General features: G+C 41.3%; 4 protein-coding genes, 1 long non-coding RNA gene and 1 pseudogene across 7 annotated transcripts; 1 reads left to right on the top strand and 5 right to left on the bottom strand.

Annotated features, from left to right (window-relative positions):
* Positions 1 to 450: 450 nt before the first annotated feature.
* Positions 451 to 7,735, bottom strand: LOC113023434 (toll-like receptor 2 type-2; annotated as a pseudogene).
* Positions 7,736 to 9,756: 2,021 nt separating this feature from the next.
* On the bottom strand, positions 9,757 to 12,842 carry LOC113024416 (toll-like receptor 2). The gene is made up of 2 exons (XM_026171513.1): positions 12,789 to 12,842; positions 9,757 to 12,387 (listed from the first exon to the last, which is right to left on the bottom strand). The coding sequence occupies exon 2, from the start codon at positions 12,366 to 12,368 to the stop codon at positions 10,365 to 10,367; it is 2,004 nt and encodes a 667-aa protein (XP_026027298.1). The 5' UTR covers positions 12,369 to 12,387; positions 12,789 to 12,842; the 3' UTR covers positions 9,757 to 10,364.
* Positions 12,843 to 13,995: 1,153 nt separating this feature from the next.
* On the top strand, positions 13,996 to 14,493 carry LOC113024417 (uncharacterized). The gene is made up of 2 exons (XR_003272658.1): positions 13,996 to 14,061; positions 14,272 to 14,493. It is a non-coding gene; the product is annotated as an uncharacterized LOC113024417 (long non-coding RNA).
* Positions 14,494 to 20,645: 6,152 nt separating this feature from the next.
* tmem131l (transmembrane 131 like) lies at positions 20,646 to 52,623 on the bottom strand. The gene is made up of 34 exons (XM_026171512.1): positions 52,417 to 52,623; positions 51,594 to 51,667; positions 45,194 to 45,237; positions 39,465 to 39,536; positions 36,053 to 36,176; positions 35,823 to 35,939; positions 34,375 to 34,479; positions 33,061 to 33,135; positions 31,717 to 31,870; positions 30,995 to 31,053; positions 30,812 to 30,917; positions 30,625 to 30,727; positions 30,293 to 30,437; positions 29,944 to 30,114; positions 29,791 to 29,857; positions 29,587 to 29,710; positions 29,400 to 29,469; positions 29,153 to 29,262; positions 28,971 to 29,040; positions 28,739 to 28,866; positions 28,288 to 28,430; positions 28,005 to 28,191; positions 27,522 to 27,707; positions 27,260 to 27,409; positions 26,614 to 27,151; positions 26,354 to 26,466; positions 25,994 to 26,160; positions 25,684 to 25,890; positions 25,375 to 25,453; positions 25,000 to 25,109; positions 24,745 to 24,871; positions 24,227 to 24,297; positions 23,942 to 24,075; positions 20,646 to 21,180 (listed from the first exon to the last, which is right to left on the bottom strand). Exons 1-34 carry the CDS (start codon positions 52,538 to 52,540, stop codon positions 20,881 to 20,883), a joined length of 4,554 nt encoding a protein of 1,517 aa, XP_026027297.1. The 5' UTR covers positions 52,541 to 52,623; the 3' UTR covers positions 20,646 to 20,880.
* A 2,247-nt stretch (positions 52,624 to 54,870) lies between these two features.
* Positions 54,871 to 73,004, bottom strand: mnd1 (meiotic nuclear divisions 1 homolog (S. cerevisiae)). The gene is made up of 8 exons (XM_026171511.1): positions 72,824 to 73,004; positions 72,280 to 72,345; positions 71,732 to 71,789; positions 66,125 to 66,273; positions 63,057 to 63,131; positions 62,847 to 62,961; positions 57,007 to 57,051; positions 54,871 to 55,409 (listed from the first exon to the last, which is right to left on the bottom strand). Exons 1-8 carry the CDS (start codon positions 72,824 to 72,826, stop codon positions 55,303 to 55,305), a joined length of 618 nt encoding a protein of 205 aa, XP_026027296.1. The 5' UTR covers positions 72,827 to 73,004; the 3' UTR covers positions 54,871 to 55,302.
* Positions 73,005 to 73,566: 562 nt separating this feature from the next.
* On the bottom strand, positions 73,567 to 105,686 carry trim2a (tripartite motif containing 2a). Of its 3 annotated transcripts, none has more exons than XM_026171510.1 (12): positions 105,582 to 105,686; positions 86,058 to 86,236; positions 84,513 to 84,750; positions 83,834 to 83,985; positions 83,549 to 83,729; positions 80,195 to 80,918; positions 79,148 to 79,251; positions 78,864 to 79,031; positions 78,235 to 78,403; positions 77,217 to 77,287; positions 76,593 to 76,733; positions 73,567 to 75,009 (listed from the first exon to the last, which is right to left on the bottom strand). In XM_026171510.1, the coding sequence occupies exons 2-12, from the start codon at positions 86,189 to 86,191 to the stop codon at positions 74,857 to 74,859; spliced, it is 2,235 nt and encodes a 744-aa protein (XP_026027295.1). In that variant the 5' UTR covers positions 86,192 to 86,236; positions 105,582 to 105,686; the 3' UTR covers positions 73,567 to 74,856. The 3 variants fall into 3 exon arrangements, with proteins under 3 accessions (XP_026027295.1, XP_026027294.1, XP_026027292.1); XM_026171509.1 differs by lacking the exon at positions 105,582 to 105,686 and adding an exon at positions 97,972 to 98,139; XM_026171507.1 differs by lacking the exon at positions 105,582 to 105,686 and adding an exon at positions 91,635 to 91,794.
* Positions 105,687 to 110,561: the final 4,875 nt, after the last annotated feature.

Genomic DNA, 110,561 nt, shown 5'->3' with positions numbered 1-110,561 from the left:
CTAACGGCACTATAAAACAAAGGCTCAGGAAATGCATGGCAGAAACAGGAAGGCCGTGGCCTGAATGTTTGGGTTTAGTGAAGATGTGGATGCGCTTAACACAAGGCTCCCATAAACTAACTCCATTTGAAATCATTCATGGCAGGCCGTTTCCACTGCCTATTACCAGTCAACCAATAGACAAAGCAATCAGAGAAAACACATTAGCAGAATGGATGTCTAAGCTGTTAGAAAACAAAGAGATCATTGTACATAATCAACAACCTGATGATGTTTCTCCAGTGTCTTGCAGACTAAAGCCCGGTGACTGGGTTCTGATCAAGGTGCTCCAAAGGAAAAACTGGAGCACACCCAGGTGGGAGGGGCCATACCAAGTCCTCCTCACTACACCGACCGCTTGCAAAATTGCGGAACGACCATCCTGGATCCATCAGAGTCACTGCAGGCGAGTCAGTGAAGCCATCTAAACACAGCTGACGGCAGGCTTGCCCACTTGTTGTGATCTCGCCCGGTGGAGGGGTCAGCTTTCCTGGCCGGGGGGTCTACTCGCGACAGGAGGGTGTGTTCCGTCGTCATGAGGTGGTGGCTCTTATCAACTGCAGCGGCCCTGACCATGGCCGGGCTCCTCACCTTTGCTTCCGTGAGGGACAACAAGTCACGCTATATGGAGAAAAGGCAGACACTGTATGACAAAGGAAAGTACACCAAGTTTCCCCATGGCTACGCCACTAACTTCTGGTGGCAGTTTATGAACACTACAGCTCATTTGAATAACAAAACTGACTGCTATGCATGTACCCATATGCCCCTATCCTCACAGACGTCTGGCCTGTGGCCGTACAGCATACCTGAAGATCGCAGTTGGTGTCTGTTGGGCCTGGCAACACATCCAGGCTACGGTACTCTTTGGTCCAAAGCCAACTACAGCATCCCAGCAAAAGCAACCTGGAGGTCATCATCACTCACAAATGTGAACTGTTCCGGACAGACCTACCTACTGACCTGGCCCCAAGTCTCAGACCCACTGCCTGATGTAATTCTACTGAACAAACTGAACGCATCACAACTGCCAGTATGTGTGATGAACAATGGCTCGCGGGCAGTGGGGGAGCTGCCTACTCACCTATGTAAGTCCATATACACTTTCTGCCCACCAAGGAACGAGAGGAAGTGTATGACCTGTTCAATCAACGCCACCTGTGCCAGTAACACGACGCTGATGGGCCTAAACTGTCGCTCCGACTACAGCTACCGAATGCCACTACAAACAAAGACTCAGTACCAGACAGGATGTGCACGGACGGCACCCAGCAGCAGAGGAACCAGAGTTTTGGCTGACTGGTACTTCCTATGTGGCAACAAGGCTTATCTGTCACTCCCTGAAGGTTGGGGAGGTCTGTGCGCCCTGGTGGAATTATCAGATCACGTTTTCTTCATGCAAAGTGTTGCACATCACCCAAGCAGCCGGCAGAGACGTGAAGTGGACATCGCCTCACCCAATTCTTTCGGCATTACAGTGGACACTGGAGTGCCGGGAGAGTTTCGCATCTGGGGAGGAGGAGTGAAATTCTAACAGAGCTTGATCCCCGGCATTGGAGTTGCCGAGGTGCGGGATCATGTGGAAATCAACCGATATGCTCTGCTACGACACATCAACTTGACTAAGACCCTGGGAACCGCCTTAGCAGGAGAACAGCAGGCCATCAGAACGATGGTGCTGCAGAACAGACTGACACTAGACCTGCTAACAGCATCACAAGGAGGAGTTTGCAAGCTGATCGGGGAAACATGTTGCACTTTTATCCCTGATGGATACGAAACTGGAGGAGACATTTATGAAGCTTTGCAGAATTTGACCGCTCTGCAAAAATATGTCACTGAACACACACCTGGAGCAGCTACAGCACAAAGCTGGCTGGACTGGCTGTTCAGCGGTTCATGGCTGGCTGCTGTAGCAAAGCCATTTTTCCTTCTAGGTCTCATCATGATAGCACTGCTCATATTAGTGTTGTGTGTGTTGCCATGCCTAAGAGTAATGATTTCAAAGATGATAACAACTACAATGACTGCTTATGTTGCCGTGCCTCAAGAAGAACAACATCCCGTTGCAATTCTGTTAGAGGAGAACTTGTACTAGCTGCTAATAAATGACGTGGTGATTAAAAATGACTTGTCAAGTGATCATGCACTGATTAAAACATTAGTAGGTTATGCAAGTTTTCATGCTTTTATTTTTTTTTTTTTGAAGTCTTGACTTTTAAACATAAAGTTTTTCATTTTAAATATAACGTTTTCATGCTTTTATTTTCTTTGAAGTTTTCATTTTAAACATGAAGTTTTTCATTTTAAATATAACGTTTTCATGCTTTTATTTTTTTGAAGTCTTCAGTTTTAAACATAAAGTTTCCATTTTAAATATGAAGTTTTCATTATTTTACATATAAAGTTTTCAATTTAAGGTTTGCATCGTTTTAAGTATAAGGTTTCATGCTTGTATTTTTTGAAGTTTTCATTTTATAATATAAGGTTTTCATCCTTGTATTTTTTGAAGTTTTCATTTTACATATTAGGTTTTCATCATTTTTAAATATAAAGTTTTCATTTTACTTTTCATCCTTTTATTTTTTGTAAGTTTTCGTTTTAAAATATAAGGTTTTTATCCTTTATTTTTTGTAGTTTTAGTTTTATTATTTTTCTTGTTTATTCCACTTGTTATTTCAATTACTATGATTTTCATTTACTATGTTTTTCTTTGTATTATTTTCTTTTGTTTTATTCTTTAGACCAAATGACTTCCATTTCTGCTATGCTGACATTTTGAGAATTTAAAAATTGCTTAAGATACTTAATAAATAACCTTCACAGACAATTGTTGTATACATTTAAAATAAGTTAAAACAGGAGGGAATGTTACAGGAAAAATGTTTCTATGTTTCTTTACCTTCTTTTAAATGTGCAGGCATGCCCTTTTGTCTATGGTTAGATTAGTTTAGAATTATCTTTTTAGACTTTCTCAGCAAAGACATACTGTTTTGGGACATATTGTTTTAGATTGTTTTATCTCTCACAGCCTTCTCCCAGCTCTCTGCTGACGAGACTAGCGCCACATATGGAGTTGTTTATTTTATTTGTTTTGTATTTTCTTATCCTGTTCTCACTGTCTTTCCTATAAAAATTACCAAGCCACTGTGCATGGTGTGAGTTGTTCTTAGCAGCTCACCCGTGTACATGTTTGATAAAGAAAGTAACTTTGTCTCATTGTGTCTTTATTTCTCCTGGGTCTTTTACAGAGTTTTCCCCCAACAATATGGGATACTGTTACATGTTTGCATAGACTTTTGTGGAATATGGAGACACTCCTGGCATTATATGAGCAAAGTGAGACTCATTTTTTAGGGTTGGTGGAGATGAGTGTGAAGATCCAAACAATCCCTGTCAGTGATGGAGAAGCTTTGATGAAAATATTTGGTAAAAAGTTCACCAGCATGAAGGAAATGAAGTTTCAAACTTTCCGTAGGAGGAGCCCAGCACGCCTGCTTAAAGAATAGTAAGTGTGGCGATGTGGATGCTTGCAGCGACTGCTGTATAGAGGCCATCCTGCTACACATGAAACACATCAGAGTCATAACTGTTATTTTAGTCACGTGTTTGTTTATTATCCTTATTGTTTTATCTGGGACAGTTTGCAGACATCTCAGAGAGAGGAGACACCAGCATCTGAACAGAGACTCAAACCAGCAACCTGCAGCTCCCTGCTTGGCTGCTCCAGTTTTCTCCTCACTCATGTTGCCCACCAGTGATTTCTAGCTGCCCACCCACACAGCAGGCTAGAATATGCGCTGAGCCTCAGCACCCAATACTTGGACATGTTTTCTTTATTAAATAATGAACCAGACCCCAAAAAGTAAACAGCTGTCATTGCTAGGCAACGGGAGCAGCATTTGGAGATGCAGCAACTGACATTCCTGACCATGTGGGCGGAGCATGCATGAAATGGAATGTTTAGTAGAACTGTGCAACACAAGCACTTAGTTCCAGCATGTTTCATTGTATCCAGACACAGCTAGAGACACATCTACAGCAGCATCTCTGTGCAGGACAAACGACAGCTGACGAAGAAACATCGAAAACTTCACTTCACTCCTCTACAAAACGTTGGTTCCTTTGTTTAAAAGGCCAAAATGAATCAAGGGAGATCGAGAAGAGGATCGGCGAGTGCTTCACCTCACAATACAGTACAGCTGATTCATTTTAAATTTCAAATGATACAGGCTGAAAATGTCAAATTAAAAGAAGAGGCAGAAAAATCAAGAGGAGAAGCTAAAAATTCAAAGTTTGAAACTGAAGTAGTATTGCAGGAATTACTGGATGTGGGTCTCAAACTTAAAGGAGAGAAGATGAGAAAACAACAGGCAGAAAACGAGAATGAAAACATGAAGAAAGAACTGTTGCAAGCTCAAAAAGCATTGGAGGAAGAGAAAAGCACAGCACAAGAAGCCAAAAATAAATATCAAACTGCAAAGAAGGAGGCAGGAAATGTGATGCAGGAATTACAGGAGGTGCAGGAAGCTTTTGAAGAGGAAAAAAGCAAAATGCAGTTGGCAACACAAGACGCTGCAAATGTAATGGCTGAAGCTGAAACACTAAGGAAGGAATTACTGCATGTGAAGCAACAACTTGAAGAGGAGAAAAAATGTAAACACGAGACAGAAAATGAGATTGAAAATATGAAGAAAGAATTGTTGGAAGCTCAAAAAGTGTTGGAGGAAGAGAAAATTAAAATACAGGAAGCAAAGAAAGAAATGGAAGATACAAAGAGTTACACTCAAAACATGAAGGAGGAACTGATGAAAGTGCAAGAGGAACTTGCAGAAGGGAAAATTGAGTTGAAGGTATTCAAGAAAGAAACGACGGTGACCAAGAAAGGCTGCAAAGATGAACTTAAAGAAATACAAAAGCACAAAAAGGAAGCTAAAGAGCTCCTCAAACACAAAGGGAAACTGGCCAAACAGCAGCTGAAAGAAACATTTAAAGATGCCGAGGAGCAGCTCAACAAAACCTTAAAAGAGCTGAAGGCAAAAGAAAAGCAAGCCGAGGACAGGAGGGGATTCTGGAGCAGACTGCTGAGAAAGAACTGACCCAGCAGCATCTTCCTCCTTCCCCCTCTCTCAACCTTTCTTTCACAAAAATCCCCCCAAACTTTACTTGGGACGTTTGTTTGTTTTTCAAAAACTCTATTCTGAATACATGTACTGACATACAAAAATAAAATTGCCATAACTTGACCTCATGTTGCCTGCTTCTTTTCTTGTGTGTCTGTGGATGTAAAACAGTAACACACTTTCTGCTCTGTGTGTTTTTAATTGCAAATAAATGCAATATGTTTTCATTTTAAAATGCAGTGCAAAAAACTTCTGCTCTAAATCTTTTTTTTTTTTTAGCAAAAAGCTTTTTTTTTTGCCTGTTGTGGAAGTTTTCCATTTAAATAAAGCCTGCAGACGAGCGGTGAGCGGTAGCTAACATTCTTTAAGAAATTCAGGGCAGGAAATCTGTAGAATGAATGAATATCAATGTTTTTGAAGACGATGACATCCAAGCTGTTTAGGCTTATGTGATGCAGACGGACTTCCTCTTCATTTTTGAAGATGTGAGAATCTTCAATGGCAAAAAAAGTCAGATCAGAGCCCGACAAAATATTCACAAGTTGTACACAAGCTGACACAGACATGTTCACATTTTTGAAACTAAGACCTGTAGCACCACGCTCGATGGTCACGTGAAGTGGGAACATTTGCAAACTTTTTGTTAAACTGTGTGTCAGTGAATGTCACTGTTGTGTTTGGATGAACAACGTCTAACAATATAGCTCGTACTACTGCTAAATCTCTGTGAAATACTCCACTGAGTCTAAGTGTTACATGGCTAATGGGTCCAATTTGTCTCAGACTCCCTCTGTTAAACACTTGCAGATGATTTCCTTCAAAAACAAGTTCCTCAAGACCAAAAAGGCCAGAAAAATCCCTTTTACTGACAGACTGAAGGAAAGGTCCTCCAAAATGGAGGGTCTTCAAGCTCCTCAGTGGCAGGAAAAGGTTTCCCTGACCAAGTGTTGAATATTTGTTTCCCAAAAGATTCAAGTAGTGGAGAGAAGTCAGGTTCTGAAACCAACCAGAAGACAAAGTCTCCAACTGGTTTGAGGACAAGTCCAGTTTCTCCAAATGAGTCAGTGGGTGAAATGCGTCTTCATGGATGGTTTTGATCCTGTTGTTATTCACGAACAAAGCCCTCAAAGCGGCATATGAAAGAAAGTCATCTTTCATTATCGTCTCCAGTGCGTTTAAAGAGAGATCGAGCTCAGTGATGAGTTTTGAAGCGGCTGCAGGGACTTCTCGAAGGTTTTGGCTCGAGCAGTCGCAGGATGTTTGTTCACAGTGGTGACACTGTTGACTGGTGAGCGCCGAGCACTGAGATACTAACAGGACAAACACGAGAAACTTCATGACTTTTTCTCCTGAGTGCCTGCAAAACACAAACACAAAATCAAACTCAGAGCTTTTCTTTCAGGTGCTGGTGTGACACAATGTAATAATGAAACAGCCATGCTAACAGCTTTGGAGCACAGCTGGAGGCTTCGTGCTAATGTCATAAAGTAATGTGGTGGGGAAATGGTGCTAATGTCATATCAGGCTTGTTTTCAACACTTTAAGAAGTGGTGGAATATGAGATTCACATCATACATGTGTTCTGTTGACATCTGTAGCACTCTGTGATGCTGTCATATCAAAATCTCTGAGGAATGTTTACAGTCTCTACAAAATCTTTAATCTGTGCATTTAAAAAAGAAAAGAAAATAATGGAATTGGTAAATATTCTTGAAAATGAATTTAATCTTAAGTTTTTTTTGATATTTTTATTTGTTTGTCATTGCATCGTTTAAACTTATTTAGAGGTGGCAAAAGTACAGACTTTCTTTACTTAAGTAGAAGTACTGATACAGGTGTTAAAACATACTCCAGTAAAAGTTAAAGTACTGAAGCAACGTTTTTACTCAAAAGTGAAAATGCACAGTAAAACTAAAAAGTAGCTCCTTTAAGGACAATTCTACGAGCCATTTTCTTTGTTTTGCTATATTAATATATTTAAAAAAATAATATGAATACATGAGCATACAAATGTTATTCAAATCTAAATTGTAATTGTAGTGGATGTACTCAGCTTGAATCTGTTATCTAGGACAGACGCAGTGAAAATAACTATTTTCTGTTCCCTACATTGTAGAGGCTGACTTTGCTTCCACACCTAAACAGTAAAGTGAGCACAGTCAAGGGTTACAGTGGGATTCAGCAGATGGGGGAACACTAAGATCTGTGTAGTTGATCAGCACAGGGAAAAGAATCACAACTCACAATAATTTCTAATATGAGCTTCGGAGAAGTTTCTTTATATACAGGCTGTGATCAGCAGCCCTTCTGCTCTTTGTGGAGTCACACAAGTGAATTCAACAAGATGTCAACAGATGTTTCACAGATGTCTTTGCTTAGCTCCATTTCCTACACTGACACTATACACTTTATACCTATTTTAATACTAGACGGTTGATATAAAGTCAGAATTCAATGAATGTATCTAAGCATAATCAGCTTAAATGCAAATTGATCTCTGCGACACTAGATTTGCAGTTTATCAAGCGTCACTGAGTCCTTACCTTTAAACCTAACCTCTCCTGTCCTGTCCTCTTACATCTTTCTCCATCTCTGAGTGAAGTTTGCTCTTTTTCTTTTCTCTGCCTGTAAAATACAGCAGCTGGACCTTTAGCTAGCAACACACAGTGAGACAAACTGAACACAGACAGTTTGTGTGTTTGCTGATGTTTGTTGAACTGATAGAAATGTTGCACTTCTGCCACTTAAAAAAAACCCTCGTTCCCCTTTTTCTTCCTCGCTAGCTATTTTTTGACTTCGTTACTTCCCACCTCTTAAATTAACTGATCTAAAAACAGGTTTAATCAGGTTTAGAAGAGAAATGAAGAAAAATAACTCAATAAATCTTGCTGTGTTCCTCACAGGTGAAATGTCCCGTCCTCCTTCTGCACAGCCAGGATATTGACTGCTTTGTAAGGGCCCTCCACTACTTCTGTTTGCCTAAATTATGTCTTCATGCCTCACACTGGTCCATATTCAGAAGTAGAGACAGAGAAATAGAGTGACAGTTTCCCTGCAGGGATTAGAGATAAGAAGAACAGAAGCTAGGTCTTAGTTTCTCTGGTGTCTCATTTCTTTCATATATTTTGTCGAGCATTTGAATAAAATGTGTTTATGTTCAAGTGCACAAGAAAAATGACAATTGTTAAATATTCAAAAAACATAAAGGGAAGAAAAAGACAAAAGGTGCAGTTAGGCTTAGGTCATAAAGACTTGACTCCATCCTGTGTGAGAATGAGCCTGAAAGAGTGTGACTGTAGCACTTGTTCATTGTGTTAGATTGAGGGACTAAAGTTAAATAAACCGCAAGTAATCCAAAATGAATCTGTGTCAGCGCCAGCTTTCAGCCAACCTCAGCCCTCCTGTGATCAAATAAAGAAAATGAATTTTATAATCACACTAACAATCAGCATTCATTGTTGTTTGTTAGTGTTTGTTCACTTGCTGAAGCTTTAAAAATAGTTCTGTAACAGTAATATCAATATGGACTTGGGAAGTTGATTACTTTGACCAAGATTGCAACATTTTAAGAGCAAAGAATCTGACACGTGTCAGCATTTAGACAACGGGAAATTCAAGTTCTACTTTTTTTCTGCATGATGGGAAAGTTTTAATGTGGACTTCCACAAAAATTTGTTGTGGTCAGTAAAAGCAGAGCACTGCTGCGGAAAGATGCTGTTAGGGAAATACAGCTTCATCCACAAAAACTGCTTATTAACCTTTATAACGGTTTGACTGAACTGCACTTAAACTCTGCTGCTATGTTTTAGGTGTGGTACGTCTTTCCAGATGTGCAAGATGTCAATTCCATATGCATTGATGCATCCACATAGCGTCAGAGATGCAGAGTTTTGCACTGGGAATAATAAGAAGCTGGATAGTCTCTCATCTTCAGTGGAGAGGGCAGAGGATCCAAGTTTTTCAAAAAGAATTGCAAATGTTGTTTTGTCTTGCGTCAGAAACAGTTTTCCAATTTGCCTCAGTTCATATTAATTAAAAATAAAAACAAAATAATGGTTTGTGGCATTTGCAGATCACTGCATTCTGCTTATATTTACATTTTACATGCTTTTCAGCTACTGGAGACAAACTGAAGGCAGAGACTCACAACCAGTAAGCAGCTGACGGTAGCTTGCACCAAAGGCGAAGCAGAGCAAATGGTGATGTCAACGTGTTCTACCCTTCCAGCAATCACTGACTGAAAACTTTCATACAAGTATTAAAAACAATCTTTATTATAACAAAAATTATATTTTTTTCCAATTTCTTTTGAAAATGGGCAATTTGGATAAAAATGACTGTAAGTGATACTTTTATTCAAGCCTTGAATTAAAGCTGAAACTCTACGCTTGCCTTATTTGATTTTAAATCCATTGCGGTGGTGCACAGAGGCAAAATTACAACACAAAATGTGTCATTGCCCAAAGATCTTGTGCAACTGATTATATAATCACTTTTGTTTGAGTTTTTCACATATACATAAATTGTGTCAGTTACAGGTTTTGGTACTTATGATAACTTTGAAACATTCCAGTGAACAAAAACAAAAAGATCATTTTGCCTTTTTTAAATCTTTATTGTATATAAAACCATTATGACCTGTAATAGACCACTCACTTACCTCTCGTTAGTTTTTATGTCAACCTCCACTAGAGTACACGCATTCATGGAGGGAAAGAAAACTTCAAAAGAAAGAAAAGAACAATTCCTGAAACATTCAAACTAAATTAGCACAATACTGAAAGATATATGAGTAATATGCAGCTCCAACCCAAATTATGTACAAAGAGCTAAGCATTTTTTAGCACATTTATATGACAAGTTAAGAGAAAGATTTTAAAAGGATTTCAGAAATACAAGGGCAAGTTTTAAAAGATTCTAAAATGATCCATATGCACCCTTCTGTACTTTGTTTTTACTGTCAAATGAAGGGAATTCTTGAGAAAATTGAGTTTTTAAAAAAGATTGACCAAATTACATTCAAAATACACCATGCTGTCTTTGATAATACTCTTAAAATATCATACTACAATATAATAATCTTAAAATATATTTGTAGCATAAAGTCCCTGACATTGTAGCGCTTAGAAAATGTAAATTATGTGTTTGTACAATCAAAATTGTAAGTATAAACCCTTTTATAGATTGTCTTTATTATCAATTTCAGATGTTTTCATCGCTGTTCTCAGACTTTGCCAGAACGCTGGAATGTGATCTTCGTCGTGAGGCGACTCCAGGTACGTCCTGGAGTTCATCGCTTTCCGCAACCTGATTTTGACAAAGTTCTGTCAGAACGGCAGTTCCGGCTGCTCGACTGCTGGCATCACCTTCGTTTAACCCCACAACGCTGAACTTATAACACAGACCTGCAATGAGCACACACAGCACCAGGATGCCTAAGCAGAGCAAAGAAATCGCTAAAGCTGTGTGGCACTCAAACACTGACAGCTTCACGTCTGACACTCTCTCCCCCCTCACTGCATCGGGAGAGTCACAGATGTAAGACTTTAAGTCATGTCTAACTACAGTTTTGTGGTTCATCAAGTCATTTGTCACGAAACCTACAAAGTCACATGAACAGACGTAAGGGTTGCCAGCAGCTTCCAGGACCCTCAGGCTCTGGTAATCATGCAGGTTTTTACTGCTGAATTTGGCCATGTTGTTGTCTTGAATGGAGAGAACTGCGAGGCTGACATATAAATGCCCATCTGGGAGATTTCCAAGCTTGTTGCCAGAGATGTACAGCTCTTTGAGAAGCGGCAACTCAATGCTAAAGACAGTCAGTTTATTTCTGGATAAATCAAGGATCTGTAGGCTCTGTGGTAGGCAGGATGTCACCTCAGGAAGAGAAGTTGACGAAAGGTTTAAGAACTTGAGACTTGCTGGCCAGGAACAAGTCGAAGGCATGCTGTCAAATGAGTTTCTACTCATGTCGAGGTTTTCCAGCTTTTCTAGTCTAGTGAAGAGTTTGCTGTTGATTGAAGACAAAATATTTTTGCTGATGTTGAGTGTGCGGAGATTTAGAAGGACACCAATGCCATAACACATCATTTCCATAAGTGTCAAATCTCCGATTATGTTGTCACTGATGTCCAAAAACTCCAAATCTGAGAAATGAATAGTGGATTGGCAGGGAATGACAAACACCTTGGAGTTTATCATAGATGCCCTTCTTACTACAGTCAGTATATTTTGCATGAAATGGAGTTCAGGAACACGGTAGAACACGTTAATATCAATGTTTTTGAAGACGATGACATCCAAGCTGGTCAGGTTTATGTGATGCAGACGGACTTCCTCTTCATTTTTGAAGAGGTGAGAATCTTCAATGGCAAAAAAAGTCAGATCAGAGCCTGAAAAAATATTCACAAGTTGTACACAAGCTGACACAGACATGTTCACATTTTTAAAACTAAGACCTGTAGCACCACGCTCGATGGCCACGTGAAGTGGGAACATTTGCAAACTTTTGTTAAACTGTGTGTCAGTGAATGTCACTGTTGTGTTTGGATGAACAACGTCTAACAATATAGCTCGTACTACTGCTAAATCTCTGTGAAATACTCCACTGAGTCTAAGTGTTACATGGCTAATGGGTCCAATTTGTCTCAGACTCCCTCTGTTAAACACTTGCAGATGATTTCCTTCAAAAACAAGTTCCTCAAGACCAAAAAGGCCAGAAAAATCCCTTTTACTGACAGACTGAAGGAAAGGTCCTCCAAAATGGAGGGTCTTCAAGCTCCTCAGTGGCAGGAAAAGGTTTCCCTGACCAAGTGTTGAATATTTGTTTCCCAAAAGATTCAAGTAGTGGAGAGAAGTCAGGTTCTGAAACCAACCAGAAGACAAAGTCTCCAACTGGTTTGAGGACAAGTCCAGTTTCTCCAAATGAGTCAGTGGGTGAAATGCGTCTTCATGGATGGTTTTGATCCTGTTGTTATTCACGAACAAAGCCCTCAAAGCGGCATATGAAAGAAAGTCATCTTTCATTATCGTCTCCAGTGCGTTTAAAGAGAGATCGAGCTCAGTGATGAGTTTTGAAGCGGCTGCAGGGACTTCTCGAAGGTTTTGGCTCGAGCAGTCGCAGGATGTTTGTTCACAGTGGTGACACTGTTGACTGGTGAGCGCCGAGCACTGAGATACTAACAGGACAAACACGAGAAACTTCATGACTTTTTCTCCTGAGTGCCTGCAAAACACAAACAAACACAAACAAACACAAAATCAAACTCAGAGCTTTTCTTTCAGGTGCTGGTGTGACACAATGTAATAATGAAACAGCCATGCTAACAGCTTTGGAGCACAGCTGGAGGCTTCGTGCTAATGTCATAAAGTAATGTGGTGGGGAAATTACAGTTTGACTGTTTGACTGATCATCAAATAAACTCTAATGCTAATGCGTGGACTAATTTTAGCAGACATCCTAAACAAGCACAGAACACACACACACACACACACACACACACACACCACAGCATTAAAATGTGTTAAATAAATGATCTAAAAACAGGTTTTACCAGCTTTAGCCCTGCACAGAAGAAAAAATGAAGAAAAAAAAAAACTTCGGTAAAAATTCGCTGTCTTACTCACAGATGAAATGTCACGTCCTCCTCCTGCACAGTCAGGACACTGACTGATGTGAAAGTGTCCTTTACCACTTCTCTTATTTGTGGCTCGATTATTTCCTTATCTCATACATGCATCCTGTCACATTAGAAGGGGAGATCCAGAAATAAAGCAACAGACATCTGAGTACAGTGAACTTACTGCCATGTTTAAGAAACCAGGTTCAGATGATTTGAGCTTTGTGCCATTTTGCATTATCCTGCTGGAAGCAGCCATTGAAAATGGGTACGCTGTGATTAACGATGCTTGATGTACTAATGGGCCCTAAGTGCGGCAAGAATTCTTTTACATTTCATTTCAGACTTTTTGTTTTTAATTCAGTTTAACTTTAGTTGCCAGAGTGGGGTTTGTCGTTTTAGCTTCGTCTTTATTGTTTGAAAATGTTTCGTTTTTAATAATTTTAATGTTATTTGTAGTTAGTTTGTTTGGAGGGTATATGTGAGAGGTAAGATTGAGGAAATCAGTGCAGACATTACAGTTGAAACACAAAAGTTGTCGAAATCTGATGACTCACAGTCTTAGAGATTCGGAGTCTCAATAAACACCTTCATCGCTGCCTCATCAGGTGAGTTAGGCTACGTCCACACTAGCTCCGCGTCCACACTAGCTCCGCGTCCACACTAGCTCCGCGTCCACACTAGCGTTTTCTATGGCAAGCCGTTAGAGCCATAAATCGCCACTTTCCTAACCCGTTTGGTTAAGAAATGGCGTAAAAAACGCCGTTTAATTATTCAAAACGCCGAAAAAAGCGGCGTTCTGTTCCGACAAACGCCGCTTTTTCCGCCACTCGGATGGTGCCCTGAACGCACCATCCGAGTGACGTAAAAAGCGGCGTTCAAAGACAGACGGAAACGCCGTTTTTTACGCTACTCGGCACAAAACGCCGTTTTTATGCATCTTTGAACGGCGTTTTTTACGGCGTTCTCTGCCAGCTGTAACGGCGTTTAAAACGGCGTTTTATTGAAATTATGCAGGGCACTCCCCATGGTTCCCTCATCCAATTACTTTCAACTCATTTCACCCAATCAAAGAAGAGGAAGTGCAGACCACACTAATGCATCACCGATTCACCTTGCTGCTAAGCGATTGCCTATTCAGTACCAGTGCTTGTCACAGTATTCACTTGTATTATAATCCCACTATGCATTTTGATGTGTTTAAGGCATGATCGAGCAAACAAACGACAGAATACTTTTTCTGAAACCTTAACTGTGTTACCTGTTATGGCAGCTAACAGGTAATGAGCAGAGCTAGCTCTGCTCATTTCTGAGCTTCTTTCTTATTTTCCTCTTTACTTCTCTTAACCTTTAACTTATGTTTTAGCAATCAGATCCTGCCATCTTGCATTACCGCTTCGTGCTAGTTATGTTGACTTTTCTCTTCTTTTGTCTCCACTTTTTTCACCCGTGTTTGGACACTCGGCGCATGGCTCCTTTGTTTACATTAGGGATCAGCTGTTAGCGCTGCGCCCTGCAGCTGCGCTACCGGCAGACAGACCCTACATCCCCAGTGAGGGAAGAAACGGGGGTGATGTCTCCCGAGGACACCTCACACACCATCTCTCCTTCCTGTAATCACTTTAAATGTGAGATCGCTCCCTGTCCTCCCGTACTGGTGATGGTGAAGCCAAGGAGAGAAGGCCCAAGTAATAAACACCCGTTTCAAAGAACCGACCTGTGTCTGTGTTGTTGTGAATTCTGTCATGGAAATCAGTGCATTTCCTGAAAGAAATCTCTCCTTCCGGGTCATCCGTGGATCGAGTTTCCTTCGAGACGTGGGCAGCGATAAGCAGAGTTTTGTATAAGATTAATTATTCAAAGTAAGCTCAGGTATGCCGTTCAGCGGGTTAGTTACAGCGCCGGGAGTAGCCTGGGAGAACAAAATGATACAGAGACTGCTTTCCCAAAATCAACTCAAAGTTTATTCTTCTGTGCAGGGTTTTTATAGGCAGAAGGGTTCGTGTGTCAATAAGTTTCAAGTTACAAGTTACAACCATATAAGGAAGTTCCCCCTAGCTCTGAAAGGGGCCTTCTATAATCTCAACATACTTTTGACAGGTCCATTAAACACTAGACAGTTAGAATCCTTTAGTGATATAAGTTTGCACATGGTAGAATACTGCATGTAGTTATTTGCATTAGGAAATGTTTAACCATATATACCTAGAGGCACATAATCAATGGTGTGTGATCTTTAGCAGGCTGCAAACTTGATGTGCACTCGAGTAATGCACTGTCCCACTATACCACAGCAGGATCAACGCAGCTATGCCTGTTCCAGTTTAAGTGCCTTCTTTACATATAGATGAACTGTTGGATTTTCCAGACCAGCAGGCCAAAGGAAGTTGCCCGTGGGGTCGCAGCAAGAGGAGATGAAGTTCAAACAAAGGGCATTGCAGAAACAGGGTCCTTTGTATAATATCATCAAAAAAGGTATTCAGTACATGCTCCCAAAATACTAAAATATCTAACATTTCCTGTATCCTTTGGGGCAACAGACCTGAGTCACACTTTTAGAGAAGTACCTGGTGAGGTGGATTGAGAGGAATATCCATGATGCATGGCAGTTTGTTCACTCACTTCCTCTCCACCACAGCTTCCGAAGTGCAGCCAATCACAGAGCTTGCTCTCCTGATCCAAGAAGAACACATCAAAGTGCGCTGCACAAGCTTGCTCACAAAAAATAGCCTGCCCATACACTGCTTGTGTACAGCTTCTGTTTTGATCTTCCAGTTCAGTAAATGTATATATGTGGGTGTCCAGGTATTTGTGCTCCTCCACCACATCATATCAGTGGGTTCAGTATCTTATACTTTTGTCAAGATAATGCACACTGCAGCCGACAGTTATCAGAAAGAAGCCATTACCAAGTTACATGGATTCTTTTTTTTTTTTTTATAACTTCATGTCATATAAACTAGTTATGTTATGTGCAACACTGTCATGTGCCACTCTGGTTTTATGTTTCAAATTCGTGTAAGACATCCACAGTACTCTGATGACATTGACAAGGACATCTCCAGTTTACATGGGAAACTATTATTTCAGGTTCTTGAGATTACTTATTTACGTCACTTTTGAGAAAACGTACATACAGGTCTGATTCAAAACTGTATATCTATTTTTTTAATGCATGTTGAAAGGGCAAAAATATTCATGAGATACTGTTAACATTATTAAATTTGAAGGCTATTATACAGTGGTATTACTTTAAACTGAGTAAAACGGTATTTTGATAAAAGTTAAGGTCTCCGTTTGTTTCAGAAAGAGCATACTGTCATTTACTTGCTTTTATTATTTATTTATATGCCCTCCGCGGACCATCTCTGCACTGCCTGGGTGATTAGTGGCTCCCTGCACAGTAAGGGCTGCACACACAGGGACAAGACGCACTCGGTTACGATCGGATCTTCCCTGGGCAGGGGGAGGTGATGAACTGTATGCCACTTTTTCATTGGCATACATTAAGTACAATGTTTTATTGCCTACGGTGGGGCAGGTCACATACTGGGTGAAGGTGGGCAGTGTGGAGTCCAGCGAGACATGATTAAAGTCCCCTGATATTAGAAGAAGAGCTCTCGGAGATTGCGTTTGCAGTCTGCGGACCACAGAGAGTCACAGGCTACCTCCACGGATGCTAACCGCTAATAGCGCAATGTCTGTGTTGCAGAGTTGTTCTTTCACAGCGATGTGCCCAGAGATACCACAACCGTCTTTAACAAACACTGCCAGCCCCCCTCCTTTCCTCTCACCGCTGTCTCTCGTCTTGTCCGCCCGCAGCAGCTGGAAGCCGGGCAGCCTACTCACAGAGGGAGTACCGGGATACTGCCACTGTGACCGGGTTAGCGTCATTAGCTCCTCAATCATATCAGGGAGCGATCTCACATTTAAAGTGATTACAGGAAGGAGAGATGGTGTGTGAGGTGTCCTCGGGAGACATCACCCCCGTTTCTTCCCTCACTGGGGATGTAGGGTCTGTCTGCCGGTAGCGCAGCTGCAGGGCGCAGCGCTAACAGCTGATCCCTAATGTAAACAAAGGAGCCATGCGCCGAGTGTCCAAACACGGGTGAAAAAAGTGGAGACAAAAGAAGAGAAAAGTCAACATAACTAGCACGAAGCGGTAATGCAAGATGGCAGGATCTGATTGCTAAAACATAAGTTAAAGGTTAAGAGAAGTAAAGAGGAAAATAAGAAAGAAGCTCAGAAATGAGCAGAGCTAGCTCTGCTCATTACCTGTTAGCTGCCATAACAGGTAACACAGTTAAGGTTTCAGAAAAAGTATTCTGTCGTTTGTTTGCTCGATCATGCCTTAAACACATCAAAATGCATAGTGGGATTATAATACAAGTGAATACTGTGACAAGCACTGGTACTGAATAGGCAATCGCTTAGCAGCAAGGTGAATCGGTGATGCATTAGTGTGGTCTGCACTTCCTCTTCTTTGATTGGGTGAAATGAGTTGAAAGTAATTGGATGAGGGAACCATGGGGAGTGCCCTGCATAATTTCAATAAAACGCCGTTTTAAACGCCGTTACAGCTGGCAGAGAACGCCGTAAAAAACGCCGTTCAAAGATGCATAAAAACGGCGTTTTGTGCCGAGTAGCGTAAAAAACGGCGTTTCCGTCTGTCTTTGAACGCCGCTTTTTACGTCACTCGGATGGTGCGTTCAGGGCACCATCCGAGTGGCGGAAAAAGCGGCGTTTGTCGGAACAGAACGCCGCTTTTTTCGGCGTTTTGAATAATTAAACGGCGTTTTTTACGCCATTTCTTAACCAAACGGGTTAGGAAAGTGGCGATTTATGGCTCTAACGGCTTGCCATAGTTTTCAGTCGTTTTCAGAGTTCTGCGTCCACGTTGAAACGGCACCTACGTTCCAGTCCTGCGCATGCGTCACATGACTAAAATGCGTCATCGTTTTAGGAAGTCTGCGTTTTAGAGTGTCCACACTGCGACGGGGCAGCTCCGTTTTGAAATGCATGCGTTTCAAACGCTGCGTTTTTCCTTGAGGACAACGCCGTCTCAGTGTGGACGGGAGGCCAAAAAGGAGAGAAAATGATGCGTTTTCAAACGAAGTAGCCTAAGCTTTCCAAGTTCACAAAGGTTTTTCACCTAGTCTATTTTTCTTTGGTGTTTTTTTTTTTAAAGTTTTGATTATTTATAACACCCCTGCCTCTAACCCCTGGCATCAGGGGTCAAGACATTTTCATCCAGAGAACTGAACTGACTGAGTAGTTTCTGTTTTTCGGACCATTCTCTGTCAATCCTAGAGATTTTTCCTCCAGTCTGATGCTCACTGTGAACCTGAGTCTTGTCCATGTCTGTATGTGTAAATGCATTTAGTTGTTGCCATATGATTGGCTGCATTGAGCTGTATGTGAACAGAAAAGGAATGTGTATCATTACCGTGATAATATAAACGTTATATTCATTATACTTTAGGCTGCCTTTGTCAGCTTGTGCGTGCCACATTATAACCAGCGTATGAATTTATGTGTGTGATGGTCAGTCCCACAATGCTGAGTTTATAGTATCATACATTTCCACGTAGGTCTAAATGGAAGATTGGATACAGATTGGGCTGTTTTTCATAAAAAACACCTGATAAAGTTAAATAAAGCACAGGTAATCCACCTGAAATGGGGTAAATCTATGTCAGCGCCTTCTTTTAACCAACGCCGGACAGGTTTCAGGCCTCCTGTGATAAAATAAAGAAACTGAATTTTATAATCACACTAACAAACAGCATTGTTGTTTGGCGAAAGGTGATACTGGCTATGATAAAAGAATTAAATAAAATGTAATTTAAGTGTCACCAAATATAAATGGGGACATACAATATTTGTGTATTTGGCAATGACTTACTGAAGTTTTAAAAATAGTTATGAGAGTTAGAGAACGGGAAGTCACGTTCCTTTTATTTATTTTTTTTAATATGTTGACTTCCACAAAAAAGTTGTTGTGCTCAGTAAGATTACAGCAGCAAAGATGCCGTTCTCCAGGCCCGCTGAGGTTACTCTAACTGTATTACGTGTTTGTGCATGTCCATGTTTGGTGTTAGATTGTTTATTTTGTTTAGTTTTGTTAATATTTCGAGTATAGTGGATTAAACATCTCCCTAACATCTGTATAAATTATATTTAGAAATATATTTAGAAATACAATGCACTTTTTCAGATTTTAAGGTATATGCACACACAGGCACACGACTTTAGATCCTCCTAATATCCATGTAGTCTGAGGGATCTCAGATGTCTGCATACACCTAGCAGTTGGATCATATCGAGGTCGAATCATAAATCATAAAATGGGTCAAACACATTTTTGATTTGATTTTTCCTGGGTGTTTGATTTATGTGGTCTTTTTAGTTTCACAAAAACCTGACCTTTGACCTTGAGGATCAAAATCATCAATACACAAACTCATCCTCGATATTTGGTAGAAGAATCTGTGGTAAGGTTTGAAAATCCTACATCACCTCATTTGAGTTCGCAAAGTTGGGTGCCTGTGCTCACCAACATCCACTGGCCAGGTGGGTTGATGACAATTCCACCCCACACCCACAAATCTGCCCAAGCTAACGTGGAGCTGCCTGCTATGGTGACTTGCTGTAAAAAAGGAAGCAGCCAAAAGTTGGTTTTAGTTAAAATATTTTCTGCGTTTAAGAATCAAAACGGCTCAGCTGAGTAAAACTCATTATTTGTAGCCAGGGGCAGAAAAGTGATTCAAATGATTGAGAGTAAAAAGGAAGCTGACACTTTCCAGACTTTATCAAAGGTGTGAGCATCACAGCAGAGGCCGTTGTGTCAAAGTAGCTGAAGATAAAACACAGAAAAACATGAAGGTGATTTTCCTGGCCTGGGGTTTTATAAAAATATTCTGCAGTAGATCAAAAACGAAATAAAGTCATTAATCAACATATGAACATTATCTGATGCTGCTGACGTGAAGCAGAGCAAAGTTACAGAGGTTTGATTAGAAACACGGCAAAGCGTTTTGCAATTTTGCATAATTTTAAGTTTAAATTTGTTCAGTATTGAACAGCAGAAATTAGGCTTTCTTTTCGGAAGTAAGTAAAAGGAAAGAAAACAACAGCTGACAGCGCTGTAAACAATGATAGACTTGTGCGTAACAAGCAAGCGAATAATGCAGAAAACAGATTTTTAGACTGGAAACTGTTCTTGAAGTACAGAGAGAGAGAGAGAAAGAGAGAGAGAGCTGTGCATGAAGTGTGATTTTTATTGTGGTGGAAGCAAAACAGCAAAAGTCAGAGGGAGTCCATGACGATGTTTATGTGGAGCTTAGTTTGGATCTTCTTTTGCTGCTGGTTCGGTCAATATTGTTTGGAGAGAGATAAAACTAACAGCTTTAGAATCAGCGCAAAAAGGGCCTAAACACAAAGCGCGGACCCGCCGAAACATCAGAATCAGCGAGCTGTCGGCTTTCAGCCCCGACCGTGTCCGTGCCGTCGGGTGAGAAAGGCGACATCTCACTGATTCTGATCCGCGGGTCCGCGCTTTGTGTTTACGTCTTTGTGCAGAATCCGTGTTCCTGCTCTCATTTACTGTTTTAGCTGGTTGGTGGTTCTTGAAATTTTGTGAGGTTTAACCTGAGATTCTGGCGTTTTGGGCAAAATAAATTAATATTAAAAAAATCAATTCGGGATTTTAATGAATCGATATCACCTTATCCAAGCTAGAATCGATTTTAATCGATAAATTGATCATCAAAACCCACCCTTAATTGAAAGTCACAGGAAAGTAAAGATAAATAAATAAGGAAAATCAAGTAAACAAGTCAATTAAAAAACAAGACGCATGAAGTTAAAGTACAAAACTTTTTTTTTTTAATTTTCTATGATCAAAACTGCAAAACAGCTAGAAAAATATACAACAAATGCTTAACCTTTCACAACATATAACATCTGAAAATGGGAACATAAAAGAAAAACAATATTCACATTTTCCCCATCAATGATAAAAGAACATTCTTTTTTTATTTCCTTTTCTTGACTTATAAGTTTCCAATTATAGTTAAGCTCTGCTGTATTTACTTGTTTTAAACATCTCCACAGTAGCCGGAGTCGTTGGAGAGCTGCGAGTTGGAGCTGCGGTTGGATGAAGAGTTCCATATGTCCAAGTTCATGTGCGGGCCGAAAGGGTTGAAGCTGGAGTACTGCAGCGGTCCGCAGGCCCCCACTGGCTCCCGAGTAAAGGGGGAGTGAGGCGGGGTGATGGGGGACACCGGGGCCGATCGCTCGGGCTGGAAGTGGCTCGGGTAGGGCTCGATCTGGGGTGTCCAGATGGATCCAAACAGGCTGGACATGGGGGAGAGACTGCGGGTACCCGAGAAGTATGGCTGTGGGGGCGGAAGAGAGGAAAAACGTTGTCAGGAGGGGTCGACAGTTTCTGACCTCACCTTTCACTGCACTCTGATACCATCTGTTCCCCACAGTGACGACCTGGCTGCCGTTTGTCTCTCCTTTTCAGCAAAAACAAAATGACCTTTCCAGTTCAGCAAAGACGGCAACACTTCCCCTCATCTTTATGAGTTATGTGATAATCCTCTTCTCTTCTACACAGTCTTACAAATATACCTCAAAGAATTTGAGTAAGTTTCTCAGATCTAGCTGAAGTGTTACTGAACCAAAGTGAGTCACAGAAATGCTCATATGTATACAATACTGTTAACATCTGTATAAACTCATTTGTCATTGATGCAGCAGATGTTTACGCACTGACACTTCAGTATATATCAATAAAGATGTGGTTTAACAACCATTAGAATCGTATCTGGATTTTTCCAAGGGTAGCTGCATAGGCAGAGGCCACCCAGTTATTTCGATCTATAAGCAGCCTGAAATATGAGTCACCACTCAGTTCAGGAAAGTGCTTTGAGGGTTACTTCTAATAGGTTTTCAAGGGGTAAAGAATTAATGTTTCCTTTTCTTTTTGTAGCCAACTCTTCCCAACCCGCTTCACAGGCCGGGCCTGACAAATAAATAGCTGTGCAGGATGCTGGATTAAAAGAAACAACAACAAAAGGCCAAAAGACTTCGTGTTAATCGTGTTGCTCATTTCTGCCACACATACTGGACTGGTGGAAATAAACCAGCTGCTGTAGCAGCATGCCTCTTTTTCTTCTTTTAACTCTCTGGTGTCCTATCCAGGGTATTTGACTCCACACATCTATATAACAGAGCAATACCCCCGCCCCATTTTTACCCTCGGTAAAGATGTACGTGACGCAGTCTCCTGTACTCTTCTGTCTTCAAGATGAACTTCCCTTTCTCTTATCCAGCCTGTTAGCTTGCATGTGAGCCTGTCTGTTTAGACTGGTTTATGGGAAACATGTATGTTCCTCTGTAGATCACAACTATGACTAAAACTTAACAAGAACCAAAAGAAAGATGTGAACTGGGTTTTAATTTGAAAGGAGCTAAATTTGTCGTCTGTCACTGTGTGTTCTTTTATGTCAGGATTAAATCAAAGCGTCACCCCCTCCGTGTTAGTGTAGCTACACGAAACAGAGGCTACAAACAGAAGAGAAGCTGATTCTATCCTAAACACAGTAACATACTCTTTAACCCAGATTCCCTGCTTCCTTATTTCTGCACAGAGCTGATTACTTTCTGAAAATGATCAGAAGTCAGAACACAGACGTCAGAGGTGTAATTACACTGATCCAATCGACACACATCCAGCTTACATCTCGAACAGGGACATCGAACTCGTCTTACACTGTAGGCCACATGTAGTGTGAATGTCAATGGGGGGGGAAGATGGATCTTTATCAATAGGAAAAGCTGTAAAACATCAGAAAATACAGCTAAAAGCTCAAAATCTGTGCACTTTTCTAAAGCTGTCCAGTCGGCCGGCTTGAAGTCTTTGCTGGGTCGATTCTGATCCCCACGGCTTATGTTTGACACCACTGATCTAAGGTTCGAAGTTTAAACTGGAACCGCAACTGGGTTTTATCACCCATCACACATTTATTTAAAGAGTAATCTTGACAGATGTATCAGCATCTTAACCATCTCCAGCCTATCAGAGATAAAACAGTGTGTTTGTTTATACCTACAGTGCGACGATGCCTCTGCAGTACTGTAAGGCAAACTACACCACCCAGTTGTGCTAGAAAACTTCTCTGTGTTGCTTTATGTATCCAATTTACAGAAGTGCAACTGTGTATTTGCTTTAGGGGACTGAAACCCCTCATGTGTCATCTTTACATGGTTTATTTATAGGCCTCACGGCAGGTTTAGTTGCTGCAGTTCAGTTACTGCTGTAGTTGCAGTGGCTGCTCTGGTTGCAGAAGCTGCCATACCATCTTTGCTGTGCGTTCTGTTAGTATAACACTGCGAGTCACTCCCACCCCTTATAAACATGTAATCAGAATAATGTAAATATGAAAATATTATAGTGAGTAAACAAAAAGTAACTTTACATGGTGCAGAAAAAATGATAAATACTCTCTTTCTTTTTTTTTAAGAAAAAACTTCCAATCTGTTCCCCTCGACTGACTGCAGCTGAAGTCATTGATTTCAGGTAATTTTACTGTCATTTGTTTGCACCACCACGATGAATCATGAAGTAGTGTTTTGACTCTGGTTATTGAAACTAAAGAAATGTATTTAGAGAACCTGTGTGCTATAAAAACAATTTTTTCCCCAGTGTATAGAAAATATATCACAAAAGGAATCATTAAGACAAACTGCTGTCATATATAACATAATGGACATAAAATAATATCTCCAAGTACAATTAGTGTGAGTAATTGAAACAGCCACTGGAAGTGGTACAAAAATACAATTACAGATAAAAACCACCGTTCTTTGAAGCAAAAGATGTAAAACCACGAATTCATAGTAACATTTGCACTTTGAAACAGAATATCTGCAAATGAACTGATTACTGCCTCTCAGCCTACCACAGGCATGATGGAAAAGAAAAGCCCTACAGTGTTGCTATTAAATTAAAAACAAAACTTTGTGGTGTAATTGGTGCATCTTTCCTTTGCCGCCCTCAGCCAGATGCTTTCTCCCTAAATTGGCACCGAGTCATGAAAACTTTAAGAACCCCCGCGTTAACCATCTGACTCGAGTATTATGAGGCGTCACCTTGCTGCCCACACAGGCTGCTGTGTCCCAGGTTGAGGGCGATTCCTGAGGCTGCTCGTCACTCCAGATGGTCTGATTGCTGTGCATGTTCTGGCCCTCCTGACTGTGAAAACCACTTGTAAAAGTTCCATTACCTGCAAAGTGATAACGAACAACAACTCAGACTTGAACCAGCAGGGACGTTTAGCCTTTGCATTATTTGTTGGTTACAGTATTATATAGCTGATCTTCTACAAAGCAATGGGAACACGTAACCGGTTCAAAGTGCTTATCATGAGCTCGTACCTATGTAGCCATTTTCCGGATAGTAGTTATAGGAACTGTTACAGTGGCTGCTGGCACTATTCCAACGTAACCTGCAGGAGAGGAGGAAATTTTTAACAGAGTCAAAGAAGCTGAAACACTAATCTACAGAAAAGCAAATACGCAGTGCAGCAGCAGAGGAAAGATATTCAAGCATGTGCTTACTCAGTTAGGGATTCTGTTTACAGAGAAGGGTGAGTAACACCAAACTTTTGAGATGAATATGCAGATTATCCACAGGTGAAAAGCCGCTTTATGCTCACATTTGTAAAGTTATTTCCATTTCTACTAAAGATTTTCAATAACTGTTAATCTGGATTATCGTTTTTAATGACTTTATGAATCTAAGAGTCTGTTACGGACACTAGATTTGTTTTAGACTCCACTAACTCCAGCCCTCTCTTTGGTGCCGTCATAAAGACCCACGCAGACAGTTCATTTACTGGAACTGAGTGAAGCACCACTAACCAAGTGTTTCCATAACATCTTCAAATACTCACCCGCGGAATGACGCGGTGGTTGGTGGTATGTAGCGCATTGCTTCGGTGGTGTTGTATCTGAACTCACTGGTGAGGGGGATGGGTGGAGCTGACCACGTATCTTCAGGCAGATACTGACCTGTCACATCTGTGAGGAGAGGACACGATAACGATTACAAAAACGGACGAGACGCACAACCGTTGTAGAAGACGAGTTTACTGCACATTTTGCCTTTTCAAAAAGTGTGCTTTTGCTATAAACGATTAAGCCTTTACCCGTGTTCTGGTCCATTCCTGCAGCAACAGCAGCAGCAAAGCTTGAGGTCAAGCTGGGCCTGGTGGACTCTTGGCTTTGGCATTGGTCTTTATGGTACAGGCTGTTCATGCTGAACAGAGGAAAGGCAAACATTACGACTTACACTGCGTCTGAATAAACCACAAGATAACCTAAATCCAGCTCTTGGCATTACAAACTGTACAAATCCTATGAAAGCACAGTAAAAAACACATGAATGACCACCTCTGACAAAGTCTCTGGAATACAAATTACAGACTGATAAATTAGTATTTGTTTAAGTTGGCAAACAAAAAGATTAAAAAAAGAAAAAGAAATGTTATATTGATACTAATCAGAACCAGTTCTTGTTGTACCTTTTAGTCTTATAGTTGGCATTAATGGGCTGGTAGCTGTCAACCTCTTTTGGGTACACACTGTACTGCATGGAGTCCCCTGGAAAAACAAACAAACTGACTAATGTTAAAAAGTGGCAAACTACAGTTCTCATCTATTATAAGAAGACTTTTACTGACTAGTTTCCTACATTACACGCATTCACTCAACAGCTGAGAAAGTGTGAGGCTGGCTGCAGAGACAGCACCGCTATAAACCCAAAAAAAGCAGCACTGCAACAAAACAATTTGAGTTGGGTTTCTTTTCAAGAGAAGGTAAGCGCCCCATACTTTTTCTAGATGAGGTAGTGGAGCGGTGTGTCCGGGCACTGGCGTCCTTGTCTCCCTCCATGCTGCTGGTGCTGCTACAGCTGCCCCAGCTCCCTCTGCTGGCCCTCACGCTGCCCGATGAGCTGCCTGAGTCTGAGCCTGATTCGCAGACGCTGCCCACGCGCCACTCTGGAGTACACTTCTTCCGAGTGCGAGCAGGACACACACCTGGCAGGAACAAAGCCCAGCGAAATGAGAATCGACTTTCCTCACCAAAGTAGCTTCATTTAAGGGAAGCTCGGTAATGGCCGAGTCAGTTATTTGTGCCCACCGTTCTGTTTGAGAGGGCTCTCAGCAGTCTGCACAGGCTTCAGTGCTTCTGTCTTGAAGCTGTTGGTGGAGCGGTTCCTGCTGCGGGGTCCACTGACAAAGTCCGCAGTTTTCCAAACAGGTTCCTTCTCCCTCTCTGGTGTTACTTGCATGTTGTGCTCGGGAGCGCTACAACAGTAATTGGGAGACAAATCAACAACAAAACCCCCCCCAAAACAACACATTATATATATTTATATTACTGGGTTAACTGAGTGTCTGCTTGTTTTTACATTAAACGTCAAAGATATGTCTTAAGGTATCTTTCATCACGAGCTTTAAAAACATTAAGTGTTGCTTTGGTTAAGTACGTGTGTATTACCTGGAGACATTTTCAGTCTTCCTGCGGCTCCTCTTTCCCTTATTATTCCCTGCTGCAGTGCCAGACTCTGTGCTCTGCGCTTTCTTTTTCTGTCCTTTGCAGTCGTCTCTCAGCTAGACGGGGTAAACAAACAGGGATGACAGTTGGGTTTTTTTTTTTTTTCTATAGAAATCTCTTTGATGATAAAAGTCAAAAGAGAAATGAATTTGTTATTGTAATTAAACAGAAATGCAGCAGTCTAACAAAAACTCCTCCTTTACCTCGACTTCAGAACTGTCCCTTTTCTCAGACTCCATCTTCTCTGCATAGTGCTCAGTGTTTTCTATGGGACTGCACACTAACAGGCCCGGTCTGGGTCCTGGACCCAGTGTGACATTATCTGGGAAACCAGCAGGTATTTCCATGGGAAACATAACCGCTGCTGGCATTGTATCTTCTACGACTTCTTTAAAGTCTGGGGCTGTCATCTTCTCCATCTCATTGATGAAAGCTGGCTCGTTGTTGTTGTTGCAGACGTCGGTGTCGGGAGTGAGGGGAGGGTCTGGTCTCAGGTCTTCCAGCTCTTCGTCCACTGTCACAGCACCAGCTGATGCTGTGGATGAGCTGGGTTTATATTTGGAGTAATAGAGTGAAACCTTGCATTTCTTCTGTTGTTGGGAGGGTGTGGTTGAGGAGCCCTTCTTTGAGGACTGAGGTCGAGGGGCGAGGCTGTTGGCTAAGGCTGGAGACCCGCGGCCTTTACCTTTGTCGGATGTGTGGCAGGTGTCCACGTAGGTCTTACAACTGCCTTTTGTTTTACTGCACAGACAGACATTTGACTATTTAGAGTGTTTTAACACCAAAACGTTTTCCTGCTATGTTTACGATTGGTCTACATAAATACATGAGGAAGACAAATCTACATACTGTACTCCATTAGGTGTGATATTATTGACTGAACCATTTTCCCGGGACAAGACAGAGTTGTGGTTGCTCCTGCTGCTCGGTGCAGAGAACTCATGCAGGATAAACTGTGCTTGATAAAAGGCCATCAGGCACACACCAAACAAGGAGAAACTGCAACAAAAACAGAGATCCGAAAAAATTTACAAGTTAATCAAAAACTAAACCCCAATCAATAAATGTTCCCCGATGCATCCGCTTCTCCTCACAAATTACTGTTACTGACCATGTGAAGATGAGGGTGACCACCCAGAAAGTTTCCTCCCAGCTGGGGCCAGGAACCACCTGGGCACAGAGGGGCAACATGTGATGGGGAAGCGTCACGTTGAGGGTAAAAGGGAAAGAAGTGCCACGTGATGTCACAAGGGTGAGGTCCCGAATGACCCAGGATGAGGTGAAGTCTGGGGTAAACCTGAAGACGTGGACAGGTAGAGGCAGAGAGAGAAACAAACGGCAAAATGATTAAAAAAAGAGCCAAAATGATGAGATTTTTAAAAAAGGAGAGGAAGACATATTCAGGACATATTGTGCAAGAATATAAAAAAGGAAGAGAAATAGCAAAAAATAAATACATAACAAGAGAAGTAGGATATTGGGCAACTAATATATTGCGCAACCAGCAAAGTAAACCACATTATGGTTTAAAATGAAACCCAAAAAGTTAAATGAGGGGAAGTCATGAAGGAAAGGGGTGTGAAATTCCACTTACGCTATGGTGAGCTCAGAGGAGCTGTTGTGATCGAGGCTGAAGGAATGACACTGCAGCACCTCGAAGCCAAATCCCTGACACTTGTAACCATTTATATTCATTGACATGACCGTCAGGGGAAGCTCGCCGGCATTCTCCACCTTGAAGCTCTTTCTGATGGCAAAAAGGGGCTTATTGCTGCGCAGACCTGTAAGCGTCAGAAATAATGCCCATTAGCCTGATTTTGATCGTACGTTAGCTTAAAATTTACATCAATATGACAGCTGATAAACTTCACTCTCACCATCACGACACTCCATTAGCGTTGACTGAGGAACATTAAAGCGTAAAGAGGCCCCAGGACCGGGCAGTTTCCCCCCGACTGTTAGCAGCTCTTTAGCCCCGTGGCCCTGCACCATCACCATGTCGAACACCGTCAGGTTGTTCCTGAAAAAAAAAAAAGAAAGAAAGAAAAAAAGATTAAAAACACACAAACTCAGACGTCGAAACTTAAAATAGGAAATCAAGAGACACTTAAATCATGCCACATTTAGTCTTCAGTGTTATAAACAAACAACTTACCGACTTTTTAAAAACTGACTACAAAACACGTTCCACTACACTTTTGTACCAAACCGGGTACCACAAAAATGGCGGAAAACGGATTTGTGAAATGTCTATGGAACACAAAAAACTCAGCACATATGCACCCAGAAAACACAATCAAATCCATTAACACTATTATCAATGAATACCTGATGATAAGAATGGTGGTGGTGGGTTTGTGTTCAGAGGGAGTAAAAACCACAGCAACCTCTCTGGACTCCCAGGGCTGCAGCAGCAGACGTAAGACTCCGGTTTTTTCTTCCATATTCTTACCCACCTGTACAGATGCACACAGGAGGGAAGAAACGGAAAGGATTAGTCAAAGAAAGGAACATGAGACAGTGGCACAGCTTTATTTTGAGGAGTTTTTCCGAGGCTTACCTTGGAGGAAGAAGCCAACAGAGAGAACTCTGTTGTGCTGATGTTAACAGAGAGAGGGCTGATATTAAACCTGCCAATCCAAACAAAGAAAACACCTTCAGAAGTGGAGTAGAAGGAGGTGCTGCGGCATCAAAACTCCAAACAGCCGTGTACTAAACTGCAACAATAACTTGACAATGTACCATTTGGTTAGAAGGTCCAGAGCCTCCAGGGGAGCAGGGTACAGAGAGAGGGCCCGAATCTCTACAGAAACCACTGAAGACGAAGGGTTCTTCAGCATGAACGTCTTAACCTGGAACAAAAAAAAATTTTCCTTTATAAGACAAATGCTTGTTAAGAATAAATGTTTCCTAAATTTAAAAAAAAATCTTAAAATGTACAACTAATAAAAAATAAATGCTGTATTTTCATTAAACAAACATAACCGACCTTGCTCTCATTGACAGGAGTAGCACCAAAGTCCAGAAGAGACGATGCCTCCACTGGGAGTCTCGGCCACCTGACAAGACGAACATATTTACATGAATAATTATGCTAATGCTGACCGCTGATGGAATATAAAAGCACACAGCGCAGGAGTGTGTGTTTCTGTGTGTGCGTTAAATTCAAGAATAACCTGCAAGGCAGCTTGTCTTTGTGGCTCTGCCATCGAGAGCAGAGTTCAGCTGCTAGTTTGCTGTCCACAGCCCAAGACGAGTGGGAAAAATCTGGAAGAAGAGAGCGTTGCCACTCTGAGCGACCTAATAAAACACAGCAGAAAATAACTTGGATTATAACATCTTCCATCACAGGAAGAAAGAAAGAAAGAGAGAAGTTTTACCTGTTTCAGATAGTCTAAGAGGACAAGGACGTCCACACTCTCTTTCCGCCTCAAACACCACCTCTCCCTGATGGCAAACATACAACTTTTAATTTCTACACAAATGCCCGACCCAAACACACTACCTACTCACCACTGAAACTGCTATTTTACCTTGGAAGGATTAGGATAGAAGTACAGTGGAACTTGCAGTGCTGTGCCCAGGCTGGTATTCAGACTCAGGGTGGAGACCTGGTTAACAGGCAGGGCCCTGCTGAGCAGCTGGAGGGACAGGACGTGCCAGCAGCCCTGAGGAACTGTCAGTGGAGTGTTGAAGTGCATCACCTGACAGACAGGGGGCAGCAGAGATAATCTGTTAAATCTTCCACTTTGTTTAGAATCCATATGATGAATGAATAACTTGTTACAGGTCAAAATCTATGGTCAAAACCTGGCGCAAATTTGATCATCGTGTGATAAAAACTGCGTCCTATCATCACATGTTGCAGTAGTGCATGCCTACCTTCATTACCCCCTGCAGCTTCTCTGAGAGGCTTGCATTCAACACAATGAGAGGCACAGGGAAGGGGTTGCTGAGCCACAAGTCCACCTGGTTAGCAGCTCTTTGTTTCATCTGGAACAGGCTGAACAAATCCCCAACAGGCCATCTGAAGAAAGAAATAAAAACATTAGTATAGAAATGACCCCAGAAGGAAAATATAGATGATATACATTGATATACTTGTCTGTGTTTATTAGTACCTTAAAAACACTTAAATGAACTATTTCTGGGGCTACGTTGTTTCAGATCAGATATACGTTTATTGTGATGATTACAAAATTCCTCCATGTTACCTGTGTGGAACATGTAGTCCAGGGAAGCTGTAGGCTGTCCTGTTTCCCATAATTTTCAAACTGATATGACTTATACATTTCTGGTCGAGGCCAGGCAATGAGCCTGATAGAAAATACAAATACAATTTCACTCAGAAGAATCGGTACGGGCTTAGAGCAAACTATTGCAACTTAAATAAGTAGTCACCTCTGCAGGCCAGTGTAGCCACTTCAGTGAAGTTTTTTGCTTCTGGTGTCAAAAGAACCTGATTAAAGTCCAAGCTAGCCTCTACTTTTGATAGCACCTGCATGTCCTGGAGACATAAAACAACGTTTTAGAGCTGCAATAATTCTACTCGCTGACTGTTGTACAACAAGGCAGAACTCTCACCTTTATATAGAGCTTCTTCCCTCCAGAATTTAACATATAAACTCTTATTTTTGATTCCCCTGTTGGAAGAAGCAAAGAGGAATGAGAATAATGTATACAAATGTGATTCATGTGTAATACAACAGAATGAGGATGACAGCTCAAACAAAGCGACATCAGAAAACAGGTAAGTACAATAAAATACTTCAGAAAGCAGTTCTGAAAAACAATAATGGTTCAAACTAATCACGGGAACTGTACACTGATGCTGTGTACACAACTGTGGCCAAAATAATTTGAACCTTCGCCCCTGATTTGGTGCAAAAACCAGAGAAAGAAAACAAAATCAGGACTGCTGTCATATTTCCCATGCCTCTCATTAGACAGTTCTTTCAAAACTGCAAAATAATCAAAGTCTTTTAATTGTATTCCTTCTCTAGTTAAACTAATACGTTTAAAAAAATGGAAGCGACTCCACAGGAAATATAGAAGCTCTGTTATGGTTAAATCTGTTAAAAAGTAAAAATTATTTTGCTTTGATAGAGCTCCATCACACAAACATTCAATGATGTAATTCATGTGTAGGCTGAAATAAATAAATAAATAAAATACCAGTGCATGTTTCTCTTTTCATACTGAAATACTGTTTTATGAACGACAGTCAGAGTCAGGTCGTGCAGCGTGGCACGCTTGCGGTGTGAATTGCCTTCAGGGCATGAATCAGAAAGGTCGCAGACACCCACCGGATGCATCCTGTTCAGCAGCAGGGGCCACCAGTAGGACCAAAATGTGCTCAATGACATAGGGCTTGAGCTTGTCCAGGTCAGCAGGCTGGTCACCACGCGCCGACAGATTAATCTGCAGACTGAGACGCTCCTCGCTTTGGAGGCAGGACCCCTGGGACAGAACAGGAAAAGCATACAGTCATGCACCAAACACAAGGACAAAATAAGAAGCACATGAACAATGACGAGTAATCTGAGAATTTAAAACAAAATCCAACAAGCGGGAACAGAGACTAAATACATACGCTGACTTAGATGCCCACTTTTGCCAGTCTGTTAACTGCTACCACCCTCCCTGTTACTAACACCCTCTTAAAGTTGACAGATCAGTAGTGGGATAGTGCAAATCTCACTACAAACCAGGGATCGTCTCAGTGGGTGAATCACCACTTGACGAACTGCAGACAGATACTATGGCTTGGTGCCACTGGGGGATCAAGACCTGCAAAAGCAAAACTAATCCCGAGAAACCAAGACTGCTGGTAACTTCTGTTGGGCTCATTTGATCTGTACGCAGCCGCGACTCCGACCCAAAGCCCATTTTGTTCAAGTAGACTTGAAAAAGAACTGAGCAGCAGGTGTCGGTCCTGGATACGAGCCAAAAGTTACGGCCGGGGCACTCACGCCACAGCACACGAGAAAGATTTCAGTTTGTATTAATATGACAGCGTAGTTGTCTGTGTCTGCAGCCGTCTTCTCTCACTTCATGTGCACTTCTTCGATTATAAGGTCTCTTGAGAAAGCAATTAAAAGCCTGGCAAGAGATCTCCCTCTCCCCAGGGCTTCTGTAGAAAACAGAAGGCGCTCAGATGACGAGCCCGGCTGTCTGTTGGACGTTTAAGACTGGAAGGCCTTCTGCTCAAGAGGACTGAAGCTCAGCTCCGATTTTGCTAAGTAGGGGTGAACTAAAAATGGTGCAAGATCACACATCGTAAAAAAATCAAGTACGCGGCTAACTGCCTTTCTATTTATTTCTCCTTATTTCCACAAAGTTTGCCCTAAGCTTCTTCTCATAGCATCGTGCTTTTCTTTTGATATTTTCAAATGCTTGCAGTAACTGCAAATCAAGAATATCTAGGATTTTAAAATCAACAACAGTGCTTGAGAGAAGCTGCTGAATTTTCAGGTGTGTTTAAAACCATTCTGAGCTGGAGTAATGTGCCAAGATCTTCCCAGAACCTCTAAATTCAGAGGTCTAAAATCCAGGCACGCGAATCCCTGTACTTGTAAAACATGATTCTCCAGAGCAGCGTGTCAGCTGAAAAGGCTCGACAACTACTGAAACAGATGGAGACAAATTACCTGTGGACTGTTCCAACTCTTCGGTAAGCTGCACTCCAGGAGTAGACCCAGTATAGTGATGTTGGAGGCATCTTCCTGCAAGAGCAACAGCAATGGTCACAGGTTAAACAGCCTTTTTCTTTTACTTGCTGTAAAAGCATTTGCATTGCAGTACTGTAATCCCAACAGGTGCACAACAGGATACAAAGTTTAGAGCAGCTTTCTTGAAGTTGTACTTTAACATATCAGAGTGCAACAATTTGGTGTATAAAGACCACACTTTTTCAAGGTAAATAAACAAACAATGACCAATCCACTTTGTTTACACTGATTTGAGAGCCGCTGATCTGGGAAAGGTGTGACAAAAGAACATCAAGTAAAAGTAAGCATACATGCATGTACCTAATTACAGATTTGAGCTGAACTTCAAGCAACAGAACAGAACAAAACTGAAAGTCCTGGCACTGAAGTGCTTAAGCAATTATGTGTAAAGTGGGAATGAGCTCAGATGGGGAAGTCACTACAAAGTTGCAAGACAGAGTGAAAAACACTATTTCAACCTCATATGCACATAACATGGAATAAGAACCTAAACGGCACTAAAAAGACTTAAACATCGGCTACAACATGAAGCATAACACCACAAAGAAAAAAAATATTGCAAAAAAATTGTAAAGTTGGTGCAAATGTTACAATTTGTGTGCGATAAGAAGAAAAAGAAATACACATATACATGAACACTGTGGGGGAGAGATAGAAAGAAAAAAATCGTGCATGCAGCTTTGGCAGCCGTTTGTGTGACTGAGTGAACACAAGTCTCTGCACTTCGCTCAGCTGACATTTTGCAACTGCCACCCCACTTCCTGTTGTGGAGGCGGACACGCCTTTCAGATGCCTCTTACACACAGACAAAGACAGACACACACTTTCACTGCCTCAGCTTGTTTCAAAAACTATACAGAAGTTGTTCATTGGTTTTCGGTTTTGCGTCGCTGTGAAGCGTGTACGAATGAATGCTTCTGTGTGGCTAATTTGATTTGAAAGCAAGTGTCTGTTACATTGGAAGCAAACATTAACATTTTTAATTAAAAATGTTAAAAAAGAAGCTTTTTTTTTTTCCTATCAAGTTCTGTGCTGACGCCAAACACATTCATAATTTAATAAGACCTAGCTCATGCCAGTGTGCATAACAAAGCTCCTGTTTGTATCTTTGCAGCCAATTTTGTTTATCAGCGTTGGCAGGAAAGTGGAAAATCAGCTGTTTCCAATGATGAGCTCTTATTCAATACTCTGTGTGTCCTCCACAGAAAAACACAGAGACATTCAAGAAAGTACCTGAGTTTGGGTCAGCTTAATGCTCTGGATGTGAGGGAATATTAGCACACTATCCTTTCTTTGGACAGATTTTAATGATCCCTGGTCTTCTCCCACACCAAATACCTGAAAAACAAGCAGTTAACATTTATACTAAGAAACATCGTCAGCAAGTACACAAACAAGTGTCATCAACACATACGAGTGTTTGGGATGATTTATTCCAGTCTGAATGCACATGGAAGAACTCAAAAACAATAAAGGCAAACTGGTTGAATATAGCTCCACTATATGTTTAAACTATGAAGAAAATTATGCAAAACTATCAAGTGCAAACATTACTGTATTAAAGACAGTGGCCTGTTATTGGCTCATGTTTACTTCGTTGTTGTGGCACTGTACCGATTGCAAACTTTAATTTCACATAGAAGTTTCTATGGTATCTTTTTTAAAATCACAGGTGTGATGGCTTGATCCTGATTATATCCTGAAATAAAGTCAAACTCTTATAATGCTGCTGTGATAATAACAGCAGCCTGTGAACACCCTTACTCCCAAAGCCACTCCTTAATAATAATCAAACCAGGAAACTGAGTTTTGTTGGTAATAAATAAATGCCAGAGGAGTTGCCAAGATGGCTGTTGAGTGTCGAGACTTGCCTATGACAACCGTCATTACACAGACTTAAGACTTTTGGATTTCTGTGGGCAGTCTCTGCATGCTTTGGTTTCAGAGTAGAGCCCAATTATGTCTGACATCCAACTTACAACTTAACTGATCCTGCTTCAAATACAGCAAGCATTGCAAGTGACACAATTTTCAGTTAAGCCGAGCCTTGAAAGGCAAACATCTCTGACAAAGCTAACCAAAGGCTACAGTATTTAAGCAAGCTGAGGTTAGATAAACCCTAAAGTGGTCTCACAACCAGACTTTATTTTTCTTCTCCCTGTAGCAATCTACTTTAACTCGAGCTTGCAGAGCTGCAGTAAAATGCGAAAACATTTTCAGTGAAATAATTAAAGCCTCAAATACACACAAAAAAAAATAATTTATGAAACCGCGTGCTTTCTACCTCGAGGTAACAGCGGAGCCCTGAATAAATAAACGCTTTCTCCTACCAGCATTATTTCTCTTTATTTCTTTAGTCTCAGCCATGCTTTGCAAACAATTTTTGAATTAAACATAATTTGCATGCTCAACTTTCTAATGGCACAAAGATCAGCGTTTTGACTTGCGTGTGAGCGTGTGCACGTGGGACGAAGCAAGCATGAAACCAGCAGTCTGGTCAGCTTCTATTTTGGATAACACTTTCTTAGAGAATAACAAAAGCTGACATGACCGAGACTGTTTGTAAGCTCATACAAGGACACATACTGCGATAAAACAATAGCATGCAAACAGTAAGCAAATGCTTATCCCCTTATCTGGAGACACGAAGTGAGGGTAAAAAAAACACGTCTGCAACTCACCTGGTATGACAGCAGCCCATGGGCCGATGTGTTTATAAATAATGTGTTTTCTATATTGCCCTCCTCAGACGGGAGGAAAATTAGTTTAAAAGATGCCTTCCCCCTAGGAGGGATCACCTGGGTACAGAGAAAACACAAAGCAATAAGTTATTTGAACAAGATACACATTTTACTTCAATTGCAATTATTTCTAAGCATCACTAGTTGTTAAGAATCTTCTATGGACTTACTCTTCTGTGAAAGGAAGGTATGTAAAAATGCCTGCTGGATGTAAACATTGACAGCAGTGTGACAGGAACTTCCTGACTGGGGTTGTGTATATATATGGTTTCAGCTCTTGGCAGCCCCAGCGGCCTGTAAAGACACACATGAGAACGTTAGGATTCCCCAGTGAGTTACAGGAGTGCCATGGCTAGCTGAATAAATGGAGGTACACATCATTATAGTTCACTACATACACATCTATAAGAATATTCACACATGCCTGCATACCTTAGATCCCCCTGCTGCTCCCTGAGAAAGTGGGGTGTGCATGAACGTTTATTTAAAAATGCATAGTTTTGAAAGCGTACCCTGGGAGATTCTTTACATGCTGTTTAATTATGTAAACCACATTTCTCTATCCCAAATAATAACAGGTTTAAAGCTATAATATGAAGCTGAGCAAGACCAGTGGAGCTGAGCAAAGACGGTCACACTCAAGCCTTTGCACTTATATGAAAGTTAATCCTTTGTCCACTGTTAAGTCTATGTTTACAAATTCTTCCATAATAATTTAGATAAGCCTCATAGTTCTGATCCTCTGCAGTAGATCAGTAGCATTTTGCATTCTGTCAATACAGGGAAGCTGTAAGAGGAAACTCAAACGATTTGCATGGAAAAGATGAGTAACATGTATGAGCTCTTTTATTGTATCCAAACAAGCTGCCACTGTGAGAATTAAAACCACATACATACACAAATAAGCAAATAAGGAAGGCTATGAAAAGCTGGCTGTTATATCAAACAAACTCTCCCAGTCTGGCCACTTTCAATCTATTACAGTCACATGACGCTTCCTAGGGTTTTGTGTTAGGTGAATGCCTCCTACCCTGCCCTTCGCACAAGCACTTTAGGGGCCTTCAGAGTTACACACATCTGTATAACACCTTCTGTCATGAAGGATGTTAATGTTATTTTACCTGTGTATAACTGAAGTGGGACAACTTAAAAGCTGACAGTCTCACAGGTAAAGAGAGCTAGGTCCCAATACTAGGCAGATCAATACTCACATGACTTTTTTTTTCTCATTTAAAAAAAGAAAAAAGGGGGGTGGGGCTTTTGAGAACATGTTTCACATAATGTTCAGCCTGTTGGGCCAGCAAGCATTTGTTTAACACACATTACAATGTGATAATATGATAAGGACAAAAAGTTTCACAGTGCATCTCTTTCCTTCATTAACTTCACTTGACAGCGGTTTTATTCTTTGATATGTGGTAGCAGAAATCATTGAGCAAACAGCACTTGACCCCACTCTGCTTCAAGTACTACTGTTTTTGTTTTTCCTCCACAGTCTTTCCATTTGATCAGAGCAGTGCAGCTGTGCATGTACAGATCAAGTTAACAGCAGCTTAAACAGTTTGTAATATAACCCATTTGCACTGACAACATATAGTGACGTACAGTCATTCTCAGCAGAGAACAAAGTCACGCTCCTGTTTTGTGAACTGTAATCTGAGCCTTTCTATTAAATGTTTGGTAGCCGGACCAGCTGCATGTGCGGGTAAGTGCATTTGAACCCATCCCTTTAAAGCTGTTTGCAAAGTGCAGTCTCAGTGTAGTAGGATTTACTGACATTTTGCCACTCGTTTCATCTTGTGTGTCTCTTCTGCTCAACATCGCAGGTAGAACAAAGTATACAACGACTTCTTCCTTCTCTGCGGGGGAAGCTCAGGAACACAGGAGTCTTATTTTTACTGGTTTAAAATTAGAAGTGCAAGTTATGCACTGACATAAAGTGAATTACTACACAAGACTTATTTTAAATTGAGTAAAAGTAAAGAGTAAGATATGAGTCTGTTACTCAGCTCATACTTGTCTACACATCTGAATGGCAAATTGAATAAGTGGGGTATTTAAGTCGCTTTAGCCTCTGTACAGCTGCTGCTGCCACCTCTGCAAGCTCGTTTGAACTCCACCTCCAACCCAGCTCCTCCTTTCCATGCTGGGTTTGAAATAATCCACGTCATGTCTGCTGCTCTCTTCTGTATATGCATGAGTATGAATGCTCCTGTCTCACAACAAATGAATGCAGAGAGAAAAGCTATTTTACTCGCCTGTAGTTGTCTTGAGTGAAATGCACACAAACAGAGGCACCTCAGCTCTGAACAATTATGAAAAGGTTTCATTTAGAGATCTATATAAAGAACTACACAATATGGCATTACAGTATATAATTTGAGACAATTTTAAAAACGGGCTGAGGGAAAAAAAAAAAAAAAGACACTTTGCAGCAGAAAATCATGAAACTCTTCATATTACCAGACTCTTCATTTGAGACAAGCCTCAACTGAAGCATCTTTTGCTTCCTGTTTGTCAGTCAGAGCGACTTTACTTTCATTTTAGGCAAATGAACTGCATGTACAGCAGAATTTAAATCAAGCGAGACTGTGGTCAAATTCAATCGTTTCTACTTTTTCTTCCAACAATCAGCCTGATCAAACATGTATGGATTACATGTAATGCCAAATTTTCACCAAGAGGCACAAAAATACTCTTGATATTGGCAAACATGATCTTCTTAACCGCATCAAAATGCCATGCTCTAATAATATTGTTTGGAATGCCAAACTAGGCGCTCCAGCATGCTTAAGATAAAACACAGTGCTTGGTGCGGTTTGCATCACTTGCAGTTCCCCTGCTCAAATGTACTTTGTTGTTCTTATGAACAAGTTCATTTTTGTTCTCTTTGGCCACATATATCAACCGATTTGAGTCGGTGTTACTGTTAGAACCACAACGTTATCCCACAACTCATGTATAAAAAGGAAACCACAAAATGGTGAGTGGATGGGGAGTCTTATAGTACTATTTTAAAATTAATTGTAACTCCCAGAAGCAATTTCATTCTAGTGTCCAAATATGTATCTAATACTGGGATATCTTTTGCCTTCTGCATTCCAAATCTATGACATAAAATATGAACTAATAAAAGCTGCTTGTGACTGTTTACCTTTAAGCAGAAGCAATGGGGACTGCTGTGCAACCACAGTATTGTGCCTAATAGACCGTGTGTTTTGGGAGTATCAAGGCAAACAAGTTCTTCAACCCTCTGCAGTGTGTCTGGATGCTGGAAAACCAAACTGACTGCTATACTTGGCTATTCTAACAATGAAGGGCCCTCAGTTTATGAAATGCTCCCTTCTATAGTATTCATCACAGTGACAGATGACACCACTGGCTTGCTTTAGCTCTACATTAAAATAACTCAGTTGGGTTTTCCACATCATTCATTTGAGATGGCAAAATCAAATCACATTTTTTCCCCCTTGTCTTATGCTGCTGATTATATAGTTAAAGCTGTCATCCTCTTCAGTACAATATTAACAACAGCAATGCTTGGATAGAAATATTAAAGCAGAAAGTGAGAGCAGCACTTACTGGGTCCCAAACTCTAACACTGGAGGCTGAAAATGCAAAGCCTTCCCATTCTCCTGCATATACGGGGAGGAGCTGTTGATCAAAAGAAAAACAAGCAAAAACAAACTGTTACCATTTGTGCATTTTGACTGAACACAGAAAAGTTGCAAAGCTCATAAACAATTGTTTAGGATCTTCAAAAACTGTAGATCAAAGAAAAAAGACTATTTTAAATGAATAACTGTGAGTGTTTGTCAGATTTAGTGACAAGTGAAAGATATGATGAGTAAGCAATCAATACTTCTAAAAATACGTCTGCAGATGCAGAAGTCATTGTTGCTTCTGTAAAGTGCAAATACAGATATACTTTTTGTAAACAAAGACATTTATTGCACTCGTCCTCATGGACATCATTTTATTTTTATTTATACCCCATAATATAAATATCTTTGACTATTTTCTTATTGACAGTACGGAGCTTGAGTACCACCAAATTATTACATCTGAGTTTTGGAAAACAAGCATTTTTTTTTGTTGTCATTTGGTCACAAACTGTTTTTTCCAAAACCTGGGCTCATGCTGAACTCTGAACGTTATCATATCTGAAGACAAAGTTCATCCCTGACAGCAGAACAACAAAGTATTTATACACATAAAAACCGCGACTCTAAAGCTCTGCTACAAGGACCAAAGTTAAACACCAAAAAAGTAAGGAAGGGAGAGTGACACTGCTATTTTACAGCCATCTTATCAGTAAAGCCAACGCCCTCAAAATAATGGCAACAGTGCCCGTGAGCAATGAATTTTATGTCCACAAGATACATCGCACATCCCGCTGTATGCTGAAAAACAAAACAGCATAGTTCAGATCATATACATCTTTAATTTACCTCAGTTTACTATACTTCTGTAGCTCTATCCTGAGCTAGGCAACATGTTTTCATTCTGTTGTGCATTGTTTGCTCTCCAGACTAAATGACTGAGTCATTTCGTCAAAAGAAAAAAAAGCATCCAGCTTATATTAGTAAATATATGGAAGCTAAATCTTTTATAGCCCCAAATAATGACTGTAACACCAACAAAATACACTGCCAAGTGTACGTACAGTAAACAATGCAGGAGAGTAATACTGAAAATGGTCAATTCATACAGCAACTACTGTCCTTCAGCGATACTTCCTTATACACACACACACCAACTGGGCAAGCTAGATTTTGTTAGAGATACACAAAAGGGGTGGCATCTTCTGCTGGCCATTGTAGCTAGAGAGAATATCTCACAAACTGCTAGTTATGTTAGTACCAGTTCCTCATATCAGTCACCGATGGCCATCTACCACAACTACTTATAGTATTATGGGGTCTGCTATCACAGCACGAAAGCATGGGTGCAGGAGAGGAAGTGACTGAGCTGCTGGTGTGGCCACATTCTAAGTCTCACGACACAGCTAGAGGTGGAAGACGCTCACTTCTATATAAGGGCAACATATGTGCTAATACACAACAGACCAAATGAAAACCACTTTGTAAGCAGCGCAGAGCTGTGTTGTGTATCTGGTGTCAGAAAATGGGCCGTCACTAAAAACACCACAAGGATAACAAAGAATTTTTAAGGCACGCGTTTATTTTCTCTTTAAAAGTAACAAGTACTTTGACTGAGTCTGGATCTGCTCTTTTTCTGATGTCAAGCCTCTTCTCACAGATCTGACTCAGTGTTAGCGTAATTTTTGTTTGTCCTTGACTGCTCTTTTTAAAGGTGAACAGATTAATAACTCTTAAAGCTATTTTTTTAAAGAAAAAAATGATGATGAAGTAACAGGTCTACTGGGACACCAAGATATCCACAAGGCATTTCTCTCTCCCGGAAATCATGGGATTTGGGATTTTGGGGGTTACTAAAAGGGGTTACTAATTTTGGGGTTACTAATTTTGGACTTGGGGAATACGTTTTAATATAAGCAAAGTTCAGAACAAATGGCGCACAGTCAAAGCAAGAGGACCCTGTGCAAAAATGATCACACACTGAAGATGGCCACGGTTTACAGGAAGGTCTGTACCTTTGGTTTTGGTGTTTGGTGAACAGTGTTTACTGCTGAGTGGAAAAATTACAAACTTAACATGCTATGTTGTTGAAAAAAGCCATGATTGATTTTACACTCAGGTCCACTACACTTTTATACACAGGTAGCTGAAGAGAAACAGGTGAAATAACAAATCTGCTCTTAAGGAACTGTTTATCTTGTCTACTCTACCCTCTGGCCAATCAGTAGGTGCAAAGAGAAGGATATGTAAACAACAACAGTTTATTTCAGACTAAACAACGCCCAGTATTCATAACGGGTGTTGGAGTTTGCAAAAGGTCACAAATATAAATATAAAAAGGCACCAACTCTGTCGAACACCATTTTCATTGGCCGATACAAACGTTGTGATCATACAAGTCATTTGACAGTAAAATGGAAAATCAGGAAATCTGATGCTGTACTTGTTAAAACAGAAGATACAAAAACATCCCAACTGTGAAAAAATGCTCCCCCCAACTTGACTAAACCGGCAATGATACAGCTATCAACCAGTGTGAATAAATAGATGGACATACAATTTCATAATTACCAGCAATGTTCTGCATGAATGTATTAAACGAGTAAACGGGAGGGAAAATAAAATTATTGGTTCTGCTGGTCCAGTCCTCTTAAAAACCACATTCAGACCCCATAAAATTAGCTCTTTATGATTATCAACATATCAGCAGAGCACAGTAATTGTGATAACTGCAGAATTCAGATGCTACACCTTCTCTTGAAGGTGGTGTAGCAATACAGTGACACTTCTGAAAACGTTTCAAAGAGAAACACGTGCAAATGGATGTCAAGTAAATACTGAGTTAAAGAAAGAATGAAGGCACAAATATAATTAAAAAAAACAAAACACAGATGAACTGGCTGTGGCTTGTTCAGAGGAACAGTGCCTATTGCATTACATAATAAGGGCTTCCCTCTCACGTTCATTATAGCTCTAATTGTTTATTGATTTCTAGCCCGTTAAACAGTATCATCTCAGTCTTAGAGTGGAAAAACTGTGTGTGGGTGATTGTATGAGGGGTCAAATGTGAAAGGGAAATGAGGTTGTGTGCTTGTACAGAGGAGTCCCGTGCCATGGCTAGCATTGTTGTTTCAAGCTCAACAGTTTCACCACATTCATATAATTAAAAGCACACTTCTCTACTGACTCGGAATAAAAGACCACCTGCAGAACAATGTTAACTTCTGCAAAAATTCTGAACAAATGTTAAAACGCAAAGTGAAACACACTCCTCTCTCTGTAGTGGTGAGTAGTGTCAGGCTTCGTTCAGATCTTCAAAGGTTAGCTGGGGGCTTTTACCTTGTCATGTGCATTAGGAACTTGGAATTTGCTGTAAATTCAAAAGCAGCTGCCCATGAAGAAAAACCCAGCCTCTTAACAAGCACACCACAGAGCTGTAGTCTCAGGGTTCTGTCCACTGCCACAGTACAAAAATAACAAGTTATGTTTGGTGCTATTTGAGCTCTTGGATATAACTCAAATAAAGTCAGTGTTAGGCTAGCAGTGACCTGAGCCACGCTCCAGGGAAAGGGTTAGGACTAGACAAGGGTTTAGATCAACTTTATTCACAGACGTGTGAACTGACAATGACGTTAAATCCACATGCCACAGTATTAACAGTATACCTCGATAAAGCATTATCATAAATGATCCTGGTGGAGAATAAAGTAAAAAGGCCTAAAAAGAGAAGGATGTAGGACTAAGATATTTTGACGCACAAGAGCACAGACAGAGATATCATTAACCTCTGCATATGCTGCCTGCTTTGCTCTTTAGGCTGGGAGAGGGTGACGGCAGGCCTGGCAAGTGCCTGATAACCCAGGCACGAGAGGCCTCACGGCTCAGGAGGTCTTGAGGTCAACCAGAACTGCAAAGCCTCTTTTGCTTCTCACCTCTCAAGATTTAAAAATAGTCATATTCCCACACTGTACATCAACTGCTGTCTACATGCAAATCACATTAACCTCAAGATGCTTGTCAATTTAAAACAGCTACAGATTTAATCTTTCACGTTTATGAAAGCTGGCATTGGCTAAAAGCTATTTATTTTAACAAAAGGTTTTAGTGATAAAATTTTTTAATAATCAACACTGACTGCATGATATAAAAATACATTTATTTTGATATTACTAAATTAATTAAGTTGCCTGCTAAACTCCATATGTGGTCTATTCAGACACTTTCTATTGCAAATATTAAATGAATTTACTAAACTACTGCATGCTGATGCTGACGAGTGCACTGAAATGTCTCTGTGGTAAGGTAGCATCAAAATCAACCCAATATTAAAATGGTACAAAGAATTGAGAATTTCTTCAACCTGACAACCAATTACAAACGATTTGATCAAGTACCTTGCATATTCCACAAACATTTCTCCTGGTTTTCCTTTTTGGATCTTTCAAATAAATATGATGATTCCCATTTACAAGCAATCTGTCATTCCGAAACAGAAAGACTATGTTTATATGACCAAAGTAGCGCTAGTATCTTTTAAATTTGTGTTCTATTGATATCCAATCATATGCAGCATGCATGTATCTTTTCTTTCTTTGCAAACCCTTCCTTCTCTCCATTTTTTCCTCCTTACTCCCAAACTCATATCAGGGACCTTGCTTTAGGTTCCAAGAAAACGAAAAATGCTTCTAGTTGTGCCAGTAAAATAATCACTTTGAGTAAAGACAGGAAGAAAACACCTTTCTGGGAACATTGGACTGCCATGTATCTGACTCTCTTTGCATGAGTGCAAACCAAAGAATGTGCAGGACAGAGGCCAGATATGCTGTCATAAACGCATTAGCTCCACAAAGCAGCCTTAGAAGGTTTCTTTTTTTTGAGAGAAAAACAAAGTACTTTCTCATTTGATTCATTCAAACTAAACTGCTACAATGAGCTCACCATCCACAGTGAGTTTGACTAGACCGTCTGCTCCCAGCAAACAAAACCCATTCAGAGACCGTGACAGAGAAAACATGTACGCCTTTTTCAAAACACGCAGATAATTCAAGAAATCAGGGATCATGAGACTGGGTTAGGAACACACTGATAAGCAGAACAAATAATGGAACAGTTATCAAAAAAATCTTATCTTTTAAGGCAGGAAACACTGCCTTAAAGATAATCAGTACAGTCTCAGAGATTGTATTGAACCAGCATAGGCACTAGAGATTTTACTGACATTTATTCTGCTCAACAATTATTTTTGGAAAGATAACCAAGAAGGCTAAGGCAAAAAATATTTACAAGTGCAATTGAACATGCCTCAAGATTGCTCCGTTTCTGAGCAGCCATCAACACCACTAGCCTGATAGTGAGCAACACTATGAGCTGTTGAGATTCTGAAGAAAACGTCTATTTTTCCAACCAGTTTTAAGCAGGAACAGAAACAGATGGGAAAGACAGAGCTCCCCTCCTTTTTCTTTCAAGGAGTTCTAAAATTAGGCAGGAATTTGGTTCTGTGCCTCTGTAACGCACGCCCCCAAACTCTCTCCATCACACCCCCTCACTCACCAAAATAAACAACACAGTCTTTGCCTGCATGCAGACTTGTCATACATAAGAAACCCTTATGTATGACAAGATCTCCATGTAGGTTTGTTATTTGTTGGTCATCATGCGTCTTGTTGGCAAGTCTCTACCTAGGTATTTAGTTTTAGCTGATAAGCTTACCTGCCCTCGAGTGGAAGACCCTCTTTTCTTCGCTCCTTCTCCACCTGAAATTTGATGGAAAAAAACAAAAACAAAACATGAACCAATTTGCATCAAATTTGATTTTACTGTGAACCTGGAACAGTCAGTGGAAACTTAAAATGGCATTAGAGCTTGTGCATCCTGGCTCTAACCTCATGTCTGCCAGTGTTGGTGGACTGTCATGCAGTTCTTAGAACAGGGCAATAAGAATCTGCTTTATGGATGACTACATCTTCTCTCTACTAAAAAGGGCGTTTTATGTCTGAACTCATCTTTACAATGGACCCCCCTCAATCTACACACAATACTTCATCCACAGTGACAATGCAAAAATGATGTCCTTGCACAGAAATATCCCATTTAAGTAGGTATTCACACTTGAGCTTATGTGTATCCTAAGATCGCCCTGAAGATGTGCTTCAACTTGTTAAGACCTCATGTGCCCCTAATTCAATTCACTGAATAATCTGGGAAGGACACTGTTTGCCTATAAGGTCTCAAAGCTGATAAAGTAAGTCATAGTGAAAACTAAGCCATGACCCAGCCTTGAAATATTTACGCAGACCTGTGAAACAGGACTGTTTCCAAAGACTAATTTGAGGAATGATACAATGTCAGCACCATTATAAGTTTCCAGATCATGTTAGCCTCCATCATTCTCACAGGGAAGATATTTGTAAGCAGAGTCTTCATAGACTTGAGCACACAACCAAACTGATTAATTGGAATTGAGAATGATGAACTTCAGTTTGACAATGAAGATCATCTAGACTTCCTTTGTAATGCTGGGAGGACCTTATAGAAAGACAAACAATGGTGCAGCACTCACCAATCAGATGGTAAAAGAAACTATACATAACTAAGTCACAAAACAACCCACAGGGGGGCTCATCTCAAGACACCTGAATAAATCAGATCATGAAAAGCAAAATCCTCAGGTAGCCATGGCTAAATAGTCTGAATAGTAAACCTTTTCCACCTAATGTTAGGTAGTTAATTTGTGGGTTTGACCATCAATTGAACTGTTTAATTGGCACTGAACACTACACCGTCTGAGAAAGTATGATTATACATAAGTAACATAAGTAACAGTCTTTTCTAATTCTGTTTTGTTCAGTTTACCGCAGGGCTCGCAAAATCGCTAGTCAACAGGGTGATATTCACAGGTGGGCAGACGTGAGCAGGTGAGGTACTGGAGCCTCGAAGAGGTTTGCCCACAGGAAGCGAAGATAAGAGTTACTGAGATAATCCTTGACTAATCAAAGAAAAATTGGCAGATAAGTCGACGACTAAACTGATCTTTAGTTGCAGCCCTAATATACACATATACATCCCAGCTCTTGAGCGATCGTGGCTCAAGAGCTGGGAGTTCGCCTTGTAATCGGAAGGTTGCCGGTTCGAGCCCCGGCTTGGACAGTCTCGGTCGTTGTGTCCTTGGGCAAGACACTTCACCCGTTGCCTACTGGTGGTGGTCAGAGGGCCCGGTGGCGCCAGTGTCCGGCAGCCTCGCCTCTGTCAGTGCGCCCCAGGGTGGCTGTGGCTACAATGTAGCTTGCCATCACCAGTGTGTGAATGTGTGCGTGAATGGGTGGATGACTGGATATGTAAAGCGCTTTGGGGTCCTTAGGGACTAGTAAAGCGCTATATAAATACAGGCCATTTACCATTTATAAAAATGATTTTGGTGTATTCCAATTTCTGTGAACTTATACTGTCAGCATTAACAATAATCTTTTAAAGGTTTTCTCTTTTTCTTTTTTTTAACTTAAACTGATCCATGTTCATGATAAAACACTGACTGTTTATATAACTTTCAAAATCTGCACACATTTTCAGGATCATCAAATCAAATCAATTCAAATCACTTGTATTGTCACATCACATGTGCAGGTACATTGGTAGAGTACATGTGAGTGAAATTCTTGTGTGCGAGCTTCACAAGCAACAGAGTTGTGCAAAATACAATAACATAAACAGGCAAAATATACGAATGGCTAAATCTGAAACTAATAAATATATGTACAATATATAATAGTATATGCAAAAAAAATTTTTCTGGATGTGTATACTAAATGTTTTTCTACGTGTGTGTGTGTATACACATATTTTAAAATTAAATAGAGTCAACAATAAATAAAATATATAAAAATATACAGAGTTGAGACATGTGCAAAAAAGTGGCATTAATGTACAGTGTGGAGTGCATAATGTTGAAGTTCCAGTAGTGGAGGTGAGGTGTCTATGAAGTGTTCAGCAGTCTGATGGCCTGGTGGAAGAAGCTGTCTCTCAGTCTGCTGGTACGGGACCGGATGCTGCAGAACCTCCTTCCTGATGGAAGTAGTCTGAACAGTTTATGGCTGGGGTGACTGGAGTCCTTGATGATCCTCCCCGCTTTCCTCAGGCACCGCTTCCTGTAGATGTCTTGGAGGGAGGGAAGCTCACCTCCAATTATCCGTTCAGAGCACCGCACTACTCTCTGGAGAGCTTTGCGGTTGTAGGCAGTGCTGTTGCCGTACCAGGTGGTGATGCATCCAGTGAGGATGCTCTCAATGGCACAGTGATAGAAGGTCCTGAGGATGCGGGGGCTCATGCCGAATCTTTTCAGTCTCCTGAGAAAGAAGAGGCGCTGTTGCTCCTTCTTCACTGTTTTGTTTATGTGTACTGACCACGTAAGATCCTCAGCCAGATGTACACCAAGGAACCGGAAGCTGCTCACTCTCTCCACAGCAGCGCCGTTGATGGTGATGGGGGTGTGTACTTCTCTGCACCTCCGGAAGTCCACTATCAACTCCTTTGTCTTTGCGACGTTGAGGGTGAGATGGTTGTCTTGACACCAGTGGGTCAGGGCGCATCTATGCCCACCCAGTTAAATTAATAAAGTACCGCAGACTACATCAGTTCAAATGATTCCCGTTTGCAGCTAATAAATATCACACACAAATAACGGGAACCAAACGTGGACAACACAAAAACGCAGGAATATCTCTGAACAACTGAGTTCAGCTCAGATTTGCCGGTCACATCCTTCTGCTACCGGACCCGAGACCTGCCCATGTTGCGGTTCTGTGGAACCCGAAGAATGGAAAGAGATGGCAAGGAAGACCCAAAATAACATGGAGGAGGACTTTCCTTGAAGATTTACGCTCAGCCGAACTGTCATGGGATGAAGCAAAAACTGCTGCGATGGACCGAGTTCAATGGCACTCTCTTGTCGCCCAATGCGCCGATCGGTGCGGGAGGGTCTAAGTAAGTTGGTGGCATTTAACAAAACGTCACTTTTTTTAAAAAGTAGGAAATGCATTAGCAGATTTAGAATTGAACTGTAGAAGACCTGACCATTACAGCTGATTGTAAAATAACATGGGACAACTTGAATGGCGTTCTAAAAGAAATTTTTGAAGGATCCTTTAACAGATTTAAAAATGTCTTATCTGCACAAAAACTGGTTCCTATTTGTATCATATTGGCAACCAAAAACCCATAAGCGAAATTTAAATGCTTTACAAGTAATGGATATAGAACACTATTAATCACCATGAAAAACAACTATGCTCTTTAATTCTTCTTTTTCTGATGTACACATAGGTTTCCTGCAGAATAAAAAGCATGCTACCAGTCATTCCTTCCAGTATTACATTTGTGTGAAGTAGGAATCTAGTTACCCAAAACATTTCCCATGTACTAAGCACTGTTTTATGGTAACAGTAGTGATGGGAATATTTAACTGAAAGCTGTTACTTCTGTAACAGATCTAACCCCGATTTCTGTAATAAAGATGTGTAATATGCTCTGCATGCTCAGGGTAACAAAGGCCCGTGTCACCATAACATGAGGAAATCCTTACAAGTGCAACACTTCCTTGGTCCTATTTTGAAAGTTCACTTGCTGATAAGGGAGTGCCCTAGGTCTTCCTACCTCATATTTTACTGTCCTACTGGCTCAGTAGCTAGGCTTCTTTTCTGGCAGGTTCAATAATTTAGGTGGCGATGGGAGTCCTTGTCTTTACATTCTAAAGTAAGCTGGAGGGCCACTCTAACCAGAACCTGCAGCAGATGGAGAAGTGGTTCATGTGCTGCTAAGTAGAGCTCACCAAGGACGCAAAGCACAACAAGGACTACTCTCAGCAGCTGCAGTCTGAGACAGTGGATTGGAGTTAACGTGCTGGATGAGAGGCTAACCGAACGACAGCTGATTCATTTCTTAGCTATTTTCCCCCCCTCTTCTGCTATTTGCAGAAGTTGAACATACATACTGAATTATTTAATAACTGTGAAACTGCATGAGTCTTCTTTCAAGACAGATATGTACATAAATATATTGCCATTGCAAAAACAGCCCTGGGCAAGACATTGAAGCTAAAATTAGTCACAATGGAAGTTAGATCCACAGCTATTATTGTGCAAGTGTGCAAGTTTCTGGTGTTCTTCCAAATAGGCAATTTTTAAAGCAATTGATGTTTCATGCATAGTGCTCAAGCACAGTATAAATTTGTGTAAATAAAATAAAATAAAATTCAGCTATAAGAGAAAAATGCAGAAATTTCCATTAAATGATGTAAGGCAGACATATTGCCTTCGCTGCACACGGACCAGTGAAGCCACAAAAAGCCCTGGGGTGTGTGTGAGTGGGTGAACAAGAAACACTGTAAATTGCTTTGTAGAACTGCTAAGGGTAAAAACGCTTCATAACAGCCGACCATTTAACCACATAAACCTTTCCCCAGCATAGCAGAAACTACAGGCCTCAGCCTGAAAAGCTCCAGCTGATGTAAATTTCTTTCAAGAACTCAAACACCTTTAATAGTTCAACTAAATGAAACAAAAATAATTTCACTAGAGTGTGCACAACAATAAAATAAAAGCTTATGCTGCTCACTGCAGCAGCTGAGCTGACAAAGCACGAAAAGGAATATTCACAAGCACAGCAGCAGTGTTTGTAAACGATGAGTGCAGAAATGACAAAACCCAAACAGGAAGATGAAGCAGATAAAACTGCAATTTAAAATTACCAGGGAACTTCAACCAATATCATTAGACCTGAAGCCAATATAAACACGTGACCCATAAAGCATGTTAATGGTTACAAAAAGCACAAGCAAAGGAAACATGCAGCATTTACTGCAAGTATTACAGGAATGTATTTACAGCCCAGATTTGATTCTGACGATATATCTGCACATATGACACTGCATCTCCAGCATCACTACTTCAGTGAGCCCACAGCACTGGGGTAGAAGATAGACATCCATGTTATGCTCTGTTTCACATAGCTCATGTAACTGAGACAATCGCTCCATCCAATACTACATATGACACTCAACAATGTCAACAAGCCAGTCACCTGCTAACTGATCTGCAAGGTAGGGGTAAGTGTGGAAAAACAAAACACAAAAGAAACATCAAATTCCTCCCCTCGGCATATGAATTATTTATCAGCGTATACAACTCACACTAAGAACTATCTGCAATGCTGAATCAACTGCTTCGGTGTTATCTCTGGTCTTTGGCAATTACCGTAGGGTGCACACCACAAAGCAAGCTTGTAAAAAGTATACTATACAGTGGCAAAAATAACTCTGCAAATGTTTCTGTGCAAAGGAGGCCGGCTTTTAATCTTTTAATTGAACACAAAAGAATAATATTGAACTCTTTAAAAAAAAAGAAAGGGTATGCAAATAGTTTAGTTTGCATCTAGTTTTTCACCTAAAGCAGCCAAACTCTCAACACTGTCTCCTTGCAGAGTTTTTCAGGAAAAATGCCACACACCCCTTTCAGGTAACCTGACAAGCCAGCTGGTGACTTCATGATAGGTTTATCAGTAAACACCGAACTTGTGCTGTTTACCCTTGCTCTTGCCTCACAATTACATAATAATCACAAACACCCAAACACCTCATTGAAAATGACTGGAAGTACTTAAAAAAACCCAACAACAACAAAAAAGAACTGCATAACCTAGACTAAAATGTGTGAACCACAAAGCCGGAAGCAACTGCGAAGAAGTCTTCAGGCTGTCAGCGTGTGTTACTAACTGAACTCCACAATGGATAGCACGTACAAAAGAAAATAAGGAGGAGCCACATGACAGGTGACCTCCCGCTCTGCCTTCACTTTGGAGTTGTTTAATGAACTGTGACTACTAGCAAGATAACTTTTCTTGATAACTGTGTTGACAAAATCGTGGCTGGGTATTGACGAGTTTTTCCCTCTCAAACACACCCAAATCAGTCTGCAAACTGAGTCCAAAAACATCGGTGATGCTTTAACCCACACGTGTTCACTCATGCTGTCTGATGAGCTTCTTCTTCTTCTTTTTTTTTTTTTTTGGAAGTGTGCACATAAAGAGGCAAATACAAACACAGCCATTAGAAGGCACCTACCTGAAGCGGGACTAATGGCTCTGCATCCTCTGGTTGCCAGACCTCGACCACGCTGGGTGATATCTGACTCAGAGCTTTGTAGGGAACAAGAAATCAAATTAACAGTTAGGTGCTGCCCTGAGAAACTGGGCAACATGGAAAACAACACACTCTGGTGGAAATGCATCCAAAGCACCCGAAAAGATAATAATTATAACATAAGTAATTAAACCTGCCAAGCCACAGTAGCATCATCTCTTATTACGAATGAATCAAGGGAAACGGAGTGGGCGAGAATGACAGGCAAGTGAGGAAATGAAGCCTCACAAAGGCTGTTTGCTAGCTGCTTGTTTAGCTGGGGGTTAGCTCGGTGGCTAACGAACTTGGGGAAACATCTCCCCTGCTGCTGCAGTAAACACGACTGTATGGTCATGTAAAGGGCAGCTTACAACACCGCGTAGATTTATTACAGTAACAGCCGCTAAGTGGACGTTCAAAGTCTCGACAACCCGCTACTTCCATGTCTGAGCAACTCAGTTTCGTTAAATCAAACAGCAGAGGGGAATTGGAAGCTAGCAAGAACTCACATTAGCGGGGTGATAAAGCACTAGCTACAAACCTCTCCCGAGTAAAAACAAAAGAAAAATAAAAACACCACTTTAACTTTTATTTTCATTATTTTTCATACACTTAGACTGGCTGTGGACATTTCAACTCGTTTCTCGTCTTCCACAATAACAGCCTAGCAAAATTAAAGCACATTTCTTCTCTTTTTTTTTCTCTGCAACGGTCGCGTGAACGTACCAGACCCCCAAAGCGGAAAATAAAGACGAGAATAACAAACCTTGGAGCTGAGCACCTCCGTGCTGGACGCAGGGTAAAAGTAACTGTAGTATTCCTAGTAGTATATTGATCCACGTTTTCCTGTGACAGTGGCTGCCTTGGTGGAAGTCTTGTAGCCCCGCCATGCTGCCCGCTCTGCTAGCAGCCTGCCTTGTGTTTCGCTGCGTTGGTCTTTCTTTCTCTCAGCAAGCAGAAGCAGCAGCAGTTCCCTCCCTCTCTCCCTCCCCGCCTGCTCAAGCAGGCTACAGGCACTGCAGCGAGGCACGAGGTAGAAAGCCAACAAATACCATTAAAAAATAATAACAAGTCTTTATGCAACCCTACATAAAACTGTAAAGTAGCCGAATACTCGAGGTGAAACAACTGATCAAACGCTGTATTGAATCAAATGCTGATATTTCTGACTAGCTTTAGTTAAGAGCTGCTATTTGATATTAGAAATTAAAACATAGTTAAACTTATCTGCACTTCAACCCTGCTAGAACACATCCCCAGACAGGTACAGCTCCCCCTCCCCACTGAATGGCTTTGTACAGAAACAAAATCACAAAAATTAGAATTAAAAAATAACTTGAGTATTATTTTAAAATGCACTGCTATTAATGTCAATACACCAGGAGATCTCAAGCTGAGTGGCTTATAAAGCATTTAAATGCTATTGTAGATCAGCCGTGATCTGTCAATTTAATATACATGTACTAACAGTAGGTGTAAACATTGAGATTCTGGAAATACTATCTGTAAATGAGATCTGCTTGGGCTTTATGAGATAGAACATAAAAGTCTGACTTACACATGGAGTCCGGGTTCATGTTATAGCATATACAACTAAACTAATAAAAATATTAGTGTCCGGTATAGAGAGCCTTTCACTCTGATTCCTTTTAATCCATATTCTGCTAATGACATTTTTACTACAGATGTATTCTCCAGTCCTGCTACTTTTACTTAGTGTCAGTAAGTAAATACTTCTAAAACTGCTGGTGGCACAGTATTTCCAAGTGGGAAGTGACTAAATACATTAAACTCTACTTAATTTTAAGATAAATGTTTCATTTCAGGCCAAGATATTTACACAGCACTTTAGTAATAATAGGCTAGTAATAATATAATAATGCATAAGCTTTCAAGTTGAGTATTAAGATTTTACAGTGTAAAAATAGTCTTCTAATATATTTGCCCCCTGTCCAGATTAATCCTGTGTGGCCTTGGCAGGCAGTTGTATATCAAACAGTAACTTCCCACACCTTGATCTTCTTCAGCAGTAAAAAGCAACCCACACTTTGATTCGTAATATAATCGCTTAGTCACAGGGGATATTTCACTTCATTTGTGTGCGATTCTTTTTACTGAGGTGAGATTTGAATGCAGGAATTTTTCACTGTTGTACTGGCAGTGTCAGCATGTAAATCGAGAGTTGAAGAAGGTACGGAGGAGCATTTGGAAATGTGTATTAAAATAGAAATTGGCTGGGTTTTAAACTTTCTTTGCAGAAACGTAGGCAAATGCATGTAATAAAAGTCCTTTACACTCCAGTTACACCACTCTGATTTCATATGCTCATATGGGGAGAGGGCTAAGTCCTTGTGTCAGTACTGCTCTGTTGGGCTCTTTTCAGGGCCAGGCATGTTTTAATGAGAGAAACTGCAAGCTGCGATTACCAAAAATTGTACGCAGAGTTCTCAGAGTTTTGACAGCCAACAGGCCCGTGAATCACAGTACAGGTTGGGCAGGTACACACATGAATACATCCAGGTTATTCTTGTGTGGGTGTGTCAGCTCCCTCAAACAAACTGCTGCTAGGCATTTCGACTATTTATTTTGTTCCAGCCTTGCTGTAGTCAACAGTTCATGGACATCCAGAGACTGGATTAGATGAGTCTTCATCATGCCACCAACTAAACTTACAGTAGTAAAACAGTGTCCTTTAAATTAGTAACTAACATCTGTCTCACATTGATTAATGCAGAAAAAAAAAAAACCTTAGAAGAGGCGAAAGATCAGATATTACATTTGCATGTCATTCATTTACTGGAATAAAAATGAAACTGATGAGCAAAGCAAAATGAGCACAGAGCTCATTTGAAATTTAAATCAAAGAACCCAGACACATTGGCCTTCTCAACTAGGTCACAGAGTAAACAAGATACACAACTGCCTATTTTGCATCTGGTTTGACAGAAAAAAGGAGCAAAAAAAGAAGGTCAATAGTCATTCTAGACATGTTGTGACAGCAATGATCTTTTTTGATCATCCGGAAAGCGAGTCCTGAAAAAACAAAACAAAAAAACAAAACAAAAAAACCCTAAAATTCCAGTGACGATTATAAAAGAAACAAAAACATCAAAGATAACTTGACACTGACCTTTGTAGTTATAATACAACTAGGAAAGCATGCCCTGTAATACTCCAGGGAGGGAGAGAGAAAAGGAACATATCTAAGAAAAAGTGCACAAGCATTTGATTCCAAACCATCTGTTTAAACCATACAAACGCGACCACTGGCAACACAAATGCAGTAAGTGTTGATTCCTTTCCATCATCTACTTGGAGCTCTCGGTTTTCATGCAAACAGGTGTCCCAAAACTTTGGCTGCTAGCTTGTGCTCATCATAGGACCCTGTCAGCCCTCACAGCCACTAATGGCGTTTCAGACTCTTCTCTGGTTGCACCAAAGTAACATATCCACTGATGAAGTCCATCTGCCACCGCAAAGTCACTGACATCTGTCCTTATTCAAAATCCACCCGAGGGCGCGAGTAGAGCGTCTGGTGCTTTTATTTTCACTGAAACCCACAGCACAGGAATTAGAAATGCAGAGACCAGGTAGGTAGGTGTCAGAGGCCGAAACACATTACTCCATCGCTGCGTCCATGACATGCTGGCAGTCAGTCCATGTAGTCGAAATCCTCCGGGATACCAAAGGCTTTATCAATGCGGCTGTTATCAAAGGCAAACTTCTTCTTTGTCCACGACTTTATGGCGAAAACATTGTCTGAGAACAAGAGTAAAAAAGAAACATTAAACACATGAAATATAAATGAAATCTCAATTTACAAATATATACTGTACATTTACAGCAAAAGGAATCTGGACTGCTCATTCAGAAGCAAGGAGAAAGCCGGGTTACTATGACTGGTTAGTGCGTCAGATTTAGATTATCTGTTTTCCCAGTTTTGTGAATATCATGTAAATTTAGGAAACACAAACTGCCATTAACAGTCATTTGACATTTCACATCCAGCATTAACAATTTCAAATTCTTTAATGATGTATGTGTGTAATCCATATATAATATAATATATAATAATCCATTTAACTACCTCAAATTAAATACATCTTGATGTTTTATGGTGGTGAATTCACCCTAACAGCCTCATGTGAAAATAGTTTAAAAAAAGAAAACATTTTATATATACCTGCGTCCTATTCTTAAATAATAGCAATAAAAATAACAGTTTGACTAAAAACAAAATGTCTATTTCAGGAAAACCTTTTAGCAGCTGAAGCTCTGAAGTCTCCAGTTTCAAAAGCAGAACAACTTCCTGCAGACTAACAACTGATCAGGAGCTTAAGCCAATGAACGTTGGCTTGCACTTTTAGCGATGCCTTTCACTTCACTTCTGGAGGATTAGTTTTTACTGTTCTCCAGTTTTGATATGACAAGCGATTAAATGTGTCGAGGCTTGTGTGGGAAGTCGCAGACAATCCATGAGCAGGCTAACATACAGCAGCAGTGTTTTAAAAACAAACAAGGTGCACAAAGTTGCAGCTGCTTTTTCCATGAAACCTTCAAAATTTGGCTTTGTTGTGTTGATTTGAGTGTTTAGCCACAAACCCTGACCAGACCTGGTAAAATAGTAACATTCGCTCTAACGGCATAACATGAGAACTTTATAGCTCGTAGTAAAAGACGTTACTGTGCAAATTCAACAGCTGCGCTACGAGGAAACACTTATGCATGTTTGTTTCATACTGTCCAGCTCAGAAAAGAGAAGTACTAATCGTGAATGAGGCAGAAATGACTCACTTTTTTTTTTTAACTGAGCTTCCTTCCATGAAAGCAAAGCAAAAGCTCTCCAACCAAAACTGACAACACCACTCTGTTGACCTGCAGCAGGCAATGTTGATCTAAAGAGTCAAAAGACCACAGGCATCGATGGCTACCATGATCCCTAAAGGTCAGCTGTGTCCAAGGTTACCACTCAAGTCAACAAACGTACACACAGAGCATAAGCGCGGACTACTTAGAGTGACAGCTGGACTAGAGAGCGCCTTCACAGATTTCACTTTAATGCGCTTTCACGTGTATTAAACAGCAATCAGAGATAAAGTCCGACTGCTGTCATCCAGCTGCTTTTTTTTTTTTTGGACTAACCAGAAATTTCAAACAGGAAACAGTAAACCAAGGTCAATCAACAGTCAGTAGTCCAAAATCCACAAATAGTGACTACAAAATAAAACAACTCTCACTTTATAAACAAGCGCTACAACCAGACATTGGGCATTTTATGTTCCTGCAACTTAAATCCAGACCATTACATGTCTATATATATTTAAAAAGAAGAAAGAAAAGAAATTAGCAGACTCACCTGTCCATCTGGAAACAGCTTCTTTTGCTATAACATTTGATTTTTCTGCAAAATAAAATTTTGGATTAGTATGTGCATCCAACTAGTCAGTAACCACTTATATAGAGATACAAGATAAGCGAGCCCCGGTGCAAAAGCACACAGGTTTGCAGCTGGAAAGCATTTAAACGTTTTTTTCAAGGCATCTACTGAACACCTAACGAAGTCATTACAATAACATCACTCCAAGTTTTGCTTCAGCATGTCATTAAAAGTGTCATGTTTGCACTGTTGCTGCAGCTGCTGCTGAGGTGTGTTGTTTGCGCTCAGTACATTTAATAACCTTTGTAACATGTTTTGAATGCTATTTCCTATGATTTGTTTCTCATGACGTTTGGTGTTTGCAAGCAAGGCTCACACACTGCAAATACAAAATGCTTAATGTGAAAACGTCACGGAAGAAGTCTAGTAGATTATATAAAACTGGGAAAAACGCTGGAAAAAAAAAAAAAGAAAAAAAGAAGAAGAGGAAAATAAGCTTGCAACACAAGCACAAATGAAGGCTGGCAACAAACCATCCCCTCTGAGGAGGAAGTGGTGGTCAGGGATGTGATGGTTGCGTGGCCACAGCTGTGCTGTATGACTAAGTGGCGGTATCCTATTAAATTAAAGTGGACACTAACCTACTCATCCCCTACAGCTACAGCGGCGCTTGAAAGAGCGCTTTATACTGTAAAAAAGTAGAACGGAGCTGAACAATATGTTCCCACTGGACAGCACTCAGAGAGAAGTTTACATTAAGCATAAAAACACAGATGACATCAAGTTTCCACTCCCCTGGAATAATCACAGCATATTCAAGTAGTACAAAAAATAATGATAACCTTTTTCACAGACATTAATCTGGCTGCTGTATGAGTGTGAACTGTTCTACAACAGGCTTGAATCCAGCACAAATTATCTCAGTCCAACAGCTCTGGATAGTTTCTCTCCGATCTGAGTTTCTCTTCCTTCTGGAAGCTTGAAAAGGTTCAGTACCAGTAAAATATCTGTTTGGATCACCAGAACAAACACTGCTCGTGAGGACCATTTCAACACTTAACTGATATTGCGTAAAAATAAAATTGAATTTCTCCAGAAACAAATCTGAGAAGAAAGTGAATTAATTCAACAATCGCTGACTCAAAGTTGGAGAACCTGATTTCACTTTATGGTTAAAAGTGTGTAGCTAAACGAAACACAGCTGCTGGGTGCAAGGTAGAAACGTTTCACGCATCGACTGACATGGTTCACAGACGCACCACTTTTTATTTTCTTAAATACTTAACTTATTTTTCTTTATCTGGCAGGACCCCTGCTCACTAATCAACAGAAAAAAGTTAACTGTAGATAAACAAGGTAAAGTAATAGAATTTTTTATCACCCTTGTCTGGATATTAAGATGGGACCCTAATGCCAAAGAATACATAAAATGTTTAACAGAAAAGATGATCCCCCCAAAATCTTCTTTGTTAAAAAGAAATAAAAATCTGATTTTTAATCACCTATAAGCCCACTAATAAATCTGTACTTGTCTGACTTCCTGTTACTGTGGTTATATATAAAAATGCTGATTTCTTTGCCTTTACTCTGTCTTGTGGTTTGCAAAGCAGGTTACTTGCAAACTGAACAAAATGAACACACCGATTAAATCCACCCCCACGTCTGGTTAGCTGTGGTGCATCCTCTGCTGCATGTGGTGCAGATTATAAACGATGGAGCTGGAGCTGCTAGCACACCGATACCCTAAATATCTGTTAGGCTGACATTAATCATTAATATGTCAGCCTAACAGCCAGTGTAATTGAGTCTGGGCTCAATTACACTGGAATGGTTTCTGTTGGGCTATTTAATGGTTTCATTCAAAACCTATTGGTATCTATGGGTGTGGCAACCATTGTTTAACATGCAGAGACAAGAAGGCACGAAAGCTTTGTTTTTAGCCAAGTTGCATTTATTGTTAGTACCTAGTGTTTGTTAGTGTTTCTGTCACTTGGCTGCTAGCTTGGTAAATATGTGGAAAGGCATGTTGTGTTTAGGTAAGTCGTGCTGAAGTTAATGGGGCAAACTTACTTCTGGTACTTCAGCATTCTTGTACATCGCCCGACTTCCTTTATAATTTCTAACTTTGCAAGTCAACTAATTTTCCTTATTCCTACAACTCCTTTACTACAAATCAAAAAAAAGAAAGAAAGAAAGAAAAAAGGCAAATAATGGTTCACAGGTGAATAATAATCCTGTCAATAACAGCATGGGCAACGCCCTTGAAGACATCTAATGAGCCTACATGTGCATAGCTATCACACATGCAGGAACAAGTCTGAGCTCATTCTGCAAGTTCAGTCTGATACCTCTTGAGCAGCAGACATTACATAATATCATACAGCTGGATACTGCTCTCGAGCTTTGCTGATGGTTATCTGTTAACAAAGCTCTCTGTGTGGCAAACCTGGCAGTAAAAGACAAAATAGGATCTGTAGACATGTGGCAACAGTAAAAGTAGAAAAAAATAATTTAACTGTAATGGCGAGCTAGTTTGCTCTCAGTCCGCCTGCTGAACTGTTTTGTGTCAACATCACTGTGATCTGTGTGAGATGCACTCATAATGATCCATCTACAAAGAGTTCAGATAACTGGCCTTACTCCATCCTCCTTCAAATGCACCACTGATGGTATAACTCTTGTTTTACATATTAAAATATAAATAATATTTATTGCTCCCGAAGCAGGTAAAATATCATTTAAGGAGGAACTATGTGCTAAAACCTGTGTTGTAAACACAATCCTAGTCATTTATGAACAAAGTGACTTTCTCAGCAACATTTAAACTGCTTGTTTTATCCTGATTAACTTTGTCTTTCTGCTCAGATTTGAAAATTTGACTCAGCTTCAGTTGAAATCATTTGGGCATTGTAACGCAACATACCAGGGGTGACACCATGGTCCATTTCATACACTACCCAAAATAAGGTTTCTAAACCAGCATGTGAAGGCGAGCAAACCCACAACGTGGTTGTGTTGCCTCTTTACAAACAACTCCAGACTCCCTGTGCTTTGAAGAGAGTCCGAGAACTCATGAAGTTAAATTTTGCTGGTTTTGAGATGTGAAAGTACTGTACAACCATTTTCAAGCACCGACTGCAGTGCTGCTGATCTGAGTAAAACCAAACAAGGAGGTGTTTTTGTCCTTTAAATAAAACAAGGACAAGATTTTTAAAAGCTGCCTAGTTTAAAACAATTTGTAAGTTTTGGAAAACACCTCAAACTCAGACACTGAAAATGTGGACTGAACAAATGATGCAACACTGTTGCCTGTCAGAATATGTTGGGAAGGCTTAACCATAACACTGAGATTATCATAGAGCAATGGGACAGTAACGGTGAGTTCATATCCAAAGACAAAATGAAAACATAGCTTGATATGAAGCGGACAGCATGTACTGACATCTGGCAAATGAATATTACCCAATAATAAAGTACAAATTGCCTCATATACCTCAGTCTGTATCAGCACCTTTGACCTGCCGTGTCTTGATGTTTTTAAAAATAACTCAATAAAAATTCTCAATTATAAGCAAAACAAAGAATTGTTACTTTTCAAACACACAAATTTTGCTTCAACATTGACCATAGTTTGGCTCCACTGTAAAACGGCTGCAAATTCGACATTTTAGGTTACGTGCAATGGCAGCAATGATGCCTCTCCATCTCATTTCAGGTAGACTGGTCATAAGTAATGTGCACGGTCATGTGGCCATCAGTACACCACAGTGTTGTCACAGTGGAGTGGAAAAAAAAAAAAAAAAACTGGTAATCTGGGAGGTGCAGGTAAACAGCCCAGATATTTGTCTGACACCACCACCAGTCACATGAGCAGATAAAGGAACACACCTCCCATATTGCAGGTCAGCTGTAGCATGAAAACAAAGCACTGTCAGATTTTTGCAATACTATCAATAGCTGTGTCTGTTTGTGGTTCCCTTATGTAAGGGGTGTGCAACAGCCAGCAAAGGACTCCAAGGCCTTCATATTTTAAAAGATTTTTAATACCAGCCCTGTGAGCTGACAGTTCGGAGGTAATAAGGTTCATTTGGCTGCAATAAAAACTTTCAGACTTCTGCGTCCGCAAGAAGAGTTACACTTTTCAAACTTACCTAACTGCAACAACTTAACCAGTCTGAGGTTCATATCTAAGAACGTATATCCTGAAAGCAAGGTGAGTGGCCACTTGTGACCATTTTTCACTTCCTGAGTCTCTTAATTTGAACCGTGAGAATGTTTGACCCTGCAGCTTAACATGTTTGCTCTCAGCAGTACACTCACTGGTGTCTCGCGCAGCAGGTACACACCCAACAACCTTGTTTAAGCTACTTGGCACAGTAAGATTAGCTGAACCCAACCGTGGTAGCTGCTGAAGAACGTCCTTTGCAAACAATAGAAAGTTGGTTAGTAATAATGCGGGTGTTTTTCCTTCTACATTAATCATGAATGCAGTTAAGCACCACCTGACGAGCACAAAGGACCTGCTTTGACCTGTCTTCATTGTCAAAAGGAAATACTTCCCTTTAGCTCTACAAACCTGATACCAGTGAGGTTAGTGAAACACAGAAATAAAGATTTAAGCTAATTGCCAGTCTGAGGAGCAGCAAGTATTTCCAGTTTTAGTCTACAGAGACCAACAAAATAAAAAACTAAAAAAACTAAATGGAGCCAGCAACTACAGTAATGTTGGCAACAAAGACATGGAGAGTACAACTGTTTATATTTTATTTTTTTTAAATTGTTGCAAGTGTACACAAGCACACCTACAAAAGTTCCACTGCAATGAGATGATCAACTGCACTCATTTCGCCTGGGAGGTTTTAATGTTATGGCTGATTGGCACATTTCCCAGGTCACTATTTAATCTTTTCTTAGAAATTTTCCCAACATCTGTTAAATGCATTTGAATGCACCTTATTTAGGGCTATCAGTAGATGGGTTAGGAGGACATTTCAAGGCTGGGAAATCCCACTTATAACATTGACTTGATGCTATTGACAAATGCCAACTGCAGTGCAGCACTGATGACCAGAGGTGCTTTCTGCCACCGTTTCCATTAATGTAGCTGTCTCTGTGCTGAACAGATGAACATTTTTTATATCTGCCAACTGCACCGGAGTCTTCTTTGTATCTCCACGATGCCTGACACCGCGTGGGAGGCTTCGCTGAAACAATACGGCTCCTACGGCACAATTTTGAGTTTATTATCTGGTGTGAAACCATTTATCCACATTAGGCTGAACGCTACAGAAGCTGCTCGGATGCATATGCGTCTTGGATGATACCCAACTCCTTTTAATAAGAGATCCTCGCTGGATGCAAAACAGTGCCATCTGCATTCATAAGCCCTGTGATGCTAGGAAGCAGCATCTGATTGAATCTTGTTAAATAAACATTAATTTAATAACCACACATGTGCTGGACTTGGTCGAAACATGCTTTACACTTTATATTCCTGTGTTAACTTAACATCTAGTGATGTAACAGTTTGTAATCCCACAGATTAGAAAAATCCAACTTCTTTTATGATGTAAAACAATCCAACAGCTATAAAGCTTGTGATAAAATATTTAAAGACAAATAGAGAACAAAGTACAGCAGCAGCCTATTATGACTAACATCAAATATGACTTCGCCAGCATAGGTCAGATTCACTTTGGATATTTAAAGCTTCACACGGGGCTCCATGCCTCCCATGAGTAACTGTAGGTGATACGATTGATGCAATAATTTAAAAGTGACCTTTTTTGAGAAACCAGTAGGTCTGCAGCTGTACTCACTCATCTCCTCGACGACCTCGGGGTCACACTCTCTGTACTTCTCCAGCTCGGCCTGCAGCTGTGTGCGCTCCTCTCTCAGAGCCTGCAGCTCCTTCAGCAGAGAGCTTCTTTCCTTCTGCAAAGACAAACAGCGATTTCACATGCTCAGTGCATTAAAGGGATGATATTCATTTTATTTCACTGGTTTAAGTTTGACCTTTGTATACTTACTGTATCCTGGCGCCCCACTTTCGCTTTTTCGACCGCTTTCTCTAGGGATGCTTTCCGCTGCTTTGCTTCAGAAATCTTTAAAGTACAACAGCATCACGTTAAAGCTTTTCTTACAGTACTAATCAGCAGATAACTGAGATTTTCCTGAATTGTGATATAAATAAACAGTAAAGCCACTTCTGCTGTTAACAACATTGATGTTTCTACTGATAAGTGCTGCAATATTTACTGAGACCGCCCAATAATATGCTGAAACAACTCAACACTGGAGCCCTTGTAAGTGATTAATACAATAAATACAATCACAAAATCTTAATGGTACACAAATGCTAACCCGTACTAAACTCTTAGCCAATTACAGTGCTGTTAACTTAACAGTTCAATCATATGATATAATTAATGTGGCTGCAAAAGGGAGCTGGCTTTTATTCTAACTTTTAATTGCACCTCATCCTTTTCCACACAGTGGACACTTTACTCTCGTCCTTCCACTCAAAACATCAAGCATTGCTGCAAAATCTGTCTGATGATCTCAGTGACCAAATGCTGTGATATCGCATAAACAGCGCTATATTGTCACCACATGCGGTACAACCAAACATCGTCATTATTTAGTGAGCGCTTGCTGCTTAAGATCTGTCCCAGAAATCTGGTGGCTAATGTTCTCTGAGGAGCCGCCACCCTCACACCATCTGTCAGCCGTGAAACAGTCGAGGGAAGTGGGTCATCAATGAGGACTACACGGTGGTGAACACAAATCTCACATAAATGAATACCATGATTTTTATTATTAGCTACTACTGGGGATCATTTTTAAATGTGGTTTTTTTTTAAATGACATAGCTGACAAAACAAAACATACATAATAGTGATACTAACTATTAAAAGGCATTTTTATTGCTATTTCTTACCATCTAAATGAACCAGGATTGGTGATATGGGACAGATACAGTGGGGCAAAAAAGTATTTAGTCAGCCACCGATTGTGCAAGTTCCCCCACCTAAAATGATGACAGAGGTCAGTAATTTGGACCAGAGGTACACTTCAACTGTGAGAGACAGAATGTGAAAAAAAAATCCATGAATTCACATGGTAGGATTTGTAAAGAATTTATTCGTAAATCAGGGTGGAAAATAAGTATTTGGTCACCTCAAACAAGGAAAATCTCTGGCTCTCACAGACCTGTAACGTCTTCTGTACGAAGCTTTTCTGTCCCCCACTCGTTACCTGTATGAATGGCACCTGTTTGAACTCATCATCTGTATAAAAGACACCTGTCCACAGCCTCAAACAGTCAGACTCCAAACTCCGCCATGGCCAAGACCAAAGAGCTTTCGAAGGACACCAGGAAAAGTATTGTAGACCTGCACCAGACTGGGAAGAGTGAATCTACAATAGGCAAGCAGCTTGGTGTGAAAAAATCAACTGTGGGAGCAATCATCAGAAAATGGAAGACATACAAGACCACTGATAATCTCCCTCGATCTGGGGCTCCACGCAAGATCTCATCCCGTGGGGTCAAAATGATCATGAGAACGGTGAGCAAAGATCCCAGAACCACACGGGGGGACCTGGTGAATGACCTGCAGAGAGCTGGGACCAAAGTAACAAAGGTCACCATCAGTAACACACTACAACGGCAGGGAATCAAATCCCGCAGTGCCAGACGTGTTCCGCTGCTGAAGCCAGTGCATGTCCAGGCCCGTCTGAAGTTTGCCAGAGAGCACATGGATGATACAGCAGAGGATTGGGAGAATGTCATGTGGTCAGATGAAACCAAAGTAGAACTTTTTGGTATAAACTCAACTCGTCGTGTTTGGAGGAAGAAGAATACTGAGTTGCATCCCAAGAACACCATACCTACTGTGAAGCATGGGGGTGGAAACATCATGCTATGGGGCTGTTTTTCTGCCAAGGGGACAGGATGACTGATCCGTGTTAAGGACAGAATGAATGGGGCCATGTATCGTGAGATTTTGTCTTCCAACATGACAATGATCCAAAACACACCGCCCGGGCAACAAAGGAGTGTCTCCGTAAGAAGCATTTGAAAGTCCTGGAGTGGCCTAGCCAGTCTCCAGACCTCAACCCCATAGAAAATCTGTGGCGGGAGTTGAAAGTCCGTGTTGCTCGGCGACAGCCCCAAAACATCACTGCTCTCGAGAAGATCTGCATGGAGGAATGGGCCAAAATACCAGCTACTGTGTGTGCAAACCTGCTAAAGACCTATAGTAAACGTTTGACCTCTGTTATTGCCAACAAAGGTTATGTTACAAAGTATTGAGTTGTATTTTTGTTATTGACCAAATACTTATTTTCCACCCTGATTTACGAATAAATTCTTTACAAATCCTACCATGTGGATTCATGGGGGTTTTTTTTCACATTCTGTCTCTCACAGTTGAAGTGTACCTCTGGTGCAAATTACTGACCTCTGTCATCATTTTAGGTGGGGGAACTTGCACAATCGGTGGTTGACTAAATACTTTTTTGCCCCACTGTACATCAAAAAATATCTGAGTTAAAATTTCAGACTTTAATTGGTTTTGAGATATTCGTGTCCACAAATTGCCTCAGATTTCAATGTGCAAAGAAAATTGCCTGAAAGTGGGTCAATGGACCATTAAAAAAAACAAAAAAAACAAGACACCTATATCTTGAAATGTTTAAGACATAAAGCTACAATCATTATATATGTGCAAATATATTTGGACCATAAGATTTGTATTCAAGCCAGAGACAGTCGAGCAGAAAAAGTTCTAAAAAGGTAGCTGATTTGCGATGGAATGACCTACAACTAAGATATAAAACAAACTCTGACAAGCTTCCTGTTTAATCAGCAGCTCATTTGCATTTTCTTCCCATTTCTTTTTTGACCCTCTATTAGCAGAAGTGTCTTCCAGGCACTGTTGACCTCACGTGTTGACCTTATTACTGTAAACTGCGAGGGAGAAGTACCCAAGTATCATCCTGTGAAACCAAAATCACCCCTTCTCATTTTTTGCTATGGCGCTTATGCTTGCTGCGACCTTTAATTGGAAATCAGACTAGAAGGGACTGAGCTCACCTGTTTTTGCAGCTCCTCCAGTTTGTGGTTGCGAGCGTGTAAGGCTTTACTGGGAAAGGCCCAGTAATAGTTGGATGTACCTACTCTCTCACAGTCCACCATGTTATCATCGACAAGGCTCTGCAGCACGTCCTTCACAGTCATGGGAGCTGAAATCAGCAGAGCACAAACATTAACATGGTGTTTATTTCTCCAGCGCTCAACTGCACGCCCGTGGAGTTGATGCCATTTGGGTACGATGCTTTCTCCTGATTTAAAACTGAGTTATGGCCGGTACAAGCTAGGCAGTCTGTAGCCTTTATATCTGTAAATATAAAACGCATCTGATGCTGGGATTGACAGTGCACTCTGCAGAGGACTTAGAAGCCAAGTCATCATAAGGTCTCACTTTTTACTGCTGGAAATGTATGCTGCTCAAATTACAAAACTCAAACCCACACATCTGCAGCCTATCTGGCTGTTTCATACAGATCTGAGTGAACGCTGCATGAGAGGATGTAACAGAGCACAAGCTACATCTTGAACAGTGTCAGCGGTGAAATGTGCTCCTCCTACACGCTTTGCTCCACTGTTTAACTGAAAGAGCTTATCTGCTGAGAGGATGTGGACCCAGCAGCAGAAAGAATTGGATGGAAAACAGGGAACACTCTGGATGAATTAACCAAAGTCCATAAGTGCTCGTTTCTCTTTTTTTCATCTATAAGATTCAAGCAGCTTCATCTTATTCTGACTCCTATGTATGTTATTACCGCTCTTCCCCCCCCATTCAACTAGCCCCTTTTGTCACATTTCCAACCCTTCTACAGGAAAGCGTCCCCCACAATGTAAATCTCTTATTGCCCCTTCCCCCCATCACGCAATAACAGGGGTCAGAAACATGTGCTTTTAATCATGGCAACGAGATCCAGTTTCTTTAGATTAATGTTGTGTCCATTTCAAAACAGAATCTCTCCTTTGTTCAGTCAAACACGCTCAAGAATTTCATTCTTCAAGACGATTTAGCACCTAAAAATCTAATTTGGTATTATTAGAAATTTTGCCTCAACCATCAGAAAGTCGGGCTGCAGAACCAAAAGCTTCCAAAAGCCTCTGAACTAAATGATTTCTGCTACTGATAGGTTTGGTTCTGCTTACACACACTAAAGATGGCAATAGCCCCGTCCTGGTTGCCATGGCAATTCTGTAAGCATGTCACCACAATGTTTTTAAGAATTCATAAATGTGCAGTGCACGCTGATGCTGTTTGTCCTTATGGTATTTAATTATCTCCATCTATTTGTCATTTTTCTGTCATACTCTAATTCTCCTTTCCATTAATCATGCCTGGACCAACACACTGGTCAGTTTTCTATAATTTCAGATATCAGTCTTGCACTAATAACATTTACGGGTCACTTACAAGACTCAATTTAATTCAATTTTATATATATATATAGCACTAAATCACAACAACGGTCACCTCAAGGTAAGGTAAAGACTCTACAATAATACAGAGAAAACACAAGAGGAAGCATTTGGCGACAGTGGGAAGGAAAAACTCCCTTTCGACAGGAAGAAACAGGACAAAAGACACACTGTGGAAAAGAGACAGATAATAATAATAACTACTGACTACATGCAGAGTGGTGTGTAAACGCAATGAAGGAAAAAAAGATCAGTGAAGAAGAAACACAAATTGCATCATGGAGAGCCTAAACCTACTGCAGCGTAACTAACAGAGGATTCTGGGTCACCTGATCCATCCCAATCAATACACTTTATTAAAAAGGAAATTTTTAAGCATAATGATTATGAAGTAACATTAATGCAGAGACAGGCACAAGATCTGTTTGTGCATGCCTCTTGTGCATCATTGTGAGTTGCTCAGCTCACTTTAAAAAAAAAAAAAAAAAAAAAAAAAGAAGAAGACGACGACAATGAAGAAGAAGAAGAGCCCACTAACTAACACTTTGGTGTGAGACACCCGCTTTCGACCCATCTCACTCTGCCTAAACTAACCACACAAAGTGAGACCTTCATGGGGACACAGACTGCTGCTTTAGTTGAAGAAGGTGCACACACAGAGAGAGAGAGAGAGAGAGAGAGAGAGAGAGAGAGAGAGAGAGAGAGAGAGAGAGAGAGAGAGAGAGAGAGAGAGAGAGAGAGAGAGAGAGAGAGAGAGAGAGAGAGAGAGAGATACGGTGAAGTTTAATAAACACCGGAGTATATTCTCCAGCATCTCACACTTCTGATAATCAGCTGTCTGCTTGACGTTTATTCAGCTGTGTAAAAACTATAACTTTAATCTCAGACAAACCGATTTGCTCAGGAACAAATAAAATACAAAAAAAAAAAAAGCCAAACAACAACATTTTTAATTTATCTAAGTGACTCATATATATTTAACCTGAGTAGCGAAAGACGGCAGTGGGTTTGAAAACAATTTGCCGGGAGTCCGGTGTTCTCACCGCGCTAGTGACCTAGCCCCCGGCTAGCTATCAAGCTGGTGGGTAACAGACGTCTCCGAAAACGTCGGAGCGCTTTTGAAAATATGTGGTGTCCTGATAAACTGAGCCGATATTTGAGGTTTACACAGCTACATTCTCGCCTGAAAATACGTTAAACGTTTATTTTCTGACCCAGAAAGAATAATAAGAGTAACATTAAAACTAACTAGCTGCCGCCATTGTTGGAAACTAAGCTGGGCCGCGCTATGATTTCTGGGACACAGCTGCTTCTTCTTCTTCTTCTTCGGGGTTTAACGGCAGCTGGCATCCTTGTACATGCAGTGCTGCCATCTTCTGTTTCAGTCCGTTATTACACTCTTAAATCCTGCTACTTATTCCTGCGTCTTTTGTGATCTTACAAAGCTTCAAACGACGCGTCGACTATTAAATCAGTCGTCGACGATTTTGATAGTCGACGTAATCGTGACTAGTCGACAAATCGTGGCAGCCCTAATACATATATATACATATACATATATACATATATCTATATCTATATATTAGGGGTGCAACGATATTCGTATCGATATTGAACCGTTCGATACAGTGCTTTCGGTTCGGTACGCATATGTATCGAACAATACAAAATTTGTAATTTATTTTATCAACTTTCCTTCTGACGATGCTGTCTGTGTTGAGCGCTCAGTGAATCTGCGTTCGACTACTCCGCCTAGGGTCGACAGTGCAGCCTAGGCGGAGTAGTCGAACGCAGATTCACTGAGCGCTCAACACAGACAGCATCGTCAGAAGGAAGAGCGCAGGGCAAGCTAGCGAGACAGAAGTTAAGCTCTCCTTGTAACATGAACCTCCCCCACCCTCATTCAGATCTGGCGTTTGGAATTATTTTGGTTTTCATGTGACGTATGACCCTGAAGGTAAGCGAGTCATGGACTAAAGTAAAACAGTATGTTGGATGTGCCATGCAATGCTCAATTACATGGGTGGGAACTAGTGCGTTAGCGCAGTTAGCTCGTTAACGTGTTGGCCGTCTAGCCCCATGCACGGGGCGATCGGCGGTAGCTCGTTAACGGAGATTTGCCGTGTTGTGGCGTTAAGGTCATTTCAACGAGATTAACCTGAAAGCACTAGTGGGAACACAACGAATATGACTGCACATTTACTCCGACATCATCCTAGTGCAAAGACAAAAACAACAAGCATGCTACTAACTTTAGCCGAGTCATTTAGACAGCTGTTAGCACATGATTCTCCTTATGCTGCTGAGAATATAGCCCAGAAGAAGCGGATAGTATAGCTTTTATTTTGGAAAGAGACATTTCTCTGTAATAAACTCTCTTTTCCAAAGATGGGTGATTCCTCAATCAGATACAGGGCTCGCAATATCGCTAGCCCAACGTCCCGGGGCTAGCGATTTTTTCAGTCGGGCTACCAAAATCTATCTCTGCCCTGCCCGTCGGGCTATTGTAGGAAGGAAAAATATATGTCAATGCTTTTGCATTCTTTCGGAAATGTAGCTGGGTAATTATGTCATTGGCATCGGTGAGCCACTGTCAATATGTGACATATTGAAATCGCGTTTGAATTTGCGCTTGTTTTTTTGCTTTCACTTTGCAATCGCGTGAACTGTGTATAGAGAGCGACAGCACTGATCTGTGAGTGATGATAATTTGCGCACCAATTCCTCTGACATCGTCTTATTAATTGTTAGCTTACTATGCAAACATGACAAGTGAAATCTCCCGCAGCTTAAACATGTGAGAGGTTGATCGCGCAGAGAATCGCTGAGCTTATGTGAGTGCGTGTGTAAAAGCAGCAGGATATATATTTTAGTTCTGCTGAGCCAAATAAGACAGGTCAGGGTGAAGAAGTGACAGCCAAAGAAATGGAGAAGTTATGACAAATCAGACTATAAGGCAAAAAGAAAGTGCAGCTTTATGGTTTCATGGACAAAAGAATTTCTGTGGCTGCAATATGACGAGCTAAATAACCAGGGCTGCACATAAGTGGTCCGCAGGTGCGCATTCGCTGTCAAAATAAAAAACACGCACAAGGGTTAGGGTTAAATTTAAAAACTGTACTTTTGAGTTAAAATATATATTTATAATTTTAATAAATGACAAATTAAAAAGGCATGAACATTTTTTTTGTATCGAAAAAATATCGAACCGTGACACCAAAATATCGAACCGAACCGTGAATTTTGTGTATCGTTGCACCCCTACTATCTCTCTATAGATAGATATCTATCTATCTATAATATAATATAATATAATATATATATATATTATATATATATATATATATTATATATTATATATATATATATATATATATATATATAATATAATATATATATATTATATATATATATATATTATATATATATATATATATATATTATATAATATATATATATATATTATATATTATATATATATATTATATATATATATATATATATATATATATATATATATATATTATATATATATATATATATATATATATATATATATATATATATATATATATATATATATATATATATATATATATAATATATATATATATATATATATATATATATATATATATATATATATATATACATATACAGATAGATAGATAGATAGATAGATAGATAGATATCTGTACTTTATAGTACAGCTGGATAGTCAAATATTTCCTTAACAAGACTCATCACAAATGACAAGAACCTACATTTTGATAAAACAGTAACTGAAGATTTGTTTGTTGCTTCCAGCTGTTTCCTTTTCCTCTGAGTTTATTACAAACCAACATCACAGCAGCAAGATCACCTCATGAGCCATCTGGCTGGATGAAATATGAGGCTATTCTGGTAAGTGGATATATATATACAAACAAAATCAGAAGAAAGTCTGGTCTAGAAAAAATAAGTGTCTTCTAAAAATAGAGTGAAGTCTGAACCAACCTTTAAACTGAACTACTATAACAGAGGACTTCACCCAGTCACACACACAGTTTTTTTTCTAAGCCTGAGCACTTTGACTAATATTGACACACAGAAGCTTCAAATTTTTCACTCACACTCCAATCAGCTAACACTTTGACATCCAGACTAGTGGAGTCAGGGATCGAACCACTGACCTTCCGATTGGAACTGTTGTTCTTTACTCACCTATGCCTTTTGACTTTGGGGCAATCTTCTCAATGTCTTTCAGCTGAAACACATCTTTCTGGGAAGAGAGCACAAAAACATGTTCCAGGATTTAAAAAACAAACAAACAAAATAAAAACTATAATATCACAGAGAAAGAAATTATTTAAAAACTATTACATCTCAAAGAACTGCTTCTGGATGGTAACATAAATAACATTTGCATAAACAGAAAATAAATTGATTTTCTGGATATTTTAGTTTGTGGTTTATCCATGTTAAGGACTGCTTAAGTATCTTATTTTCTGCACTTTTTCATTGCCGATTTAAATGTTGAAATCCAAGTTTCTAACTCTATATTACGGTGCATGAATTTAAACATTGAATCAAACACGTCATCTGCTGCCTGTGAGTGGGGGGTATGTTTAGTCAGGGATGTATTACATCACGCATGTATAATGGTTGAAAATAATCACATAACAGCAATGACCAGTATGAATAATAGGACACACAGTAGGGCAGAGCAGTGGGGATATGGAGGCTGGGTCACCTGCGATGGTAAAACTCACAGAGTCAAAGAAAATCTCCATCATGCGAGTTCTCTTCTCCTCCAGACTTAGTCCTTTCTTCTTTGACTGTAACAGGGGGTTAATGTTATTAATCTATATCTGAGGCACTGAGTTACTAACACTTATTATTTACGAGTAACAAGGAGCCAAAGGTAATAGAGATTAGAAGAATGACCTCTTGAAATCTTTCATCTAAACAAGTTGCTTATATATTCAGTGGTTCACTGTGAAGTAACTAAATGAAATAGACAGCTAGCAGGGGTATGACTGGTCCAATGACAGGTAATGTAAAGTTTGTAGCCGTTTACCAAATGTATGATGTGAAATACTAAATGCTGCTTTGTGAAAGTATCGTTAGCGATAGGGTATAAGCTTTTACTCTTTAACATGCTGCTGTAGCACAATCATTCTCCCTTGTGGGATCAATAAAGTAACTGTCTATTTATCTAAGCTATAAGCTAGCTTACAAATGTTAGCAAACAACTACGTAAACGCCGGTGGTCTTTACAGGAGGTATAGCAGGTTAAGGTGCGCTTCTGCTTACCATTTTCGATGTAGAGCTCACCAACAACGACCACTGAGATTAACGTTTTGCCACCTGAGGGTAACACAGGGCTGTTGTAAACTTTTTAATGTAAAGAAGAAAGATTAGGCGACGTATAAGCAGAGCGGGGACGCAGCAGTAGCGAATTTCCCGCGGAAGGCTGTGACGTAGCAATGTTGCGTTTATGGAACTTCAAAACTCACCAAGTCACCAGATGTTTTTTGTGTGCTTAGAGTTACTGTCTGTTTGATAGAGATTAAATAATTCCAAAATTCTGAATGCATTCAAAATATTTACTGTTAAATTGAAGCACTACTTTTACACTCCCCTAACTCTCTCAATTCTGTTTTACCAATAAAAAACTAACAGTATCCGGATAACGAATGCTTATGAAGGCAGCATTGGGGAGGAGCACTGTTTTTTGACTTCCGCTTATGGCTTTATAGCGCCTCCCTGTCGTCTGATGAAATAAAAGGCCAAAGCAGACAGCCCTGAGCAACAAAAACCTTCTATGGTCAGAAATATCCACACCCTGGCTTTCCTTGGGCGGTTCCTCTGAAAGGGGCGTTTGTTGAGTAGACTTAAAGGCTTTATCTGTAGCCAAAGACTAAAAACCTGTCTGGGGCCATAAGATTAAAGTGATGTGCAAATATTTTTGAAATTATTAGTGTCATTCTTTATTTATCATATCTATCTAAATTCAGCTTATTGCAGCACATGTATTACACACAAAAGCACTATCATTCATTTCTATGGGCACTTTAATTCCATTTGGCATTACAAATATAAACAGGACAATGGAAAACAAACAATTTACAAGATCGTGTAGAAAATCGATGACCCGATTCTGGATAACAAATAATGACAGTTGTGTGCTTGAAGACAAACAAGGCTTTCTAATAGGAACACAGTGCATTATCACTTAACGTACACCTCGACTGCCAAACTTTCTATTGCTGATTGTGAAGGTAGACAAATTATGTGTTGCTAAAACACAATCTGTTAATCACTCTATAGATTTATCTGAAGTTATGAGAGCACATGGAGGAGTGACGGTGATCGCAGTTCTGCACCTCTACTTTCAGCGTGATGAAGAAACCTTTCAATCTAAACTTAATAGGATGCATCCTGCCGAGTTCATTCCAAGTATTTAGCTTTTCATTCAAATTCTGCAACTCGAGGGGTCTGCACACGATCACAGCAGAAATGTTAAGAGGCATCATACACAGCAGAAGCATATCAGGTGGCTTATGTTTGGTACCCTTAATTCATACAGTCGCACTTGTCAGCATACTGGGTTTTTTTTTTTTTTTAAATTCAAAGTGATGACACAGCTCACTGAAGAGCTTTCACATTCAAATAGAAGTGAAACAGCTTCTCTGTTAGAAGGTGTTTAGCTGGAAACTATTTCATACGCACAGTTTAAGGTGTTTAAGTAAAAATCGCATGCACAAAAACATCTTAATCATGCTCTTAAATACCCTGCTATACCTACAGAGGGTGGAACACTTTTATAGTGAAGAGGCAAAATGTAAAAACCCTTGAGAGCATTTAGCAGGAAGCTGTAGTCACTGCTGCTATAGATGGAATTTCATTATTTCTCAGGTGACTAAGGTACCTTTTACTTTAATTATGACTTTACTTAATACAGCCAGTGATTTGAGGAACAAGTGCAAAAGTATTTATTTATTTATTTTCAGTTTCTGCCATGTGGCAGTTCAAAGCTCTACCATGTGGACCGCATTAAAGCCTTTTCAAATACTCCACATTAAGATGGAAGGTGAACGAGGTCTCAAGTGAGCACTAATCAGCAGCAGCCATTCGTGTAGGTCAGAGGTCATCTCGCTTCCCTCGCACCACTAATAAAGTCTCTCGTGTTAGTTTGGGGAGGGAGAAAGGTCAAACAGATGGCACAATGACAGCAAGATTCAAGAGTGAACAGGTGAGGGGGGGGGAGTGCAAAAAACTTCCAGTTGCTCCGTACTACTGCGTGTTTGTACATATGTACACTGTACAGGCTTTGTGTCGAGTGGCTACTGCAGGTAGCGGTAGACTTTGAAGCAGTGGTTGCCAGAATCGGCGACCACGACGTGTCCGTCTGAAGTGAGCGCCAGTCCCTGCGGGCCGTAGAGGGGGTCCACTGATGTGTTGATGTAAGAGAGAAATGAACCGCTGCCATCAAACACCTGAGAGAGAGAGAGAGCAAAATCATCACCGCTGGAAATCAGTGTTTCGTTCATTCTTTTTGTGGAAAATACAACACACCTAGTTATAAAGTTGAAAGAAAAAAAATATAATGATTTCATGAATATGGATGATGTAGTGACCAAAATAGTTTTTAGGAAGCAACAATTGTTGCCTTCTATTGTTTTAACCCTTCTGAGACTCAAGCTTTTGTATGGGATAGATGTGATGCAAGAGGTCTGTGAAATACAAGGTGCAGAAAAGCTAAATGGAAGATCTCCATCTGAGGACGCAGGGTCTCAGGAGGTTCAAAAACATGTATTTTAGACACCAGCGTGCAGTGATCAGGCCTAACATTATGCCTAATATTGTGTCGGTCCCCCTTATACTGCCAAAACAAGTCTGACCTGCCGAGCCATAGACTCCATTACACCCCTGAAGGTGTGCTGTAGATTCTGGCACCACGATATGAGCAACAGATCCTGTAAGTCGTGAGGTGAGACATCAATACATTGGACTTCTTTGCACATCCCGCAGATGCTCGATTGAGATCTGGGCAATTTGGAGGTCAAGTGAACACCTTTGAACTCTTCGATGTGCACCTCAAACCCTCCCTAAACCATTTTTGCTTTGCTAAAAGAGACCACATCGGTCTGTGAATGCAGTTTCCATGAAAAGGTTTACGTGGTCTGCAACAATGCTTAGGTAGGTTGTACGTGTCAAAGTAACATCCACATGGATGTCAGGACACAAGGTTTCCCGGCAGAACATTGTCCAGAGCATCACAATGCCTCAGCCAGCTCGAATTCTTCCCACAGTGCATCCTGGTGCCAGTTGTTCCTCAGGTAAGTGATACGGACACCGGCCATCCATATGATGTAAAAGAAAACCCAATTCAGACCAGATCATTGCTTTGGGGTCCAGCCCAGTGTTGGTGTTGGGGGTCAGCATGGGCAGCCTGACTGATCTGCAGTTATGCAGCCTCATACACAAACTGATGCACAGTGTTTTCTGACACCTTTCTGTCAGAACCAGGGTGAACTTTTTCAGAACTTCAGTAGTTCGTCTGTTGGATCGGACCTCACAGGCCAGCCTTCGCTCCTCACATGCATCAGTGAGCCTTGGCCGCCTATGAGCCTGTCGCTGGTTCACCACTGTTCCCTCCTTGGACCACTTTTAAAGGATACCGGCCACTGCAGACGGAGAACACCCCACAAGAGCTGCGGTTTTGGAAACCCAGTCGTCTAGTCATCAAAATTTGTCTCCTTATCAAACTCACTTAAATCCTTACACTAGCCCATTTTCCTTCTAACAGATTAACTTTCAGAACACTTCCTCCCGCTAACAATATATCCCGCTAACAGTTGCCATGATGAAGACATAATCAGCGTTATTCACTTCACCCGTCAGTGCTCATAATGTTATACCTGATCAGTGTATAAATATACTATTAATGGTGTTTTGGTAACATTTCATAAGCCATTATGAGGCAAGATTGTAATGCTGGATGCCACTTAATAAAAAAAGAAACAGAAGTTTGTATTAACCGATTCTTCGAGGAGTAGAAATGATTCATTCTGCGTACCTGTATCCTGCTGTTGCCCCAGTCGGCTACTATGATGTTTCCATTGACGTCCACCGCCACTCCTGTGGGGGCGTTGAACTGGCCATTGCCTTCACCATTGGAGCCAAATTTCAGCAAGAATTCTCCTTCTGTGTTGAACACCTGCAGTATGGTTTCAGAGAAGCAACAGCAGAGAGAGAACACTTCTTTAAAAAAAAAAAAAAAAAATGCAACCAGCACATATTCACATAACAGAACACTGATATCCAGACCAGGACTCACTGTTGTGTGCATCAGGCCTGGTTTACAGTCTGATAAATGCAGTGAGATACATTTAAATAAATAAGAAGCAGATGCTGATGGATTTGAGACCGTATTCTTAGCCGATGGTTTCCTCTTTGCACAGACTGTCTGCTCAGACATGATTGGTCAATACTACACTGACTATAAATGGACTCCGAACTTGTTGGAATGTCATAAAATCCTCGTCCACATGACAAATTTCCCACCTTCGACTGATGAATGTGACAATAGCCTTTTAATGTGAATGATACGAGTAGAAAACGCGTTGTAAATCACGTTTTGGTGGCAGCTGCTAACATCTGTATTCCTGTAACACACAGACTGCTCTGGGAGTTCACTTGCCTTGACTGAGTGGTTGTGGAAATCTGTCACAATGATCTCGTTGTTGTTGTTGACAGCAGCAAAGTGAGGGCCTGGATTAGAAATATGAAGAAGATTTTAGATATCATTTGTACAGTTTTGCTTGACTGCGACAAAACAAAAAGTCAGAAAACTCCTACATGACAGGTAGAATAGAATAGAACTCAACTTTATTTTCATTGCACATGTCACAAGGACATATTTGTGGAGGACATGCAGCTTCAAAAATGAATTCAGCAACAGACAAAAAAATAAATAAAAATAAAAGTACACTGATTTTTAATGCTTTAATGTTAGAGCATGACCAAAATATTGGTCAATAAAGTTGGATTGGAAAATATTGATATATCAGTCAGGTAATTGGCCATTTTCTGATATATTGCTATCAACATTTATAATAGCCATAAATCCAACTTTAAAAAGTAAAGAAGACCGAAGCACCCTTTAATCATGCTTTGAGTGTTGCTGTTGCATAGTTTATCCACCAGAGGGCACTCTGCAACTTCCCTGTTAGCCACAAGCAACCAGCTGATTTGAGGAGAGTCAGGCAGAGCGTGAACATTTTTTAAAACAATAAAACAAAATTATTTTAAACTGAATTGCCATATAATCATAGTAATAACTCAAATAACTACACGTAATACATGTTAGGGAAATCTGTTTATGTTTCATGTGTCAGAAAAGAAAAGCTATCAGACGACATATTAGACAAAATATCGGTATCAGTGTCAGTCTTAAAACTCCTACATCTGTCGCTCAGATTAAATGTATGACAAAAAACAAACATACAACCAACTCATAGCATGATTAATGAGACACCATGCTGTTTTAGGGACACTTTTGTTTATAATAATGGACGAATCTGATGGACTAAAGTTGCTTTTTCCATATTAATGACCCTCATGAGGTCAGTGCAGCTCCTCTTCATTCAGCATGCAGGTTGGAGAAAGACTGAATTGTGTTATCTTGGAGCAGTGCACTGTATTACCATTGAGTGTACCTGCAAACTGCCTGTCACCGTTGCCACGGTTACCAAACTTGGTGACCAGCTTGCCGTTGACCTGGAAGATGAAGACGCAGCAGGACTTGTTGTCGACCACGATGATGTGGCCGTTTCTGTCCACCGACACGCCTTTAGGACCCATCAGCTTCCCCGAGCCGATCTTGTTCTGGAGAGATTTTATTTCACGAAGCCACGCGTGAGGAAATGAGTACTTACAATCACAAAAATACAAGTAATGGTCAGTATTACTGTTTGCATTAACACATAAAACCCCGAAGCTGTCTTCTGTGTGTTTGCACGTAGACTGAGAGCACACCCTAAGTCCTATTAGAGAGATCCCACTCAGGAAACCAGTGGTTTTAACCCGAAAATCTGCACTCTTTTAACAGAAGATAAGAAGGCTGAAAAGGGGAAGTCAAAACCAGCATGAGTGAGTCTCTTAACGCGTGAGAAATTTGCAAATGAGGTGTGAGAAAGTGTAACCATCTGACTCGAGGACAAAAATCAGTGTGACCTTCTGCACAGCTGCAGCGGCACTGGAGCCCACCCGGGAACATGCCGACTATTGCCGTTCTGAGGAAAAAAATCTACTGAACGACCCAGTCCCAGAGATAAATAAAACTCACCTTAAACTTGCCCTCGCTCGAAAAGATGCTGACCCATTTGTTGTCATAGTCTGCGATGATGATGTCGCCGTTGGGGTGCACGGCCACACCTGTCGGCCGCTGCAGCTGACCCGGAGTCCTGCCCCGGATGCCGAAACGACTTCTGAACTGGCCGTCGTTGGAGAAAATCTGGATTTGGTTAAAAAATAAAATGAAATAAAATAAAACACTATGTTAAATATTAGATAGTTTTCATATATTATCTCAGAGAACAGGCGCAGATGCTTCAGGGAATTCGTTCTCACCTGCACACACTGGTTGTTGCTGTCTGCTATCAGCACCTTCCCCTGAGAGGAGGCAGCCACTCCCTGCAGGTTCGTGAACTCCCCTTTGTTTCTTCCCTTTGTGCCTGTGAGACACGAAACATGACCACGTTCACCATGATGATGACGACACGTACGTTTTCTACATGTAAAGTCTATTGGTTACATAGTAAAGGTAACCTGATGCTCAATTTTCACTCCAGCAGTAATAAGCTCTCTGTTGTGTAAACATTTATACTTCACATAACCGTGAAACAGACGTCTCCAAACCATATTTACTAGTATTATCTTACTTACATTGTTTTTTTTGGTCTGTTTTTTGGTAGAAAAAGTAAGAATTGCAAAAGGACAGCTGTTTATTGAACCTTCTACCATTTTTTTGTATTAAAATAATATTTAATATAAGTATTAGTTATTATTTCTTGCTACATCTGGGTTTTTGTGGGGAAAACAACAAAAACTATCACATTGATGATGTAGACGTCACAAAAACTGAAGCATGTGACATGTCAGGGTTAAAATCATATGAACACAAGACTCTAAATCCTCATGTTCAAGAAGCCGAATTAATCATATTATTATTATTGAGCTTTTGTCACTTTTTAAATTGCTCGTAAATACTTGTTAATCAGCTATTTAACTGAATTTTCCCTAGTGCACGGATTCCCAAATTGTGGGTCATGGCCCCCGACAGGCCGTGAAGATACTGGAGGTGGGCCACAATAATAAAAGAGGATAATGGTAATGGGAGGGCTTAGTTTGGGATATTGGTCATTACTCTGGCCTAAATTTACCTCTCCTGTATTGAAGTTTGTGTCTCAGTGGCAGGGGAGTCACACATTCGCCTTAACACTTTGAACATGACTGGGTAGCATTAGCAATTTATAGCCAGCTTGTGTTGTTTATGCATTTTGAATAAACTTTTTTCCCCACTGATGGCTCCATACAGTGTAGACTACACTTTACATCCTCCTTTGCGGTTAGTGCTAAGGTTTGATGTTCAGCCCTCCGGCTGGGAGCCGGTCTTACCGATTCTGAAGATGAGGTCGTCCTCAATGGGATTCTCTTTCCTCCTCCCTGTGCTGTACATACTGGCCGGCCTCTTGATGGCCTTCTGCTTGACGTGTCCGCTGCCCGGAGACTTGAGCCTCTTCTTAACGCCGTCTGAAGTCGGTGACACGTCAATGGATTTGGTGGCCTTTATCTTAAAGGGGCTCCCTTTGATGTGTTGGTCATATAAGCGCAGAGATAAAGTACACGTGCCCTCTTTAGGAGCTGTGAACAGGTACTCATAAGTGCCGTTCTTGTTGTCGAGCACGTCTCCGTCACACTTGCTGCCGTCAGGCGAAAACATTTCAGCGGTGATGACTGCGTTGCCCATCTTGCATAGCTCTCCATCTTTGTCCTTAGTAGTGATGGTGATGGAGGTGGGCACGCCTACCACACAATGCCGCAGCCCCTCGCCTGTCGCCACAGTCTCGGAGGCAACGGCGTTGGTGGTCACAATAGTGCCCAGGTTGTGGATGGACTTTTTTAGCCCTTCCGTTTCTACGAGGAAGTCCAGCTGGTTGTTCTCTCCGGGCTGCAGCGGAAGCTCCTGGCTGGCCAGCTCGACGAGACGCTCGCCCATCTGCTTCTTCACCAGCAGCACCTCGGCCTCGGTGCCCTGGCTCAAGGCCTGCTCCGTGAAGTTGCAGCTACTGGTGATGCCCTCTTGGCCCTGCAGCAGGGTGTCCAGCTGGGCTTGGAGCACCTACACATGCATGCATCAGGGGGCAGCAGAGAAACACTGAGCTTAGATAAAACTTTATGAAGCTTTCAAAATTATTATTTTTCTTGCAGTTATTCTGTTGATTACATTATACTAACAAAAAGAACATTAGCTTTGCCTTTGTGTCCGCTTTTAAGATCAGATCAGGTTATTATTGGTACTTGGCAATCCTCAGCTTGGGAGCAAATATATGGTATTAATTAAGGATTACAGGGATGTTAGTTTATTAAACTGCTGGTAAATCTCAGAATATAATGCAATAAAAATGTGATTTCTTATATTACCTAATTTTAATTTGTAAATTAGTCACTTTACTACGACCACACTGCTGTTCTTTAATCGCAATCTTCTTTCAGGCACTCTGATAATTAAATAAGGGCTGCTTTGATTGTAATGCTGGATATTCAGATACGCCTCCCATGTGGAAGCTGCCACAGCTTTGCTGGTTTCCTTCAGCTTTTTGGGACTCAAAAAGCTTACCACCGCTTGCTTGTACAGGTGGTAGAAGCAACGTGCAGAAAACTGTAGGTATCTGATAACCAGATATAAAACACCTTCATACAGAAATGACCTTTTCACTGCAACTGAACTGCAGATAAAGTGTAAGTGTGTCTAAATGCAGGTGTTTAAACTGGTCTGGTTACCTGGTAACTGAGGATGAGGAACTGATCAAATATCCAGAATTAATCAAATCTTTAAGTCATCCTATTGTCTCATTTTACAGACGAACCCTCCTGAGCAATAACGCGCTAACCTAAGCCACATTTAACCGCTAATAACCAGCTTTACTAACTAGTTGCTACCGTCGGTGTTTACTAAGAGCGCCGTGACAAGCTGAACTCGGGTTTTTGCGGCTGACCCTGCTGCTGATGTGTTCTTGGAGTTCTCAAGGCGAAAAACAAAAAGTGATTTACTAACATGCCCGACACGCACTTTCCTGCGCCGATGTTTAACGCCGCAAAACAAAAACAAAAACAAAAAGCAGCGCATCTTATATTCTGCGCTTGATACTGAAGCGAACAGACTGCGCATGTGTTTAGAAAGCAGCGCAACTTCTGTAAACCCCCCGTGAAACCGAACACACCTGTGAGCGCTGTGTGGGGGATTGCGCTCACACGTTAAATTAATCTGGCGCTAAAAAAGTGCGACATTACCGCAGGCTGCACACGTTAAAGCACCGAGACAAACTCACCGGCGTCCGGCCGTCATCACACTCCTCTTCTACTCCCAGAGACGCCATAGCGTCCAGTGTTTCACCCACACAGCTCATCCGCGCAGTAAAACTAAGACTCTTTGTAACATTGTAGGACGAGAAATTCACGGTGAAGTGACAAAGTGTTTGCGGCCCGGACTGTACTCCCTCCCCACGCGCGGCACGCCCAAATCAAGAGCGCACGCTGGACACCGGCTTCATGTAGCAGGAGCAGCAGCACAGCTTCCCCGTGGGCTGCAGTGCTGTGACCGATCATCAGCCACTCAGTTGTAAATCATTAGCTGTGCCCATGTGATGCAGCTCCCCGAGGGAGTCAGCAGGCTTTTAACCCAACCGGCTGATTGGCTCATGGGTCAATGCAGCGCACAAGCCCCCGCTCCGGCACCTCCTTCCTGTGGAGAGGCAGTCTGTGCCATACTGCAAATTTATTTTACTTTCTATCCGATCGATACCAAATACTGATATCGATACTTTTAACTCATTTAGACAGTTTATGCCGGAGAAGCATGACTCATCATACATTTGCGATTCCGAACAATTTTAATGACCACTAAATCACATGATTTTTACTTTGTACAATAATTCCTTAACACAACCAAATACACCTTTTAGCTTTTCATTCATATTTTGAAACAGTTTTTATTATTATTATTCTTGTTGTGGTCTCTAAAGCACTTTGGGTCACCTTCTGTTGTTTAAATGTGCTGCATAAACTAAATAAACTCTACATTCATCACATTCAGCCATTTTTTTAAAAATACAATTCATCTTTAAGGTATATTTTTTCCCTTTCCAACAGAATGATCTATTTTAATAATTAACACAATTATATGGGCTGAATATATATTTTTGAATGTTTGTATATAGTCTGGAGGTAATCAGACTGCTGAAGTAACAACTGTGATGGACACTTTGGAGTGGCATCAGTCATTCCTTTCACCATGACATGATCTGCATGGTTATTCTTTGGCTCACTGAATGGCAGTGACAGTGGGCTCTGTCTCTGTCTACCTTTATTTGGCAACTAAGTCACATGACCACAGGACAACAACAAACACGGTGAAGCAAAATGTGCCTGCATGAGAGGAGCGGTGTTTGCGCCGACATGTCTGCTGCCTGATAAACGAGAATAATCTACAGAGCTTACAGCAGAGAAACAAACAGACGCATCAATCCTCTCGTGTCAGTATTGGGCCAGTAAGAATACCAGTGTTGGTATTGATACTATCTATATTATTTGGATAGCCCTGACCTGTTGAAGGACCCGTGACAGGTGAAAAGATTACTTTAGTCTGTGCTCCAAAATCTCCAGATCAGGCTCATTTAAGTGCTTTACATTTGTCCTATTTGGTTGTTACATTTTAGCCAAAGTCCCAGCTGTGCTTCGCTCTGCACTCACCTTTTGCTTGAGGCCATAGTTGACCTCCAGCTCCATGAGTAGAACGCTCTTGCGGACATTGAGGGTCTTCTGCAGCTCATCGAAGGTCGCGTGGATGTCGTCCTCGATGGCGCTCTTCTGATTGGTCAGCTGCTGAAGAATCTCTGACAGCGTCTGCAGGGCTGAGTCGATCTCTGGTAACCTGGAGGCAGTCGAGTAAAATGTCAAGGTCGTGTGACAGAGCTGGAGAATCATCACTGCAGTGCAATATGACAGTATTTACATAATAATATTGCTGCTGCCTACCTCTTCTTAACAGCATCTAGCTGGTGGTGCAAGGAGGCCTTGTGCTGTTCCACTACGTCTTTAAGAGGCACGGTCGGGTGCTCTCCGTGTTCGCCGCTCGTGCACTCCTGACACATGGCTGTCTCACACGGAGGACAGTAAAACTCCATCACCTACAAATCAGGAAAAAGCAGGGATCTGAATTTATAATAGGCTCGAGTCATAGACCCATTTATCCACATTAATGCTGAGGAAATAAACCATCTTCCTGATCCTGCATGCTTACACACCCCTTTAATGACTCCATCTCACATGTGCCAACTCTGCATCTCCAGACTCAGGAGTCCTGTCCTATTTCCTGCTTTTGTTGGGGACACTGCTCTGCTGTGTCACTTTATCAGTCTACTGCACAAACTTGCCCATCAATAAATAATGTTCTTTGCTTTAAAATGATCTCGACCTCTTGAATCACGGCACCGTCAGCTGGTTTGATATTCTGCTCCACGCTGAAATACCCAGACAGATGTGGACGAGACTGCTATGAAATTATTGTGTACAGGCATGACAGACGCTCAGATTATGAAACATAATGACTTGGTGATCTCCTGACTTCACCCTCAGCTCCACTCTGAACATCTATAACCCTAACTAAATGTTAAAGCTGACTTTGCTGTCAGGTGTCAGTGTGAGGAGCTCTTACGCTGCCTCCATGGTTTGGGCAGGAGAGTAGCTGGCCTGTAGCCACAGTGGTGATGTTGTTGAGAGCGGCGGCCTCTTGGCTGCAGCTGCCCGGCGCCCGCTGCAGCACGTCCATCAGGTTGGTGATGAAGAAGTTATTCTGCAACGCCGCCACACCCTTCTCCGGCAGGATTGAGGTCTGGCGGCACACGGGGCACGACAGTGTGAGGCTGTGGGCCGGGATATAATTCTGCAGGCACCTGCAGGAGGACGACAGGTGTATTAAAAAGGTTGTAGTTTCAAGATGTGGTGCTTTATTGCCTGACTTAAAGTTTTCATCTAGCAGTCCATTAACAGCTTATTTGTCCTTCAAGTAAAAGAAGAACAGAGCAGGTCAAAATCCTGACTTTGAGACCATCTAGTGGTTGGAACGATTATACTCTGACAGCGATTTGCAGCAGCACTTATCAACGACATCTGTGCAATGTAGTGTATTCAAATGCAATGACCGTGCCATAAATCCTGTCATTGTGAAGCTTTTAATGTATATACAGAGATTCCATTAAATTTAGTGTTTTATATTATACTATTCAAATTATTTAAAGTCAGTATATATATTTATATTTTTAATGCAGTAACACCTGCACGAGTAAACAAGCACAGCTAGAAACTACACAGAGAGGCTACAGTGCTACTCACTGCCCTGCCACCATAAAAACGCCCGCTTTTTTTACCACAATGAGTATGTAACTTTATCCAAAGTTATATTAAAAATACAATAATAAATAAAGCACAAGAAAAACAAACATGGCAGAGAATACTTTAAAATCCTGCCACGCACACAAAACATATATGTGAAACTATACTGTTTATGCATGTAGCTGCTGTGCTTTTCATTCAGCTCATCTTAATTCTCCTTTATTGAACTACATTTACTGATATCATCAATGACACATATATGTTGTCCATTGTGCAGCAGTCTTATTTTTACATGAAATAAATAAGCTTGAGGTAAATAAGTGTTTTGTCACAGCTTGTCTAGCCTCCAACAGACTCTTTGTCGGATTGCTGAGGACGTAATAAACAGTGACCCAAAGATGATCATCAAATCACATGTAAATATAGTACATGACAGCTCATATGAGCTTTAATCTAGTCAAACAAAGGTAAATGGTGGAGCTGAATATTTTAATGTTCATCCCAGCATCTATGTGTGAAACACAGTAGTTATGCCCCACAGAAAGAGTTAGAAATGACTGTATATTGTTCAGCTGCACACTGATGCTCCAGAAACAACCAGAGCAAAGAGGCAGGCGCACACCGTGAACAGTTTGTCTTTTGTGACAGAAACAAAGGCTGCTTAACAGCGAGGATGACACCAACACACCAGAGTCAACAGCAGCGATGCAGACCTGTGTCCTAAAATAACGCACAAGTTTAAAGCAATGAGATATTCATTTAAAAATCTGTTGTTATTATTTTTATTACTGCACCGTTATAGGCTGCATCATGTGTCTGAAATCATAAAACAGTACAACACTTACAGCACTTTGGAAACTCCACTCACCGCTCACAGAAGGTGTGCAGGCAGGGCAGGACTTTGGGGTTCTCGTAGCGGTCCAGACATATGCTGCAGATCAAGAACTGCTTGTCAATTTGGCGGACGACAGGACTGGGGATAGTGGAGCCTTCACTGGCCATCCTAAAGCTCTGGCATAGAAGTCCCTCTTCCTCTTACCCTGCACCCTGCGGAGCGACACGGAGGGAGAACAAAACCGGTGAGGACGTAAACACAGTGGCATCACATAGGATCAAACGCACAATGAAGATCTTGTGGTGGTGAGCGGGACTCTGTGGGGCTGCAGAGATCAGAGTTTGAGGCCGAAGGCAAAGACAAAGTACTTTCTTCCTTCCACAGAGGAAATGCAAAAATACACAAAGAGACACATCAATCAGCGCCTGTGACCAGGCAACTGCAAACAGCCACTCAAACAGGACATGAAGATGAAACTCTCTCTCTCTCTCTCTATATATATATATATATACATATATATATATATATATATATATATATACACATACATATATATATATATATATATATATATACATACATATATATATATATATATATACATACATACATATATATATATATATATATACATACATACATATATATATATATATACATACATACATATATATATATATATACATACATATATATATACATATATATATATATATATATATATACATATATATATATATATATATATATATATAAAGCATCCCCTGAGAAAAACTTGGAGTTTCATGAATAACCTTAACCCTTGTGTGGTGTTCGTATTTTTGTTACTCAGCCAGTGTTCATGGGTCTGGTGGACCCGCTAGAGTTTTGGCTTTCCAAATTAACACTATCAAACAATTTTATGTTAAATTACTCAACAGATGTTTACAGGCCTCTGGTAGAGGACCCGAGCTTGAAGGATAAACCGCCCGCAGGGGCGTGCTGGGTGTTTATTTATTTATTTATATATATATACATATATATATATATATATATATATATATATATATATATATATATATATATATATATATATATATATATATATATATATATATATATATATATATATATATATACATATAAATAATGAGAACATAAAGTCATACAGCTTTGAATCCGTGTTACAGTGTTACTCTGAAGTGGGCTACTGGAACAAGAAGGCATCGGTGGGCAAGGGTACATAGCCCCAAGTGCGATAGGAGAAGGATCGTTGAGTGCGAGAGGAACTGACCTGAAAAATAGGATCATGGCCAAGCTTGAAACCTGGATCCCCCGTAGCCGGTTACCAAGATTACGTGAAGTACCCTCAGAAGGTCTGCTAGATGATGTTAATGCAGCACTACGGACAATACCTACAACCACGGTTACCGACACTAACAAGCTGATCTACAATACGGCAGCAGTGATCAGTGAGATGCTTGGCTACAAGTTGAACAGCCACAAGGGGCAGTACCCTCCATGGAGAAGGAGGCTAGAGGGCAAGATCAAAGTAGCACGGAGGGAGGTTAGCCAACTAACAGAGTTGCAGAAAGGTGCGACAAATAAGGTGCCTAAGAAATACAGCAAGCTGTCCATACCTGAGGCCTTGGAAACTGCCAAGCAAAGACTCACAGCCTTGGCCAGCCGCTTGAGGAGGTACACCAGAGAGATAGAAGGCAGGAGAATAAACCAGCTGTTCTCCACAGAACCAGCAAAGGTGTACTCTCAGTGGCAAGGGAACAATAAGAGAACAGCACCACCAAGGCTGGAGACGGAGCAATACTGGAAGAGCATATGGGAGAAGGATGCAACCCATAACGGCAATGCTCAGTGGCTAGAGGATCTGAGGGCAGACCACAGCGACCTCCCTGAACAGGGTCCAGTAACCATCACAGTGGCAGATATCCAAGAAAGGGTCTCCAGTATGAAGAGTTGGACAGCACCAGGGCCCGACATGGTTCACACCTACTGGCTGAAGAAGCTGACTGCACTCCACGAGCGTCTGGCAGCACAAATGAACCAGCTGCTAGTTAACGAGAGACACCCGGAATGGCTAACTGAAGGCCGGACGGTCCTGATCCCCAAGGACCCCAAGAAGGGACCGGTCCCCTCCAACTACCGACCAATAACCTGCCTCAGTACTACATGGAAGCTCCTGTCAGGTATCATATCGGCTAAGATGAACAGGCACATGGGTCAATACATGAGCAGGACACAGAAAGGAATTGGCAAGAATACCAGAGGCGCAAAACACCAGCTACTGGTAGACAGAACAATCAGCCGAGACTGCAAGACCAGACTGACCAACCTGTGCACTGCCTGGATTGATTACAAGAAGGCCTATGACTCAATGCCCCACAGCTGGATACTGGAATGCCTAGAATTGTACAAGATCAATGGGACCCTAAGAGCCTTCATCAGGAACTCAATGGGGATGTGGCGTACAACACTAGAGGCCAACTCCAAGCCCATAGCACAAGTCATCATCAAGTGCGGGATCTACCAAGGAGATGCTCTGTCCCCACTGCTGTTCTGCATAGGCCTGAACCCCCTCAGTGAGATCATTAACAAGACTGGCTACGGATACCGACTACGGAACGGAGCAGTTGTCAGCCACCTCCTGTACATGGATGACATCAAGCTGTATGCCAAGAGTGAACGAGACATTGATTCACTGATCCACACTACCAGGCTATACAGCAATGACATTGGAAAGTCGTTCGGACTGGAGAAGTGTAGTCGGATGGTAACAAAGAGAGGGAAGGTAGTCAGAACTGAGGGGATTGAACTACCAGAAGGCAACATTGCAGACATAGAGGACAGTTACAAGTACCTGGGGATCCCGCAGGCAAATGGGAACCATGAAGAGGCCGCTAGAAAAGCTGCAACCACCAAGTACCTGCAGAGGGTCAGGCAAGTCCTGAGGAGTCAGCTGAATGGTAAGAACAAGATCCGGGCCATCAACACGTACGCCCTGCCCGTGATCAGGTACCCTGCTGGGGTAATAGGCTGGCCAAAGGAGGAGATAGAAACCACTGACATAAAGACAAGAAAGCTCCTTACCATGCATGGAGGGTTTCACCCCAAGTCCAGCACCCTGAGGCTGTACGATAAGCGGAAGGAAGGGGGCCGGGGACTGGTGAGTGTCAGCACCACAGTCCAGGATGAGACAAGGAACATCCAAGAATACATTGGGAAGATGGCCCCAACTGACCGAGTGCTCAGTGAATACCTCAGGCAGCAGAAACCCAAGAAAGAGGAGGGAGACGAGGAACCATCATGGAAGGACAGGCCCCTGCACGGTATGTACCACCGGCAGATAGAGGAGGTGGCTGATATCCAGAAATCCTACCAGTGGCTGGACAAAGCTGGACTGAAAGACAGCACAGAGGCACTAATCATGGCAGCACAAGAACAAGCTCTGAGCACAAGATCCATAGAGGCTGGGGTCTATCACACCAGGCAAGACCCCAGGTGCAGGCTGTGTAAAGATGCCCCAGAGACAATCCAGCACATAACAGCAGGGTGCAAGATGCTAGCAGGCAAGGCATACATGGAACGCCATAACCAAGTGGCCGGCATAGTGTACAGGAACATCTGTGCCGAGTATAACCTGGAAGTCCCGAGGTCAAAATGGGAGATGCCCCCAAGGGTGGTGGAGAATGACCGAGCTAAGATCCTGTCGGGCTTCCAGATACAGACGGACAAAATGGTGGTGGCTAACCAACCGGACATAGTGGTGGTAGACAAACAGAAGAAGACGGCCGTAGTGATCGATGTAGCGGTTCCGAATGACAGCAATATCAGGAAGAAGGAACACGAGAAGCTGGAGAAATACCAAGGGCTCAGAGAAGAGCTCGAGAGGATGTGGAGGGTGAAGGTAACGGTGGTCCCCGTGGTAATCGGAGCACTAGGTGCAGTGACTCCCAAGCTAGGCGAGTGGCTCCAGCAGATCCCGGGAACAACATCGGAAATCTCTGTCCAGAAGAGCGCAGTCCTGGGAACAGCTAAGCAACTGGCAAACAGCCACTCAAACAGGACAGAAGATGAACGTCTCTCTCTTCTTCTATTATATTATATATATATATATATATATATATATATATATATATGTATATATTCAGGGGTGTCAAACATAGGGCCCAGGAACCAAAAACAACCCGGCAGAGTTTCCAATCTGGTCTACTGGACAGCTTTGGAAAATGTGAAGGAAGGGATAGATTTTGGACTTTTTAATGTAATTTTGGGAGTTTTACAGCTTTTCCTTTTCATAAAGTCTTCCCTCATTTCCATTCATAATACACCACAGTAACAGAAGAAACAATTCAGTGACAGAACCTGCCACTTTATTCACTACTATAGAAATCAGTGCACGGTCAAGAAAATAAATGCTCTCTATAGTATAACACATATTTATCCTGTGACCCCTGTGGTGGGTCTCAACCCTTATGTTGGTAACCGCTGCAGTAGCAGAGCAGCACCTGAGCCGCAGATGTGTTTGTCATGAAAAGGCACTTTAAGCACTAAATATTTGATGATGTGAAGTGAAAGCAAGGCACTCTGCGTTCAGCACACATTAGTCAAACTACCAAGACAGCCGAGCAAAACTATTTCCAACTCAGCCCTCTGCTTTATCCCAGACAGCTTCTCCTGGCATCGTTTCGTCCCTGCGATATTCCTGTTACATTATCCGGCAGCTAACTTAGACACGGAAAGTGTGTCAGTGCTTTTATTGTCTCATCACATTCAAGTTGGCCACAGAAACAGGCCACCTCTGCTGCTGGGAGGAAACCCCGAGGGACTGCACTCCTTTCTACAGTGCACGCTCTTTCTCCTCATCTCGTTTCCACTTAATCTCTCTCCTTTAGATACACATCTTCTCTCATATTCCTCTCTGGAAGCAGACGTGGGAGCCTGTAATGTTTTAAAGAAGCTCTCAGGCAAACTTCTCAGTATGCTAGGTGAATGGAAGCAAGCTCAGTGTTACTGCAACTGATATAAAAGCAGCAAGTTATCAACTGAGACTCATCACCAAGCTAATCTATCACTAAGAGGATGACCTACAGTAATACATATGTTTAGAACATAAATGAAAAGACAGAAAATAAAAGCATCTGGCAGTATTCCAGCACAGACGTGCACGAACACAAGAGCTCAGATCTCTCTTAATGACTCACCAGCTCCACGGAGCAGATTAAGCAGATGCTCACAGCATCAAATATGGGACTGCTTATACAAAAATAAAAAAATATGTAAATCCTGCAGAAAGCCACAGCAGGAAAACAGAAGCAGCGCTGCGCTGACGGTGCACAAGGTCGCAGCAGTCCCACAGCGCTTCACTCTTACATAATCAGATCCGCACCAGCTAAGCGGAATAATTCCTGCTGGATTGAGCCGTCATCCCACGCACAGAAGAGGGCGCACATGACAAAAAGGGGGGCGTCAAAGAAGGAATTTAAACCAAATCAAAGCATCTTCTGTCATAGAAAGACTGTGAGAAACACTCATGCACAACAAAAGTGATTCCAGGGCAACAGCAGCTATTCCAAAGAATTTCCTATAATAATAAGAGGATTATTAAAAACTTACAGTGCTGCATTCACGGAACGATCAACAGGCGTCATCCACACAAGTGCACTTCAAATGAATGAAACACAGACAGCCTTCATCTTCTGAATCGTCCTTCAACTCATACCGGCTCTGACAGGAAATGATGCTTCCCTCCAGGTTGCAACAGAGAGCCAAACACGAGACGCCAGTGTGTGTGTGTGTGTGTGTGTGTGTGTGTGTGTGTGTGTGTGTGTGGGAGAGAGAGAGAACCAGCCAGTGTTTATGGGCGTGCACACACGTGAGCAAAGTTAAGGAGGAGCAGTTCAGCCGGATTGTATTTCAATTTTCTACATCATGTCCCCCCGCCCGCCCGCCCTCACTCCCTGCGTTACTTTCTCTCCTCCCATCACTTGCATTCCCTGCTCGCTCTGTCTCATCCATTCATCTCCCTCCTTCCTCTCTGTCTGAAGTAAATGCTGCTTCACTGCAGCGCGGTGAGCAAGAAAGCGCAGCATCCGGAGCATGTGAGCGAGCACTGGCTGACGCCTGGTTACCTAACAAATGGGAAAAAAGGGACAGCACTTAAGGGTCTCCGTCACAGCCAATAGAGATGAAGCCACAGGGATCTTTCTGCGTGCGAGTGTGCGTGCGTGCAGGCTGCTGACTCACTGTACATGCAGAGACTGAAAATGAGCACAAGGAAAAGTCACACACTGTATATGAAGAGAGGGAGGAGAGATGACAGAGAGTAAACATTGCAGAGAGAAAGGAAGTACGGTGAGACGTGTGCTTCAAATGTGGACACAAAGGACACACTGCCTCTCCAGTTTAAGAGACAGAAATAGAGAAAGGTGATAAAACGCTGAGGTGAAACGCATTTTCTGCCTGTTTTTTCTCACTGCACTGCAGCTCTGTCGCAGCTCTTTGGTCACTGCTTTCTGCATACGCAAGAATGGATGACTTAAACAATGACACAAAGCTTTAACCTTCAGACAACCTCAAACACCGACCACTCTGTGGACATCATCTGGGGGGTTTTCCACCAAGAAAACCGGAGGCGATTTGAGTATTTGGTTAGTAAGAGGAGAGATTTAAAGGCCTAATGGTGGGTGACTCCAGCAGGTCCGTCATCGTACTCTCTGAAAACTGTTCAGTGGTTAGAGAGTGAGACAGAGAGAAACCACCAGCTTTCCAATTAGTGGATGGCCTGCTCTACCTCCAGTCCATCACAGGTCCAACACACAGAGCACATTTAGAATCACCAATTAATTCATCCATCAGTCTTGTCTCTAGACTGTGGGAGGAAGCTGGAGTACCTGGACCGATAGCAGTCATTTTGCTTCCTTGGCACTAACAATTCCGAGGGATACTGTGTTGAATACACATGAAAAAAAACTGGCTGCAAGTATGATGTTACATGATACTTGCAGCACCCCCCCCCCCCTTCAGTTCTTAAATTTTCTTATTTCAGTTCCACGTCAAACACAGTTGTGTCGATGGAGTTTTTTCACAGAGTTAAGCATGCCTGGCAGCTCCACAGCTGTTCCAGTGATCTCATCTCAGCCTCTGCCAAACTCAGTGAGCTCAGTCAATCAGAGGACGCAGAACAAGAAAACATAATGCGGGAAAAAGAATGAAATGCTGTGTGGGTGCACACCAGTGACAACAATCAGTCTCTAAAGCTTCATCTTAGATTCAGCACTATGAAGGATAAGGCCGTGTGATCTTATATGTTCTGTTCTGACTTGCAGCTCAGTGGCACTCGGACCCAAACCGGTTCCTTTATTTCTGGCATTAGATTCATTACTAGTATTCATTCTTTATCGATACTGAAGTTTATAAAGTTTGGTTGTTTCTGTGTTTAGTGTTTTACTCGTTGACTGTACTTAGCTGCTGTATGGATTTGCTGCCCTTCTTGGCCAGGACACTGTTGTAAAGGAGATTTTTAATCTCAACACTTTATTTTCTACTGGCTACAAAGATACATTTACTAAATCAGTCTTCGGCCGAATGGACAGTATGTTATATGGCAAATTTTTTTGCTGAATTTGGCATAATTTCTATTAAAGAAAATTTTACAATATTACCACACATGTCATTTAAAGAAATCCAGGCATATAATAATAAAAAGAGTTCTCCACGATCCTAGTAGTGTTTAAAATCTATTCACTGAGTGGTTATAGAGGCTGCCTTCAATTTGAATAAAGCAAATCACAGCCAGAGAACATGCCTTAAATAGTTTGCTTTTGCTTCCTTAAAGGCACAGGCTGAAATCAAACCTGTCTCTTAAATGCTCAAACTGATGATGTATTTTTGATGCTCTTTTAAGACACATGCAGTTTAACAGGTCACATGGTTTACTATTTTTAATAATCCATGTAAATCTCTGCAATGATGCCTTTAAACACACTGTGCAAACTGAAAAACTGCAGCATTACATTGCTAAGATTTAAGGAAGGCAACATCAGGTTACATCAGGCCCGACTTGGAGCCAACACACAGGAGTAAATATGTCAGATAACCTGTTTAAGCTGCTGTAACGTTCACGCCAACACCATTATCCCTCACAAACAAATAGCAGCAAAGCAACTCAAACTCAAAAACATTTCAAACTTCTACAGGAGAGATTAATAGAGAAAATAAAGTTGTAGTTTTCAACCATTTCCACTCACTCACCATGACGAAGTAGAAACACACACTGTTTACTGCATTTTACTTTATAAGCTGCTTTCTGTGTTACCCTGCCGTCTAACCCGCAGTTCTTTCCAGAGCACCGACTCGAGCTGTTTCCACCGCTTCTCTCGGTTTCTAAACACACAAAACGCTGCACAGTGACGACACTGCACAGGCTGACTGATCGCTTTCAAATTGCAAACAACAAGTGTGAAGACAAGAAAGATGGTTTCTCGATTTTCAGTAAGTATGACCACAGTGTTTTTGGTTTGACGCACTTCACCTGCCCATTACTGAACTATTAATGTCATTTTTATGATGGAAAAGTTTGTCAGGTCCAAGAGTCCGGTCACAGGTGGGTTCACTGTTGTGTCAGCTGGTTATGAAATCGACTGGGGGGAAAAAAAGAGTCCACAGAGCTACTTTACTTCTCCTTTATCCAAGATCAGTAAATTGAAGTAAATTTGGAGTTCAACACTCGTAAAAAGAAGACACATTTTGAAAGAGGTTGTGTGAATTCAAACTTGGTTAATACTCAGTGTGATGTTAGGTGCAAGATAAGCCATGACACAGTCAGCATATCAAGCACATTTCTCTGCATTACGTACAAGTCAGGAAAAAAAAAAGGAAGCGAGTCCAGCTCTGTCTGATGTGGTTCAGAGGTGGGCCTGCTATCGCTTTCCAAGCTTTTATGCTATATGGTAATATATAGAGTTGTGCAGGGATTTCACTGAATTCTGGAAATGTTAAATGTGATTTGCACTGAGTGTTTCTTCTTCACTCTCTGTGTGTTTTCTACATTTAATTATTAGTTATTATTAATCTCTGTCTCTCTTCCACAGCATGTCTTTGCCCCGTCTTCCTGTCCTCACCTCAGCCGGTCGAAGCACATGGCCTCCCTGAGCCTGATTCTGCCGAAGGTTTCTTCCTGTTAAAAGGGAGTTTTTCCTTCCCACTGTCACCAAAGTGCTTGCCTAATGTGCTTGCCTCACAGGGGGTTGCCAAATTGTTGGGGTTTTCTCAGTATTATTGCAGGATCTTTACCTTCAGTATAAAGCAGCTTGAGATGAATGTTGTTGTGATTTAATGTAAATTAAATCGAAGTGAATTGAATTGAAAGGTCATCAGGATTCATTTTGTGGAAAAGCATGAATGTTTCTGTAACTTTTTCCACGCATGTCCTGCAGCTGTGAACTTTTCTAGTCATTACCCAGCAACACTAACTAGTACAAAGTCTCTGTGTTGATGTGATTTGAAACAGCACTGAAGCATGCTGTGTGCCGCATATGAGAAAAGGTTTCTTTGGACAATGATTCTCCTGACTCTGTCTGAAGTTCATGTGTGAAAACAGCTTATGTGTGTGAAGACTTCCAGCCATTCAGACCCTATTATAGAAAAGTACCAAAATAAAGGTCACTGGTCTTGCTCGAGTTATTTGAAGCAAACGATCTATAGCCCTTTTCATTACAGATCGCTCGACGCAGTTTTTACAATTTTCCGTTAAGTGGTATTATCTGGTCCCAGGTACTTTTTTTATCTACTCGGTCGAGACTCCAGGATGCTTCTTCACATCCAGTTAGCAGTGGGGATTCCCAGACAGATATGAAATGGTGTTACTCGTCAACTCAGGTGACCCTGATGGCTCAGATGTGACCTCAACAGCTATACTTTATGTAAAAAATACCATCAGATTCAATGAGTTGTGGAGGTAAATAAGAAAATAACATTTCCCATCACTTCAAGCCTTCATGTTTTTATGAGCGAAGCTACTTGCCTCCCAGCAAGTATAAAGTGATTTTATGTTCTGTTTTTTCTGACGTACACTGATGATATTTTGCCATTAATGCAAAAGACACTGAGTTTATGAGCAAAAATGCACCATGCTAAGGCTTCACATTTACTGCACAAGCATGACAGAGATGTGTAAGTACAGAAAAGGCTGTCCTTGCTTGTCTGTCTGCCATCCATCCATTCTGGGGACATGTGGGATGACTTTAAATTTCAAAGAGACATTTAAATGCTGGCTCATTAAAGTCGAACAAGCACAAAAAAAAAAAGACCTGGCAGTTTGGACTGACTGCAGAATGACATCATCCCATTTATCATGGCCTGCATGACCGTAATGACTACTTATAGTAAAGTGACAAATGGCCTCCCACTTAGCTGCCTGGCAACTGTCTTCATTATGCCTGAAATCACTATGATCACGTTCAGGAGCAGACAACATGGACAAAGCCTAAGCTGACTGTGCTGCCTATAAAGTACGGACTCCACGTTTGATTATTATACCTTTACTGTTTATGTGCTCAACTTTGTTCCCTCTCTTCCACTTATTGTATTTTAAGCCATGTTTGCATGCAAAGCCCGGAGGCTCCGTTTGCTCCGTTTCAGAGGAATTTGGGGCTTTCCGTGCTTTTAATGCTGAAAAGGGTGGCATAAGCCCCACCACGAATTATGAAAACTCTCTCATGTTTTCACCCATAATCCAAAGCATCCACTGGGGGCAGGATGATGAGAGATTACAGAGGCAAACGCACGTCTTCAGGGTGAATGTCCTCTTATCCAGTTCCACATCCACCAACGCCACCACAAATTTGAAAACACAGACGGTTAAAGTTTCTAAACCTTCCGTTTGGGCAGATTAAAGACATTTTTCAGCGTGGGCAAAGTGTCATTTGGAGAATTGTGGATTAATTCTTTTGAGAATTAAGTTTAAGTTTGTTTTTTGGCTGATCCAACTTGGATTATTTTAAGAAAACAGAGCTCTGAATAAAGAAGGAAACTCCGTGTCACTGCGTCACTCTGCTGTATATCTGCCAACCACGCACTCTGGGGGCACGAGATAAGACAATGCTCTGTGTGTCAGAGTGTGCGTGCTAACGGCTGACCTCAAATAAGGCTTACAGATGTGGAAGGGCATGGCCGCTACAAACTGTCCATGGTGCACATCTGTCAGGGAGAGCTCAGTGACGCTTGACTCAATGTGCAGACAAAACACTCTCCCTCAGTGAATGAGTGACAAGACAAAAGAGAAAGCTGGTTTTTGGTTTGGTTGATCTTTAATCCTCAGAGTTTGTACTGATCACACTTTGTACTTTCAGTAAAATGAGTTTGTAAATTTGCAAGATATGATTTTTTTGTGAGAATACATCTTTCACATTCACTGATACTGTGTAAAGTATAAAAACATGTGGTAGGTCCTTTGTTTCCTTGGCTGTTAGTTACACATCTGAGACCTCTGAGAAAAACTTGGAGTTTCATGAATAACCTTAACTTCCTCCTCGGCACAGAGTACAACGTAAACATGTCGCACCTGCAGCTTCTAAAGTCAAATCAGCATCAGCCAGTGAGCATTGTAAACAGGAAGCAGCAGGAAATGAACAGATGTGCCATTACAGCACGTCTGCCCGAAGTAAATAACAGGTATTTCTCCACGTGAACACCTGAGACCACAAGACGTGCAGCAGGAACCTGTATTTCTTGTATCAGCAGATTTCCAGTGTGACAGCCTGAAGTTACAGCAGCATCTTTTTAATCATCTCTTTCCTGTTACAGATGCCAAACAACTTTTCAGTGCTGTGCGCTGGACTGTTCGAACACAGCACTGTTATAGCTTCTGCCTTTAATTAATCATAAATCTTTCCTTCCTCTTGTTACCCGCTCTTTCCAGCCCTCCTACCCACATTCAGAACATCCCACTTACTTCAACTCCATGGCTGCTCTCCTCTTCTGTTCTCTCTCTTCACTGAGGCGGAAAACAAACGCTGCTCTTCGTCACCTAATTCTCCACATGTATGATATGCTGTATTATGTCCAGGAGGCAGTGACAAGAAGGCATGTGAGAGGCCTGAGCTGCTACAATAATCCAAACAGACTGACAGGAGGCCAACGGGTGAGCGGAGACGGAGGGGGAGGACAGTACAGTGGTGTAGAGGAAGACAACAGACCAATCACAGGAGCTAGGGAGGCTGAAGAAGGCTGGGCTTAAAGCCTGTGCTGCTCTTTAACCCCCAGTGAGGGCAGAAGCTCAACTAGCATGGAGCAGAGACAGATAAGGAGTGACAGAGGACGGGGCTGCTGACAGAAACAGACACAATCAAATGTGCCAGCAGTGGCCAAAGGATTTCATTATTTGCAGAGTCCAAATGCTGTCCCAGGTGCAAATGATTATAAGAAAACTCCCTAAATGACACAAAAGTAATTAAAGCTAGTAATTTTTACATTAAGATGTTAGTGCGAAGGCACAGGACACCACTCCCACCTTTTTACGAGGAGTTTCATCCTGATTTGAGGTAAAGGTGCTACAAGTTGCACTAGAAAAACTATCAAAGCAAAAATGTCTGCACAGAGTAGTTTAACTAGATAAACTAAGAGTTAAAACAAACTGCAGGCAGATCCAAAACTCACTGATCCAAACGTTAAAGAGCAACAGCCAACCAAAGTCATAGTAATTGAAACAAGATGGTCCCAGAAAGCCATAATAACTGTAACAGTCCTCTAAGTGATGACCACAGTGCAATCATATGCTGAACACTACGGTTCAAAGAGCAGAAATGCAGTTATTAATCAGCAGTGCGTTGGTATCTGTTTGCCTCCAGATGAGGCAAAGTTGGAAGATAAGTTCAACATGAAGCAGACGTTATGTGTGCAGTCATTCCTCCAGCGAAAAAGAACCTAAAACCTCCAAAATGACCATGAAATTCATGCTCACGGATGTAAACTTACAACCACAGCTGTACATATGAGGCTCTAAAATTCCTTTTCAGTTTTCCATTCAGCACCATGAATCTTAATATGCAGGCTTATTTTTTAGTATAAACGGCTCAACTGTGTTTTAATGTGATCTTACTGATTGTTTTTCTTTCGCGTTTCCAAAAACACGATAATAAAATGAGCATCCTGTTCTGACGCTTGCAGCCAAGAGGGCAGCCTTCCTCTTATTGTTTGCACATCTTTCACGTTTATACCTTGGCAGAGACACATTAGCTGTTCCACCATAACAAAAAAATCACTCATGATGCGTTATCGGGCTGTATACACCCACACCCACACTTTCCTACAGACAGGAAGACACTCTCACATAACACAGACATGTAGCTCCCCCCAGAGTGGTTCCTATTTCTTGAAAGCTTTAATCTTATTGGCAGGCAAAAACAAATGTTTGTGGTAATTATCCAAATGCATCTGCTTCCCCCCGACTCCCACTTAAATGGATTAATGATTACTTAAGCATAGAAAATGACGTTATACAGTAACAGGAGCACTGTGATTCAATCCTCTTTCAGATTTATTTCACTGTGTCACACAGAGTAACAGGAAACCACCAGCTGAATATGTGAAAGAAGAAGAAGAAATGCGATGTAACTACTGATCTTTTAATCTGTAATGGCTCGTTGCATTGTATGCTAAATCTAACAAACGAGTTCCTTGAGACATGCTTCAGTATTTTCTCCTAAATACTGACTAAATACTGTTTACTCAACCTGAACAATAAAGAAAAGTGAAAGAACAATTTAAGATGATTATTACTTGCTATGAATAACCCATTTTGATTGATTAATGTTTTGTCTTCATTGCTCTCCAGAAAGGTAAATAACCGTAAAACTGCTAATTAGTTTAAGCAGACCATCTCTAAGCTCACGTGTTTATTTTGGTTATTAGGCTGGTTCAGGTTCCTCTTACATTGCAGTCTCCTCCCTTCCTTTCAACCTCCACTCACATCTTGCATCAGGTGACCTCCATAGGTCACATGACAGGGTGGGAAACTGCATTACTTGATAAGAAAGACGTATGATGTCATCACTATTGTACTGTACCCTGTATTGTGACTGACAATACCCTTGACACAAAAAATATATATGTTTGCAGCCTTAATGCTCATAATAGTACAAATGGCTCTCTGTGCAAATATGTTCAAAGATAGTAAGTGAAAGGTTTTCACAGCACATATAACTACAATGTGTGTTGCCTTTAACTTGTAGCATTACATCAGAGCTCCTCATTATTTGGAGATGACCAAAAGATAATGTCACCTCTTGCATGCTAGATCAGAAATAGATCAGAAGGATTTTTATGACTGATACAGATACCGATATTTGGTGATTTAAAAATTCCATATGTATGGAATCTGGAGAACCTGTTTATAACACATAAACAGATTCTCCAATCATTTGGTACGTGTAATTATTTATTTACTTATTCCCACTCCGCTTGAATCTGCTCGGATTAGCTGTTAGTTGTTGTGCGCGGAAAATTGCAGAGTGCCCCCTGGTGGACACACCATGCAACATCAGCACTAATAGTAGGCTCACCAACACACTTCATGCACATAATCTACAATGTGTTTGTTTGCTCTTTCAAAAACGATGTCACTCAGAAGTCCTTCGTTCTCCTGTTGATTTGCAGTCACAGAAATGATTCAGATGCACTCAGAGCTACTACAGAGTAAAGAGTGACTAAGCTGGTTGTTGTTCTAGCTTAATCACTTAGCTTTAACCACACAGACTCTGAGCTCTGGCAGAGCTCAAAGCGCTGGGTCCATTGATCCTGAGGGGTGACAATGTCACAGTGCAACAGTGCAGAACAGCAAGCCTTCGGGGTTTTAGTCACTGTACGAGAAAAACATCAATACTAACACCACCAGCCGACATGTAATGGAAAAATATGTCAGTCGATATCGGGGTTATTTGCGGACTGATACTGTAACAAAGCTACATTTGCCTTAATGAGCGTCTATGTTGCAAATGATCTTAAAATTTTCTATATATTTATGGCTAAACAGTAGGGGTGCAACGATACTCGTATCGATATTGAACCGTTCGATACAGTGCTTTCGGTTCGGTACGCATATGTATGAACAATACAAAATTTTTAATTTATTTTATCAACTTTCCTTCTGACGATGCTGTCTGTGTTGAGCGCTCAATGGATCTGCGCTCGACAGTGCAGCCTAGGCGGAGTAGTCGAACGCAGATTCACTGAGGGCAGGGCAAGCTAGCAAGACAGAAGTTAAGCTCTCCTTGCAACAGGCAAATTGAACCTCATTCAGATGTAGCGTTTGGAACTATTTTGGTTTTCATGTGACGTATGACCCTGAAGGTAAGCGAGTCATGGACTAAAGTAAAACAGTATGTTGGATGTGCCATGCAATGCTCAATTACATTGGTGTGAACTAGTGTGTTAGCGCAGTTAGCTCGTTAACGTGTTGGCCGTCTAGCCCCATGCACAGGGCGATCCGCGGTAGCTCGTTAATGGAGATTTGCCGTGTTGTGGCGTTAACGTCATTTCAACTAGATTTACGCTGACAGCACTAGTGGGAACACAACGAATATGACTGCACATTTACTCCGACATCATCCTAGTGCAAAGACAAGTGGAAGCAGACAAAAACAACAAGCACGCATGCTACAAACTTTACCCGAGTCATTTAGACAGCCGTGAGCACATGATTCTCCTTATGGGGACCTGATATGTTTAATATGCTGCAGTATCCATTTCTCTGTAATAAACTCTCTTTTCCAAAGATGAGTGATTCCTCAATCAGATACAGGGCTCGCAAAATCGCTAGCCCGACGTCCCGGGGCTAGAGATTTTTCCAGTTGGGCTACCAAAATCTATCTCTGCCCTGCCCGTCGGCCTATCGTAGGAAGGAAAAATATATGTCAATGCTTTTGCATTCTTTCGGAAATGTAGCTGGGTAATTATGTCATTGGCATCAGTGAGCCACTGTCAATATGTGACATATTGAAATCGCGTTTGAATTTGCGCTTGTTTTTTGCTTTCACTTTGCAATCGCGCGAACTGTGTATAGAGAGCGACAGCACTGATTGGTGACTGATGATAATTTGTGCACCAATTCCTCTGACATCGTCTTATCAATCGTTAGCTTACTATGCAAACATGACAAGTGAAATCTCCTGCAGCAAGCTTAAACATGTGAGAGGTTGATCGCGCAGAGAATCGCTGAGCTTATGTGAGTGCGTGTGTAAAAGCAGCAGGATATATATTTTAGTTCTGCTGAGCCAAATAAGACAGGTCAGGGTGAAGAAGTGACAGCCAAAGAAAAGCTTACCACAAAACGGAGAAGTTATGACAAATCAGACTATAAGGCAAAAAGAAAGTGCAGCTTTATGGTTTCATGGACAAAAGAATTTCTGTGGCTGCAATATGACGAGCTAAATAACCAGGGCTGCACATAAGTGGTCCGCAGGTGCGCATTCGCTGTCAAAATAAAAAACGCGCACAAGATAAGAAGTTGCAACGCGTGTTTGCGTACATAAGATTTTCAGGAGGAGGACAGACATTTGTTTAGAACTCTTAAAGATGTCGAAGAAGCTCCTTTAAGCAATTACTGTGATGTTCCTCCACCTCCAAAGAAATGTCAGGAGTCCGAACCACAAAAGAAGCACGTATTGTCGGAAAAGTAGTTGCAGGAGGTGAGCTGGCTTCAAACAAATGATGAACGCACAGAAATGTGGTGTGAATGTGCCGTGAAAATTTAATAAATGACAAATTAAAAATGCATGAACATTTTTTTTGTATCGAAAAAATATCGAACCGTGACACCAAAGTATCGAACCGAACCGTGAATTTTGTGTATCGTTGCACCCCTACTAAACAGATGTTTTGTTATGTAACTTGCTATTAGGTTTGTGCTACTTTATTGCTTATTCATAGTTTTTTTTCTCTCACATGTATTCTCATATTCAAACTTTGTATATTTAAAAACAGTAAGTAATTTCTTTGACGTGGATGAGAATGAGGGATGGATTTGAGGGAAAATAAGTGTTTTGCAACTGCTGACACTACACACTGCGTATCAAGACAACGTACCTCAACTATTCTTTAAGTATCACGAGTGATTAAACACATTTATTGACAAAATGCATTCTACATTTCACTAAAGACTGTTCACTGTGTAGACAAACTATTCAATGTAAATGTAATCTGAAGGACTTTCTTTTAAGGACTCCAGTTTAGCTCCCAGGGTGAGCAGGGAGCGATACGTTGGCCAGGGTTTGACTCTGACCTGCGGCCCTTTGCTGCACTCTCTGCTTTCCTTTCCACTCTTTACTTCACTATCCAATAAAAGCAAAAACAACATTTTAAACTGTCGTTTCATACAGAAACAGTAAGTGTTGCACTGATCGGAGTCAGGATTCTGTGCACAGAGTGGGAATTTTTTGAGGATTACGGTAACTCGATGCAGAGTTAGAGGTGTTTCGGATTTGTGTTATTCCCTGTTTTATCTTTTTAAGATTGTTGCTTGGACGTGCTGCCTTTACCCCCAAAAGTTATTTCATGGACATATGTGGGTTCCTTCATCACTACTTCGTCATTAAGAGGAATTGAGAAGTAGTGAGACTCCTAGGGTGGCTTTTGCATTTTGAAGGTGCAAAACAGAAACATGTGGTCAGAAGGTCTAGGCCAGGGGTGGAGAACTCCAGGCCTCAAGGACCAGTGTCCTGCAGGTTTTAGATATCACCATCTGAATCAAACAATTAGTTCATTAGCAGGCCTCTGGAGAACATTGAGACATGTTGAGGATGTAATTGCCCATATAAATCAACTGTGTTGGATCAAGTACACATCTAAAACCTGCAGGACACTGGCCCTTGAGGCCTGGAGTTCCCCCAACCCTGGTTTAGGCTGTAAAAAATCAAAATCAAAATAACAAACCAATCAGGCTAAGAGCAGAAACACTAGCAGTGAAAACATTTAAATCAAATCTTGGGGGGAAAACAACAAAAGAAAAAATAGACAGAGATGAGCTTGGAAACAAAGACTCCTGGACATCTATGGAAGACAAGAATGGTGGATGACCACACATCCATTAAAATGAAGAAACCTCTATATGGTTAGACACATAATAATCCCATAAAGAGAAGAATTCACAACAATAATCACAGAGGTTTCAACAAACTATTCATCAGACTTAAGAACACAAAGCCCAGATGACACGATTCATTTCCCAGTTTACCTTTTCTGGACAGATGAGACTAATGTCAGCTTCAATCAAAACGATGAGGTAGGCTCGGAACAGCTCACGATCAGGTGGGATGTGATGGATGGGCACGTGTGGCGTCCGGTGCCACTTAGTCACATGATGGGAAAAAGAAGCTTGAAGATGAATTCCTTCTTTCCAAAACACTCACGTTTCCCGATTAGCACGAGGATGATGCTCCACTGCAGCGGTGGCAGAACTGTGCAGCCCTTACCACACCACTTTCTACTTTTTGTTCCCACAACCATTTACTGCATTGAAGCATCTCTGATGTCACAACAGAAAGAACAGCCCGCCATAGGAAAACTACTGCTTGGACATCAAAGACTCTCTCGCACAGAGCCAGGATAAGAGAGAGGAGTGGACAGGCTTATGTAATCACACATTAATCCATGACAATGACATGAATGTGGCTTGCTGATGAGCCATTGAGACAATCCACTGTGAATAATGATGGCAATGTCGTAGAAACTCCCAAAATGAATGTAAAACCCCAGCAATGTAACAGACTTCTCTGGTCACATTTGATCAAAGGATTCATTTGGTATTCAATTCAAGTTTCTTATATCTGTAAACTGACTGCAGAGGGAGAGCACAAGTCCAAGGGTCACTTATTAGTATGTTTAATTTCTAAAATCAACACACAGTGTATAAACTGTTCAACTAGGTGTACATGGTGTCAAAATGTCAATTCAAGATTTAATTATTTCATTTATTCCCTGAAAAATTACTGTTACTGTTTTTATTTAAATAAATCACTAACTCAACCGAATCTGCAGAAATGCTCTCATCTCAGTGTTTTTAATGACTCCTGCTAAAATCAGATGGCTTCTGAATGAATCCGACGGTCAGACACGTTTCACTGCAGAAATAACAGCAGCTTGTCACAAGCAGCAGAGAATCAGGTGCAGTGCGGCGACTCACGCCAGACTCTGCGCTGTGACAACTCAACTTTAAGATCAAGCCTGAAGTTTAAACTGAAAATACTCACAGAGAACTACACGTGCAGACAACACACGCGCTGAAAACGCCAAACAAAATCCCACAGTGCCTCGCAACTCATGCGATCCTTCCTCCCCAGCGCTCACCACGAGCGCATCAGTGGTTCATTCAAGTTTTCGCAGATTGAAGATGCGGACGTAGGCGCGCTGTTGTCCCGCTGCAGACCTGCGCTCTTACTAAACCAGCAACTGGACATCTGCACTTTATATGATTGGATTCATTTTAACACAGAGATGTGAATCCTCTAAAGCTTTGACTGCGTTAAGCCAAATCCTAAAGCACACACACAGCTGATGTTTACCACTTACCTAAAGGCAGACTTATCCGCGAAAACTGAGGATGTTTCAAGCAGTTATCGTCATCTGCTGGGATTGTCCCGTTTAAGCTCCCTCTGTCCCGTCCCGTGTGCTGCTCTGCGCTCACTCTACAGCTGAACCGAGAGCCACTTCAACTCACTTCCACTTCACTTATTAAAGGGATCCGCCGACAATAAAGGGCAACAGCAGCCGGAGGCAGTCTGAACTCATCAATTTTGCATTCACGTGTAAAAATAACCGATTGTCAAAGAGTTATTTCTATTTCTGCTTCAGTGTTTGGTATTTCTGTGGATCACTATTTGTAGTATTTCTTGTTTTATCACTTGGGAATCGGGCCTAATATTTCTACCACAATACATTTAAAAGAAAAGTAGGCTTCTGCATGTTGTTAATTTGTTTCTACATAATTTAAACACACACACACACGCACACACACACACACACACAAATAAAAAATCATTATTGTCGGTGCCAAAAGTTGCATGAAGACATTGACTGACTGGGGTTTTAGGGTTGTAAGAAATACCAGTGGTTATAGTTTAGTATAACGTTAAGAAGCACGGGTAAGCTAAAAGCTAACGTAGTTTTGTCGTATGCCAAAAACAACAACCTCCTTACACTCTTACTGAGGCAAAAATCTCACATTTAGTAATTTAATATTTAAAGTAACTACCAAATAAATGAAATGAGTAAAACAAAGGACAGTCAGCCGAAAAATTAAACAAACAAACCAACTTTAAGTCGTCAGCCGTCCATCAACTGCTAGCTAACACCTGTATTTATTATTCTAGCCTCTTTACAATAGCCTTTGAGTCAGCTGTTGTCATTTGGCACTATATAGATAATTTTTAATTGAATATTGATCCATCTATTTATGTATTCATTCATTCAACTTTACAGGTGACCCTAATTTATTTATTCACCAGATAATAAATAAGTGACAAGCACTGGAGCTAAAATATGGAGTGTCATAAACTGCATTTCCTCTAGCGGCCACTTGAGGCTAAATCCATTAGTGAGTCAATCCTATTTTAAAACTTTACAAAATAAAAAACAAACAAAAAAGTTTACACTGGTACAAAATGTGATTTTGGTCTCTGTGGGTAGCTTCAGAAGTCTGCAGAGAAGTGAAGTGAATTTTTTACTAACTGGATTTGATTTGGAGCTGGGTATGCAAACACAGACAGCTGTAGGATAGTTTTCCATGTGAGGAGAACTGTAAGTGGACTTCTTCACAGTGTTTGTGCTGCTGGAGCCATTTGAAGCATTTGTTATAGAATTATCTGACTCATGTCAGGGCTTTGTGTGCGCTACAGACCGGCCGCAAAGTGTGATTAAGTTTAAGGAGTAAACTTCTGGTATTAGACTACTCTAAGCGTGGTACTGAGGGCCTAGAGTGCCAAACTGAATTCTATTTAATTCATTCATTTCGGCCAACTAGGCCCTCCATAAGTAACTAGCTATGTGTGTCTGTGCATGGCACCTCTGCAGGTCATGGATGTAGCTTGCTAATTATGCTTGCGAGCTCCTGCTCTCCTTCAAATGTTGTCACGTCTGCTCTCGTCTGTTGAGGTTTCGAAATGCAGAGTCCAAAACCAGCAGGTGATATAACAATAGATATGTTCATGTTAGCTGTCATTTTGTTTTAAATTAGGCTAAGATAGCTTAAACTAAGCTGTCTGTGGGCTAATATTTAACTACACTGTGGTTAACTGTCTAGAGTTTTCCCAGCTCTTCACACAATAAGGATAGGCTTGAGCCATGAACAGGACAAGGATTTAAGAAATCTAACGGATGGATTTATATTGGATGTATTTTTTTAATCCAATCAATCAATCAATAAATAAGATTTTTATTAATTTTTTTAATTGAGTTAAAAAGAATGTAAGCTGGTCGTACAATTCCAGCTTCTAGTAGGACTGATGGGTGTCCCAGAGCCAGTTGTAATTGTGGTTTCCTGTCAAGCCCCTCCCTTTTTTATGCAGGAGGCTGTTGCATGGCAACTCTACATTATGCAGCCGCCCATGAAAGACTCTTTTCAGATGAAATAGAAAGAAAGAATCGAGTTATTTGCATTCCTTCTCCATTAATGATTGTGTTTGATGCAGGAACAGGCTGCGTAACGTTTATTGTCTGGTGTGCGTCAGAGGTGGGGGAAGGGTGACGCATCTGAAGGCCTCACTACTATTTTAGAAAACTCAGGCAGTGTGTGTGTGTGTGTGTGTGTGTGTGTGTGTGTGTGTGTGTGTGTGTGTGTGTGTGTGTGTGTGTGTGTGCCACAGTCAAAGGGCAGCTGTTTAGCATGCGATGCACAATCACAGGCTCAGTGCAAAGATTTCTGTTTCTTCTCCGCATCCCACCTCTGCTTCCTCACAGCTAAAGCGGTACAGTGACAGCCTAAAAAGAGTTTTAATAAAGGCTGAAGAGGAACCAGAACACAAAAGCACACCAGTGCATGTAAAATTTCACATTCAGAGTACGCGAGCAAAAGCTCAGAAGCATCAGCAGTAACCAGCATTTATTTTTAAATTAATTCTTATTTACTTAAATCTACACAAAAAGTACACAAAAGTAAAATAAAGGTGTTAAATGCACATACTGGACTGAAAAAGTCTAATATTAATCTTTAAAGTAAATATTAAGGCGCTGAGACGGCCATACGAACATCAAATATTTACAAAAAGTCCAATTTCTGTGGCCATGCTCTGGCAGAGTGCTTTTTAGTTTTAGGCCAGACTGGAGTTTTACCATTTGACCATAATTTCATATCACACCGGTCCCAGCTGCCCGCACCTGCTGCTGTTATTAGCTCAGTGGAGCATGGCCGGATTAGCAGAGGGCTCTGTGAATGGCTGCTGAATAATTGAACAACTTCTTTTGTCTCATTCATGCTGTTTGTTGGAACACATGATTGGGACATTACAAATGTCCAGCCTGAGGCTTTAATTTGGCCATCATTGCAAGTTATTGCAGGCAAATGTACACTGAAGTTACTGCACAGTTACCAGGCAATCTACTGATACTGACAAAACGTACAGTAAGACTAAAGAGCAGCAAAATGTTTGTGGTGTAGTAAAACCAAAAGCTTGAAACAGAATACATACACTCACCTATGTTAGGTACCTGTTCAACTGCTTGTTTACGCAAATATCTAATCAGACAATCACAGGGCAGCACCTAGACATGGTAAAGACAACCTGCTGAGGTTCAAACCGAGCCGCAGAAGGGGCAAAAAAGGTGATTTAAGTTGCTTTGAATGTGGCACGGTTGTTCACGTCAGATGAGCTGGTCTGCTGAGATTTTCCCAACTGTCATCTCCAAAGCATATCCACTCAGTCGTCATTCTCTGGGCATAAATGCCTTGTTGATGTAAGAGTTTAGAGAAGGATAGCCAGACTGTGTCAAGTGACTAAGAAGGCACAGCTACAGCAGCAGAAGGCCACACCGAGTGCCACTCCTGTCAGCTAGGAGCAGGAAACTGAGGCTACAATTCACACCAGAAAAGCGCTTTTTACCAGCTGCTAATCATTTAAACACCACAGCCCACCTGAGTATTGTTGCTAAACATGTCCATACGATCCAGCCAACACGTCTGCAGCAGCTGTGTGATGCTGCAGACATCTTGCACCTTGTTGAATTTATGCCACAAAAGGGAACCCAGTAATATGGAGCTGTACCTAAAAAAGTGTCTGGTGAGTGTAAAAGTCTGCAATTTAGAGACTAAAGGAGAATTTAAAAAAATGAGTGACTCAGGTAACATGGTGTGAATATCACGTTGGTTCATAAACACAAAGACAAAGATAGTCTTGTCTTATTGCAGCACATCATTTGAAAAGCGCTGAGTAAACTAGCATGGGGGAGATGTTTTATATCATCCATCCATCCATCCATCTTCATCCGCTTTATCTGGGGCCGGGTCGCGGGGGCAGCAGCCTAAGCAAAGAGGCCCAGACCTCCCTCTCCCCAGCCACCTCCTCCAGCTTATCCGGGGGAATACCAAGGCGTTCCCAGGCCAGCCGAGAGATATAATCTCTCCAGCGTGTCCTGGGTCTGCCCCGGGGCCTCCTCCCGGTGGGACATGCCTGGAACACCTCACCCAGGAGACGCCCAGGGGGCATCCTTGTCAGATGCCCGAACCACCTCAGCTGGCTCCTTTCGATGTGGAGCAGCAGCTGCTCTACTCTGAGCCCCTCCCGGATGGCCGAACTTCTCACCCTATCTCTAAGGGAGAGGCCAGCCACCCTTCGGAGGAAGCTCATTTCTGCCGCTTGTATCCGCGATCTCGTTCTTTCGGTCACTACCCACAGCTCGTGGCCATAGGTGAGGGTAGGGACGTAGATCGACCGGTAAATTGAGAGCTTCGCTTTTACACTCAGCTCCCTCTTCACCACGACGGACCGGTGCAGCGTCCGCATCACTGCAGCTGCAGCCCCAATCCGTCTGTCGATCTCCTGCTCCCTTCTCCCATCACTCGCGAACAAGACCCCGAGATACTTGAACTCCTCCACTTGGGGCAGGAACTCATCCCCGACCCGGAGTGGGCACTCCACCCTTTTCCGGCTGAGAACCATGACCTCAGATTTGGAGGTGCTGATCCTCATTCCCGCTGCTTCACACTCGGCTGCGAACCGTTCCAGTGCGAGCTGGAGGCCCTCACCCGATGAAGCCAACAGAACCACATCATCTGCAAAAAGCAGAGATGAGATTCTGAGGCCACCAAAGCGAAAGCCCTCCGCCACTTGGCTGCGCCTAGAAATCCTCCTCCTTGAATCGCTACCTTATCGTGGTGGAGGGGTTTGTGTGTCTCAGGGATCCCAGGGGCTATGTTGTCTGGGGGCTTTTGCCCCCTGGTAGGGTCTCCCATGGCAAATTTGCCCTGGGTGAGGGACCAGACAAAGAGCGATTCAGAAGACCCTTATGAAAAGGATACCGAGGGAACAGTTTACCCTGCCCGGGATAGGGTTACCGGGG

The sequence above is a fragment of the Astatotilapia calliptera genome, chromosome 6, assembly GCF_900246225.1.
Source record: "Astatotilapia calliptera chromosome 6, fAstCal1.2, whole genome shotgun sequence".
Lineage (NCBI taxonomy): Eukaryota > Metazoa > Chordata > Actinopteri > Cichliformes > Cichlidae > Astatotilapia > Astatotilapia calliptera.
Note: the sequence above shows the minus strand (reverse complement) of the source record. Positions and strands in the feature narration are given on the sequence as shown.

Coding starts and splice junctions, on each gene's coding strand:
- tmem131l (XM_026171512.1), bottom strand. CDS start 52,540: ATGGCGGGGCTACAAGACTTCCACCAAGGCAGCCACTGTCACAGGAAA. Junction 45,238..51,593: donor AGCCATTAGTCCCGCTTCAG/GTAGGTGCCTTC, acceptor ATCAAATTTCAG/GTGGAGAAGGAGCGAAGAAA. Junction 26,467..26,613: donor GGGACAGTTCTGAAGTCGAG/GTAAAGGAGGAG, acceptor TACCCCGTCTAG/CTGAGAGACGACTGCAAAGG.
- LOC113024416 (XM_026171513.1), bottom strand. CDS start 12,368: ATGAAGTTTCTCGTGTTTGTCCTGTTAGTATCTCAGTGCTCGGCGCTC.
- mnd1 (XM_026171511.1), bottom strand. Junction 71,790..72,279: donor TGGAGATTTTCTTTGACTCT/GTGAGTTTTACC, acceptor CTCTCTTCCCAG/AAAGATGTGTTTCAGCTGAA. Junction 55,410..57,006: donor AGCTGTTTCCAGATGGACAG/GTGAGTCTGCTA, acceptor TCTTGTTCTCAG/ACAATGTTTTCGCCATAAAG.
- trim2a (XM_026171510.1), bottom strand. CDS start 86,191: ATGGCCAGTGAAGGCTCCACTATCCCCAGTCCTGTCGTCCGCCAAATT. Junction 83,986..84,512: donor GCCCAAACCATGGAGGCAGC/GTAAGAGCTCCT, acceptor CCTGATTTGTAG/GTGATGGAGTTTTACTGTCC. Junction 78,404..78,863: donor CGAGCGAGGGCAAGTTTAAG/GTGAGTTTTATT, acceptor AAATCTCTCCAG/AACAAGATCGGCTCGGGGAA.